General features: G+C 43.0%; 1 protein-coding gene and 2 long non-coding RNA genes across 3 annotated transcripts; 1 reads left to right on the top strand and 2 right to left on the bottom strand.

The window, feature by feature from the left end:
• Window positions 1-37,206: 37,206 nt before the first annotated feature.
• LOC308399930 (A-type voltage-gated potassium channel KCND2-like) lies at window positions 37,207-141,040 on the top strand. The gene is made up of 5 exons (XM_080887359.1): window positions 37,207-38,788; window positions 127,317-127,479; window positions 132,149-132,244; window positions 132,851-133,089; window positions 136,578-141,040. Exons 1-5 carry the CDS (start codon window positions 37,677-37,679, stop codon window positions 136,762-136,764), a joined length of 1,797 nt encoding a protein of 598 aa, XP_080743485.1. The 5' UTR covers window positions 37,207-37,676; the 3' UTR covers window positions 136,765-141,040.
• Window positions 67,707-71,958, bottom strand: LOC308399933. Its single transcript, XR_013972273.1, has 3 exons — window positions 71,789-71,958; window positions 68,533-68,653; window positions 67,707-67,805 (listed from the first exon to the last, which is right to left on the bottom strand). It is a non-coding gene; the product is annotated as an uncharacterized lncRNA (long non-coding RNA).
• LOC308399934 lies at window positions 124,071-124,831 on the bottom strand. The gene is made up of 2 exons (XR_013972274.1): window positions 124,476-124,831; window positions 124,071-124,232 (listed from the first exon to the last, which is right to left on the bottom strand). It is a non-coding gene; the product is annotated as an uncharacterized lncRNA (long non-coding RNA).
• Window positions 141,041-144,179: the final 3,139 nt, after the last annotated feature.

Here is a 144,179-nt window from a genome sequence, read left to right as displayed (position 1 = left end):
GCCATGGGCCCATCCATCTGGCCCATCAAGACTCACTCTCATTTCATCAGTCCATAAAACCTTAGAAAAACCAGTCTTGAGATATTTCTTGGCCCAGTCTTGACGTTTCAGCTTGTGTGTCTTGTTCAGTGGTGGTCGTCTTTCAGCCTTTCTTACCTTGGCCATGTCTCTGAGTATTGCACACCTTGTGCTTTTGGGCACTCCAGTGATGTTGCAGCTCTGAAATATGGCCAAACTGGTGGCAAGTGGCATCTTGGCAGCTGCACGCTTGACTTTTCTCAGTTCATGGGCAGTTATTTTGCGCCTTGGTTTTTCCACACGCTTCTTGCGACCCTGTTGACTATTTTGAATGAAACGCTTGATTGTTCAATGATCACGCTTCAGAAGCTTTGCAATTTTGAGACTGCTGCATCCCTCTGCAAGATATCTCACTATTTTTGACTTTTCTGAGCCTGTCAAGTCCTTCTTTTGACCCATTTTGCCAAAGGAAAGGACGTTGCCTAATAATTATGCACACCTGATATGGGGTGTTGATGTCATTAGACTACACCCCTTCTCATTACAGAGATGCACATCACCTAATATGCTTGATTGGTAGTAGGCTTTCGAGCCTATACAGCTTGGAGTAAGACAACATGCATGAAGAGGATGATGTGGACAAAATACTCATTTGCCTAATAATTCTGCACTCCCTGTAGTTTAATGATCTTCCTCTGAATCTGTTCAGAATGATGCAGACCCACCACTAAACATAAGCCTTCAGGTTTTCTTCTCCTACCGTCGCTCTTCCTCCCTCAGGTGTCCAAAGCTAAACATCCTGGATGAGATTTAATGAATGTGGAGGGTCATCATGTTTTTTCTCCCTACTGCTCAGTTGTAACAGGATTTCCAGCTGCCATGACGAGAGAGATATTAATGATCTCTGATTAATTACGCCTTTTCTCTAAGGGAGCAGATGAAGATGAGGAGGAAGAAGGAGTCACGGCTCAGAGTTGTGTTTAATAGAAAAGATTTGATTAAAAGATTGATGAGCACTGCTGTGGGTTCAGCCTCCACATCTCGTTACCCCAGCCTCCGATTGCAGGCTGCGATCAGAGCGAGAACTTTGTGTGTTTCGGGAGTTTTGTCACATCGTTTGTTTTTTGGCTCCACTCCGACCTCACGCTCTTGACTCCCATTAACTAATGTTTGTGGGTTGTTTGGGGATCAATTGGCTTCTCGTTATGAATTCATGAAGTCATTTTGCTGCTGCATGTTGAACATCACCTGTGACACCCGCGCTCATTACACATTTCGAGCGTTCTCCTCTAATGGCTCTGCAGCAGCAGCCTCTGAATTAATCTGCCTCAGAGTTTCTCCTCGCTTGCAGACCTGAGTGGATTTCATCAGTTTAGCTGAAGTTTGGGCGTGTGTGACAATCACTGCGATACTGGGGCACTGCACAGAGTGTTGACTTTTTCAAAGTCTCTGCTGTAAAGCAGAATATAGTGAGCTCCTCTGAATATGTCCTCTGTTTCCGCATTTCAGGTCCAGCTCAGAGCAGTTTGATGGATTTGATGCCCTGTGTTTTCATACTGGCAGGGAAGGCACAGATGCTGTTTTGTCTTTAGGCAGACTCATTTTAGACAGCTACAGAGTCTTCATGATGGATGTTTGAAGAGTGGATAAAGTAGCACCTGTTTAGTCCTGTTTGGACCTTTATGATTGGCACCAGGTGTCTTTATTTCCACTCATTGTTTCTCATTTTCGTTGCTGGCTGGTTTATGAATGACAATTATCTGTTCTGGTTGCACATTGTCCAGACCCTACCCCACCTCTTGCTCTATGACAGGGTCTCTCTGGGATGGATGAATGAATAAAAGTAGCAGGAATGTTTTATGAGGTAAATAGACATGGCTTTTATCTAAGTCACACAACAACATGTGTCTGTGCATGACATCAGCAAACAGGATAATAAAAAAGATTTAAAATAATAAGCAGAGGAAATGTTCAGGATTAAAAACTCAGACAGATGGATAAGATGACGTCAAAGTTTTGACTAGAAAGAAGCTGAGAGATACAGAAGGACAAATGGGGATTGTCGGAGAAGGTTTTGGAACCTTTTCTGAAGTCCGTTGAGGACGCTGAACTGGTATTACCTGCAAGGTTTTGTATTCAATTGTTTTGCTGTTCTTTGTGGTGTGCTGATATGAGGAGCAGACTGCTGTTGTGGCTTGAAGTAAGGCAAAGTGTTGTTCTATGCAGCAGCTGACTTCGACGAAGTTTGGGGCTTGATCTGAGCCGGTGGGTTGTGAAACAAAAACCAGGTAGTGTGAGTTTTAAATGTTTAATGAGCTGAATCAAACACAAACCTCAGTGTTTATGGATTAATCTGTTTCTAATGAATGTGCTGTGATGTGTGTGTTTGTGTGCGAGCTGAATGGGGAATACAATGGAGCATGATAAGGAGCTCCTGAGTGGATCTAATGGATGCTTCTTTGAATATTCGCAGCTCATTTAAACGTCCCTGGGACCACATATTAATAAGTTTCTAACTCTGCAAATTAAAGCTCTAACTCACTGATGACGAACAACAATGAGGATGTTAATTTATTCAGCAGCACATCGAGCGTCTCGATACAAGCAAGCTCCGCTCATCGAGCTGCTGAGGGCTGGCTAACTGCTGGAGCATTAATTAATCACAGTGGCGATAAAATCTGCATGTGGGGAGGCTGTACTCACTGGTTTTCTTCCACTTCTCATCATGACTTCCACAGACGAACAAACAAACTACATGAAAGTGCAGATGAAACGTCCCACAGAATCCTGCCTGCGAATTACATCTGGATATGTGAAAACATGGGAACAGACAAATCGGCCTCAGGAATTGCTGAAAATGTCTCTGTAATTATGTTCAGGAATCTCTCTGTTTACAGTAACACAGGGACTCCTGCTGTATTTGATAAAACTGTTAGGCTATGCTGTATGGTGACTGTGTAGACAGTATTTGTATTTTACACAATTCACAGAGAGAAAATCATAAAGTAATCAGATGATGAAAGAAGTCCATTCTCAGACCTTTTAGTTCATTATTAAACTTTGGATGGGAATGTAACCATTTAGTCCAGCTTTTGGTTTCTCAGTTTTGCACAAATCATGTCCTCTAAGCTATTCAGGTGACGTATCCACGACAATGTCACCCATCAGGTTGTGGACCTCACTTTCTGGAGCTTCAACATTATTATCGTGCATCTGTAGAGTGTTTACACTGCCCTTTGCTTCAGGACTATGATTCCTTTGTCTGAATCCTGGACCAGTCCCCAAACACAGCCACAAGCAGGACAGTCTGTTTTTAAATTGAAATCATTGGTTGGTAGTGTAAGTCTCAGAGGTGGGACCAAGTCATTGTTTTGCAAGTCTCAAGTAAGTCTCAAGTCTTTATCCTCAAGTCTCAAGTCAAGTCTCAAGTAATGTCAGGCAAGTCAGAGTCGAGTCTCAAGTCACTGGTGTAAAAGTCCGAGTCAAGTCACAAGTCTGAAACTTTGAATTTCAAGTCCTTTCGAGTCTTTAAAAAAAAAACGAAAAAATAATGTTGCAGTTATATGCTAAATGTAAATATTAGACCATGTAATTTTAAAATCTGTGTTTTTCTCAACACATGACAAAATAGTGAACTTAGAAAATATACACAAATTGTGAAATTGCACCTCTTTAAAATGCAGCTCAATTAAACTTAGCTCCAAGAATAATTTTCACCGACAGTTCTGAGATAAGCTGCATGTTATTCTTGGGTGCGGTTGTAGGACCGGCTTTGAAATCGCATGACAAAAATATCATACATAAATAAATGATATATTTTTTTAAAATATCATTTAAAAAAAAAAACTGCATCACCAACGTAGCCTTGAAAACATTTGCTAGTTAGATGAAGTCAGCTATCTCATCGTAGCATATTTATATGCATATTTATAATCATACGGTTCTTGGAGTGAGTGCATACACTCATGAAGTTTAGTAACTTCAGGTCACTGCAACAAGGCCAGGTACAGTTTACCGACGGATGGGTACAGGACCTTGAAATGCACCGTGTAGAACGAAAGACCATCGACCATCGTACGTATCATAAGTTTACCAGTCTCACAAATTGTCGTCATAAATACACATTCCTTAACCGTTTATTAATAGGACCTTTGAGCTCAACGGTAATTAATTAGTAGTGGAAATAATTTCTGGTAGCATCACAGAAATGTAGCAGTGACAATAATACTGTATGCTGTAATCGTACTGGGCAATTAGTGATACAAAAAAACCTGTTTTATCCTGTGAATAAAAGTATATGTTTTTGTCAATGTACCATAATAACAGAAGCGAAACGCAATATTGTGTCAGGACAATTCACTATTTATGCACAATAAACAAAGGAGCATAGCGCGACCATTTCTGTTCAGCGCCAGACTTGCTTGTAACCTATATCACCAATTATGTTATGAAAATGACGTATTAACTACAACAGCAGACTGACCTTTGTGTAAATGCTTGGAGCAGACTAACCTGTGAGCTGGAGTGTTCTGGGACGTTATATTTGATCTTTGAATGGCTGCAATCCAGGCCACCCGTCGCGTCTTTGTCACTTCGGAAACATGGCTCGAACAATTTCTCTTCAACGACGTAATCCGATAACAACCGATCTCTTTACCCGTCGGCTTCCCGTGGCTGTCATGCGACCGGCTATTGCAGTTAATAATACAACAGCTTCTTGACATTTTTGTGTTTCTTTTTATCGCTGTGTGACTGATTTTAATTGAAAGCCTGCGTGCGCTAGTACCTCTTGCCACGAGTTCCCAGAATCCTTTGCGGTTCTACCCGTGAATGACGTCACATTTTCAATCTCTATATAATATGCATGTTAAATTTTATATTTGGGGTAAAATATCAAGTCTTTTCAAGTAAACCGGTTCAAGTCCAATTCAAGTCCCAAGTCATTGGTGTAAAAGTCCAAGTCAAGTCACAAGTCTTAGAACATTTTTTCAAGTCAAGTCTAAAGTCATAAAATTAATGACTCGAGTCTGACTCGAGTCCAAGTCATGTGACTCGAGTCCACACCTCTGGTAAGTCTTGGGTGTGTCATGTCATGAGGAGGACTAAATTCAATAAACAAACAAAAACAAACAAAAACAGGCTTTAGGACCCAGAACCTCACTAAACTGAAAGTTTATGCTTTTCAAAGTATCCTACATAGGCCATGACTTGGACACGTCTTCATCTCATGGGAGTTTTCGACACACTGTTTGACTTCGGGTTGTCATAGCCTCTTCCAGGTCTTTTAGCTACAACGATTTGTTAGTCTGATCATTTGGACTGGTTGGACTTGGTTTCTATTCTCAGTGACACAAGGTGTGAAGAAAAGTTATGGGTCATTACCATCAATGGGGGTCAAGCAGAAAACCACTGCAGGACACTGCCACACTATCATTTGGTGACTTGATGCAAGTGTGAGTTGGGGAAGGGATCTAAAGACTGCACTGTAGGTGACTGATAGTTGGTGTCATATGCCATGCCTGGACATAGATGGCTCCATCTTTCAAACCATCTGACTTCTTGGCCCAAAAGTAAACATTGCCATCCTCAGAAACTGACTTTTGACCTTTAGATACTGGCGTGCAGTCGAGATGGCTCTACGGTGTTGTTCCATGTGTTTATGGAATGGTTGTTAGGTCTGAGTGCCCCTCGCTGCACAGTAGAAACGCTATGTTGCTGAGCTTGTGTTTGGGAGTTTTATCCTGATGAACCGCTAGACTCTTTTTGATTCTTTGAATTTAATTAGTTTGAAATTATCTTTGAATGCAGCAGCTTTAAAATCAGACCATCGAGGACTCCACAAACTTAAAGTCTGCATGGACAAGCACGCTGACAGCTCCTTCATGCTTCCTGATCATCATTTTATTGGACTGCAGTTGGAAACAAAGGAAGCTCATCTGAATGCAGATTACAGACTCACGTTTTCTCCTTTATGGAGGACTAGTCCTTCACTGAGGAGCATCCATCCTTCAGAGGACTGAAGGTTAATGATCTCAGCGTGTGCCCCGCCCCACAGGAGCTGCTCTGCAGAGGGTGTACTGTAAAGGTAACGGTGTTCAGGTGTTCCTCACTGAGCCCTAAAACAAAACAAACGTTTCCAGATTTCCAGGCAGGACTTCACCTCAGATAATTCACCTCAGATAATTAGATATAGTAACAAAGCTGATCTTACTGTGTGTGAAACAACAAAAAACAAAGCTGATCGTTTACTGCGGGTATCAAATGCATGAAAAGCAGTTTGCACTTGCAGCTTTTGTTCTTTGTAAAGAACAAACAGAAATCCAGCTGTTCACACAGCTGGGATTGTCTTGAGGTACTGATGAAATGCCATCATTCAGTATTACTGTAATAATCCTGTTTCTTTCATAGAAACAGCCTCTGCTCATCTGGCCTCAGGCCCTTCAGCAGTTTTAGAATAAAGCAGGATCTATAATATACAACAGCTCACTATAAAATACTCTCATCTCTGTTTTCTGTCTCGGCTCTTTGGCTGGGATTGGCCACTCAAATATTTTACTTACTATTACCTCACAACTCCCAGGCACTGGTATTGATTTTTATTATTATCCCCATTTCTGGTCCTGTTGTTTGACTCTAAGCTTTGAGGTGTGGAGAGCCAAGAAAACTTTACAGATAAAGCACTTTAAAAACAGCAAGCACTGACTAAAGTGCTGAACACTGGAATCAAAATACAGATAAATACAGATAAATACAGTACAACATGAAATAAAAGCATGGATAAAAATACAATACACAAATAAATATGAGCAAAAGAAGTCAAAATAAAATCCAAGCAGAAAAGGAGGGTCTGGAGTGGATTTAAAAATGACGAGAGAAGTGGTTTCACACCTGTAGTTCTTTACCTCTGGTCCGACTCAGCTGATGAGTTTGTAAACTTGTAGTTTTGCTTAGTTGTACTTCAATTCAGTCCCCATCAGAGATGGGCAGTAACGTGTTACTGTAATCCGATTACTTTTTTCAAGTAACAAGTAAAGTAAGGGATTACTATTGCAAAAACGGTAATTAGATTACCGTTACTTTCCCGTAGGAACGCTGCGTTACTGCGTTACTAAAACCGTGATTTTTTGCGAGAATGTCTCACGACAGTGACGTAAGCGAGTGCGCCATTAGTGACAACAGCTGTGTGCAGATCAACAGTGGATCATATATCTAGTGTGGGAGAGAGTATGAGCGTCCAGCGTTTAAAGTGTGGAAGTACTGACCTTACTTTGAGTTTGATTCCATAAAAAGTGACAAAAACATTAGTGTCCGTTGTGCGTGGGAAGAAAACTTTTTACAGCGAAAACCCCCCCCCTAAACAAGCACCGAGTGCGCAACGACGTAATGGGAAACTCACAGAGAAACTCGCGGATTCTTCCACTGACCGCTGCGGCACACTCCTACTCCTGCTTTACAGGTGAAAATAGAGCAAAAGGACCGCTAGTCTTTGACTTTATTTATTTTCTGCTGTGTTTTACTTGCATCTATTTGAAAGAGTGAGTGTTAACACACACAAAAAAATATTTTATGTGCTGGAATGTGTAGAAAAAAGGTTTAAATGTTAAACTAATTTCTTCCAGTCAGAGAATGTTGCATATAATTAAATTTTTGCTTGATGCATAAAGTTAAAAGGTTAAAACTGATAAAACAAGTTTTAAAAAGAGACTTTTCCATTTGATTACATTTTGTATGATGGATTATGTAGAAAAAGTAGAATTGGGCTGAAAGATCTATCGCTTTATCACCTATTCAGGTTGTAAATCGTGTTTTTAAAAAGTAACTATATAACTAAGTAACTAAGTAATTAATTACTTTTGAAAATAAGTAATCAGTAAAGTAACGGGATTACTTTTTTTGGGGAAGTAATCAGTAATTAGTTACTGATTACTTTTTTCAAGTAACTTGACCAACACTGCTCCCCATCATTGGTCAGATGTGTCTGGGGCGAGAGCAACAAAAGTAAATACAGGAAGAAGGTGCTGAGTTCTGGACTATCAGAGAACATGGAGACATTCATGCTAGCTGCCAGCCAGCACAGACCTTTGCACATCTACAGCACCTTCCTGCACTGAGAATGCAAATCATACGTTTGTATTGGACAATGTTTATCTTAAACGTGTAACATACACCTAGCAGATGGTTCAGATTGGGGTCGAGACCACCTCCTCTAAAGGGTGCCAGTGCAGTTGTTTTGGTCCAGACTCAAGTGCGATTACTGTGTTCACACCTGCACAAACAAACTGCACCGAGATTGAAAACAAACCAGAGGTCGATTTAAACGATGGGGATGTGGAAACACCCTAATGTGCAACTGCAACCAGTTCCACAATCCAGAGGTGTGGACTCGAGTCACATGACTTGGACTCGAGTCAGACTCGAGTCATTAATTTTATGACTTTAGACTTGACTTGAAAAAATGTTGTAAGACTTGTGACTTGACTTGGACTTTTACACCAATGACTTGGGACTTGAATTGGACTTGAACCGGTTTACTTGAAAAGACTTGATATTTTACCCCAAATATAAAATTTAACATGCATATTATATAGAGATTGAAAATGTGACGTCATTCACGGGTAGAACCGCAAAGGATTCTGGGAACTAGCGCACGCAGGCTTTCAATTAAAATCAGTTATACAGCGATAAAAAGAAACACAAAAATGTCAAGAAGCTGTTGTATTATTAACTGCAATAGCCGGTCGCATGACAGCCACGGGAAGCCGACGAGTAAAGAGATCAGTTGTTATCGGATTACGTCGTTGAAGAGAAATTGTTCGAGCCATGTTTCCGAAGTAACAAAGAGGCGACTGGATTGCAGCCATTCAAAGACAAAATATAACGTCCCAGAACACTCCAGCTCACAGGTTAGTCTGCTCCAAGCATTTCCACGAAGGTCAGTCTGCTGTTGTAGTTAATACGTCATTTTTCTTAACATAATTGGTGATATAGGTTACAAGCAAGTCTGGTGCTGAACAGAAATTGTCGCGCTATGCTCCTTTATTTATTGTGCATAAATAGTAAATTATCCTGACACAATATTGCGTTTCGCTTCTGTTATTATGGTACACTGACAAAAACATATACTTTTATTCACAGGATAAAACAGTTGTTTTGTATCACTAATTGTCCAGTACGATTACAGCATACAGCATTATTGTCACTGCTACATTTCTGTGATGCTACCAGAAATTATTTCCACTCCTATTAATAAACGGTTAACGAATGTGTATTTATGACGACGATTTGTGAGACTGGTAAACTTATGATACGTACGATGGTCTTTCGTTCTACACGGTGCATTTCAAGGTCCTGTACCCATCCGTCGGTAAACTGTACCTGGGCTTGTTGCAGTGACCTGAAGTTACTAAACTTCATGAGTGTATGCACTCACTCCAAGAAGCGTATAATTATAAATATGCATATAAATATGCTACGATGAGATAGCTGACTTCATCTAACTAGCAAATGTTGTCCAGGCTACGTTGGTGATACAGTTTTTTTAATGTGTATGATATTTTTGTCATGCGATTTTAAAGCTGGTCCTACAACCGCATCCAAGAATAACATGCAGCTTATCTCAGAACTGTCGGTGAAAATTATTCTTGGAGCTAGGTTTAATTGAGCTGCATTTTAAAGAGGTGCAATTTCACAATTTGTGTATATTTTCTAAGTTCACTATTTTGTCATGTGTTGAGAAAAACACAGATTTAAAAATTACATGGTCTAATATTTACATTTAGCATATAACTGCAACATGCTTTTTTTCGTTTTTTTTTTTTAAAGACTCGAAAGGACTTGAAATTCAAAATTTCAGACTTGTGACTTTACTTGGACTTTTACACCAGTGACTTAAGACTCGACTCTGACTTGCCTGACATTACTTGAGACTTGACTTGAGACTTGAGGATAAAGACTTGAGACTTACTTGAGACTTGCAAAACAATGACTTGGTCCCACCTCTGCCACAATCTAAAGACACCAAAAGCATCAGGTGCTCTGAGCTTCACTCAGGTGTCGCTGGTCTCACAGGTGACTTTCAGCACTCATGGCTTCACAGGCTGAAGAAGCCAAACTCTGACACGTCTCAGTGAAGTGATGGAGTGGGTGTGAAAAACATGAATCACATGTTAGAAACAGGACGTTCTCACCCTGCAGCGTCTTTTACAGAAGACGACGAGAGTTGAGTCACTCTGTCGTAATGATCACAGACACATGGAGTCAGAACTGAATAAATAAACATTTAAAGCACGTTTGGTAGCGTCCATCTGACGGCTGAACTAATAAGGATAAACCAGGATAAATAAAAGAGTTCTCACAGCAGAGGAAGAAGATTTGTGGGAATAAACAAACAGAAAAGCTTCTTCTGTCAGCACTCCGCTTTCTCTTGGACAGATTCTTTAATCCGCCTCATCTCTGCTGAATAAGTGAAAGACGTATAAAAACACGAGTTGTGTTTAATCTCTTTTAAGCAGTCCTCAATAAAAATCTTTGATTTGCATATGTATGACAAACAGAAACGGTCTGATCTGGATTTATATTCACAGTTTAAACCTCAAAGCATTTCATTCAAGCTCAGAATAAGCTTCAAATCCCAGCACAGGTTCACGTAGAGCAGGTGGACAGGTAAGCATGGAGGTCAGGTGATGCTAAGGGGTAGAGGGACACAAGCAGAGAGATGCTGTCTGATTTTGAGTCAGATGAAATCCATTAGCACTACCAGGTCAAAGCTTCCTCACGCCAAATCATTCTATTCTTAGACACTGAGAACAAAGCTCCAGAGAATCCAGCAGCTATTTCTGATCACATCATCAGCTGAGAGCTCAGGTCATGTGACAGGAGGGAAAACGGAGTGTATTTTTACCGACTCTGAAGCGGGAATAAAAACGTATGTGCACAATCACATGAAAGCTTGTCAGGGAAAATCTCTGTCCACTGCTTCGCACATTTGTTTCATACAGTTGAAGTCCAAAGAGTGTCTCACACATTTCCTTAATTTACTCAGGCAGCATTTCTTCCCAAAAACTCAGATGTACTGTTGAAAGTGCACTCCTCAGGGGTTGAAAGGTATTAATTTAACTTGTTTAGACTGAGACACAGGAGAGTTTCTTTGGTCTGACCCACGTAGGACTGAAGTGTGCTGTTTGTGTCCCACCATGTAAATGAGTCTGACGCCCCTGCTGTAAAGGATGATGAGCCCTCAGGGACTCTGATTCTCACAGTTTGGGCTGAGACCATGAACCATGAACCAAAACTTGTCCCTTTTTTGTCTTGTTACCTCTCCTGTTCACCTGCTGCCTCTTTGAAATGGTTTCTGCTTCCTGTCAGGATGGACTGATATCTGTACAGTTTATCTGACTGTGTTATGATTGAGTGCAGTACAAACAGTGCTGACTGCAGCTCACCTGACGGCCTCAGGTGTCACTGAAAGCAGCGTGATGAAGTAAACAGAGTGGAAAGGCTCACCTCAGAAACCACGAGCCGCCCTGTAACCTCGGGACGTTTCTGCACATTTTAATGAGCAGAGATACGAGTTTGTACAACAAGCGCACACTGACGCTAATTCTAAGTAATGTGAGAGCTACACTTTAGTTAATTAAAAAGTAAAAATATCAATGAGCTGAGTCAGTGTGCAATCAGAGCTGATCACATCATTAGGAGCCAGCTTTGTGTTGTCTTATTAAAAAATGGATCTGAGCTGTTTGTGAGGTGACATAAATATGAAATAATAGTAAGAATGCACACAGGGCTGAAGATGATTTAGTGCGCTCTGAATTCCTTCACTGCCCCCGGCCACAGACTGTTCAGCAGCCACCAAAACAAACCACGTAAACGGTGTTCCCCCCTTTATTTCTCACGCCGATGACTCACTTTCTGCTGATATTATTATCAACACGATGCTCTCCAGCTCCTCACACACAAACCTATCTCTGAGCAGGTTTATCAAATTAAACTGCACTAAAAAGATAACAGAGGACAACAGTGAGAGATAAAATTAAACATTTTAATAGAAACTATAACGACATGCTCCAGTTCTTTTTCTAACCCTCTTATTTGATTTGATATTACCATTCTGAGCCTACAGACTAGCTAGCAGGCTAACCTCTGCATGTGATGCGAGGCCACATCAGCTTATGGATAGTGGCCTTACGTGGAGTCTGCTGTTTGTGTGCTCTTCAGTTTCTGTTCAGTATTTTTGGAGTTTGTACGTTTGGTTTCCTCAGTGTTTCCTCTTCTTGTCCCATCTCGGTTTTGGTATCTTCTCAGTCTTTGTCATCATAATTTCTATATGTCAGTGCTTTCTTATACTGGTCGATCTATTGTTTTATTTCCTGTGTTTACTTCAATATTCACTTTGATTGGTTTTCCCTGTTTTTCTTTCGTTCCATTCTGTCTGTGTGTGTTTGTGCTCCTCGGTTTTGATCTCATCTTCACTTGGTTACTTGTGTTGTGCTCATTTTTCCTACAAATCGTGCTGAGAGCCTCGCATTGCTTCTTCACAACTGCTGCAGTGCTGCATCGTGGTGTCATTCCCCGCCTCCTCTGATGTTCAGGACACGAATTCATCCTCTACACCTCCCTCCATCCAGCTGTGGCCTCAGGTGTTTGTTTCTGTAGGACACCTGAGAACATCCACAGCTATTTTTATTCTCTGCGTTGTCATCATCTCCGCTTCCATCCGGATTCCTCTGACAGACTCAGGTTTCAGTCTGAATTTCAGCTCAGAGGTCAGGAAGATTCAGGATGAGTATGTGATGGTACCCTGCTGGAGGTATTTGATCAGCAGCAGTTTTTTAGGACTACACACAAGTTTCACTTTGCTTTAATTCACTTCAGAGGATCAATATTGTCATGGTCCTGGGTCGTGCGACCCAGTGTTTTGTGTTTAGTCTATTTTGATGTTTATTGATTGTTTAGGTTCTTTAAGGTAGTCCAGTCCTTTTGTAGTTATGTTACCCTTGTATCAAGCCTCCCTTGCCCTTCGTGTGTTTATGTCTGTGTGTCTTGTATTGTCAAGTTCATGCTGTCGCGTCTGTCACCTCCCCCTGTACTACGTCTCCCCGGTTCATGTCCCATGTTTCCTGTTTTACTTTGAAGGCCTGCATTCACTGTCAGTGTATTCAGTTTCACTCCTCCTGTCCTGTCGTTAAGTTCATGTATATCAGCTGCGTTCCCATGTGTGGCCACTTCCCCTGATCATCCCTCATGTGTATTTAGTCTCTGTGTTTCTTACAGTCTGTGTTGCGTCGTCTGTGTTCCCACCCTCCATGTTTCCATGCCCGGTCTGTTGTATTCATAGCCTTACCTTAGTTCATTCCCAGTTTAGGTTTCTGTTTAGTTATTGCTTTTGAGCTGCCCTTATTCTTGTTTGTTTCTCTTGCGTTACCAGCCACAATAAAAGGCTCGCTTTTGTTTAAAGTTTACTCCCGTGTCACTCGTGTCTGCACCTGAGTCCTCCACGCACTCTCCACACGGTCTGTCACAGCGGACCGTGACAAATATTTCTGTTTCTGTTGTTTGATGTCCACACAGCTTCACACTGAAACGGGAGCCCGTCCTTCAACGCGAACTTTGTGTGCTTTTTATCCTTAAAGGAAGAGCGAAGGAGGAGCAGAAAATGAAACTGAAACTATGATGATACATAGAATATGTCCTGTTTGCTGTTACTCTGCACTTGTTTGGTTTTTTTGTCAGTCCACTTTCATCTCCACTGAAATAACACAAATGTTTTGTCTACCTGAAAAATGACATGTTAACACAGCTTGTGTATTCAGACATGAGACAAACCACATCCTCCTCATCCTCCAGCAGTTACAAATGAGGAAGCACCAAAGCTAAAAAGTCCAGCTGTGGGGTCAGCAGCTGCACCGATTGATTGGCTTCGCTTTGTGAGAACCAAAGCTGAAAATATCAGTGACAATGTCTTCATGCTCTCCCCGGCAGACAAATTGTACTCCTCTCATTCTTTCTCTCCTGCCCCCTCAGATATGCAGCAGCAAAGCACAGAGTGAGTTATAGTGGCTTATAAGCAAAAATCCATAAACTGCAGCCAAACTGACAAATGATCCTCGACTGATTTCCTCAGGGGGAGGCCGCGTCTGAGCGAGCGCGTCTGAACTGACTCTGTTTAAATTTTTATCACATAACCAGCTCTTCTTCACCCCGAGTGAGGAAGAAGATAAAAGCACCAAGTGGCTGATATGACGTGAATCCCTGAGGCAGAAAGCTGACAGAGAACTGACCAATCACAGCGAGCAGAGAGAGAATTTACATCAACCCTGTCATGACGGGAAACTGGCAAACATCACTCAGCTTCCTCCATCGGTCTGTGCACACATGAAGCTGACAGCTGGACGTTGTGAATTCTCTGAAGCTGGAGTTTAAATGTGCTCCATCAGTACGTTCCTGACCTCCAGGCGACACCATCAGGCTGTCACCTGACTTCAATCAGGAGGTCAGATCAGGTTATTGACCAGCAGGTTCATTCCGACTGCTTCACTGCCATTTTGATTGTAAAAGATTCATACCGAAGAGCTGTGAATGAGCGGAAAACCAGGTTTAAAGCCTTTTATTGAGTTTTTATACAAACAGCAAAATAACCGTAAGCAAAAATTTCAGGGCTCATCATCATGTGGGACAGGTGTTCATTCTGAGTCCGCGGGGTCAGCGCTCACAGGTCCCGTCTTTACCCCGCCCCTCTCCCCGGTTCTCATGGGCGGTGGATCTGTATTATTCGTGTAGGCTCTGTTGACCGTGTCCAGCCACCAAACGTTCACCAGTCAGCTTGACTCTCTGGATCGAGGAGGGCAAGGGCCTGCAGCTCCCACTCATCTCAGTCCCACCCCACTTTGTTTTATTTTTCTTGTCTAACTTATCATTTACTCAGTGGCTCGTGCTCAATAAGCTGTGTTACGCATTTATTACCTAATAATTAAAGACAGCTGTTAAAGTATTATTTTTGGCTGAAGAGGAAAGGCCATATAACGAGTGAAACAGAAACCAAGAAATGTGGTGTGTTTGCATAAAACAGTGGCAAACAGTCCGATCCATCTCACTCAGCGCTGGCGTCATGCAGCGTGACCGTGAGCCTTCGAGTAAATAGAACAAATTATCCAAGTGGAAATAACTCGTGTTTGTTTCACTGACCACTTCATGAATGACAAATGAGTCTGAAAAAACATTAGAACTGGTATTAATCATCATTATTATTGTTGCTTCCCTTTAAGTGAATCAGCAGTGCTCTCATAGCGCAGAATGAAGTTGTTTGATGCTAACATAATGAGCTCTGCTGTCTCAGCTTCATATTTCTGTGTGTGAACGTGAGCTGCGTGAGGAAGGAACCTTCTGTTAATGAGCTGCCGATGAGTTTATTGTGGTGTGCATGCGGAGCCCCCGAGGACCATGCAGCTCAACCCAACATGCTCTGAAAGGCGAGGCTGGTGCGTTTATCGTGGAAGCTCGATACAGAGATGATTTCAGGCTTACTCCGCCGAGTCGCCGCCTCAGCTGCTTCAGCAGCTCCAGCAGCTCCTCTCTGCCTGATAAACGAGTGCCAGTGATGGATGGCAGGGATAAGGAGGCTTTAATGCATCTGAAGCTGCAACAAGATTCACTAATCAGATAAAACTCTACACACACGTGTTATCCTCTGATTTTCCAAAGATTTGTAGGAAAGTGAAAGAACAAAAATGAAAGGGTTAATTAGCCACAAGCTCAGATGATATCTGCAGGAAGTGTTTTGGCTTTGATTAGAACAATAACTGGATGATATGTGTGACTGAGACAGGATGTGCTGGTGTGTAGATGTGCTGTACAGCAAAGTAAGTTTTAATAAATACATTAGAGACATGGAGCGCCATTATCTACTTATAGTTTTAAAATCTAATAAAAATATCAAATACAAAGCAGTTGCAATGCGACCTTTCAGCGTTCAAAACAACACTAATTTTATATAGAGAGTTTTGTGCTGCCTGAGTGTGCCGACACTACAAACAGGGAGAAATGACGCTAATTAAACACGGAAACACACAAACTGATAAAAACAAGGGGCTCTGCGTCCACAAAAATCCCAGCCTGCAGACTTCTGCATTCAGAGAGACTCGTTGAGAAATAATTCAACTTTTGGAGCACTTTTAGTGCTGCCAGGGGGATGGGAGAGGGCTGAAAATCTAGGTTTTGTGTATTTGTCACACTGACATGTTTCAGATAAAAGAAAGGACAAAACAACTATGTGAAAGAGACTGGGAGCAGGAGCTACTCCTTTTAAGCAGTTACTAATGAGGTTGATGGAAGTCGGGTAGCCTCGCTGAAGACTGGGAAACTCAGAATGCCTGCTCAGCCAACCCTTGATTGAGAGTGTAACACCAAACACACCAGTCTGAACCATGAGAGAAGAACTGTGATTTCAGCCACGCTACAGGGTTTTCCAGCGTGAACAACATGCCACTACAATGATGCCAAAGCCCTGCAGTTTGATTAAAGTCTAAACTTTGACTTGCACACTTTTGAGATATTCAGAGGTGGACCTGCTGATGTGTTTCTGATCCTTGTTCTGCTGCGTAGTCCGAGTGCTTTTGACCTTCAGACAATGAACTGATAATCAGACCGTCTCCTCCAGGATTTTATGGTAGATAGTAGAATTCGGCCCAGACTATCACAGTACCACCACCTGCTACTGTGATGTTGTCTTCATGAAATGCTGTTATTCTGATGGCCAATGTAACCGGACCCAGATGTCTCAGTGATCATCCAGATGATTGTTTTTGGTCAGCAGCGGTTTTCCCCTTCAACTCTCCCTGGAGGCCATTTTTACCCAGTTATTGTTGAATCATGACCTCTGACATCTTTAGATCTTGTTGGTCTTGGTCTTGGTCTTCTATGCAGTGTTGGTCAAGTTACTTGAAAAAAGTAATCAGTAACTAATTACTGATTACTTCCCCAAAAAAGTAATCCCGTTACTTTACTGATTACTTATTTTCAAAAGTAATTAATTACTTAGTTACTTAGTTACTTTTTAAAAACACAATTTACAACCTGAATAGGTGATAAAGCGATAGATCTTTCAGCCCAATTCTACTTTTTCTACATAATCCATCATACAAAATGTAATCAAATGGAAAATTCTCTTTTTTTAACTTGTTTTATCAGTTTAAATCTTTTAACTTTATGCATCAAACAAAAATTTAATTATATGCAACATTCTCTGACTTGAATAAATTAGTTTAACATTTAAACCTATTTTCTACACATTCCAGCACATAAAATAAAATATTTTTTGTGTGTTTACACTCACTCTTTCAAATAGATGCAAGTAAAACAGCAGAAAATAAATAAAGTCAAAGACTAGCGGTCCTGTTGCTCTATTTTCACCTGTAAAGCAGGACTGCGGTAGGCGGAGGTTTACCCTGGTGAAGGTGTGCCGCGGTCAGTTGAAGAATCCGCGACTTTCTCTGTGAATTTCCCATTACGTCGTTGCGCACTCGGTGCTTGCTTGGAAGTTTAGGGGTTTTTTTTCGCTGTGAAAAGAAGTTTTCTTCCCACGCACAATGGACGCTAATGTTTTTGCCACTTTTTATGGAATCAAACTCAAAGTAAGGTCAGTACTTCCATGCTTTAAACGCTGCACGCTCATACTCTCTCCCACAATCGATATGTGATCCATTGTTGATCTGCACACAGCTGTTGTCACCAGAGATGGGCAGTAACGCGTTACTTGTAGAAAAAATACCAACTAAAAGTGGTGTCAAGCTGCCCCAGAGAAAGTCATTTGTAGGATACCTTGAGAGAGAATATGACAAAATGAACTCTAACTTGAAGGCTACACTCGAAGAGGCAGAGTTGTTTCCACCACTGCTGACATCTGGACGGTAAATAATAAAAGTTTTATGGGTGTAACAGTTCACTGGATTAATTCCACATTACAACGCAACAAGGCCGCTCTAGCATGCAAGAGAATTAGAGGCAGCCATACCTATGATGTAATTGGAGCAGAGATTGAAGAAATCCATTCATCATATGGACTACAAGGCAAAGTTATTGCCACTGCAACGGATAATGCATCCAATTTTGCCAAAGCATTCAGAGTATGTCAGCCCTGTCATTTGGAGTCTGAATCTGAAAATGAAGAAGGTGATGACGAGGAACCGACCTTTACTGATGTCATAGAAGCTCTTTCCACTGCATCTGGTGATGCACAGTTTAGCCTCCCTCCACACTACAGATGTGCATCGCACACAATTAACTTGATTTCAACAAGCAATGTTGACAAACATCTAAATTCCTGTGCAGACACCAAGGCTGTATATAGGAGTAGCATTGCAAAATGTTCTGCTCTTTGGACTAAAGCAAGTCGATCAACATTAGCCTCTGAACAGGTGGAGGAAGTCAGTCGGAGGAAACTAATGGTACCGACATCCACAAGGTGGAATTCCCTGTATGAGGCCATTTCTAGAATCATCACAATTCCCTTGAATGAACTTAATCCCCTGTGTGTAAAACTGGGAATCAAGTGCCTTAATGAAAGGGAGTACCAGTTCTTGAAAGAGTACTGTACTGTGATGAAGCCCCTGACAGTGGCTCTGGACATCTTACAAGGGGATGAGTGCACCTACGGGGCTTTACTGCCAACACTCACAAGCCTGATGTCAAAGATGAAAGATGACCTCTCTAGAATGACAGCCAGCCTTCCAGATGTCATTGTAAAGGTAAGATTATTATTAATTGCTTTGGGTGGATTTGTTAAATTTATTATACCATTCACAGTGGGTGGATGTTATACTTTGTTTTAAGCAGCGGGTACAATTATTAAAATGATAGAATAAAAGACCAAATATTCACCCCTTGTTAAATATCAGGGACATTGATCATCATTAATCATGAATATTAATCATAATATCAACAAAAGCCTCAGCCAAAATTAAATCTCATACAGTATTGATAATAGAAAATATAGATGGTTTAGAGCTGTAAAGCCCACAAAATAATGACAATAGGTAATTATATAGTAAAATAATTTTATTCTTAGATGCATCATATTGTATGTTACAGGCCATCAAGACTCGTTTTGATGCTGTTCTGGACAGCCAAGAAGGACTTCTCGCAGCGGCCACTTGTCCCAAGTTTAAACTTCGTTGGCTGAGAGATGAGCGTAGGAGAGAGTATGTGAAGGAGCTCCTGATAACAGAGTGTCGTAAAGCTGCTCCTGCAACTGAGAACACTAATGTGTCCCAAATCCCAGCCAGCCCAGCCGAAATGGACTTTTTTGAATTTCAGAATCAGCCCACAGAAAGCTTCTCAGCAGAAAAAGAAGTAACTGACTTTTTAAGGTCAGGCTATGAGCTTGAGATTCTGAATCAGTTCCCAAATCTCAAAAAGATGTACATGAAATACAACAGTCCAACTCCATCCAGTGCACCATTGGAACGGCTGTTCAGTTTAGGTGGATTGGTGCTTTCCCCAAAAAGGAACAGAATGTCTGATAGAAGGTTTGAGAAGCTTCTGCTGATGCGATATAACAGAGCGTTCTCACTCCCGAGGCGTAACATGTCGACGTTTTGTCACATCCCGCGGCGTTCCTGAGGAACGCGAAAGGAGACCTTCGGCGTTCTTATGGTACGCGGCGGGTTATGGCTGGAATCCAGTGCAATGACGCTCCCGCGGGAGTAGACGTTCCAGCCCTGTATTCCAGCCCTAAACCTAACCTTATCCCTAGCCCTGACCATAACCTTATTCCTGACCTGAACCAGGACTTTAATGATGTTAAATAGCGTGTTTCTAAGCGATTTGAAGAATAAGAGCGAACATGTGTAGGTTCATTCCAGACGGTTCTCATATTTCCTCTTTTTCCGAGGTCGTCATTTAGGAACGTGGTGGGTAGCCGAAAACGTAATATGGTGACGATTTGTCACCTAGCGTAAAATGTTACGCTTTGGGAGTGAGAACGGGTTGGATATAACCACTGTTTCAGTCCAAAAGAAAACAATAAAACATAGGTCTTTTTCAGGGTTGCCACAAACTGAGACTGGATTAACAGCCTAAATGTAGCATGCAATAGCATTTTCTGTTTTTGTAATCTCAATATTATGCCTCTCTGCACTTTACCAACTGTTAAAAGATGTTATTGTTAATTTTATTTATTTATTTTTTGCTGTATTTATATGAAAGGATGTGTGTGTGTATACACAAAAATAATTTATGTTATATGCTGGAGTATGCAGAAATACAGTTTAAGCCTTTATTTTCTTAAAATATGGTGTAATGTGCAGAAATATGTTCAAATGTTAAACAAATTTATTAAAGTCAAAGACTGTTGAATTTAATTTAATTTTTGTTTGATGCACTGTTTATAAAGTTAAGATTAAAAGTAATAAACAATTTTTTAAAAAGACACTTTTCCATTTGATTCACTTTTATATGATGGATTATGCAGAAAAAATAGAATTGGCCCAAAAGGTCTATTGCTTTATCACGCATTCAGGTAGTGTATCATGTTTTTTAAAAGTAACTAAGTAACTAAGTAATTAATTACTTTTGAAAATAAGTAATCAGAAAAGTAACGGGATTACTTTTTTGAGAAGTAATCAGTAATCAGTAACTAATTACTTTTTTCAAGTAACTTGACCAACACTGGTTGTCACGAGCGTCGCACTTGCTTACGTCACTGTCGTGAGACATTCTCGCAAAAAAAATCACGGTTTTAGTAACGCAGTAACGCAGCATTCCTACGGGAAAGTAACGGTAATCTAATTACTGTTTTTGCAATAGTAATCCCTTACTTTACTCGTTACTTGAAACAAGTAATCAGATAACAGTAACGCGTAACGCGTTACTGCCCATCTCTGCTTCTATGACCTCCTGGATGAGTCGTTGATGCGCTCTTGGAGTGATTTTGGTTGGCCGGTCGCTCCTGGGAACGTTCTGGATAGGTGTTCTCCATGTGTGGATGGAGCCACAGAAATGTCTCTTTAACCTTTCAGACTGGTGATGTTACTGACTGATTCTGTTTTTTTTTAAGATTGAGATCTTCTACTTGACTTTATCAGACAGGTGCTGTTTAACCCTTTAAAACCGGTCAGAGCGGGCACGCTCCATTTTGCGCAACTACTTTTAAATCCTTGTAGAACTGCAACCACATAAGCTACCGTAATAATTTTTTTTGCATATGAAACCGGAGGAGTTGTACTTACATCTTATGCCATCAGCTTGTCCTCGGTCACAGTTTCCTTCCACATATAGCTTTGCAAAAACTGCATAAAAAGCTCTTGCAGGAACAAAAACATAATATTCCAGAAACACGCTTTGCCGATCCGACCAGCTGTTCATAATACTTCCTACGTTAGAATAGACGTCAGCGTGAACTATCGCATGTCCGCAATTACCTGCCCGAAACCGGAAGGAACGTAATTTTCGCGGAAATGTAGTTTTTTACCATCAGGGCCTCATGAGCCTATACTGGTGTTTTTAAAAGTTATGTTTGACTTTCTGACTTTCTGTGTCGTTTCTGGGATGCTTAGGTCTCATATTGCACTGCTGGAAATAGTTTATTTTGATGCATATGCTGCTTTTTTGCAAATTTGCAGTATAATATTTATTTTCGTTTTTCCTGCAGTATATAAAAATTGGTGTATTTCAAAAATAAAACTATGAAGACACTTAAAATAAATTTCCTGTGGTGGGAAACTATTTTGTGCAACTTTTTTGTATTTACAGTTTTGAGGGATAAGCCTCTTAAATTTCTCTAACTAGAAATATATGTTAAAAAAACAAAAACGATTTTGAATTTTTTGTAGTTTATTGCACTTTCTTGCAATTTATGTAATTTCTATGCACTTAATGCATACACATTATTAAAATTTGGGCTATAATGGTTGTATTGATGTATAGCAACTTGAAATGCTCCCAAAAATGGCACTACAGCATGTAAAAATATAATATAAGCTCTGGCGGACTTGGTTCTATGGTAGGCCTTAAAGGGTTAAGTGATTCAGCAGTAATCACTGTGGGGTGAACTTATCTCTGTGCCTACGGATGGTCCAGCAGTGAAAGAGCTAAAAGATTGAATTTTGTCAGCATTATTTTCTTGGTTTTAGGTAAAGACTGTGTGATAGAGATTGCCCCCAAAAATCACGTTCAGATAGAGTTATGAGGAGTCTGATGGTGAGATGCTTCTGTTTAAAGGTGATAAATAAGCCTTGGCAATGAAGATCAATGCAGTCTAGTAACAGGACATTTAAAACCATAGCAGGGGGTCCAAGGGTAAATATTAGGGCTGGGTATCGTCACTGATTTCTAGAATCGATTCAATTCCGATTCACAAGGTCCCGAATCGATTCGATCCTCGATTCGATTTAATTCGATTCGATTCGATTTGAATCTGGGAAATTTTGACAGTCAGAAATATTATAATTCAGATCAGTACATTTACATATTCTTGTATCTATTAAAAGGAAGCTGACACACGCAAGACTTTATCAAAGGTGTGAGCGTCACAGCAGATGCCTTTGTGTCAAAGTAGCTGAAGATAAAACACAGAAAAACATGAAGGTGATTTTCCTGGCCTGGGATTTTATAAAAATAATCTGCAGTACATCAAAAACGAAAGAAAACCATTAATCAACACATGAACATTACCTCTGAAGTTACAGCGGTTTTATTAGAGACACGGCTAAGCGTTTTGCATTTTGCTTAATTTTAAAAAGTTTAAATTTGTTCAATATTGAACGGCAGAAATTAGGTTTACTTTTCGGAAGTAAGTAAAAGGGGGGAAAAAAACGTCGGCCAACAGCGCTGTAAACAACGGTAGACTTGTGCGTAACAAGCAAGCGCATAATGCAGAAAAGAGAGAGAGAGAGAGAGAGAGATAGAGCTGTGCATGAAGCAGGGGCGGAGCGTGGGGGTGGCTTACGGGGCTTAAGCCCGGGTTGTTTTGTCAGAAGCCCGGGGTATTTTGGAGTGTAATTTTTTCATAGTTAGATGCCTGGCTGACAACTGTATAAAACAAAAAGTACACACAATATTCGAAGCACATAGTGCACACTGTGGGAATTTACGACTGTGCGTGAATCCCCCCCTGATATTGGTATGATCCAAGCTCAGGCACTAAGCTGAGCGAGGGGGCGGGGGGAGCTGCTGCCCGTGAGTGCGCTGTTGGAGAGACGGAGCCAGCCATACTAAGGAGAGCTTAAGTTTGAGCAGGTACCAAAGCAAATCATTCGTACCGTACAAATAATGTAAATATGACGGTGCATCACGAAAGATTGATATGAAACTGATCACTTGACCAATATTATTTTACTTGCTCTTCAAGTGAATCAACAAATGGCGAAATGAAAAGCCGAACAAATGCTATTTTTTAGAGATTCTTAGCTTACGTGTGTTTATTTCATATTTTCAGTTCTTACCCTCCCCGACTAATTCGGTTTCAGTTATGTACTGAAATATAAGAATGGACATTAGAGGCTTCTTTCAAAGAAAAAACTCAGGTAAATGTTATTTTATATATTGTGCTTTGTATGTTGTTCAGTATATTTCTATGCAAAACAAGAGGGATTTCAGTACACAGCAGGATATTCACATTTGTAACCAGATATTTACATACACTTTAGGGAGAAAACATAAAACATTTTTACTGTACAACATCAATTTAGAGTAAACTTTTGTTTTAGATAAATATTGAAATATCTTTTGAATTAGTTAAATGTCAGAATAAAGAGAGACAGAGCTGTCTATTTTTTATCACTTTCATTAAATTTAGGAGTACATATACACTAAGTTTATTGTTAATTAATAAGAAAACTCCAGACGATTCCATTCTGAGCTGAAGAAGCTTCTGATAGGTTAGTAGAGTCCATGTGAGTAAATTGGTGGCACAGCTGTGGATGCATATAAGGCAAAACACAGAGCCTGTTTCTGTGACATGGGAAAATCAAGAGATGTCAACCAAAACACCAGGAAAAGAACTGTGGAGCTCCATAAGTGTGGCTCAGTTTGAATACAATTTGGTGCCATTTGCAATTAAAAAACACAGACAGTTTCTCTCTTTACTCTTAAAGTTAACAAATATGTTTTTATATTTATCAATCTAAAAAAATAAACATTTAGTCTGATTTGATGTTACAATTAAAAAAGTGTTTGTGTTTTGATCTGAAGAGTTTGTAAATATCTGGTTTCAACTGTATATTTGATGATTGTCAGCACAAAGAGAGAGAGAGAGGAACAGAGAGAGAGGAGCAGAGATTGAGATGGAGAATGAGGACAGAACAGAGATGAACAAGAGCAGGTGAGACACACATGTTAGTCAAATGGTTGCTTACTAAAAGTATCACTGTATCATAGGTACTCATGTATCTCGTACCTAGTGTTTCTTTTTAGGTTTGCTATTTTTCAAATTCTATATTTATTAAGTTCTGCAGGCTTGTTTGCACAACAAGGCTAAATAATTATATAAACTTTTCTCAATCTAAATATTGTACTTTGGTAGAATTAAATAAATAAGTGTAGTGCAGGTCTATGATGATTTTTAGTGCTACTATCATCTAGTTCTGATTGTGGTTATGTCTTGGTTAAGTCCTCAGTAGTCCTGCTTTTGAACTGTTGTAGTCCTGTTTTAATTCTGGATCAGTTCTGCGTCTGGTTGAATTGGGGTTTAGTCCCTGTGTCTTGATACAGCCCCGACTTCGTTCTGTCTTGCTGCTTAATTAAAAAACTAGTTTAAGGTGTCCTGCATGTGTGATATATATATTTCCCTATATGAAGTCATTCTTTTTTGAACAAAACTCAAAACAGAGCCTATTAATCTTTCAGTCATTTCTACACCCCCCCCCCCCCCCCCCCCCCCCCCTCAAAAAAAAAATAAAAAAATCCCACATGCATACTACCCTAAGCCCTGGGTGTTTCAAATGTCTGGCTCCTCCTCTGGCATGAAGTGTGATTTTTATCCTGAAAAGTCAGCAAAAGTCAGAGGGAATTCATGACGATGTTTATGTGAAGCGTAGTTTGGATCTTCTTTTGCTGCTGATTCGGTCAATATTGTTTGGAGAGAGATAAAACTAACAGCCATATGATCAGCGCAAAAAGGGCGTAAACACACAGCGCGGACCCGCGGATCAGAATCAGCGAGCTGTCGGCTTTCAGCCCCGACCGTCAGCTGAGAAAGGCGACATCTCACTGATTCTGATCCGCGGGTCCGCGCTGTGTGTTTACGTCTTTGTGCAGAAGCCGTGTTCCTGCTCTCATTTACTGTCTTAGCTGTTTGGTGGTTGTTAAAATTTTGTGATCTTTCACCTGAGATTCTGGCATTTCGGGCAAAATAAATTAATATTAAAAAATCGATTCAGGATTTTAATGAATCGATTTTACATTATCCAAGCCAGAATCGATTTTAATAGATAAATCAATTATAAAAACCCACCCCTAGTAAATATCCTCAGAAGTCCAGAGGAAGAGGCTTTTCTTAATGAAACATTTAAAGGAAGCTCTAAAAATCAGGTCATGGATGCTTAAAACACTGAGACTCTGATGACATGACTGAAGAAATGTAGAGGAGGGTTGAATTAACCCAGTTAAACTTAAACCTCCTCATAATGATGGTTGCCTCATCAAAACAGTGGATGGATGCTGTTTTTAGTCTTAAATGTGTGACCTGTTTCAGTTTTTTTCCTCCTGTTAAAACTGTTTTAATCAGCGTGAGTTTAAAACTTTTGCCAGCCTCCTCCTCCTCCTCCTCAGCCCTCAGAGGGAAATAAAGTCCTGTGGAGGTAATTACCTGCTGTAAGACTTCATCCTCTGATTGCGGCATTACTCTCTAATCTCTAATCGGCTGAATTACCCACAATCCCCTCTGGTTATTTCTCTTTTTTTGACCCGATCACCACACTGCTGCACTGCTTTATTAACACTGCATTAAACCCCACAGGAGGCTAACGGCCACAATTTACCTGATCAGAGTTTGCCGACTCAGAAGGTTTATAATGACTGCAGGGAATCATGGGAAATTGAGGCTTTAAGGAGGGAGAGGAAATGATGGAAGCAGGAAGTGAAAAAACTCATCTCACAGTAGAGCTGTTTTAAAGGGGGAAATGATCTATAGCGACCGAAACAGTTTGTGTATCAGGATGTTTATTTCTGCTGTGAAGTTTCAACATGGGAGTCTATGAGGACTGAGTCAGTGCTTCCCCTGTTGGATGCCAGAGGAACTGCAACTGCTGTTGTAGTGCTGGCTTTGTTTTTCACCTGACATCAATAAAACGTGACTGTTTTGCTTCTACCATACCCCCATACCCCCCCCCCCCCCCCCCCCCCCACACACACACACACACACACACACCACCACCACCTTTCTTGAGTGACTTTGCCAGGTGTTCACCAAGTTGTTGTTCCAAGTCACCTATTGGCAAAGGTTCACCACAAAACTAAGCCAGATGGAGAAATCTGGTGTAGACCCTTACCCTAAAGCATAAAGAGTATGATACAGCTGGATCCTCCATCCATCCATCCATCCATCCATCCATCCATCCATCCATCCATCCATCCATCATTTCCTATTCATCCATGTATCCATCCATGCATCCATCTGTTCATCCATCCATCCAATAATGCATATTATTAAGAAGCACAATACTTACTGAGTGAGGAGAATGATCCAAAAGACATGTCCCCACATCCCTCCAGCAGTGAGTTGGTCCCCATAGGCTCCCAACTTTCCAGCAGAAATAAACGTAATTACATCCTGATACACAACATTTTTGGTTTATATAGATAATTTAACCCTTCCTAACACATGTACGGTTTTTATAACTTACCTGTTTAAATTGTATTGAGGGTCAAAGTTTGCATTATTAGGGATGTGGCCTTGTTGACTTTGTGGCAAAACAGGGTGTAGCTGCTAATTGTAGTCCCTGAACTGAACTTGGTCTTTTCATGTATTCCTGTCCTCCGCACTCCCCTTCCTCCATCACTGTCATGTGACTTTATCTCCAAGTCCTTCAGACCAAGGACACATCAGAGTGGGACTAAAGTGAGCTCCAGGGGACAAACACAAAGTGGTCTCTAATGTGCTCCAGAGGTTTCCTCCTGCTGTCAGCTGATTCAGGATTTACTGACCACAGCAGACTCTCTGAGCTGAGCATTTTTGCTCCAGATACACAAAGCAGTGAGTTCTGCCTCCTGTGGAAGCTTTAATTGGACCTGCGGCTATAAATGATCAGTGAGTTTTCTCCTTTGAGAGCGGGAGTAAAAATAGAAGAAGCTTTTTCTGTCTGGACACAAAGCAGAGGATTATTTATTCTCAGTGTGTCTGTTTCCAGGCTCCACTTTGTATTTGTTAATGTCTCTGAACTGCTCATTTTATTCTTTGAATCTATTTTTATTGAATGTTGTGTAATTTGATGGATTTGTGTGGATGTTGGTGGATTTAGCTTTCCTTGTAACGCAGCGCTTTAAAGGCGCTGAAGTCCAGTCACTGTAAGCAGAAATCTGGTTTTATTCTGGAGTTCATTTATTCTGTGGAGCTCTGAGAGACCTGCTCACATGTTGTTGGAGGCGTGTGTGCGGCACTCATGTGTTTTAGCTGCTGTGTTGTTCTTGCGCAGATTTGCCGGTGAAGGAAACAGCAATGACATCTGTTGGCATGGGAAGTTTAATGTGGTGGAGAAGCAGCGAGCTGAGCCTCGGGCTGTCAAGCAGATGTCTGCAGTGTTGTCGTGGTGTCATTACAGGCTCAGGAAGAACTTGTTGTGTTTGAGCCCTCGGCTCATCAATCTTTAACTGATAGACCTGCAGACTGTGTGTTCAGGGTCGCTGCGGTTTACAGGACAGGAACCATGGCTGGGCGTCTCACTGGGTCCTGAAACAAACAAACCAATAACCCAATCACTGGGTGCTGTCACAGTTCATATGGTAATAAACATGCCAACATCACACACACACACACACACACACACACACACACACACACACACACACACACACACACACACACACACACACACAAACAAACAAAGCTGATAAAAAACTTGAACATTTAATCCCACCACAGAGTGGAGGAGCCTTTTAAAAATGCATCCAGAGGGGAGGTGAAAGTTTGTTTGGACCTGAATCATTCAGTCTTTCAGTAAAACCTGCTGCTCACCAAAAACTGTTAATGATTCATAAATCTGCTTCCTGCTCAGGGACACGACAGACAGTTTGATTCGAAACATGCGATGTAACCTGTAGAGTTTGGATCTTTTGTTGCTAAATCTTGACTTTTGTCAGCCTGGCTAGTAAATCTACCCTCTCTCTGTCTGTAACGACTTTCCAAGCATGAAAATGACTCCAACTTCCACCAAACTAATGCAATCAAACACAGCTGAAGAAATGAAGTCATCATTACAGGAACAAAATGCATGTCTTGGTGTCGGAGATGTCTGATCTGCAGTCTAGTCCCACTACAGCTGATTGATGTGATTACATGTGGTCATTTTTCCAGATGAATGGATTGATGTGCGCGTCTGACACACCATAACAGCCTATCAAAACTCAACGCTATTCAGCGACTTCAATTGATGAATTGTGAAATAACCGCTGGCAGTTAACTAGGCAACTGAGGCCTGGACTGTCCACAAGTGGGTGCTGGCAGAGTAATGGCAAAGGTTTTTTATCCCATCTCAGACAACTTTGATCAATTCGATGGTGGCTTGTCATCTTTAATGGTGATAGTTGGTCACTAGTGGACATTCAAACCTCAGGTTGATATATTTATTTAAGCTACACCACAACTTTAAAGTGCTACCCCCTTGTGGTCATAGATTTATGTACTTTTCCTTACAACCTGACCCTTTGAAGAAGAAACCACAGACTGAAGTGAATGGAGCTGTATCCAAACTTCATTTCCAGATGGTAGTTCTGCAGGTGGCTGCGAGTGGAAATGAGACACAAACAATGGAGAAGCTCTGTGGAGTCATAAATATTAAATGTGATTGAATGCTGGAGTGAAAAATGTTCCAGAGTCTGCACATGGTGAGCTTCTCTGTCTGAATCTCTCCAGCAGCACTGCAGCATCCTGTCTCTTCACACGAGCTGCTGCAGACCCCAGGGGCTGAAGGGAAGGAGGCGGAAGCTTCACATCACACCTTCTGTTTTCAGAGATCGACCTGGAACCTCAATTGAAGCAGGTTCGATTGGTGTAGCAGCAGCAGTGAGGACGGCGCTGTCGAGGGGATTCGGAGGAAGCTGCTCATGCCGTCTGTTTGAAGACGTGTCCCGCAGCCTTCTGGGAAGCAAACGTTACCCTGAGTGCGAGCTGAGACAGTGACGACATAAAACTCACCGTCCCACAGCGAATCCAAAAGCAGCAGCAGAGCAGAAATAAGGTTCACAAATGATGAGCAGACTTTAACAAAAAGAAGCAAGAAACTTTATTTATGTCAGGGAACCACACAAAACAGACGGAACACAACAACATCCAACAGAAGAAATGTAGGAGGCAACATTATAATCTACACGTTCTGCTGGATTTCACATTAACATGTGTGACTAGTCAATATTAGCAGCCCTGCAACAACACATACATTAATGAGAGCCACTGCAAAGGGAGAGGAAGCAAAATGATCTTTTAATGCTCAAAGCTGCTAAAATGACAGAAACTTTCCTCTTTTTCTTATTTCATCCAGTTTTTCATTCCTTGTTTGTGGCTTAGTAACAGGAAGGTGTGCAGTGTCTTTACATTCATACGGAAGATGAAGACTGTGCAGGGAGAGGTGGGGAACTTGTGCCTGATGATGATTAAATTGCCTTAATTATATTATTTTCTCCCGTTTCACAGCTACAGACAGAAAAAAGCAGCCATCGCTGTGGTGAGAGTCAGACGCACAGTTTAGATCAGCAAGTAATGGGCTCCCAGGAGAGCAAACGACTTCATTTAAAGCACTTAAAGATACAGATTTACTCCAAATACTTTAAAACAAAGATCCACATGGAGAGAAAGCTGCAGCTTTTCCACATTTATTCAGAATTGGAGGTTTTCTGTTCAGAAAGAACAGCACAGCATCACTGACAACACAAATGACTTTGATTCTCTCACAAACAGCAGGAGCCGACGTGGAGGAGGTGGGTTACAAAGGAGCTTGCAGATGCAGCTGCAGCTCTGTGCAGGCTGATACAGATTAAAAAGCTCCCCTGCTTTCTTCTCTCAGAGCTTTGAGCAAAGAAAAGAGAAACTGTTCAACCATCTAAACTTAAAACCTGGAAAAATCTCCTGCATGTGCTTGTGGGCCTATCATTAAGACAGCAGGCTGATAAAACCTGGACATGCAAACCACAAAAGAGCAAAATGAGAGTCTGACGTCTGTATTTGGGGAACTGCTGTGAGACAGCATGGACAAACAGATTCATGTCCTTGATCCACATCAACGACCTCTCCAACCTCTCCGAAAGGTTCCCTTGGAGTCACAGTTTCGATCTTGAGCAGGTTGGATGGTTTCCAGGTGCTTCTGTAGGAAACGGTGTTCGTCCTTTGGCTCTAACACTCACACTGAATGAATTTCCTGGTCAGAAAACATTAGACAACACTGAGAGTCCTCCTGAGAGTAAAACTGAGAGTGCTCTGAATAATGGAGTAAAAACAAAATGGCCTCTGCGAGCGAGGTGCTCTGTGGGAAAACAAAGAGCTGGAGAGGTCAGTCGATAGTTTGTGGAAGTGTCATGGAGGTTTGAACACTTGAGGTCTGAGTCTCTTGAGAGAGACGATGTGCCACACAAAGAAGTTCGAGAGAATCCATATTGATGAGGAGAAATGAGGCTTTACGAGCAAAGAAAAGCCATCAGACATCAGATTTATGCACACAGCTCATCTCAATCAGACAGGCAGACCTGTATTTCCCTGTGTTCATCCAGCAGTTGAAACCGGGACTGACCAGCTCCTCTTGTACTGGCAGGGAACCTGAAAAAGACCCTGAAAGCAGATTTCTAAGAGTGTGCTCCAGTCTGAACGGTAAATAGGGTAAATAATGGTCATTGTTGGTTGTGACGCACACGTCTCCCTCTGAATCTTTTCCAGTGCTTTTCATCATTTTTGAGGCATTTTTTCCTGCAGAAACATTTTTCTTCTTTAAATTGGACAAATTCATTTTATTTCCTGCTTTCCTGAGTTCCTGAGTTTATTCTCAGACTCAAAGAGCATCACGTGAAAAACACTAATAGATGACTAAGCTCGTGTTATGGATGGACTCATCTCAGACATTTCCTGTGCACCAGTCTGGTCCATTTTCTATCTTCCTCTTCTCACATGACGGTGCTTTGAATTGTGGTCAGAAGTTTCCATCCACTCTTCCTGTTCATGGATGTCAGGGTCATTTGGGGCTTTTAAAAAATCATTTCTTTGAAATCTTTTTTCGAGGTGAAACAATTGTACAGCATTCATCTTTGATGACTTTAAAAAACAAGTTTGAATTAATGCTGAAGTTTCTCTGATCCACACAGTTTAAAAGTATACATATAGGGTCACACGCAGAAGCCAGGTTTGTGCCAAGAAAACCAAGAAGAATTATGAGGAATTATGCAAGATGCTTGTTTCTAAATGACATTTGCCAGACACTACTGGGGGTCTATGTATGTGTAAGTGTGTTTGCAAACTTCTGATTCTGAGGGGGTAAGATAAAACTCAGTTCTTCCAAAACTTCACTAACCTCCAAACATCGCTGCTGTTCAGCTCTCTGACTTCCTTTCCTTCTGTCAGTCGTGGTACACATGGAGCTGGGAATGTGTAGCAAGATGTGTGTCTGTTAAAGTTGCATCATCACGAGATAAAATACGATCAGCTGAACATCATCTGAGCCACAAACATGACATCAAAGTTATCTCCAGGCCAGCCTGAGGCGTCACTGAGAGCTTCCACACACATGAAATATGGACAGCTGTGTTTCTTTATTCACTAACACAATATCTGCAGTGAACGCAGCATTTTAGATTCACTTTGGACTGTAATAACCACTCAAACAGCTTCACAAAGAACCAGCATGATCAAATAAAAACACTCAGCCAATCGAAGCTCCGAAAACACTGGCAGGCTGACACATTTCAAATATTTATAACAAAGCTCGGGAATCTTTATGGCATCCAGCAGCAGCTCAATGACCTTCAAACTGCACCTGATGAAACAACTCCTTCATCCTGCTCTCCTCTCTGCCTTTCAAAGACACCTCCTCCCCGTCAGCCCGCTAGTTTCCTGTTTCATAGCAAACAGGACTGAGGGAGACCAGCATCTTCACACTGGAATCCAAAGGAATACAATGAGAGCTCTCAGCATTAACGTTGTCAAGAGTTTCATTGATTTGGCTGGGATCGCTGGGTTAGGAAAGTCACATTTTTATATCAGTCTACCAGTATGTCAGTTTGTGCCTGTGAGCAGAGAGACACCATTTTATATGGAGACGTAAAACACGAGAACAAAGAGGCTTCCTGCACAGGATGCCCTTATATTTACCGTAATAGCTGCTTTATCTGTGTTTATGTAGTAGTTTTCACAAGTACAAAACATCCTTCTATAAAAACATTCTGCGCCTGTACAGCTGTTATGAGGGGCGAAATTATCTGCAGAGACCAGAAGAGTTTGTGTATCAGGCTGTAAGAGATCACTGAGCACCGAACAACCTTAGTTTTTTTGGCCAATCCTTTACACACATACAAGGCAAATTCCAAAATGGCGACCTATCCATCCCTCTCTCACATGCTGCAGTCCAGCTTTGTATACTCTCAGACCACACCTTCTCAATTCAAACTGGCCTATGACATAATCCTTCCAGAGAAGGAAAAGAAAAACAAAGAAGACCAACCAAACTCCTACTCTTTCCAACTCACATCCTACTAAAGAGCTGCATTTGAGGTTTCACCTGTTATTTACTTTCTGATATACTGCCCCAAACAAATAAGAGCCTGTTCACTTCAAACGCTTCATCGAGGTCAAACACTGTAAATATACGTCACAGTTACTCAGACTGAGGACATTACAGTGAAACTCCTTTTTTAAGGTCAGGAGGAGAAGTGATGATCAGACCTCATACAGATCTCTCTGGAGCACTGATCTATTTTATAAGAGGGAGTGTCGGGTGCCATTATCCTCAGTTTGGACTGTTTAGTTTCCCACGTATGTTTCCTGTTTTATTGTGTTAGTCATCTGTCTGTGTGCATTATGTTTCATTTTACTTCTTCTGTTTCATTAGTTAGATTTATCCCAGCTGTGTTCTCACCTGTTTCCACTCATCATCATTATCCAGTCTATTTAAGCCCTCACGTTCTCTCAGTTCCCTTTCAACTCCTCGTGTGTTTCCCATTTAATTCCAATCATTCATGTTCAATTCAGTCTGTATTAAAAAAATGTGGATATTGTAAACCAGCCTGTGAGTCCTGCTTTCTCTACACACCAGATTGTGACAGTGAGTTGTGAGACATGGAGTAAAATTACTTCTACATGTGAGATTCAGTGACTGACTGGGAGAAAGTTGGCAGAGGGTTCTGCAGACGGGGTTGTCAAGAGCTTGGCTGGTATATTCAAAGATATGAATATATTAGTCTTAACTGAACCTCAGAAGGGATGAAACTGCTGGGAAAATCATCAATAATCTATAATCAATACATTCAGTATGAGCGTCTCTGCTGGCATTAAAAACTCATTTCCTACAGCAGTGTTTAAATGTCAGTTATTAATGAAATCGGGTTCAGTGTACAACTGCCACAGTCCCTCTGATACCGGTGTGTGTGTGTGTTGGGTCTAATTGATATCTGAAACAGTAATGAGCTGTAATTGTAGCTGTAGGGAAACCTGCTGCAGTCAGAGGAGCTGCTGTTTAATGCAGAGCACATCTGCGGCAGGGTGTTTGGCACGAAGCTGTAATTAAACCGTTTTTTCTCACAGCTGAGACGTGAAGCCGCTGCACCGCGGCGGAAAATCAGAAGTTTAAAGTTACTTTGTGATTCAGGCAGCAGCTTCACACCACGCTCTCTGTCAGCTTACATTTTCCAGTTTTCCCGCATGTTTCCAAGAACAGACACATGGAACAATAACGCCCTCCCTCTGAAGTTTCTTGAAGTCTTAGAGATAAATGCTGTGCACTCAGGCTGCAGAAACATCAGCACGTGTGATGTTCATCTGTGGATGAAGTTAGGTTTGTGTTCCTTCTCTGAGTCTCTGATGCAGCAGAAGTTTGATGGTTCTAGTTTGAAAAGAAACATTCTCTCTGCGTCATCCCTCGCTGGGTTAGTCTGAGTGCTGACGATCAGCGCGCTGTTACTGATGCCCTCTCATGGCGTCCTGTCGAGCCTGCAGTCGAGTTGCGGTGCCTTTGAGTTTCAGTCCTTTGGGGTTATGACCTATGATCACTTCTGTGTCTTCATGTCTTTAAAGCTTTCCCATCCGTCCATCTTTCTCTCGCTTAGTTCCTTCATCGTCCCTGATTATCATTTCCTGTTTTATTTTTATAAGTGCATTTTTCTTTCTCACTGAGCTGCATCTCCTGATGATCAGTAAGCTCGTCTTCTTCGTCCACTTCATCATGGTCACTCATGAAATCATTTCATGAAGGGCATCCACTTTAATGCAGATTCATGAAAACACTGAAGGACGCTGCCTGACTGCATTTCACATGGATTTGTGGCAGTTAGGGTCTTCATCCTCTTCTCAGCCAATGAAATCCTCATTTCCAGTTTTAAAAAAACAACAACAACAATACATAGGATGGGGGTGGGGTGGAGGGGATATCACATGACCCAGAGAGCCACAACATGAACACTAAAGTGAAACAACAGCATCATGCAATCATGTTTGAAATGAAGGAGTCTGTCCTGTCTTAGATGTGCATGAGTGTCTGTGTGTGTGCGTGTGGGTAAACAGGAAACAGTCATACAGCTGTTGAGTGCTCCTCTTCAGGCGTTTGGTTGGGTTGTTGTGGTAAATAAATTTCTGTGCAGGAGGGAAAAAAAAAAGGTGACTGACCTTTGACCTGCAAATCCCTGGCAGCCAATTAGCTCGAAGTGTTGAGGGCAGCATGTTGATCAGAGCGATGGATTATTTGTGTGTCTCTGTTTAATGATAATCACTGAAATAAAGCAAGTCAGGTCTGTGTGAGCAGTTCTGACCTCTGAGAGGCTCGAGGAGAGTCAAAGCAGACAGATTCTAAGGCAGTGCCTGGTCTGTGTGTTTCCCTGCTTTCTCCAAGGGTTTGTGGAGCTACATTCTGATGGACCGCAGACACAAACTGGGCCCGGTGCAGCCAATCACAAATCATTAAACTCACCGTGTCTGCAGATGTCCTGAGAAGAAACGCACACCTCAGAGCGCTGGGCCTGTAACGGCCCTGACCATGATGTTTACCCCGCAGTCGATAATGATGGAGAGTGGCGAGATTTTCACAAACTCATAACGAGAAAAACAAAGACGGGAACACACACACAGACTCCCTGTTAGTTCTGCAGGGAGCCATCAATCAAAGATTCTGAATGACAGCACACACACACTGGCAGCATTGATTTGAGCTGCTCTGGCTTCGTTGTGTTCTGTGATTTAGGAGCAGTGTGAGACCTCCTGCCTCCTGCCTGCACCTCCTCTGACTGCTGATGCTGGAGCTCAGCACAGCTCTAACTCACTCAATGGATCAACCTGCTCTGTGTGTAGGTTTCATGGACATCCATCTCTTCGGAGCGTCTCTAAGAGCCCGTCATGTGACTTCTTGTGTGATGAAGACTGCGCTCTTTGGGCTGCTCATGTCTGTGCTCTTTTTGGTACTCTTCCTGATGTCTGCCACGTCTATTCAGCTCTGCGCAGTTTTAAATGAGCTCCACATGCTGGTTAACTCTTCCTCATCTCACATGCTCTCTGGCCTGAAGTTAGTCTGTGTGCTTCTTCCTGTTAGCAATGGCTGACAGGAAGAAGCGATCCGGTGCTTATAATGTTGTTTAGAGGGTCTGCGAACTGCCGAGCACCTACTCTTCTCTGACTTCACTTGATTTCAGTGGGGCTCACTCAGACTGACAAACGAACATCTGGCTACTGATGTTTCGGAGCTGTTCAGCTGCCATCTTCTGTGAGAGGAAATCCCAAAGTTAAGCAGGCTGGCTGAGAGTAACAGGTGTCAGACAGAAAGCAACTTCTTTAAAAAAGTCTGGAGATACACATGACTCTGCTATGATGTCACAGCACTCCATAAACAGAAAACTGGTTAGCAGCCAGAGTTTATGAAAAATGAGGAGACTCCAGATGTGTCGACTCCTCTGACCTCCTGCAGTGAGAGTGTGGAGCTGCAGTAAAACAGGCCCAGGCACTTTGGCAAACACTGGATCAGGTCCATTAGACTAATGAGTCTAATGGACCTGACGATGCCAGGCAATCCGGCTGGAGACCAGGTCCAGGATCTCTGCTTCCTTCTCTCTAAGGCTGGATCCACTTGAGCTCCTCTCCAAATGAAGCATTTGTTAAGTTGTGTCTGTAGGATGACCAGCTGGCCTTCAGACTATTAGAGCGCTGCTGCCTGAACATTTTGGTCGAATCAGTGCGTTTCAGGATGACATACTTTATTTCACAGCTCAGTGATTTTCGGACAGTTTCTCAAAACTAAGTGAGAATTTCCTTTAACTTCAACCATCTACAGCGCTTTACACGGATCCCTGAAAGCATTAGAGACCACAGTTAAGATGTTATACTGACCGTGTGCTGGGACAGTGTGTCCACTCAGCTTTTGCATTAAGCTGTTTCAGATTCAGATCCACACAAGAACAAACACACAAGGATACAGCAGAGCTCTTTCTCATAAATTTTGGAAATGTTTGATATTTCACACACACACACACACACACACACACACACACACACACACACACACACACACACACACACACACACACACACACACACACACAGCTTTCATCTCTCTCTCGCTCTCTCTCTCACACACACACACAGTATTTTTTTCTCTCGCGTTAATGATGGGACCGCTGAGATTCACCTGCTGAGCCACAGCTCTCCCTCATACAGGCAACTTTTGTAATAAGTACATGAAGCTCCTCCTCCTCGGACTTCTGCTGCCTGAGGAAAAAACAAAGAGACGTCCTGCGCGCTCCCTGTGGAGCCTAAAACAATTTGCTCCACCTGACGGGGGGGCGCGTGCCCGCCAGGGCTTACACACGGTCCGCGTGTCTCCATCTGATCCGAGAACTGCTCCATGACACGCCCCCTCAGAGAGAGAGAGAGAGGAGTGTGTGCGCCTCCCTTTCTCTCTCTCTGTGTGTGAGAGCGAGCCTCCTCAGCGCAGCTTCGAGTCTGTCCTCGCTGCTCCTCGCGCTGCTCCTCGCGCTCAGCTCTCGACATCAGGGGGACCGTTGGCGGGCAGAGCCTGGACAGAGCATGCGTGGCGGCCGCGTGTGTGCGCGTGGAGCGGGTCCGAGCGGCGAATCAAAGAGGAGAGCGACGCTCTGAGAGTTTTTCCCACTTTTACGCGTTTCTGTACACGCGCGGCACACGTGGACGTCCGTGACCCCGCCGCGTGGCACTGGTGCGTACGGCCCGTTCTTCGGGCTCCCCGGCTACCCCCTTCCCCCGCATGTCCTCCCGCGGCTCGGCCTGACCCCTCTCTGAGCGCGCGCACGGCTCTGGGAGCAGCATGGCGGCGGGAGTGGCCGCGTGGCTGCCGTTCGCACGCGCGGCGGCCATTGGCTGGATGCCGGTGGCCAGCACGCCCATGCCACTGCCGCCCCAGGAGAAGCGGCGCACGAAGGACGGGCTGCTGGTGCTAAACGTGAGCGGCACGAGGTTCCAGACATGGCGGGACACGCTGGAGCGCTACCCGGACACGCTGCTGGGCAGCACAGAGCGAGACTTCTTCTTCCACGAGGAGACCAACGAGTTCTTCTTTGACCGTGACCCGGACATCTTCCGTCACATCCTCAACTTTTACCGAACTGGGAAGCTGCATTACCCCCGTCAGGAGTGCATTGCGGCGTACGACGAGGAGCTGGCGTTCTTTGGCATCGTTCCAGAGATCATCGGGGACTGCTGCTATGAGGACTACAAGGACCGGCGGCGTGAGAACCAGGAGCGCATCCAGGACGATGAGGACATTGAACAGTCCAACGAGCCAGTGCCCGTTGACATGAGCTTCCGGGAGAGCATGTGGCGCGCCTTTGAGAATCCGCACACATCCACCATGGCTCTGGTTTTCTACTATGTCACCGGGTTCTTCATCGCAGTGTCGGTGCTCGCCAATGTGGTGGAGACGGTCCCGTGCGGTACCGCGCCCAACCGTGTCAAGGTGATGTCATGTGGTGAGCGGTACGAGCTGGCCTTCTTCTGCCTGGACACTGCGTGCGTCATGATCTTCACCGTGGAGTACCTGCTCCGCCTGCTGGTCGCTCCCAGTCGCTACAAGTTTGTGAAGAGCGTGATGAGCATCATCGACGTGGTGGCTATCATGCCGTACTACATCGGCCTGGTCATGACCGACAACGAGGACGTGAGTGGTGCCTTCGTCACACTACGCGTCTTCCGGGTGTTTCGGATTTTCAAGTTCTCGCGGCACTCTGCGGGACTTCGCATCCTGGGCTACACGCTGAAGAGCTGCGCCTCGGAACTCGGCTTCCTGCTCTTCTCGCTCACCATGGCCATCATCATCTTCGCCACTGTCATGTTCTACGCCGAGAAGGGCATGTCCGGGAGCAAGTTCACCAGCATCCCCGCAGCCTTCTGGTACACCATCGTCACCATGACGACCCTGGGGTAGGTGATGCTGACCATGTGTGTATGAAGTGGGTGGAGCTTCTTGTCCAAAAATGGGCGGAGCTAAGAGCGTGTTGGTGTTTGGTTTGAAGTTTTCAGTGTTTAAGGGCAGCTGTCCGTGGTGCTGAAAAAGAGCTGCCGCTGTCTCAGTAAAAAGGACACTTGAGTCTCTATGATCACATGCCTCTGCTGCCTCCGTTTCAGAAAAAGAAAGAGTGAAGCTCAGCAGTAGGGTGTGAATCTGCAGGGGTGAGAATGCAGCTCGTTGTTAGCTTGAGTATGTAAACAGAAAGGCTTTGCAGGTTTACGTTAGTTTGGGTTAGTTACAGCTTGGTGATGCACACCTCTGTCAGTAATGGGACTGAGTTGTGGTGAGCACTCTGGAGTAGAAATCTTTCTCCTGTTTGTACCTCACAACCCACGTTTTACTGCTCCATCATGTTTTTCATGTTTTTTTCATAGGGGCCAAAAACTGTGTAGATGTGTTAGCGCCACCTGCAGATGATGTTAAAGCAAAGCATGTTTTAGATCAGCATACAGCTGCAGGAATGGTTCGATCTTCCTGAGAAGTAGTGAACACTGAATATTCAAAATATTAAAATCATGACTCGCCTCGCTGTGTGTCAGAAAACATTTGGAGCTTCAAGTTCTCTCTCTCTCTCTCACACACACACACACACACACACACACACACACACACACACACACACACAGATCTGTGGTTTTGGAGGCATGTTCAGGTGTAACTGTGTTTTTTCAGGGTTATGAAGGTGGTTCATGTCTTACCAGTTACATCACCATAGTAACAGCAGATCATGAGGCTGAATGTTGATTGTTTGAATCAGCTGGAGAACTGAAAGTAGGACCAGATGCTCACTGTAATCTCACACACACACACACACACACACACACACACACACACACACACACACACACACACACACACACACACACACACACACGAGCACTTGCTGCATTAGGATACTGTTTGACGTGTGAACCTCAGGTGAGGTCAGACCTTCTGATTGAGTTGTGTTCTCTGCTGTGAGAAAACTTCACAAGTTTGTGTCTGCGGAACATTTTTTTAGGTAGCTGCTGGTGCTGCAGGTGTGTTTTCCTGCCTTGTTGAACTCCCTGCAGATGCTCTTAAATCCTGCTCCAGGAACCAAACTGTCCAAGGACCTGCAGCACCATACATGATTTGGGTGTGAGTTTGTGATTTTTCTGTCGGCACAGACACAACACGGCACAAACACACATGTATTATTTAGTCACATGACCTGCTGCTGCTCGTGAACATAAGAGTGGGCTCGGTTCTCGCTGCTTCCCATGCCTCAGTGGAAAACGTAAAAGGCTCATTTTCAGTCTCTGAATTAATAAAAAAATTAAAGGGAATTGTGTAAATGTTGGAAACGTTTCTTCATAAAAGCATAAATGTGGAAAAATGTTCCCTCACTCAGTTGTGTAATTTCTTTAAACCGGTGTAATCTGCGTGATTCACGCGGAATTGCTGACGTCCAGCTTTTTTCACAGTGTCTCAGACGGCATCAAACTTATTAATATTTTCAGGAAATTACAGACAGAGTCTGCTGGGATCAAAACCTCGGCACGCCTCATATTTGAACTGGATTCAGTCAGAGGCTACCTCCTCGTCACATATCATCTCTGGCTGTTCAGGATCGTGTCGTTTAGTGATGAGGACACAGCGCAGCTGGAAGAGGATAGCGGCAGAAAGGCCAGGTTACTCAGTGATGTAACAGACTGTTGTGTGATTGCCTTATAGAATAAACTCTGGAATTAAAGTGTTGTCTGTAGAAACAGCAGAGATTAGAGGAGAGGAGTCACCTGGCTGTCACATAATCACTCTGTGTCCTTTCATATTTACTTTCAGACCCTTAGATTCAGTCTTCACATCCTGAAGACTTCATTTCACCTCCAGCTTCTTAAAGTCACGCTGCCACTGAGCTGATGCTCAGCTCCATTCGGAGAGAAATACTTCCTCCTGCATGATGTTTCACGTGTTTTTCTTGCTTTTGTTCCAGATCTACTTTCAGCCACAAATCATCTGTCAGGACTCATCAAGCTGCTATCAACAGAAACAGGAGAGCCTTCTGCAGCTGTTTATGAACCTGAAGAAGTCATTTTGGATAGATATTAAATAATAATTTATGAAGATTAAAACAGAGCTAGTGAAACAAGAGTGATTGTCATGATGCTAGAATTTCAAACACGTTGACCCCATCCTGCAGACGGTGTCTGTCTGTCTGCTCTCCAGGCCTGAGACCGTCTGATTAGCTGCTCTGCTCCAGGTTTCACTCGTTATTTGCTCCAATTGATTCTCCACCCTCTGGACTCTCTGCTCAGTTCAGCTACGTCCCTGTGCTGCTCTGCACAGCAGCACCCCACGCACATCTCCACATGTTCGTAAACAACTCTGTCCCTGATCAAAGTGCCAGCTGTGATCTGATCAGCTGCTATAATTATTTATCTTTATCTAACTAAAGCTGCTAATTGCTACAGTAATGATAACAGGTGGCAAAATGTAACTGCTAGTAGTTAAACAGCTAATGCTAATGTGCTCTGGCCAGGTTACTATTTATAATGAGTGTAAAGTATTCCACTGTTGTTGAAACAGGAGGTTTACTGACCTCTGACCTTCCTCTTAAAGTGTTCAGTGTTATTAATGTTATCTACTTTAGCTGTTGTTGAGGCAGGATCTGTGTGTGTGTGTCAGAAGGAGGCAAAAACAACTATTGTATCTTCATTCAGCAGTAATTTTAGTATTGATTAATGTCTGAGTATATGCTGTATATATCTATATATATCTATATCTATATATATTTATATTTATATATATATATTTTTTTTTTTAATTTTTGACACTACCGTTTTGGTGTGAGGTGAACCCTCGTTTCCTGGATGAAAGTCTTGAGACTTTCTGAGGTCATTGTTAGAGAGAAACCTTCAAAGGAGGTTGAAAGCAGTTTAGCTGTTTGCTGCAGAAAATCAGGATTCAAGATTCAAGGTCTATATTGTCAATACAACAATATGCACAGTATACAGCGTACTGAAATGCTGTTTCAGCCCAAGTCCCCCATGGTGCATTTATAAGAATATAAAAAATATATTTTTGAGAGATATAAAAGTAGGAAATACAAATAAATAATAACTCGCTAAATTTGGGTAAAATTAGGAGATAAAAAGCTACTACTAACTATCTATGTATTACTAACTATGTACAATAAACAAAGACAGGACAGAGACAATACAAAGTGGATTGTGCAGTAGCTTAAAATCCAAACTTGCAGTAGAAGGAATTTTACCAGCTCTTCTGCAGAACAACCTCCCCTGTTTGAACTGTTTTTTGCAGTCAGCTGTGGATCAGGGATTCGATTCTGACTCCTCACAGTGCAATAAGTTGATCCCAGAGAGGAGACCTGGATGCAGGTGTGACTGATTGCTGACTGTCCGACTGTCGCTTAGACTCTGACCTCCTTCACGGCTGTTTTTACTGCCACACTTCCATCCCGGCTGTCTCTTCTTCTCCGCTCTCTGTGGGATGATAAGGCGTTAATGCTGCTAATTAAATTAATGCATTAGGCGCTCAGAACACACACACTGTGATTATTCTTAATGGGCTCTGTAATGAAGCCACCTAGAGGAGCAGCCAAGCAGAAAAGATGGTTTGTGTAGTCAGAAGAGAGTTCAGTTCATCCCAAAATGCTGCTCCTGTGTAATCTGGAAATGACCGCTTTAATGACACTCTGAGGCTGGGGGGTGATTATTTTGGATGACAGACAATTAGAGCCGAAAAGAAGAGGAAGCTGATGAAGAGGCTTATTAGGTGAAGTGGTGGGATTTGCATTTTAGTGGTGATGAGGCTTTTCCCAAAAACTGCAGGAGCTGCAGTGAAGAGGAAAAAGCTCCTTTGTTATGACTCTCATGAATTCACTTCCTGTTCTGTTGATCATTAGAGTCATTTAAACGACCTTGTTCCCTCTGGAGGGGGTGGGGCCACGGCTTTTTGAGGCACGTTGTTGGAGTTCATGTGTTTGGGTTTTTTTAGTTAGACTGAAGCAAAAAATAAAAACATCTGTGTGCTGTGGGGTTTTTTCGTTACATATGTTTAAACATTTATTCAGCTTCAGGTGCACATCCAGTCATTCTGAAATATGACAGCAACCCCTCAGATCACAAAAGAGCTTTGGCGGTTACTCCCATTCAGCTTTCACTGTTTACTGCTGCTGCCAGATGACAGCTGGACTTTGGGCTTCACTTGGCTTCCTGGTACCCTGTGAGATCCTGGACATGTGTCAGCTGGACACTTTCCAAATACAACTTCAGACTGCAACAAGAAAGATCAGCAGAGTTACTTCATTAACCATCAAATTCACAGCTTTCTTAAAAACATATTCTCGATTTGCATCAAACTCTGTAGATCTGATGTTTTCTGCAGCAGGTAAAGCACTGCGAGCCGCTGTCCGCTAGATCGTAAACAGGAGGTGTTTTTACCAGCAACAGATCTTTTGATCTTCTGGTTTCACAAATTTGTAGTTTTGAGCTCCTGATGATCTGAATGTGTGTGATGCAGCTCGTTGTTTTAAATGGGAACAAACTGTCCACACATGCAGTCTGACACCATCTGTTCTGCTTTCTGTGCTGGTTGTAACGAACGTGTTTCTCACACAAACTGAGTCACATACTGCGATGAGCAGCGATGATGATGAGATCTGATTCACAGCTGTCTTCACGTAACGTTTCACACGGGAATATTTGCATTTTTGGGGGGGTAACGTGACCCAGGTGGTTACAGCGTGGAGGTTACAGTAGAAATATCCAATGAGAGTAAAATCAGCACCAACAGCTGCATGATGGACATGAAGTCACCTATATAAAATCCTTGACTATAAAGCACTGACTCTCAATCTTAAAGTAAATAAAAAGATATACATTAACACACTTTTCCAAAAATCCTGGTTTTGCCTTGGATGCTTGCGTTATTTTAATTTGCACACAAAAAATTAATTATTCCACCAAAACAAACCTACAGGGTAAATCTACAGGGTCCCTCATGTTAACAGCTGCTTGTCAGTTCATTTTGCTGGATAACAGACTGCAGTTGTATCACCTCCTAAACGGTCCCAGCCCGTTCTTCTTTGGAGAACCTCTCAGGTTCCTCCAGATCTGATGATCTGGTTGTCAGGGCTTTGTGCAGCCTGGTCAGTAATGCTCACTTTGGTTTTCTAGAGGTCATTCTTCAACCCAGTTCTGCTGCTGACTGAGGTTTTCTTCAAATGTCCTTCTCGCTGCGTGATTCTTTTCACCTCAATGAGATTCTCTGTTCCAGACACAAACATGAGCAGCGTCTCTGTGTCCACAGAGCTCTTTTTCCATGTCATCTGATCAAAGGACGCTTCAGTCTGTAGGATCTGTCTCCAGGTCATCCTCAGCATACTTCGGTCTGATGTGAAGGTGTCTCTTCTGCAGAAGTGGAGTTGTTCTCTGCAGCTTCTCTGTCCGTTCCTGTGCTGGGTTCTAGTGACCATCTTCTTAGAGACTATGAGTCCCTCACTCATGCCTCTGCAGTTGCTCTGGGCTCTTCAGACTCTCACTGGTTTCCTTTCAGAGTCTTTGAAATCTTTGCTTACTGCCTCTGCCAGGCCTGTTCGCTACTCTTCTCTTTGAATTGCTGGATAATCCTTCTCACTCTTTTCTTCACACTTATCACAGCATCGTGATAACTTTGTATATCCACCTCCTTTTTCTTTTTCCTCAGATCTAAAGTGATTTCTTTGGTTTAAGGCATGATGCTTTCTCAGCAACAGCTCAAACGTTTACTGGAGTTTAATACTGAGTGTAATCTTTAAGCTAACCCTCTGTTTAACTCGTTTTTACGGCTCTGAGCATTACAGAGTGAAACGTTGGTCTGGTTGTGAAAATATTGTTTAGTTATTGTGTGCTGATATGAATCACTTATACTTTCTAAAGAAAACTGGGATGATTAAAAATGCTGTGTGGATCTGGGAAAATTAGGACAAAAAACATTAAAAGTATTAAAAGTATAAATTTTCTTCCTCATCTGAAATCAAGTAACATTTGTGCCTAAACCAGCAAACACCACGTTACTAACCAGAAGCTCTAGACGTGTGCTGCTCTCTGAGATCTGTAAACTCTGTGAAATAAAGTCAGTGTCCTTCTGTTACACTTAAATCTGCTTTTTCAGAGCAGACGGATAACCTCCGTATTCTACACGTGTTCGTGTTCACGATGGGTAGCAGTGATCTGACTGAACACAAGCTCGGCTCTCCCACCAAATTTTTCCTTCCAAAGGTTCGGCTGCAGGATCAGAGGCTATTTCCTCTTCCTCCTCCATCCTTCACTCCCTCAGGAGGGCCGCTCCCTGCTAGCCTCCTCCTCGCCTCACTCTTTGTGACGAGTCAGCCAAAACCAAATGGAAAACAATTTAGCGGAGTCGTGGCTTTGCCTTTTAGACACCAGAAATGAAATAATAGGCCGAGTGTCGGGGCTCATTGATCTGGAGCTGGCTGTGAATATCAATGACGAAGAGATAAATACACTGCTGCCCAGCTGCACACACACACACGCACGCACGCACACACACACACACACACACACACACGGTCCTTCAGCTGCAGGAGAAAGCTCCTTTTATTTAAAGAAACAGCAGCTTCAGTCAGAGCAGATGAAAGATAAACACACCCCTGAGATCTCTGCTCAGCACACACACTTCTCCCTCCTCTTCCTTATTTTTCTCTCGAAATTGTGGGATTACAGAGCAGCAAACGTCAGCAGAAAGGTGACATGGACTCTACGAATGAATCATGGCGCGGCAGATAGAAATAAGTGGCCGTTTGATGCCCTGTTTGTTGCGTAAAGATGCCGACAAATCATCAGCGACTGCAGCTTCAGATTTATCAGCCCATCTTAAACTAAAACAAGCAAACCGACATCACTGCTGTCTTTTTACTGGAAATTTAACTGAATCCAACCAGCCAATAATATCCATGCAGATTGATCAGTGATCAGCTGCTGATAATCACTAATTAATTGGAGATCTGTTGGAGCCCTGATCTGGTGGCCCCAAGGTACTAAAAACATCGAGAGAAAACAGAATACTCTTTGGATTCAGGAGACAGATGCTCTTCTGCCGCAGTCATGTGACAGGCTCTGTCACCTCACAGGTCACGTGTCCAGCAGGCACACACAGGTGAGCTGTGATCCTCTGGAGGACAGGAGATGAGATCAGAGAGCAAAGGTGTTGAGAGGAAACTTGACTCTGATCCAGCAGGAGGAGGAAAGTTTTCTTAAAGCTCAAACGTAGCTTCAGAATCAGTGTGTGCTGACACCGAGGCTAAACCCCGTGATTTAAGGGCGTCTGAGATGTATGTCACCTCGTTCATGTCTGAAAGAAAAAACAGTGCAGAACTTCAGCAGCCTCACTCAGAGACCTTTCTGAACATCACACGATTCTATCATGTCCTGAAATGTGACACCTGAGCAGGGACAGAAGCAGAGTCTGACTGTGGTTGTACAGGGTGGGCCATTTATATGGATACACCGTAATAAAATGGGAATGGTTGGTGATATTAAAGTCCTGTTTGTGGCACATTAGTATATGTGAGGGGGCAAACTCCTCAAGATGGGTGGTGACCATGGTGGCCATTTAGAAGTCGGCCATCTTGGATACAACTTTTGTTTTTTCAATAGGAAGAGGGTCATGTGACACATCAAACTTATTGGTAATGTCACAAGAAAAACAATGGTGTGCTTGGTTTCAACGTAACTTTATTCTTTCATGAGTTATTTCCAAGTTTCTCTTTGTTCACAGCCATTGACATGTCGAAGAGGTTAACACATGAGGAGCGGATCGAAATTGTGTTGATATCTAGTGAACGCAGTAACCGGGTCATTGCAGCAGATACACCCTACGAGACCACCCATTGCCCATGCTACAGTTAGCAAACTGCTTGCTAACTTTCGCCAGACTGGTTCAGTGTTGGATTTGCCAAAATGTGGACGCAAGAAAACTGTCACTAATGAAGAAACATCAGTGGCTGTTCTAGCTTCATTCAGCAAGAGCCCACACCGTAGCACTCGCCGCATGTCACTGAGACTGGCATTAGTCGAACATCCCTTTGGCGGATATTAGCTACTCACAAATGGCACCCTTACAAACTCCAGCTACTGCAGCATCTCAACGAGGATAACCCAGATCGGTGCACAGAATTTGCAGAATGGGCAAAACAAAAATTGGAGCAGGACCCTCAGTTCACGCAGAAGATTTTGTTCAGTGATGAGGCAAACTTTTATGTGAATGGTGAAGTTAACAAACAAAACCACTGCTATTGGACTGACACTAACCCACATTGGATGGATCCCTCCAAGACTGTTGGAACAACAAAAGTGATGGGTTGGTGTGGTATATGGGGTACAACGATAGTGGGTCCATTCTTCATCAATGGAAACCTCAAGGCCACTGAATATTTGAAATTGCTACATGATGATGTGTTTCCCTCTTTATGCACTGAAGCTGGCACGTTCCCTGAGTTTTTCCAGCAAGATGGTGCACCACCACATTATGGGTGCCAGTTTCCTGGAAAGTGGATTGGTCGTCGTGGGCCAGTTGAATGGCCCCCAAGGTCTCCCGATCTGACCCCCTTAGACTTTTATCTTTGGGGTCATCTGAAGGCAATTGTCTATGGTGTGAAGATACGAGATGTGCAGCACCTGAAACTACAGATACCGGATGCCTGTGCTGGCATTTCTCCTGCGGTGTTGCTATCAGTGTGTGAAGAGTGGGAGAAGAGGGTTGCATTGACAATCCAACACAATGGGCAGCACATTGAACACATTCTATAAGTGGTTAGAAACTTGTAAATAACTCATGAAAGAATAAAATTACGTTGAAACCAAGCACACCATTGTTTTTCTTGACATTACCAATAAGTTTGATGTGTCACATGACCCTCTTCCTATTGAAAAAACAAAAGTTGTATCCAAGATGGCCGACTTCTAAATGGCCACCATGGTCACCACCCATCTTGAGGAGTTTGCCTCCTCACATATACTAATGTGCCACAAACAGGACTTTAATATCACCAACCATTCCCATGTTATTACGGTGTATCCATATAAATGGCCCACCCTGTAGTTTAATGTGTCACACTGAGCCTGTGTGAGGGATTTCTAGTCTTATCTATTAATTATGCGTGAGCCATGATGATTTTTCTCTCTTGATTTTGGCTTTAAGATGTTTTTGATTCAACACAGAGTGAGAAGCGCAGTCAGCGCTGAACAGCAGATCAGTTTATCCTTGAACCACTGCCGCTTGCGTGGTCCACTCCGTGTGCGGAAACCACATGTAACTCTGCTTTTCAGAGACATTTTTAAAGTTTGTCGTCCCCGGCAGGAAGCCAGCGCGAGCCATGGTGCTGTGAAGTGAGACTATTGTGAGTCTGGCTGACACTCTGGGTTTGTTCGTGGGATTTGTGGAAGAAACGCCGACTGAGCCGTTAAGAATCCGTCAGCAGCAGAACAAACATAGAGACTTTCTGCTCTGAAGGCTTTACATTAAACTTTCACAGTGCTCCCCTCCACTCTCTCTGTCCGGCTCAGAGCTCACTCTCCTCTGTGTCAACACACCTCTGCCTGGACGCGCTCAGTCTGTTCTCTCACTGTCTCAGGGCCATTAGTCAGAGGTCCTGCAGTTTGTGGTCATCACACAAATGTGCATAACAGAGGTGGGACCAAGTCATTGTTTTGCAAGTCTCAAGTAAGTCTCAAGTCTTTATCCTCAAGTCTCAAGTCAAGTCTCAAGTAATGTCAGGCAAGTCAGAGTCGAGTCTCAAGTCACTGGTGTAAAAGTCCAAGTAAAGTCACAAGTCTGAAACTTTGAATTTCAAGTCCTTTCGAGTCTTTAAAAAAAAAAAAACGAAAAAAATAATGTTGCAGTTATATGCTAAATGTAAATATTAGACCATGTAATTTTAAAATCTGTGTTTTTCTCAACACATGACAAAATAGTGAACTTAGAAAATATACACAAATTGTGAAATTGCACCTCTTTAAAATGCAGCTCAATTAAACCTAGCTCCAAGAATAATTTTCACCGACAGTTCTGAGATAAGCTGCATGTTATTCTTGGATGCGGTTGTAGGACCAGCTTTAAAATCGCATGACAAAAATATCATACACATTAAAAAAAACTGCATCACCAACGTAGCCTGGAAAACATTTGCTAGTTAGATGAAGTCAGCTATCTCATCGTAGCATATTTATATGCATATTTATAATCATACGGTTCTTGGAGTGAGTGCATACACTCATGAAGTTTAGTAACTTCAGGTCACTGCAACAAGCCCAGGTACAGTTTACCGACGGATGGGTACAGGACCTTGAAATGCACCGTGTAGAACGAAAGACCATCGTACGTATCATAAGTTTACCAGTCTCACAAATTGTCGTCATAAATACACATTCGTTAACCGTTTATTAATATAACCTTTGAGCTCAACGGTAATTAATTAGTAGTGGAAATAATTTCTGGTAGCATCACAGAAATGTAGCAGTGACAATAATATTGTATGCTGTAATCGTACTGTGCAATTAGTGATACAAAAAAACTGTTTTATCCTGTGAATAAAAGTATATGTTTTTGTCAATGTACCATAATAACAGAAGCGAAACGCAATATTGTGTCAGGACAATTCACTATTTATGCACAATAAATAAAGGAGCATAGCGCGACAATTTCTGTTCAGCACCAGACTTGCTTGTAACCTATATCATTAATTATGTTATGAAAATGACGTATTAACTACTAAAAAACACTGACCTTCGTGGAAATGCTTGGAGCAGACTAACCTGTGAGCTGGAGTGTTCTGGGACGTTATATTTGATCTTTGAATGGCTGCAATCCAGGCCACCCGTCGCCGTTTGTTACTTCGGAAACATGGCTCGAACAATTTCTCTTCAACAACGTAATCCGATAACAACCGATCTCTTTACCCGTCGACTTCCCGTGGCTGTCATGCGACCGGCTATTGCAGTTAATAATACAACGGCTTCTTGACATTTTTGTGTTTCTTTTTATCGCTGTATAACTGATTTTAATTGAAAGCCTGCGTGCGCTAGTACCGCTTGCCACGAGTTCCCAGAATCCTTTGCGGTTCTACCCGTGAATGACGTCACATTTTCAATCTCTATATAATATGCATGTTAAATTTTATATTTGGGGTAAAATATCAAGTCTTTTCAAGTGAACCGGTTCAAGTCCAATTCAAGTCCCAAGTCATTGGTGTAAAAGTCCAAGTCAAGTCACAAGTCTTAGAACATTTTTTCAAGTCAAGTCTAAAGTCATAAAATTAATGACTCGAGTCTGACTCGAGTCCAAGTCATGTGACTCGAGTCCACACCTCTGGTGCATAATGCGTTTCACTTCCTCTTTCAATGATGGAGTCCACAGTTCACTGCTGTGCAGTCAAATGGCTTCTACTGTCCCTTTATGGGTTAAATCACAGCCTCATAGGTCCTGCCAAGGAGCCTAGAGTCCGTGGCAGAGAGTCAGTTTGAAACCACCAGGAACTGCAACACAGAAATGAGAAAAGAACCGGAAAAGATGTAAAATGAGCACAAAGAGGTGCAGCACAACCAATAACAAAAAGAGAAGTGGAACAAAGTGGTGCTTTTATGTTTCTTACACCATGACAGCTTTATTGGTCAGACAAATCAGAGTGTTATAGATGTCTGAAATCATTCACCCGTAGAATCAATGCGACTGGTTTTCTTGTTTTGTTTCCCTCATGTACACCCTGTGATCAAATGTTTATCTGTGAAAGGATCTGATGAGACAAACAGGGTCATCAGGAGATGATTTGAGCTGCGAGTGGAACCACAGCTCAGGCGTGGGTTAATTTTTTGTTTTTGTCCTGTGACGAGCGGCGCTGTGGGAAAGGCAGAGAAAAGGATTTAAAAAGGTGAAATTAAATGAAAAAGCCACAGCAGGAGAATACAAATCACAGCACGGAGCAGGATATGAATAAATGCTCTCAAATTTAATTTCACAAGCACAGCAGCTAACAGAGAAGTTCAGATTTAAAGAGGCTGGAGCAGAGCTGCAGGTCTGTGAGTCTGACTCACCCACAGGAAGTCCATCATGTCACTGCTTTCTTGGACAGACTGAATCTCGAGGAAGCGTTAAAGTTTCTCCCTGTGGGCCAAAACTACGATAATGCCAGTGGAAACAAGAAAAACAACCCAACCATCGATGTCCAGCAGGGGCAGCAGTGAGTCAGTCCCCATAGACACTCATGTTAAAGCAGAAATAAACATGTTTACATAGGGGTGGGTTTAAAAAATTGTTTTTCAGATTTAAATCAATTTTAGCTTGAAAAAAGTGATATTGTTTCATTAAATCCTGAATTGATTTTTAAATATGAATGTATTTTGCTTGAAACACCAGAATCTCAGGTTAAAGCTCACAAAACTATTTCAACAACCACTATACAACTAAACCAGCAAATGAGTGCAGGTAAATGGATTCCGTACAAAGATTTAAACACAAAGCATGGATCGTTCAGCCGATGGCACATACACAGACACGCCGTCGGGGCTGAAACCCGACATCTCACAGATTCTGAAGCTGCAGGTTTTGTCACTCTCTTACCAAAATTCACTGAACCAGCAGCAAAAGAAGATCAAAATTACGCTTCACGTTTGATAAACATCATTATTGATTACCTCTTACTTTTGCTGTTTTGCTTCCACCATGATAAAATCACACTTCTTGCACAGCTTTTTCTCTCAGTGTCCTTCAAGAACAGTTTCCCATCTCAAATCTAAGTTTTCTGCATAATACATTTGCTTATTACGCACTGGTCTACTGTTGTGTACAGTGTTGTCGGGAGCTGGTTTGTCGACCTCCGACAAAGCCTAATTTCTGCTGTTCAATACTGAGGAAATTTTAACTTTTTTAAATTATGCAAAATTGCAAAACGCTTAGCTCTGTCTCTAATAAAACTGCTGTAACTTTGCTCAGCTTCGGGTAATGTTCTTCAGCCCTATGTTGATTCATGGTTTTCTTCAGATTTTGATAGATATATAAATATGGACGTGTACTGATGCATGATAAGAATTGTAATATTTCTGACTGAGTCAAAATTTGATTGAATCGAATCGAATAGTTTATAGAAATCAGTGACGACACACAGCCCTACCCAAACAGCCTCTGTCACCATGATATCAACATTACAGTAGACCGCTCTCCATCCAGTACGGTGCTGTGTTGCTGACGTGAGTGGGGGTAGGCATTACACAGCAGAGACACAGCACTGCTTTGCCCACATTGCAAAAACATGTCCCCCTTCAGAACAACCTTTCATGACTCGCCTGTTTAAATCAGATAAAGTTAAAAGTTCCAGTCGATGCAAACCTAAACTGAGCCCTCCCACATCACACAAGCTCCTCTCCCTACCTCTGTAAGAGTGCTGCCTGTTACCAGACCAGAAACCTGTGTGGTTGTGACATTGCAGCAGACAATCCCCAGAACACTCTACATGATGTTTCCGGACCAGTGTGTGTCCATTCTTTATTTACAGTCCGACTTATTCCCCCCCCCCCAAAGACCCAAAGACTAGACAACCTCTCAAGAAGACTTGAATCTCTTAAGGACGACAGGATGGACTCTGAAGCTGTTTCTGTGCTTCACTGCTCTCAGTGACTCATGACTCATGGGCTCTCAGTTCAGGGGTTTTACACTTTTATTGGTTCCTATCTATCTATTAGACTTGTAGTGAAGACCGCCTAAACCGAGACCAAGACCAGAGGGTATCGAGACCAAGACAAGACCAAGACCAAGTCGAGACGAGACCAAGACCGAGACAAAAAAGTATTTAAACTGCAGCCAGATGCTGCTTCGTTTACGGGTGTCTCACTTCAGACTCTGACTAAAAATTATCCTTCTTTATGTGTGCTCATGCTTGTGTGTGTGTATGTTCGCATGTGTTTGTGTCAAAGTTGCTATAAGGTGATTTTTAGCTGTGGTCCTCACACAGGTAAGAATAAAGGTGGAAATCTAAATCAGGCTCATAAAAGCAGAAGAACAATCTGCCTCACATCAGAAATGTTTGATTACCTTTGATTCATGGATTTGCTGTAAAAAATAAGAACTTTAGTGTCTGATCACGCAAATCGCTTGGCCCGTGGTTGATTAGAAGCAAAAAAAGTGAGAAAAGTGCTGAACACTGTAAGAAAAAGCAGCAGAAGACAAAGCAGAGGAGGAGGAGGAGCAGTGCACTGATAACGTGAAGAAGAAGAAACTTTGTGTCCGTGATGAGCAGAAGAACAGAAATTGGCTGCTCTGATGCCTGCAGAAACACAAACAGTCGTTGAAGACGTCTGTTATCAGACTTAACAAGCTCAGGGCCGCCGGCCGGCCATCTCCACAGCAACTATTTTACCTGTGGCCTCAGCCTCGCTCTCTCTGTTCAGAGCAGCTCTAAGACTGAAGCTTTTTCATTCATTTGGTTATCTCCTCGTCGTTTTACTCAGAGATTTAGCTGTGTGACCCAAGGTCAACACAGGGAACCAAACCTGAACGAAAGCCCCCAAAAGTCAGTGTTACAGAAGTGAACCACACACCCACATGCAGTTTCAATGGTCTGGACCAGGAGTTAAAATCAAGTGCTCTTGTCTGAACACTGCGAGGCTCATTCGAAAGAGTAACACACACACATACAGAATCATAGATACACACTTGGTTTCTAAAGTGTGTCCCGACCTCCCACAAACACACTGAACCCGTTGGTAAGAAGAAAGCGAGCAGCAGGAGCCGTGATGTGCTCGACAACAGGACAGACATAATGGAGGCGCAGAGTAAAACACATATTTATGAGCTGATTTACAGCGTTAATGTGTTTCCTGCGTCTGTGACGAGGGTGGTAATGGATTTACAGTTGTGTTTGTGTGTCAGGGGAGTTTGACTTCTAATGAGAAAAACATCATAAAGAAGCGAGAACAGGCTGTTTCTCTTCTCCGCTATCAATCAAACACAGAGTTTGTCCTCAAACGGCCCATTTATGGAGCTTTATTGAGTTTTATTGAGATGTTCAGACCTCTGGGAGGAACTGAAGCTATTTTTAATCTCAGAAAGGCAAACAAAGAAATGCTCGGTGGATTTAACTTTGTAGCAGTAGGGCTGTTCTGTGCTGATGGATCACAGAGTTGGTGCCTGAAGTTAAAAACAACCAGACACGTTTCAAATGTCACTTTGATCGAGAAAATCACAGTCTGTATATAACAGATGGATGTAGCCATTGTCATGTCACCCAGTGGCTTATGGAGCACTGGGTGGAGCACTGGGTGGAGCACCAACGCTGCTGCTTGTAATCAGTAACATCCAATCATAATTAGGGATGGGTATCGTTTAGGTTTTATCTGATACCAGTGCCAAACTGGTATTTTTGAAACGGTGCCGTTGCTTAAATGGTGCTTGCCTACTATACTTGGAAAGGTAAAATGATTGGCTAGAATCCAAAGTGTATGACATCTCAGGGGAAATAAAGCACCGAAATGTGCGCTGCTTTTTGGTCTGGTTACTACCGTTTATGTCAGAACCATACCGGTACCCATCCCTAATCATAATCCTCAAATTTCACTCACCAAAACTGGAGCTGAGATTATTTGGACGGTCTGTTGGTACAGTAACCTCATAGCAGCCATATTATTGGTCACATGATGCTATTATGCTCCAAAAGGCTCCAACAGCACAAAAACAGTTCAGAGGTCCAGTTCAGGGACTTCAGTTAGCTGAGGTAAAGCTGGGCAGACAGCTAGCAGCTAAAGCCGCCTGTGTCACCGTCCACCTGTCAGTTAAAGAGGCCATGCCCTTAATAAGGCAAATTCAAAGCCTTAATACAATTTAAACAGGTGAGTTATAAAACATTCTCTCCTTGTACAGTTGCTATATTTGTCTCTGACTCCTGATATGAACCTCAGATAAACTGTTACAGTCTCCTTTTTTTCCTGTATATAAAACTGTGTCATCTGCATATAGAGATATTGTTCTTCTTCTCATTCTTCTCTTTTACTTCCTGTTATCGTTCTGCTGTAACAGAAGTTTAATACAGTTAGGAATATTATCCATAGAGCCCAGAACAGTTTGTGTGTCAGGCTGTAAACATGTTTTTTTCTGCTGTAAAGTTTAAACATGGGAGTCTGTGGGGACCGACTCACTCCTGGAGCCTCTCGTGGATGCTATATGAACTGCAGCTTTTAACAAGTTGATCTGCAAACTATTTTAGGAAACATTTAGTCAGAAATCCATTGGGAAAACAGAAATAATTCTTTGTTGCAGATAAAAGTTGATGGAAACATTCAGGGCAGAGAATGGCTGTGCTGATATAATGCTCAGTCTGCTCCTCAGGCCGATTACTTATTAATGCTCAGTCGTGGCACTGCTGCTGATGGAATTACAAACACATGAATGTGAGGAAGAACAGCAGGACACTAAACATTCCCATCAGTAAATTATTAAGGAGCCCAAAGCGTTTGAAAACCCCGAGCCGAATGGTCGCTTCGTTTGGAGCCAAACAGAAAATTAAAGGAGGAGCTGACAGCGGCTTTGTCGACATGTTTACCTCCCACCATTTCTGTCACAATAGAACCCAAAATAGAAGTGCCACTGTTAGTTCTACTTCTGCCACATACACAGTGTCCAAAGAAAACAATTCAAACAATGTGCAATGATTCACAGCAGGAGTGCACGACTTCATGCCTGAGAAGAAAACAGGAACACGAGCAAGAGAACTTGCTCAGGTGCCTCCAACATGGCAGTTGTGCTGATCATGGTTAACTGACAAAATCCAGCATGACTTCATGTTTGTGGTCAGGTGACCCGGTTTTGTTATGTAATGGCCCTGTAACCCTGGAAACGGCAGCCTTCAGTGGACATGGCTTCTGTTTGGAAAGAATAAAATGTATCTCTGTTAGAGTGAAACACATAGCATTGGGAAGAGTTTCAGTGAAAGGAAACTGACTTAGAGAAAACCCAGCTGCCAAACATCTGGCCCGTCACAGCGCGGCCGTCTGCTGTGGCTCTACTTCTATTTTTAGGTTTTTAATTTTTCCTTCTTCTGCAGCCGGGCTGGAATCTCAATAAAAACAAGATTACACTCGCTCATTTCCACTGAGAGCAGCAACAGATGATGCAGGCACTGAGGTCGCGGTGAGAGGACTGTGCTTACCGCCAATCAGTGTGTACGTGTGTGCACATGTGTGTGTGTGCGCATGTGTGTGTGTGTGTGTGTGTGTTGCAGTCAGTAAGAAGAAAAGAAGAAGCTTCAGCAGCAGCTGCTTTTGTATTTTTAGCCTCATTCAGACTCTGGCACCTCTTCAGATAAACATCACACACACACTCAGACACACGTGTGCGCGCACACACACACTGCTGCAGGCTCTGTTTTTAGTAGAATGGAGGTTTGATTTAACCTGTTTTCAGGTACCTGTGGGGTCAGAGGTCACACAGCTCTGATCTCAGAGATCTCATCATCATGGTGGCATTTCTTCTGCTGTCTCTGAAGTGCCTGTGAGCAGGTCTTTAGAAGCTGCTGTAGAGATCGATGGGACATAAAATCTCCATCAAATCTGATGAAAATCTTATAAAGGTTTAAAAATCCACTGCACGCGCTCACAACTTCATGATGTTACTGCTTCATTACTGAAGCCTGAGCTTGGACGTGATCAGGCTCGGGCTCCAGAGAAAACAGCGACCAGTACATTTCCCTACATCTTTACTGTGATAACGAGCACATACCGGCATGAGAAAAAACAGAGTATCCAAAATAAAGTGAAGCATTTGAAGACAGGTTTGGATGCTGAGCGGCAGATTTCTGATCTTGATTGTCATTGTGCTCTGGGAACATGATGTCCGATCCATCTTTACTTTATTCATTCTCATCACAGAACATACATACCAAGGGTCAGCCTCGGCGCACATCACCCAAAAAAAATTAAGGAAAAGAAATGAAAACATGTAGTAACGAGTCATTCGTGTCCCGATGAATTGGGGTGGCTGTGGCTCAGGTGGTAGAGCAGATCAGCTACTGATCGGAAGGTTGGTGGTTCAGTCCTTGGCTTCCCCAGTCTGCATGTAGAGTATCCTTGAGCAAGATACTAACTCCAAATTGCCCTCCGATGCGTTCATCGGAGTGTGAATGCAGGTTAGTTTGCACTTGTGTATAGAAGTGAATGGGCGAATGAGGCATGTTGTATACAGCGCTTTGAGTATTCCGGGAGAGTAGAAAAGCGCTATATAAGAATCAGTCGATTTACCAATGGAAATACAATTTCTATATAAAGGTTTACACTGTGCAGTAATGCTTCTCCATCTTATATTCATTTGCTCTCAACCTAAAATATGCAGACAGATGTTTCTGTCTTTGAACTTCAAATAACTCAAATGATCAACATCTGACATCACAAAGGCCCACAGCTAAACCACCTACACCAGATACAATCATCTGAACTACACCAGCATTCTTCCCTGCTTAAATATTCTATAAGTCATACACAGGTTTCTGTTAAACATGTCACAGTTAAAGGATTTCAGCTGACTTGCCGAGCCTCACACCAAACCACCTTCAGTTCAAACAGAAGTGATTGCTTAGCTAAGCATGAACTGAAATAATTCAGGTGTTAAAACCACAAACTGATTTTATTCAGGACCAAAAGTAAACCTGGAGCTTTTTGTCTGGTTGGTGTTTGACAGATCCATGTTTTCATGTGGAGCTCAACATGCTGAAGAACTTTCACTGTGATCCATCTGTTAGAGCTGGACTCGGTTATTTCCTCTGCAGATGTGGAAACTGAAACTGAGGATGAAGAGGAGGCTGCGTGAAAACAGCTGAAGGTGTGGAAATTTCAGGCTGTAAATTTATGTATCTCTGCATATGCAGCGAATGATAAGATCTGTGGAGTGGGCAGGGGGAAACTCAGGAGCTTCACAGCAGTCCACATGAGGCTGGAAGCTCTGCTCCTGCGTTTGCTCCTGCTGTGGTTCACTGTTGATTTTTCCTCCTGATTAATTCAGACCTTCAACCTCATCATCCATCAGTGTTAACAGGTCATTATATCACTCCAACAGCTGTGTGTGTGTGTGTGTGTGTGTGTGTGTGTGTGTGTGTGTGTGTGTGTGTGTGTGTGTGTGTGTGTGTGTGTGTGTGTGTGTGTGTTCGTGTTATATAATCCATTTGGCCCGGAGGGTAATTACAGCAGCAGGTGTGGATCTGAGAGGAGAGGCTCACCTTGTTTCTACATAATACCAGGATACAGTAACACACACACACACACTGATTGGTGTTCAGTATGTTTTTTGGTTTTTTTTGTGTTCAGTATGTTGCCCGAGGATATTTGAGTAAGAGACTTTTTTCCTTTAGACCTTTGAGGCTGTTTTAGGGTTATTGAAGAGAATGTAGGTGGTTTCTAGACACTTTCAGGTGGTTTGTAGTATTGACTGATGAAGATCTTGGTGTTCTTTTACAGGACGTTCTTGTGGTCCTGGAGGAGATTCTTGTGATTTTGATAATAGGCCTGTTCGTCTTCAGACTTAAGGGTCACCTACTGATCGGAAGGTTGGTTGTTCGGTCCTTGGTTCCTCCAGTCTGCATACCAAGTATCCTTGGGCAAGATACTAACCCTATTGGAATGTGAATGTCATTAGAAAGCACTCATTTTAGAGAAAGTGATAGGGTGAATGTGGCATGTTGTATAGAGCACTTTGAGTACTCTGGGAAAGTAGAACAGCGCTATATAAGTAATCAGTCCATTTACCATTCTGAGAGGGACTCCGTGGTGTTATACTCATTCAGTTAGCTTTACATCTATTTGTCACTGAAGAGGAAATGTAAACACACAGCAAGCTGCTTTAAAATGGAGGAGAGCAGTTAGTCCAAAGGTAAGGAGAGAGGAGGAAGCAGGAGGTGTGCGGTGATGATGAAAAAAGCATGGCACCTCCTCATGTTCCCTCCTTCAGTTGAGTAGTAAGCGGCAGAGACAGCACCCATCACTGGATTTAGGTTAGGTAATGATGTGATCAGCTGAGAGGAGCTGATTGGAGTGGTGGTGTTGATCAAACAGCTCAGCAGAAGCATCTCTGCACAGTTTCATGTTTACTCATGCAGCTGCTGTTTGTTCTGAGCGGGTGGGTGATGGACGGTGTGCTAACTGCCGCCGCCTGTTTTCCATTGTTTCTCTGGGCTTTGTATCGACCACTCTCGTGTAACCCACTAATCTGTTTCATGTGCCGCAGCAGCTACTGTTTGTTTCTACAGCAACAAGAAAGGAGCGCAGGTTCGAATCCCACAGTGATACTCAGTCTGCAGCCACACATTTCACCTCCTGTGGATTCTTCGAGTCGTCCTGCTGTTTTTACTTAATTTAATACTCAAATAACAGATGACAGCTCGGAGCTCGCCGCTAATCCGTTTAGAGTTAAAGTCTGCATAACAGCCACTGTTCTAAATGTCAGGAAGGTGATCTCAGTTCTCCTTATGAACCTCCTCACAGTCAGTCAGGGCCTCAGACATGTCACACTCGCACAGTAACGTTTCCCTTTGACAAAATTATTTAAGTTTAATTTCACAGAGATTCTTTGTGACTAAATCTGAGCCACATTATTTGGTCTGTGGTTGTTCTTGGATTTCATGAGTCAGAAAAAATCTGTCTTTCGAGCGACGGCTGGCAGAGACAGCAGCTTAAATGTGCCTGTGACACACAGAAACAGAAACACAAATAAAACTCTCAAATGAGCTGAAACACGATTCAAGTGGGGAAAAAAAGTAGGTCGGGTGAAAAAAAAATCGTGACCCTGGTCTTTCAAAACATCTGGATGACATGAGAAAAATACACAAAAAGCAAAAAACACAAAGAACTATGTGCTCTCCTTCTTCTGAGAATGGAGAATAGGTGTTTTAAAGAATGGGATCCTTTTGGAGATTCTAGAGGTCCTGATGAGGTTAACAAGGTTGTAGGGGTTTTGAGAAGGTCCTGTCGATGTAATGGGCCGTTCTGCTGGTCTTTAGAAGTTCTAGTGTGTATTTATGTGATTCCAGGAGATTCTAGCGGTCCAGAAGAGTTTTTTTGCTCCTTTAAGTATGACTTAACCATCTTTCAGAGGTAATTTATTAGGCTTTAAAATTCTTCAGGAGATTCAGATGATCCTGAAGTGGATTTTGTCACCAGGTTGTTGAGGATTTTTTATCCGGCTATGTTGGTCGGCACCACAGAGAAGGACTGTGGTGGTGGTGACGGGTTTATATAGATTTATGTGGTAGGACCTGAAGGTGTTCAGTTTACTTCCTGTTTAAGTGGCGCTGCTGGTGTGCAGTCGGACTTGCTATGACTGTTCACCGCTACACTTCTGTCAGCAAGACACCAGATGAGTTGACGCTATCAGGAAGAGAGGTGTTATTTCTCAAATATTTCAAATATTTCCATTGTCAGTGTGTTGCATGTTCCCAGCTTCATATTTACTGGTTGCTGTCTCGTTGCTGGTTGCTGTGTGAGTATTGCCAGTCTGTTTGCTGTGATTGTTGAGTTTCTTCACGCACTGTGTAATTGTTGGATATGTGTTTTGTTGCCGTGGATGATGGCAGGTGGCTTTGTCCTGCAGCCTCACAGCTGACTCGGAGTGTTGGATCATAATCTCTCTCCCTGGCCTTGTAAAACCAGGTGTCACATGTTTGGTGTTGTTGCACCTGTTAGTGAGTGTGCACAGAGCAGCCGAGCGTGAACTGTAAATGTGTCAGCGTGGAGGCCAGATGGTGCTGCTCGGAGATCGCCACCAAGGTGACCTGTGAGCTGCCGGGGCGCTCACCTGACAGCATCCATATTCATCAAACATACAGGAGCTGTCAGACTTGTGAGGAGGCCTGCTGACCGTCACTGGGACCTGTGAAACCCTTGACCCCTCAACCTTTGACCCTCTCAGGACTCGAACTGTCCCTACTGTCCAGAAATGTGTTTGAAAACAGCTTCTTGCTAGGAGAGATTTTGGGTGAGTGTGTTTGTCTGTTTGACGATTAAAAATAGATGGTAACCTCACAGCAGAAGCTAAAGTCATAAAAGATTAAATCATAAAAACACCAATACTCTCTTACAACTTGACTTCTGCTGGATGGTTGCAAACATACGTACAGATATCTTCACTATATCAGTGAACACCTGAGTCATCAGGTAACAGGTTTTTGGGTATCCAACTCCCAGCAGCATGAATAGTAAAAAACATATTTAATACAAACTTGAAGTTAACAAAAACCACAGAAACCAAACAGAAAAACTGTCACGGATTGCCGGGGCAAGCCGTGTGGAATGTAGGAAGGACCCAAAAGGCAGCAGCTCTGGTGCAGGTGAGTGTTTATTAACAGGGGTGGGTAAGTACAAACAGCGGTGGCGACAAAACATGAAACTGGAAACCTAAACTGGGTAAACTAATAAGACAAACCAGAACGAGGATGCAGGGAGGTCCGGAGAAATACATATGGGAAGACGCAGGGAGACCAAGGGGAAACAACACAGACGAACCAACAATTACTAAGACAGAAAATACAACTTAAATACACTCAGAGAACACAGGGAGATTACACACAGGTGGGAAACACAGCTGGGAGTGATTAACATAACGAGACTAGGGAGGCAAACTGAAAACACTCACATAAGACGCAGACCTTCACAATAAAACAGGAACACACGGGCAGAACAGAGTAAACACTAAACAAAGGAAGAACAGAACCAAAATCGAAGAGAAAACACAAAATGCTGGGTCAAAAGGACCCAGGATCATGACATAAACCAACGACAGGAAGTCAACAAGAGAAACATGCAGGAATGAGACGGGGCAAAAGTGGTGAGGATAGGAAGGGACATAAAAAGACATTTTCCATCCAGGTCAAAGAAACGTGGTTAAAGACTGAGGAGAGAGTTAATGACATCTCAACAGCAGCCAGAAGAGAATCGAACCTTCAAAATAGAACAGGAAGTAAGACAGATTGTTACACCGTGCCCGTTTCTCAATACTCAACTACACAAGTGTGCACTTGCTTTCTTGCTAGTCTGTATTTTGTTCACGCGGAAGTCCGGACTTCCCGAGAACGCGAGAGAGCAGCTCGATCATTCTACAGTTGGAACAGCAGTGTACTTGATGACATCTCTGCTTCAGAGTTTTTAGGGCCATCTCCCTTAATTTAACTGATTATTTTTCCACCTAAGTCACCACAGATGATGCATGCTTGGTAGAACACCCCCGGGAATTTTTTTTTTTTTTTTTTTTTTTTTTTTTTTGGCCTGTCCCGTTTGGCTCTTTTGCCATCAGAATTATTGTCTAAAGGCAAAGAAAGATGCCCAACGGATTTACTTTACCAAACTGACCATCCCAGCCTTGCCGTAATGGTCCATTTGATTCACCTTTTATTGTTTATTTTATTTTCACTTACTGAATACGGGACAGACTTGACTGGGGGAAAGAAGGGGAGAAAGAAAGAGGGAAAGAGAAACAGCTGAGAAGAGGGACGGGGGAGAAGGGCAAAAGACAAAAACCAACAGAACGGGCAGAGAAAAAAAAAATGCATATATCAATCACCTGGATCACCTGCTGAGAAAGAAAAAAGAAAGCAAGCAGAAGAGAACAAGAGTAATAGAATAAACAACATCACAATGATATATGGGAATATGACAGTAAATACTAAATGTTAAACATTATTGTGCAGCACATAAGATCAACAGAACACAGTGTGCTTTGAGGTAGGAGCCAAAAAGGGTGTAGTTTGTGGGTGTGATCACCCGTGTGTACACCTGTGAGCATGGACGCGCTTGTTTTTTGTTTTTTAAAAGGTTCCTTCATGTAATAATCTGCTAGAGGGTGTGGGGGGGGGCACAGCCCCGTCCTCCAGGGCATGAAGCAGGTGTGGAGGAGATCAAAACTCCAGACATCCAGAGGCCCCCAGAACACAAGAGACCAAGGAAGACCAACAGAGGGGCAGCTGCGCCACTGTCCCGGAAAGAGCTGAGGAGAGTCCCAGATGAGGGCTCACTCAGCAGCCGCGGAGCAGAAGCCAGGGGGAGTTGCAGTGACGCGCCCGTGAGCTCCGCCGGCAGCCAGCTGCGCCTGAGTGACCGAGCCCCAGGCCGAGAGGCCGGGGGCACCCCACCTCCGAAGTGGCCCGAGCGAGCCCCAGGCTCCAGGCCCCGATAAGCGGCCGCCAAGGAGTGAGCCGGTGTGTACCTGGACGCCCATCCCCGGACACAAAGAACCACCAACGCACCGATGTCTGAGGGGGTCCGCCACTGGCAGGGGAAGTGGTGGTAGGGGGAGATAGGCCTCCAAACCTTGGAGGGCCTGAGATGTCCCCAGAGAGGTGGCGCCTGACACCCAACCTGACATATAGACACAGACATACAGGCACACACAGATACAAACATCCATTCCCACCCTCATGCTCTCATATGCACTTACTCCACACTCAACCAACGTGGAGACAGACATAAAGAGACGTTGTACACACGATCACACTCCCCAAGCGTACTCTACAAACCGGGTCTAGGTGCCCCCGCCCCTGGAGGGGGGAACTGCACCCAGACCCAGGTGGTGTTTCCCTTTTCCCTGCGGTGGGGGGAGGCAGACCGCCCCGACTCCGCAGCAGCAGGAAGGCTCCACACTCCAGACCGCAGTCGGACGGCCAACTCCTCCTAGTCCTAGCCCCCCTGCTCCAGCAGGTCGCAGAGAATGGGGGTGAGAGAAGACTCCAAACCTCCCTCCACCCGCTCATTGTAGTGTTGATGCATGTGTGTTTTAAGGTGCATTTAAAACCCAGGAGGGCTGGAACCCCGGGAATTTTAGCGTACTTGGCTTGATGCGTACTTTGAATTGGAACAGTACTTGGTTTACAACTGATGACGTATCACAAGTCCACGAGAACGCAAGTACACACAAGTACGTGTAGTGAGAAACAGCCAGTGAGAGGAAAGAGAAACAGGACAACCCTGAGCGCTGCTCAGTTAGCGTCTAAATTTTGGCAGCATATGAAGTGCATCTTTTCCTCTTCGTCTTTAATGTTTGAAGAATCTTGGCTGAGCTGCACAGAGACTCACTAAAACACTAAAAAACCATCATCAGTGTTCAATAAAATAAACCATGGACCCAAAACAGCGCCCTGAGGAACTCCAACCCCCATGTTTGTGTCGTTTTTTCTGAGAAATCTCTTTAAGGACAGATCTTCACTTTACAAGTGTCGTCTGTCCGAATATGCAGTGAGTCTTCACAAAGACAGTGCTGCCAGCACTTTCTCTCACACACAGTAACACTGAATATTACGCACACGACCTCCTGCACAGAGTCATTAACACTTGCATGGACACCTGACAGATGGCAGATCTGAGTCTGTCTAATCTTTAGAACAAACAGTGATGTGTGTGTTTGTTTCCAGCTGCCTTTGTGTTCACATTGTGCAGGTTTGTGTATTGAACCGAACTCTTTTCATTGGAATTTGTTCCATATTTAGATCATTTTAACATCTGGGCGATGTGCAGCTGTGCAGCGCTGACCCAACAGACAGATACTCTGACAGGTTTCAAAGCTGTCACAAGGTCATGTGCCACTGAGGGCTGCCAACACCGAGGACAATTCACCTTAAACCTTCACCCTGATAATCTGATTTCATGAACATGTAGTGACCCACCACTCACAAACATCCAGGTTTACTGGATAGGTTTGTACTGAATGGGTCAATTATCTGATTGAAAATATTTACCCGTAAATCACAGCTTCTATACTAACTCTGGACTGCTCATCACTTACCAAAACTGAAATTGTTGCATGCAATTTTGGATAATTAATGATAGCAAGAAATGAAACATAATGTTAACTATGATTTTGATATGCAAATGCATATTTACTGTAGTTAAGATATGAAGCCAAGTGGCATAAACTGCAGTTTTTAAATGTTCTTGTTGAGAAAGAAAACAGGGAAACAAAGAAAAAGAGAGTTTGTTGCTCCACAAAGAGCCAAGATAAAACTAATCTGAGCCGCAGAGTTTGTTTCCTGTGGTCCTGTAATAACTGATTCCTGTTTTTATGTTCCTGCTTTATTTCCCCTGCTCCCGCAGTAAAAATCAGGTCGACGGCATGAAAACATTCATTTATCTGCAGATTCACACATGAACACAGAGAGAGTAGAAGAAACGAAGCTTCTGCTTTCACCCTGCTCTCAAATTATTATATGAGTCTCTGATGTCAGCGGAGTTTTGATGAGCACCCCGACTTCATCGCCTCCAATATTTTTACATCCCACAAACTAGGAGAAGGAGGAGCTCCTTTATTCTCAGCTCGTAGGATTTAAAAAACAAAAGGATGGAGGAAATTAAACGGGACGTGAAATGACAGAAATTACTTTACTGTGTGACACAGACTTAATAAAAACAAGAAGACTGTGCATGAAATATTAACAATGGTTAAAACAAATGACAGCAGTCAGAAGTGATAGCCCTATCCTGAAAGCTGTATCGTCATCACGTCACATCATGTCATAACATGCTGAACATGTAGCATTTTCAGAGGAAAATCAATCCAAACAAAGCTGCTGGTCACAGTCCTAAAACACAAAGTGAGGTTCGGGGATAATGACTTCAAGAAAACTGTTAAACTGTTACTCATACAGGACATTGTGGGCTAAAGTGCTTGAGCTGAAGGCAACTGAACTTTGTAAGTTCATGAAGGTGTGTCACTGTTCATCAGAGAGGCTTCTTCAGGTCATGTGAGCCTAATCACCCACATGATTGCAGGAACTGCCTCGCTTATGGGTCGATACCTGGGAATCTTCACCAGCTTCTAGAACTGAAGAAGTTTTCTGGATGAACCTGCAGTACAGTTACCTTCAAGTCAAGCACTTCTGATAAGTGTGCTGTTTGTCTTTTCATCACTGACCTCACGCTGAGGCTCAGTTTGGTCATGTTCTTCATTTACCTCTACCTTCAACTGCATGTGGTTCGCGTTGTCATCAGTTTCACACCCAGTGTTGTTGACCTTACATCCATACTGCATGCATCACACTCACGATATTTAGTCATACCTGAGCAGAACCTGTAACACCCATGAAACAGGATTCACTTTCCCACTTTACCCATCCATCCATACTAATCCCTTCTCAGTCCTCCTATAGAGCAAAATCATGTGACTCCAGTGTTGAGTACTGACAGGCAAACATGCAGCACTGACAGGTAAACCTTCATTAGAGTGCGTGCTGAAGGTCACAGGTTGAAGCATGTTTGATGAAGTGGTGAAGCTGAGATTTGTCAGCTTTCCCTGGAAGTTTTGTGCTTTTCAGAGTAGATATGGATGAATTTGGTTTCATGTCGTTTGCTGTTTTCACTTTTATCTTTCAGTGGAAGCTTTTTCTGAGTTCACCTTAACTGTGACAGCTTGTTTCTTGCCAATCAGGGTCCAGTATGAAGTTTCAAGGAGGAGACAGGAAACACAGTGAGAGTTATTATTGTCGGGATATTTTTATTGCTTAAACCCGTCTGAAGTGTTTTATTATCTAAACTTAGCAGTAGGTTAGAGCTTCTTTTAGAAATCTTTCAAAGCGTTTAATGTTGTCTCAGTGTTTCTGGTGCTCAGGGACCAGAACTCTTTGGTCTGTGATGAGTCTGATGACGTGGCCTGAAGCAGGGCTGGGCAGATTATCTGTGTTTTTGTTTACGTGACAGGGACAGCTTTTATTCTGAAAATCACTGAATGTATCTGACAACTGATGACAAAATCAAAACTATAAGTCTGTATGTTGGAGATTAGCTCATACCTGCCTCTGCGGCACCTCCAACTCTGACCTTTGACCCTCATCAATGTGAGAACAAATTGTCCCTGAGGCGGATTTAATGTTCGATAACCTTAGCGGGCTTTCCGGCAGCAGTCAACAGAGTCTGGGTGGAGCAGGACTTAAAGGATTGAGAGGAGGAGATGGAGGAGGAGGAAGGATCAAAGGTTTCACAGTTGAGCTGAAGCACAGACAGAGGCAGGAAAAAAGAGGATTAAAAAACGCTCCTCAACTCCTTGATCAGCTTTTAGTTTCTGCTTCCACATCTTCATCTGACTGACTCAGACTGAAAAAATGCTTTCACAGTGTAAACCTGCCGGCCGCCTGACCTCATGTCACGCCCTCAGCAGGACGTCGCCGTGGTGCACAGATGGTCCCGATTTAAAGAAGGTCTGTATAACACCATGACAAGGCTCGTTCTTACTCATTAGCCTGAAATTAAATAGATGTTTTCTCCATTTAGTCTCAGAAGAAACACGAGTCCGCTGAGCTGTGAATGCTGAGACTTCATCAGATCATTACATCCAGTTTAAAGGAAGCAGAGCTGCAGCCGTGACATAAACCTGCTGTGAGGGTTTAATATGCACCGAATGAAGTCCAGAATAATGAAACACGACGAAGGTCACAGCTGGATTCAGTCCTCAATACTTTTCATTTATCACGTTCATTTAAAAACACTCAGACAGAGGAGCTGTGTAAGCGCTGCTCACATCCACTCGAACACAAATATGTAATGAAATCTAATATTTCAGAGTTAGTTTCTTATTGCAGAAGGTCAAAGAAACACAGAGAGTTCAGTCATACAAGTAGAAAACAGATCAGAACTGAAGGCACTCAAACCGTGACCTTCACCACAAAACAGCATAGATTGTGAACACGGTGCAAAAATCAAGCCAAGCACAGGAAAAAAGCCCTCCTCAAAAAATCTGAGAGTAAATCCAAATGAATAACCCATTTCCCAGAATTTAAACTAATGATCAAGGGGTTCAAAAATAATTTTTTACTTATCTTTTATTTTAGAAAACCAGAATACTCAGGATGCCATAAATACACAGCCAGTAATCGTTCTTTAACCAGCACACAGTCTCCTTTTCCCAGAAGACAGACAGAGGCTCTCTGTGGGCTCCGGGTCCTCATCACTGCATGTGTCATTCAGAAAACAAGAGAAAATGCTTTATAATAACCATCTCATCTAAACCATGAGCAATTGAATGTTATGTAACAGTGATCATTAATGATGTCTATAAATTGGTCTAAATGCAGTTTGAGGGGCTGGAAATGTCTTGATTCACTCTTTAGTTTTAAAGCTGGTGAGCTAATGCTGACATCTGATTCGTTATTTCCCCCTGAGAATGAAGATGGACTTGTATGAAAGTCATTACCATAAAACAGAACACAGTCCTAATATTATCAGAATGGAACTGTTAGCAGCTATGATCAAATATTACTACATATAATAAAATATTTTCTAACAAGGGTAGAAATGATTAGAATTTTAGACAAAATATAATTTTAATCATCGTCAGGGGTAAAATTGCTATAAATTAGGTCAATTAACATCTGTTTACAACCTTGTTTTTAATCCTGAGAATGTAAAATAGAAGATCATTTTGAAAAAGTCATAACAGAAACTAAGACATGATTAATCCCACAGAAAACACAAGAAAAACAAAAGCACTCGCAGGTTTTTTAAAGGAGCTACAACAGATGTTCAACACAAGAGCAAACCGTCCACCAAACGGAGGTCTAGGTTCACGGCTGTGTATTCTACAGCCTCTCTGATGACTTCCTTTAAAAATATGTCATAAATAAAACCTGAGTGTGATGAAGACAAGGCTCTGACTGTGAGGCCAATCTATCGATTACCTCTGCGGACTGATCGGTGTGTTTGTGAGATTAATGAAGCCATGGTGGGACCCGGGTGGGCATCACCCACTATCACTTTCCTCCTTCGATCAGAGCTCGATCGGCGCTGATTGGTTTTGTCCTGCAGGTAAAGACGAGAGAATTGCTCATATGATCGTCTAACAGAAAAATATTTCTTCCAGTTTTATTGATGCGTTCACTGAAAGGCTGGAAAACACAACAGCACCTTCACGCTTTCTGTCAGCATGATCAGCTTCCACTGAATTATTGATCCTTTCTCAGGGATGCAGCAATATTCAGGGTTTTTCTGTTTACTCATTGAGCTTCTATCGTGTGGGGCTGCTGGTCCACACAAAGAAACCGGCTTTATAAAAGCAGAATGAGCTGTTCCAGCATTTCACCGCCACACTGAGTCACAGATGTTTGTGGGTCTGTGAGTGTTGTCTGAGAGCTTGGACTGAGTGGGTCTGTGTCTGTGTGCACTTACTGTCACAATAAGCACTCCTTTAATCTGACTTCATGCTGGGAGAATGTGACTGAAGCTAACGCTGCTTCATGTCAGGTAAAAAAGGTTTAGCGCCTGCTGGTCAATGTCTTTAATTAGAAAGGTGAAAATGATATCCGTTGCTCTGCGACATCTCAGTCTGTGCGACTGATCTAAACAGACTGAGGCCCGTGGTCGCCACAGGGAAATGTGTGGTTGGAGAGCGGTTGCTGAAGGTTGCAGGCAATTAGGGGCAACCGTTTGCCCAAAGCTGCACTTAAATTGCTTTGGTTGCCTGTATGTTGCATGAAGATGCTGACACTGCAAGTGTTCGCCTTCAGTGTAAAACCTCTGCCGTATCACTGCAGCCAGGGCACAGCTTCTGACTTTGGAAGCAGCGGTCTCTGGTTCATGTTGTACTTGATCACGCTTCACTACCACTCAGTGACGGCAGCCACCTGCTAATGACTGCAATCACAGGGAGGTTTGTGGTGCAGTGGCTGGGAACGGGCGCTCCTGACGGGCCTCCTGGCTTTGCTCAGAAACACTGATGAAGCCTAAACGAGTTCAGCTAAACGTGGATTACATTTTTCAACAGGCAGCTGCTGAAGATCAGCTCAGTGTAGAAGAATATACCCCGACCCCTCATGTGCTAAGCTCCCCACCCTCTCTCTCTCTTGCCTCAGTCGGACCTCCTGGTTTCAGTTCTGTGAGAAACTTCTGGAGTTTTTCGCTGAGGGGATCCAAACTTTAACTGACTGAGCACAAAGAGTTTGAGCGCATGAATAAATCATTGTGTGGAGCAAGTTTGCAGGTGCTTTTACAGAAACTTTCAAAAACACACAAAAACTTCTTGTTGTGTTCAGAGTGGAGAAGAATTCCAGCCAGCGGCTCATTTTTAAAATCAATTATGTCTGCTGTGATGCTGCAACATGTGTTTCATGTTCTTCACGTCACGCAGCAGTCGATACAAACGTCTGCTGAGATAATGAGAGATAAACTTTTACTGTAGTGCTCTTTGAGAGGAGCTCGGCTCGCCTCACAGCTGCATGAAAAACACAACAAAAGACGCAGAAATGCAGAAATAGTAGACACAGATCAAATCCACGCCTCAGAGCGCTCAGAGGTTTTCCTCCCAGCTGAAATAGATTACACATCATCGGTCGACAGTGACTCTGGGTCAGTGTTCCAGTTTCTCTTATGGACATGCAAAGAAAAGCTCACACTCTGATGTCATGAGCGTGAGTGCAGACAGATGTTCACGTTCTAACGTCACAAGACCTCAAAGTCGGTTTTAACCAAATGCGCTTTTTGTGACTGGATGGATACCCACAGCCAGGCTATCAGTGTGTATCCAGAGTGCGTGTGGGGACGTCACACAGACTCAGCTGGTAATTAGTGCTGAGCAGGTGAAAGAAGGGCGTCTGTGAAGGGCCCACAGGAGGATCTTTGAGAGGTTCTTGTCTTCTCGGGAGCTTTTGTAATAAAAAAGGTCACTCTCTATGTGAAGTCACATTTTTCTGTCAGTAAGAGTTTCTGTCTGGGAGCAAAGTTACTTCAGTGTTTACAGCATTTTATATGTAGAAATAAAACATGAAAACACAGAGGCCCAACAGAGGACTCAGGCTATATAATAAACTGCTGTGTGTGTGTGTCTGTTGTTCTTCAGTCTCGTCTCTGATGAGTTGTTATGAAGAGGAAATATTACAGAGACCAGAGCAGTGTTGGTTTTGGCCCACTCTTACTCTGTGTGTGAATTTTGGATGATCAGAGGCGTCCTGATGTTACGGAGTACAAATCTTTACAGGTAAATTTAAGGCACACTCACTCGAACATGAGATATGTCCAGCTGTTACAGAGAGACCAAAGCAATACATAGAGGATGGAAAACAAAACAACATTACAAATTAGATATGAAAAATATTAGTAATATAATATAGTAGTAATAATAGTAATTCAGGTGTACTTCATATATTTTGTATAACAGGTCTGCTGCGACAGGCAGCAGAGTGCAGGACACACTGATGAAAGGAGAACCTTTAATGTACTGATGGAGTCCAAGGGCAGGAATAACACAACCCATTAATGGAGAACAGGACACACACACACACACACAATCAGGAGGCACATAAGGTGGAAGTAAAATGAACCTGTGAAGGGAAACAAAGAACCAGAAGATGATGATTAAACTGAAAAACATGAAGAAACAACAAACGCAACACAAACCAAACACCTGTCCAAACTTAAACCGTGACACCTGAGCGGATCCAGAACTCAGGATTACCACAGATTACAAGATAAACTCAGGATCAGTGTTGGTCAAGTTACTTGAAAAAAGTAATCAGTAACTAATTACTGATTACTTCCCCAAAAAGTAATCCCGTTACTTTACTGATTACTTATTTTCAAAAGTAATTAATTACTTAGTTACTTTTTAAAAACACAATTTACAACCTGAAGAGGTGATAAAGCGATAGATCTTTCAGCCCAATTCTACTTTTTCTACATAATCCATCATACAAAATGTAATCAAATGGAAAAGTATCTTTTTTTTAACTTGTTTTATCAGTTTAAATCTTTTAACTTTATGCATCAAGCAAAAATTTAATTATATGCAACATTCTCTGACATTTAAACCTATTTTCTACACATTCCAGCACATAAAATAAAATATTTTTTGTGTTTACACTCACTCTTTCAAACAGATGCAAGTAAAACACAGCAGAAAAAAAATTAAGTCAAAGACTAGCGGTCCTTTTGCTCTATTTTCACCTGTAAAGCAGGAGTGGTGCAGGCGGAGGTTTACCCTGGTGCAGGTGTGCCGCGGTCAGTTAAAGAATCCGCGACTTTCTCTGTGAGTTTCCCATTACGTGGTTGCGCACTCGGTGCTTGCTTGGAAATTTAGGGGTGTTTTTCGCTGTAAAAAGAAGTTTTCTTCCCACGCACGATGGACGCTAATGTTTTTGTCACTTTTTATGGAATCAAACTTAAAGTAAGGTCAGTACTTCCATGCTTTAAACGCTGCACGCTCATACTCTCTCCCACAATCGATATGTGATCCATTGTTGATCTGCACACAGCTGTTGTCACTAACGGCGCACTCGCTTACGTCACTGTCATGAGACATTCTCGCAAAGAATCACGGTTTTAGTAACGCAGTAACGCAGCGTTCCTACGGGAAAGTAACGGTAATCTAATTACCGTTTTTGCAATAGTAATCTCTTACTTTACTCGTTACTTGAAAAAAGTAATCAGATACTGCCCATCTCTGCTCAGGATTACTCAAATTTTAACCAGGAGAATCATTTGTCTATCTAAAATAACGTTTCATTTATTTTGAGCTACAAAAAAAACAAAACTGAAAGAACAGCCTGAACAGAAGGATCTGATATTACCAGAAACACATGAAATCAATTATAAATAATACAAATGTTCATAAGTAACATGGATCAAAACTCAAACAGGAACCTGGAACTCGAGCAGAACCAGAATCAGGGACGGAAACCCTAAATAGCCCCAGGCCCGGGGACCATGTACAGAGTTTTCTGTGAAGTGTTTGTTAGAAAGTGTTTTTAACCCCACTCAGACTGAGGGAAATATTACTGGAGTGATGAGAGACTGAGCGTCGGATGTTTTTTATGTGTTCGAGCTCCTCAGAGCGTAGACTGGCGCGCTAAATGAGTGTCAGCCTACGGGTGTGTGTCTCTGCCGTCTGACAGCAGCTAAACAAACAGTGTTCAGCTCCACACACACCAACAACCTGTTTCATCTGCTGTCACAGCTCAAATGTTTGCTCACCGCCGCAGCTCCGGAGCGCAGGGAGCGTGCTCGGTGGCTCCCCTTTGTTTTCCTTCTTTGCTGCTTTCGGAGGAGACACAAAGAGGAGTGTTTCAGTGCGAGTGCAGGAGCAACAAGAGCTTCTGAGCTTTGGTTAATATGAATCCTGTGCCTGTACAGGTGGACTGGACCCTCATCCCATCAGTAGTAGTGTTAGATTAAGTTCATCGGCTTTTCTCTTTATAAACATTTCAGTCATTAACTGAAGACTGAAACTGTGTGGGATAGGATAAGTAAGGCTAAGGTAGACTATGTTTAGATTAAGTCTGACTACATTCAGGTTCACTTAATTTAGATAATGATAGGTAGGTATTAAGGTAGGTATCTCTGGGAAGATTCAGGGCTGAGTTGTGTTAGGTTAATATTATATTAAGCTAGGATAAGTTTATGTTAAGCAGGGGTCCGTTCTTCGTACCTCGCTAAGTAAGTTAGCTGGATTTGATTGTTGACGATTTTGCGTGATCTTGGATCGTTCGGTTCTCCGAAGCTCATCCGGGACTTGCTGTCATAGCAACAGATCCGTAAGCGTAAACCTGCTCGGGAGCAGGCTTACTTTATGTAAACAAGATTAGATCGCGGCTACTCAGGTATGTCCGCTTCATTTATACGAAAGCAACAGCGATATTTTACCACTGTTATTCCATAAATAAATATTATCAATGTAACTAAAGATAATGCAGTACTTGATCCTTTCATTGATTTCATACAGATACATACAGGTCATTTCCTAAAAAAAAGGGAAATGTACTATTAATCATTCTATTTCATGTATTTGATTATTTCAGATGTAATTCATATTTCAGAGTAGCAATTGTAAATTACTTCGTGTAATCAAGATGAGAGACCACGGCTATAAAAGCGAAGGTGGATTTGGGAAGTCTGTCGCAGCCATGTCCTGTCCGTATACGCGAGCCACCCATTGCGGAAGGTGCAAGATTGATAAGGAGAGTTTTCAGAATTCAGCGTATATTGCGGGATAGTCAGGATCCTTTTGCTCAGCGCGACAGTGTGCTCATAGAGAGAGATCGATTTTCCCGTGAGGGTATTATTTACTTAACCAACTTGTTGACGAGGGGGTGCAGGACCACCACCTGTCTTCTTTTGCTCTGCCCTTTTCCTGGTTGCTGTTATAAACAAACAAACAGATTATTTCAGGGTCTCTTTTCAAGAGACTAAAAGCAATATAAGTGATAAATATTACCATTCTGTAGAATATTCTTATATTTCACTTTTACTTGTTCCCATGTTCTAGTGGGTCCTGTTGTGGCTCTAATGTGAAAGAGGATATAATATAACAATATAATATAATGTAATATAATATTGGATAATATAGTGTAATATAATAAATCTACCCTACCGCCTACTGGTGTTGGCCAGAGGGGCCGATGGCGCGATATGGCAGCCTGGCTTCTGTCAGTCTGCCGCAGGGCAGCTGTGGCTACAACCGTAGCTTGCCTCCACCAGTGTGTGAATGCGAGAGTGAATGAATAGTGGCATTGTAAAGCGCTTTGGGTGCCTTGAAAAGCGCTATATAAATCCAATCCATTATTATTATTATTATTAAATTACTTACGAGTTTAATTTGTCAGCAACTTTCTGCCAGCCCTCTCTCCTTGCTTTTGCAGCCTTTGCAGTGTTCCCTTGCGTTTTAATTAAACTCTGAAACTCTTGGAATCCCTCACTCAAGAGTTCTTGCTCTGCTGCCGAAAAATACTGAGCGCGCTCCTTCGACATTTTCGCCGACCAATCAAAGGGTTGCCGATCAATGTTTCTACTTTCGATGCGTAGCCCCTTTTAAGCCAGCCAGTGATCTCACATTACTTCATCCAGCTATACTAATCGTCAACAACAGGTGTGTTCAGAGAACCGGAATAGCGAGCTCAAAGTTAGCGCAATGATTTGATCTTGGATGTGTCATTTGATCTTGGATGTAGTAAGCGAGGTTCGAAAAACGGACCCCTGATCTATGTTTAGGAATATGTTTAACATTATATCGAGTAGGACATAGTTTCTTGATTGATTTATATAGTAGGTTTTAAGATAACCTAAATTTGACTTAAGCAGAGCTCAGGTTAAAGCCGTATTACAGTTTAGTAACTTTACAGGACACAAATGAAGTTAGTCTGACTTAAATTAAGTGTTTATGTGTTTGACTTAAGATGTACTTAACCTAAATTAACCAAGGCTTAAATTAAGTAGGATTGTTCTAAATTAACACTGTAACTAGGGGTGGGCGATATAAACGATATACGATAGAAACGATATACGATAGAAACGATATAAATTTGGCCAACGATAGAGATTTTGACTATACCGCTCTATCGCGATAGCGCATGTTGATGATGTCATCAAGCTGCGCCTGTTTTGGTCGAAAGCATGGCAGCGGCTACAACCATTATCATCTGCAAATTATGCCAGGCGACAGTCATAGCAAAGAGATGAAGCACTTTTGAAATATGGGGAAAGCCAAAAACTGCGCTTCCTCCACTTCCGTAACATTGATTCATTAATGTTGAATTCTCTCGCAGCTGTTCTGTTCCCATGTTGTTGCAGTATTGATTGATTGATTGATTGATTGATTGGTAATTTATTTCAACATGTGAACAATATACAAGTACATTTAGAAAAGAAAATAAGAGAGAAAAAAAATACTATACAAATTACATATAAAAAAAAGTTCTGATTAATTTACATGTTGAAAGGGAGTGGGAAGAAGTATATATTAAAACTAACCTCGTATTGTGGATGAATGATCTCAGTTGTTCTCCTGACTGAAGTTTGCCCCGTGTATAGCATCCTGCTATGTGATTGCATTTGTCCCTGACCACCAGAATCCCTCACGTTAACTTTTATCGAGTGGAAAAAAGTTGGCGTTCATCCTCCAGCTTCACTGTGCCAATGTTATGCTAACATAGCAGTGTCGCTAGCAATCACGTAGCACAACATTATATATCAGCTAACCCAACTTCAGTAACCCTACAAATGCCACTGCAGTTTAGTTTTCTGTCTTCATTTATGTTGGAAGTGGTAGCAGAGCTGTACGTTTTAATTAGTTTCAAAAATCTCTCCATCAGAACATGGTATGAAATGTTTAGGTGTAAACTAGCGAGCTAACTTCCTGTTAACTTCTAACTTCTAACTTCCATTAAATTTAATAAATTCTGTTTTCATGGATGCCTGGATGTTAAACTTAATTGTTACACCTGCTAAAGCAGCAACGCTGATGATTTTATTAAAGATGAAAGAATTTAGACCGTTTTTAACTCTCAGTGTTCGTTTGATTTGGGACCTGAAGCGGACAGAGTTTTGGACTCAGATTACTCCATGAAGCTCCTCACTACGGCAGCCCTAATGCTCTGACAATCCATCAAGGTCAGTAAGCACAACCAGAATTCATACATAAGGCACACTCTCGATTTTTGAGAAAATTAAAGGATTTTAAGTGTGCTTTATAGTGTGGAAAATACATTATACAGAAGAAAAGAATATATCGTGATATATATCGTTACCTCACGTGCTTCAAATTATATCGTGATATGGATTTTTGGCCATATCGCCTAGCCCTAAGTGTAACCCAAGAGTATCATATTTGATGCATGAGGTTTTGAGATCTCAACATCATCAGTGTGATTTTATCCCCTGAAGAACTAACATTAAAAAAATGTAACAAAAATAAATGGTCTGCATTTGTATAGCGCTTTTCTAGTCCCTAAGGACCCCAAAGCGCCTCACACTACATTCAGACATTCACCCATTCACACACACATTCACACACTGGCGATGGCAAGCTACATTGTAGCCACAGCTGCCCTGGGGCGCACTGACAGAGGCGCCCCAGGGCATATAGTACATATAGTAAATAGTACTCGAGCATTCAAATGTATAAATTTATAAACACTCCAGTTTTTAAAATTAGAATTATTTCATGGATCAGGCTTCAGAGGATTAGTATACACCTACACGTTGAAGACTGAGTTTGGAGGAAAGTTCAGTTAGGTTATGTCGAGGTTATGTTTAAGTTGTTTAAGTTTAAGTCCTGCTCAGTATAAATAATGTAAAGATGACAAGCGCCAGACTTCCTCACTTTCTGCTGTTTGTGTTTTCAGATTCAGAGGGGAGTGTGTCTGTGTGTGTGTGTGTGTGCCTGTGTGTGTGTGTCTGCGTGTGTGTGTGTGTGTGTGTCTGCGTGTGTGTATTTATCTGTGTATGTGTGTGTGTGCCTGTGTGTGTGTGTATTTATGTGTGTGTGTGCCTGTGTGTGTGTGTATTTATGTGTGTGTGTGTATGGGTGTAGAAGCTGAATCTGCCTCCACAGAGAGCACAGTGAGATGAAGAGGAGAGATAAATGAAGTGGGTCAGTGAGCTGCAGCAGATTGAGATAAAAACCAAACAAACAGGAAAAATGTCCTCGGATTAGTTTAAAGAACACTTGGCCGGTGGCGCACCGATAACGCTCACACATCCAAGGCTTTAACACTTACAGCAGCGTCTGCAGTGCGCCTCCTTCAGCTGTTAAATACAGCCTTCATTTCTGAGCGGGAACAGAGGAACTCTTCACCTCACAATCAGACTGAGATCTTCAGTCCATGCTCGCAGTTTATCACATCACTTGGTACCCCCAAGGCTCCTCGTGGCCGCTTAGTGAGTAACAGAGCGTTCTCACTCCCGAGGCGTAACATGTCGACGTTTTGTCACGTCCCGCGGCGTTCCTGAGGAACGCGAAAGGAGACCTTCGGCGTTCTTATGGTACGCGGCGGGTTATGGCTGGAATCCAGTGCAATGACGCTCCCGCGGTAGTAGACGTTCCAGCCCTGTATTCCAGCCCTAAACCTAACCTTATCCCTAGCCCTGACCATAACCTTATTCCTGACCTTAACCAGGACTTTAATGATGTTAAATAGCGTGTTTCTAAGCGATTTGAAGAAAAAGAGCGAACATGTGTAGGTTCAGTCCAGACGGTTCTCATATTTCCTCTTTTTCCGAGGTCGTCATTTAGGAACGTGGTGGGTAGCCGAAAACGTAATATGGTGACGATTTGTCACCTAGCATAAAATGTTACGCTTTGGGAGTGAGAACGGGTTGTGAGTAAATCTACATCAGCGGGAAATTTACCGGCAATCACTTGACAAGAACAGCCAAAAACCCAACAGGAAGCGCTTCAGGTACATGTCCACTCAGAGACAGCTGCTCTAATAGTAGCTCGTCATCCTCAGATCGTCTACAGCCAAATCAGTTCTGATTTTAAAGCCTTTCCTCTGCCATGCTGAGGACCTTAGTTTAATTCTGAGAATACTGGACTTGTAAAAGTCTCACTTAGGCTGAAGTTCGCCATTGGCTCGTTGTATATCACTTCGTAGCTGATGATTGGTCGTTCCAGGGAAGCTTTTGATGTATTTACTGCCCACTTATCAACCACTAGCGTCCTTTCCTGCTCTTATAGTGGCTTTAGTCACTTTAACTCGGTACCCCTCACGTTGTGATGCTGTCATTGCTGCATCGTGACTTTCCTCTGTTCACTCCTCGGATGCTGGCTCTTCCTGTGTGAAGGCCTCTGTTTTAGCCCAACCCCTGATTTTTCAGTATTATAAAGCTAACAGCTAACACCTGCTAACAGCACAGCAGCATGCTGACCAGAAGGATCTTCTCAGGCAAGATGCTGCTGCTGCCTGTGTGAGAGGGTTAACGCTGGAGTTGAGCCTTGAAGTTTTCCAGCATTTTGCCTTTTTTAATGGAGCAGATTTGATTCTGAAACCTAACCAAACATCAAAAGATAAAAGGTGTTTGAAGGCACACAGACTGTGAAACCCACTAAAGCTCATTTGAGAGGCTGAAATGAGATAAAAAAAAGATTTTGCTAAAGGGTTAGACGGCAGCCTGTGACAGCGAGGCTGCTCTCACTCGTACAAATGGGGTGCTTCTGTGATGCTTCTGCAGATTTTATTGCACTCTGACTGCAGGGAGTCACACGCTGATGAGCAAACCGAACTAAATGAAGTCAAACGGGTAGAAAACCTCCTCGCAGGAGGGGGAAGATGAGGGGGTTTCCACGGCGACAGCAGCATCCCTCAGGCTCACTGTGATTACCCTGCAATGCAATCAGCCTCCACTTCCTCGGCCCAAATTAGGAAGCAAATGCAATAAAGTATGTAGAACATGAAGAAGAAGACGGAGAGTGTGATTAGAAAGCTGCAGATCTGTTTCCTGCCTGGATCTCTCATTTCTGTGGCTGGAGGAGCCTCGAGACATGGCAATCTGTCGGCACAGCAGAAAAAGCTTTATAGCAGGTTTCTGCTGTCAGAGGCGGATCTGAGGACAGTTTATCAGACACACAGCTCTGTGCTTTTATCTGTTTTTATCTGTTCAGGCATGGAGACAAACAACTGCCTGACATGCACTTTCACAAAACAAAGTATTTTAGTGTACCTGTAGGAATTTAACTGCAGTACCTCTGAGGCACAGAGGATTTATTTGGACTTTTGTGGGTTGGAGCTTACAGATGCCACTCTCTGACTGCTGCTGACAGTATTACACCATGCTGCTTCTACAGTCAAGGGTTTTTATGCATAAGAGTGCTTTATACAACACATCTCATTCATACAAACATTCCTATGTACCATTCACAGCCCTGTGGACACATTGGGACAAACTCAGGGTCTTGCTCAAGGATACTGAGGTACACAGACTAAAGCATCCAAGGATCAAACTACCAACCTTCTGATCAGTAGATGGCCTGCTTGACCTCTTGTGCCACAGCCACCCCACAGTTACAGTGGGGCAAAAAAGTATTTAGTCAGCCACCGATTGTGCAAGTTCCCCCACCTAAAATGATGACAGAGGTCAGTAATTTGCACCAGAGGTACACTTCAACTGTGAGAGACAGAATGTGAACATGTTTTTTACTGAGTAATACTTACTATTACTTTTCTATTAGATATTAATGAACCCAAATCACAGTTTTTACAGTGTACATCACCTTCCCTGACAGTCGTAGCTTGGCTCATCTGAGGGTGAAATTATAAGAATGTGTTATTTTGCAAAGTGCTCTCTAAGGTTCCTAAATAAAATATGGCATTGAGGTCATTTCTTTTGAATTAATCCCATCACCAGTGTGTGAATGTGTGTGTGAATGGGTGCATGACTGGATGTGTAAAGCGCTTTGGGGTCCTTAGGGACTAGTAAAGCGCTATACAAATACAGGCCATTTACCATTTTTGAAATATAAGAACCTCTCCTGTTTTTAATGGCACTCTGGGTTTCCTTACTTTCTGTTCCACTCCCAACCCCAAATACAGTGGGGCAAAAAAGTATTTAGTCAGCCACCGATTGTGCAAGTTCCCCCACTTAAAATGATGACAGAGGTCAGTAATTTGCACCAGAGGTACACTTCAACTGTGAGAGACAGAATGTGAAAAAAAAAATCCATGAATTCACATGGTAGGATTTGTAAAGAATTTATTCGTAAATTAGGGTGGAAAATAAGTATTTGGTCACCTCAAACAAGGAAAATCTCTGGCTCTCACAGACCTGTAACGTCCTCTGTAAGAAGCTTTTCTGTCCCCCACTCGTTACCTGTATGAATGGCACCTGTTTGAACTCATCATCTGTATAAAAGACACCTGTCCACAGCCTCAAACAGTCAGACTCCAAACTCTGCCATGGCCAAGACCAAAGAGCTTTCGAAGGACACCAGGAAAAGTATTGTAGACCTGCACCAGACTGGGAAGAGTGAATCTACAATAGGCAAGCAGCTTGGTGTGAAAAAATCAACTGTGGGAGCAATCATCAGAAAATGGAAGGCATACAAGACCACTGATAATCTCCCTCGATCTGGGGCTCCACGCAAGATCTCATCCCGTGGGGTCAAAATGATCATGAGAACGGTGAGCAAAGATCCCAGAACCACACGGGGGGACCTGGTGAATGACCTGCAGAGAGCTGGGACCAAAGTAACAAAGGTCACCATCAGTAACACACTACAACGGCAGGGAATCAAATCCCGCAGTGCCAGACGTGTTCCGCTGCTGAAGCCAGTGCATGTCCAGGCCCGTCTGAAGTTTGCCAGAGAGCACATGGATGATACAGCAGAGGATTGGGAGAATGTCATGTGGTCAGATGAAACCAAAGTAGAACTTTTTGGTATAAACTCAACTCGTCGTGTTTGGAGGAAGAAGAGTACTGAGTTGCATCCCAAGAACACCATACCTACTGTGAAGCATGGGGGTGGAAACATCATGCTATGGGGCTGTTTTTCTGCCAAGGGGACAGGACGACTGATCCGTGTTAAGGACAGAATGAATGGGGCCATGTATCGTGAGATTTTGAGCCAAAACCTCCTTCCATCAGTGAGAACTCTGAAGATGAAACGAGGCTGGGTCTTCCAACATGACAATGATCCAAAACACACCGCCCGGGCAACAAAGGAGTGGCTCCGTAAGAAGCATTTGAAAGTCCTGGAGTGGCCTAGCCAGTCTCCAGACCTCAACCCCATAGAAAATCTGTGGCGGGAGTTGAAAGTCCGTGTTGCTCGGCGACAGCCCCAAAACATCACTGCTCTCGAGAAGATCTGCATGGAGGAATGGGCCAAAATACCAGCTACTGTGTGTGCAAACCTGGTAAAGACCTATAGTAAACGTTTGACCTCTGTTATTGCCAACAAAGGTTATGTTACAAAGTATTGAGTTGTATTTTTGTTATTGACCAAATACTTATTTTCCACCCTGATTTACGAATAAATTCTTTACAAATCCTACCATGTGGATTCATGGATTTTATTTATTTATTTTTTTTTCACATTCTGTCTCTCACAGTTGAAGTGTACCTCTGGTGCAAATTACTGACCTCTGTCATCATTTTAAGTGGGGGAACTTGCACAATCGGTGGCTGACTAAATACTTTTTTGCCCCACTGTAAGTGTGTCCAGATTAAAGGTTGTTGCACACAGCTCCATGTTTTTATGAATTATTAGAGGTTTATCTTGAATGATGTTTTAATAAATGGATTGCTGTCAGTTTGACGTGGAGATTTTGACAGAGCGCTTTGTTTCTGCTGTTCCCAGCGTCCTGTCCCTCCTTCTGTAACCCTGTTAATGACTTTTTGATTTTACATGCTGCTTTGTTGTCACTTCATTAATTTTCAACAGTTTTCATGTTCCATTTTTTTTCTCTCAACTCTTTTCCTTTTCAAATTAATCAAATCTGAGCATAACTAGTTGAACCCTGCAGAATGGTAATTTCAGCATGACCTGGGCATCCAGCTCTTATTTATTTCCCTCCAAAAATTCATATGCAGGTAAAAACTGATCAATATAACATGCACGTATTACATAATTAGTCAATATAACATGTCAGATCCTGTAGGATCAGCTGAAGGCTGGGTCAGGGGTCATTGCTGTGGAGATCTGCTCTAATCGCAGAGAGACGACTGCTGGTTTGAGAGGAAGCTGTGAATGATGGAGATGTTGGACCGTGTGAAGACCGTACATGTTCAGTTTATTTGAAAGAGATTGACAGAGAGAGCACACATGAAGCAGCATAATATCAGCCATATAAAGACAATAATGAAACTGCAGATGTAAAAAGAGGCATGTTGAGAGTTTTTCCTCGTCAATCAGCAACCTCTCAGATTTTGGTATTTTCTGTTGGTATTTGCAGAAGTAATCCTGAAAAATCCTGTTCAGTTCAGCTTTATTTATACAGCACCAATTCATACCATGAGTCATTGGGAGGCGCTTTAATGAAGTGAAAGCAGAATTCGAGCCAAACTCTACAGACACATGTTAATGGAGCTCCCTTCAGGAGTCTCTTTGTTTCCATCTGCTCTCCATAAAAACCCCACAGTGAAGCTGAAACATTCGAATCTGTTCGCCTTCCTGCTGAGCCTCCTCCACAGCTCGCAGCTTATTGCTCATGTCAGACTGTCACATTCATGGTTTTCAGACCCTGAATCAGCTCTGGCTCTCAACCACCCAGAGATGAGCAGAACCATGTTTCACTCACCTGTTCACCTGAGCTCATACCTCTTCTGCTCTCACAGTGCTGCTCCTGGCCTCAGCCCTCTCTCAGACATGAATCCTGTTTCACAGTCTGGACTCCCGTCAGAAACCACAGTCTAATAGACACGGATGTGTTGGAAATTTGCACCACTTATGTGGAAATTCAGCTGACCCCATATCCTCCATAGTAACAGTGGTCCGAATCCCGGACGAGCCCCTGGTGGTTACCCCCGGTTCATTTAGGCCCGGGCCGTAACAAAGCAGTAAGATCCAGGACTCACAGAGCGATGGATCATTTTCACTCATTAGCATAACTTCCTGTAGGTTATGGGGTTTGCTGTTCTCTCTCACTAAAGGTTTGTTTGTTTTATTCCACCTTATGCTGATGTACCCACCCTCACTCTCTTCTGGATGGAGTGTACGTGTGTCCCTGCTGTGGGTGTTTCTTTACCTGTGCTCTGGTAAATGTGGTTTTCTATTTTTTCAGAGCAATACTTTCTGTTTTTACAAAGGGCTAAAATTAAAGATCTCTCAGATTTCTTTTTGTCTGCTGACCTCAGCGCTCATGAACTTTCCCTCGAACGTGACAGCTAATTAGCCTCTCTGTCTCGGATTGTTGCAGTTTGGTTGCCAGCAGTACACCAGTCAGTTCCACTCTTTTCATCTCTGCAGCAGATTCGTCTCCTGGTTTCAGGCTGTCGAATCTTCACAAGATCCAGTATATTTATTGGAAAAAGCTTACTCACCAAGAACTACCCCCTGTTAACTGATACCCTGATGATGACAGTTGAAGATGATTGGCTCTGTGTATTTACTGGAAAGACCTAAAACAACATGTGCACTTTTGTATATGAAACATTTAATTTCACACTAAATCCACATCCTAACACAGTAGCACGGTCCAGTTTATTTTGTGGAAACACTGAAAGAAAACCATTCCCTGGGCTCTGGGTATTTGTTGGAAACACCTGCGTGTCAGCAACTCTTAAGCCTCCAGACTGTCCACAGTTTAGTGGAAATGATCACGTTTCCTGTGGCTCAAACAATACAGTGTGCTTCTGTTTATTTCCTGGGAACAGTGCATCATCGTGGGGAGAGGGGCAGGCCTTCAAAGACTGCGACTGAAGCATGTTTCCATCTGCACGTATCAGGCTAAAGCAGTTTTTATGTGTGCTGTGTCGTTTGCAGTGCAGTATGGAGCGTGCTCTGAGGGAACAGGGGGAAAAGGTTTATTTGCTAAGAGCAGAAAGCGACAGACATCTCACTGTGATTTTCTCCTCCAGCAGTTTGTATATGTCGCTGTTCTGACAGTTTAATGAGTGCAGAGCAGCTGATGCTGCACTCTCAGCAGCTCTCACTTCGTCTTTGTTCTGTTACGGAACAAAAAGAGCTCCAAGTTTCCCGATCGCTTCTATCAGACACTTAGATGTTATCACAACACAAAGACATAAAGACTTTATTTTAGTTTCTCCTTGTGTTTTTATGACTCTGACTTTGTGTGTGTAGTGATTGAGTCCCACTGTAGCACTCTTTCACACCAACTCTGAGCTGCTTCCTCATCATCACCGATCCTTAACTCATGTTAATGTATTTAATGTCAGCTGATGAGGTGATGTGGGGTTGCCACACGTGCACAAAACTTGTCTTTGTGAGGCGAGCTGCTACAGCAAGCCCCTGCAAACAATGAGGGAGATGAAGATTTAAAAGTAATATCACAGAAATGTTGTTAGCATGAGAATCACTTGCTGCTCTATGTTCCGCTGCTGGTTTTACCTGTCTGGGTGCTCACCTGTAGTTATACCTGTCAGTGAGACTTTCGTTAGATCAGGAAATCATCTGACAGTTTGAGATTTCTTACATAAGGACATAAATAAAACTTCAGTCATGCTGGTTTGTTCATCCCTGCAGACTCGAGGTGGACGTGAGTGAACATTTAAACGTTTTAAAGGTGTAAACGATGTAAATATTGAACTGCAAACATCACCTACTTCAGGCGAGTCTGTGGTCACCTTCACCTGAAGTTATTTCATCTTTTCATGTTAGTAAAACTGAAGCTAACTCACACACTCTGGTTGAATTATGTAATTTTCTTGTTCCTGGGTTTTCTCACTGACATTTCGGGGAAAAATGGGCCATTTTCACTGCTTATGTCATTGCTTCCACATGTGAGGTAGCGGTTGGATGACTGTATTTCCCAGTGGAACAGTCGGCCCATCAGGGGAAGCAGAGGGCTCAACACTGAATCCCCAGGTGGCCGAGAGTATAACACTATGCGTGTGAGGTGTGTTTCCAAATGCTCACTGTTATTGTGGATCTGATGAGATTCAGTGAGTGAGTACAGAGCTGTGCAGGGGTGTGTGAACGTGTTGATGCTGCTGTTGTGAATAGCCGAGCTTATACAGGTGCTGATAGTGTGCTGCCCTGGGGGCCTCTGCATCCTTGGCCCCCTGAAGCTCTAGGCTGTTGTCTGAAAAATAATCTGCAGTTGTAGTCGGCAACGTCGGCAAGCCGAGGTTCAAAGAACCAATGGGGCTGTGCATGTGAGACATTTGGGAGGAATTTGAAATTTAATAAGTCTCCCTTTGCTCGATTGAGATAACGGCCATGAAACAACAAGTCGCTGACAGGGAGGATATTGAAGCTGCGCTTCAAACGTGTTTAATGCAGCAGAAGTGAAGGCTGGGTCAGGTCCAGGCATTCAAACGAATAACCTGCACTTCTGTGAGGTTTTTATATTTCAGCCTTAAAAATAAAACGGTGCTGATGCGTTTCTATTTTATTAACAGGTGAATAAAGTCTGCTGCTGTCGGTTAGGTTCAGTCCAGGTGGGTCGAGTGAGGTGCTGGACTCTCACACTCTTACAGCTGCAGACGCAGGTCTGTGGGTCCTGCTGCACTGTTCTGACTTCTTCTTTGGTTTCCTCTCTGAGTCTCCGATCTCTTACAGAAATGACCGGAACCACAGAGTTAACTCAGCAGGTATAATAAACCAGACTAACTGACACCAGATCTTCTGTCAGTCGATACTTAGTGTCTGTCTGGTATTCTCACGAGACACTAGCTCTTACACTTTACACATGTACATTTCAAATAAAGACATTTCAACACAAACTATATATATATATTTAGTCATGAAATTATGCAACTTATTATAAATCAGTCATCTACATCATGAAATCTACACAGAACATTTTTAACATTTCTGCTTTAATACAGGACGAGCCTGTCGTCTGTTTCCACTGAAGCTAAAGTGCGTCTGCAGACGGGAGGCTGGATGTGAGCCAGGACTGTGCAGCTCCTTTCATCTGTCCCAGCTCAGATGTTCAACATCTTATGTTTCCAGAGTCAGAGCACTACCTGGGTTCAGACTGAATTTGCTTGAGCTGCCCTTTGAAAAACTGTAGATGTGCTTATAAAAAATAGGACAGTGTTTTTCATATAACAGCTGAAACACTGTGATCCCCATGGCATAGTCTTGTTTATCCCTTAAACCTTAAAAGGAGCAAACACCTTGAACCTGATTGTAACCCGCTCATCTGATGGTGATGGTCATTTTAAAGGAAAAGCAGAATGAAGCTCCAACGATAGCTGAAGGTTTGATTTTGAATCAGTTCCCTTTTGACCTCAGACTGACCGTTCAGCTGTTTGTCCACAGAAGCACCCGGAAAGATTCAAAAGAAACCAGTGTTTAAAAACTGAGAATAATGTAACAATTCTTTATATAATGTGTAGAAATGTTAGGAGTCTATGTTTGCTGTGATATCTAACTTAGCCTAGACCACCTGATCGGCTCATTCCTTGGGTTTCCTTCTCTGGGACTTGGTCGGTCCCTGGGCAGTAAATACCGGGACGGTGTGTGCATTGCATCAAACTCCTGTCAGACGTCTCTGTGAGAGGCCTGCGATGCTGCAGCAGGCGTCCTGATGTGTGTGATGTATGGCGCTGCAGCAGCTTCAGAGTCTCTGGCCTGAGCGCTGGTCTCTAAAACTTTCACACGGCCACGGATGCACTTGACATCATGGTCTCCATGAAAACCAGTCTGCTCCACGATGACCGACCCTGCTCATCTGCTTTCTCGCTGCGGCTTTTTCAGCTTTAACATGCAGGTATCATGTGACCCGCCCGCCTCTGTCGGTTCATTTAACGACGCTACACCTGAACTATTTATCACGCTAACTGAGCCGAGGCTCTGCTCTCATTACTCGTTCACTTTACTAGAGACAGATGAGTCCCATCGGGTCGTTTTTTTACTGCCGCTTGTTCAGCCCCTTTAATGAAACTCTCCTCTTATTGCTCCTCGGCTTCCCTTCCTTCCTGCCTCCCGTTTCGTCTCTGGCTTCTGAAACCAGCACCGGACCTCCCGGCTCTAACAGCTGATCTCTGCAGCACATCCCGGTGTCTGAGGGCTGTTTGAGGCTTTTACAGCTTCTGCTCTAAACGCAGCTGCCTGCTGCTGCGAGAATGCTGAAAGCTTTAACAGACTTGGGAACAATGGGCCTCTTTGCACACACCTGTAAAGGTCCCTCTCTGCTCGCCTGCATACACAAAACAAAACAAAAAACCCAGTGACTAAACAGCATGGCCTGTTTGTGCCTCTGAGGTCAGGTTTTGTCTCCTCTGAGTACTTTCTCGGTCTAGCTTTTTACTGCACTGCAGTTTAAATACACAATCAATATGATAACCATGATTAATTTGTGGTAAACTGCTAGTTGACTACACTTTTGGACATTATTATTTACTACAGTTAAAATAGTGTAATTATGATCAATCATGTGCACTCCTGGGCTGGTGGTTGGAAGTTATATTGGTGGTTCTGTCACAGCTGGGCTTTGGAAAAAGTGACAAAAACTGTGCCGTGCATCTAATTTATAACCGTGATGTTGATCTGAAATCCAGTCTGATGAAATTCATTTTCATAAGTGAATAAACAGGCAGCGCGATATAAATACCTGTCCGCTCATGAAGACGTCCCGTGGGCATCCCTGACTCTCCCGCAGCTTCATCTAATCGATCAGTGAGAAAAGGCTCACTGATCAGGAAAAACGGCAACATCTGGCAATAAATCCATAGTAACGCTGATAAAATTACAGAATTAAACTAAATGTAATGCTGGTTCCTTATCATCTGTGATACAGCATGTAATATAATATATGATTTGATTAACTTTTAATTTGGAATTTGTAAGCAATTATTCTCTGGCAGTCACACTGAGCTGCTTCATCCTGTGGAGTCTGCACTGCAGAGAGGAAACCCAACCATCAGAGCATGCCTGCGAGCAGCAGCTGGTGACAGCAGCAAGTTAGAACTCCTTCTGAACAGGAAGAACCCTCTAAGATCCAAGATGAGGGAGGGGCAACTGTGACCGACTGGGGGCTGAAGGGAAGGATTCTGTCATACACAACCTTTATGTGTTTCATTAATGATTTATTAGTCTGATTCATTCTAGTTTTGATCGCCCCTTCCTCACCTGAGCAGGTGGGTCGATGAGTTACCCGCACCTCCACCTCAGCAGGCTGTCGTATTCCAGAATGGTTATAAAGATGCTTTTAAATTAATCTTTCAGATATGAGACAGATGTTTAAGTTACAGAGAGACGGTGCTATGAACTGCGTGGAAACGGGCGCCGCTCTCATGACAATTGAGTGGCTGCACTGATATCAGTCAGAACGAAAGGTGAGAAGTTTCATCAGCGTCGCGCACGAGTGAGGTCACGTTCAGATTTCGCAGGAGATTTCTGGATTCGGTTCCCGCCCTTCATGTTTGCCTGAAGGTTGAGACGTTCTCTTGTTAAGGTTTGCCTGCTGGTCTCGTTATTTTTGAAGGTGTTGTGTGAAACAGGCAGCTCTGATTGGCTGTCAGGTTATGGATGGTCAGCATCTCCTTTGAGCCTCTGCAGAAACATGCAGAATGTTAGATGCTCTGATAGTGAGCTGTCACATTAACAGAGACCTCTCAGCACATCACAGCTAATCTCCTTGCTCTCTAATAGCTCTGTGATGAGGCGGCGCGCTGTCATTGGCTGACTTAAGTCCTGATAAATAGCAGAGTAGCTGCGGAGCGCAGAGGCGTTAATCTGGTGCAGCTGAAAGCTTCATCGTCCCCGCATCTCTGCCTCCGTACTCCTCTACTCCTCCTGATTGCAGGCTAATTTGTGGCAGGGGTCAGAGCCGGGTTCAGAAAATAAGAATAACGAGCGCAGAGATTGCACGTCGTCGCGATGAAATCTGCTCACAGATCACCATTTGTGATTCACAGAGCTAATGAGAACCCAGCAACAGCTTCACGGTTCAAACCTGACACAGACTCACAGTAATAACGCGGAAATTATGCAAATCCACTTCACTTTCCTCAGAGTTTCAGCACACAGCCGAAGTAGGAAGATAAGCTTTTCCCTGTGTTAGGAAAAAAAAAGATTTATTGTATCCGTCCAGTTTTCCCTGCTAGCCCTGCCGGCTTCCACTTTGATAAACAGTGTTGTGACAGATCTGGGATGAATCAGGCTGAGCGTGGCTGGTCATCAAACTAGTCCTGACTCTGCGCGTTAACGGAAGAAATCTGTTTTTTTTTATGTGCTGATGTTTTTACTCAGGAGTTTCCACAGGTGCAGATCATCTGTGATTTAAAGCTGCAACAGGTTAAAGGAGGAGCGCGAGCGCCCGCTCGTAGCTGTCAGCCCGCTCACAAACACCCTAAACCTCCTGAAACCGACCCGGCCTTTCTGAAGGTGGCTCTCACTGTAGCATTGTTGGTAAACTGGGAACTCCTTCAGCCAGTGAGTTGCTGCCAGCTGGACACACCTCAGAGCACCAAAGACTGTTTGAAGCAGAGCCTGTCTGCAATGGGTGGAATCAGGACTTTTAATTAAAAGGAGAACATAAAGAGGCAGAATTTTCTCGAAGATTTCTCAATTTACCAAATTAAACAAAAAACATTTTAACTGTTTAACGGACTGAAGTAATCAAACAGTCAGCTGTGTAAATGAATCTATGACAGTCTACGTCAGGACTTTCTCCCAGGAGGCTGTCCAGCATCTCCTCCACACAATGAACGGGGTTTAACCCACACCGAGGTCGTTCTGTGACACTAACACAATAGTTTTAGTGCATGAACCCCACCATTGTCTGTCCGACTCACCCTGAGAACACACCTGCAGTGTGTCGGAACTGACAGCACCCTTTATAGGCAAGTACTGGGATTCAACCAGCTGTGTTGCAGACATCTCTCTCTGCTCCATGTGTCTAAAAAATACTTTAATACAAAAAAAACTTAAAACATAAAACACAAACAAAAGGCTGAGGCGTGATTTGATGATTTGAAGTAGAGGACCAAACTGCACAGACAACTCCAACTCCATCTTTCTGCAAACACTCGTCAGCAGTTATGAGGATGCGGTGCTTTTACTTGAATTATCATCACCTTCTGCTTTCTGACATGCTTCAGACTGTCGATGGGCCTGTTTTGGGTTTTTTCAGTTTTGTTCGTCGTCACTCGTGCAGTCAGATCAGACCCGTTTTTTTAAGGAGTCAAGTGAACTCTGAGAAGTTACGGAGAAGTCATGCACACCATGCTGAGAGCAGTGACTGGCATCAAAAAGAATGTGTGCATTTTTATTAGGAGCTGTGGCTCCTGTCCTCCTGCTCCCCTTTACTCCTCCGTCTTTTATTCTCTCTGAAATGCACACAAGGTCCCAGCCTAGTGTAAAACAAACACTGCACTCAGGTTGAGTGAAATCTGCAGCAGTGCGAAGCACCGAGAGACGAACACAGATAAACACTCCGAATTAAAGCGGCTCCTGTCCTGACAGCGTCAGACTGCGGAGTTCATTACAGCCGCAGTATGAATGAGTCAGAGCAGACTACCATCACATAGAGGAGGATCAGGATCTGGAGTGTTTGTCCAGCAGCTGCTCGTCCTCCACAGAGATCACACATCCTGCTGACACATCCTCAGGTGTGCACAGGTGTGCAGGTGTACCTTTTCGCTCGGTTAGAGATGTGAACTTACAAACGATCAGCAATGCAGCCAGAACCAGGAAACCAGTCTCTGTGTTTCTACTTGAGCGATTCTTTTCAGTTCCAGATTTTTAAAGCTATTTTTATTGAATTAGGAGAAATAAAACATCTGAAGTGGACACGCGATGAATGCAGACCACCATCATGAATAGTATTTCAAACATCTGTGCCTGAATATTTCTCCAGAAGGCTCTAAACCTGCAGATCTGTTGTGAAAGGCTTTACCCACGCCCAGTCTCTCCTCCAAGGCCGATGACATGTGACCTGCTGGTCTTTGCGTCATCTTGCTGATTTCATAGTGCTGAAAACATTTCTCTGCTTCCACTCTCGCTTTGTTAGAGGAATAAATAATAAAACAGCTGCTTGTATGGAAGCTTATGGGACAGCTTTGGGATGAACATACAGATGCTTGGTCAGGATTTGGAGCCTCCAGCTTCACTTTAGTGTGCACTATTAAAGTGAAACAGGCAGTTTCAGTGATTGAAAATTACACTTGCTTTATTAAATAATAGAAACCAAAGTCCAACTTGCTGTGACTCTGAGTAATCTGTCCCGCCTACCTCCTAACTCTCTGCTGCTTTCTCAAACAGAAAACACCTGTTATCACATTCGCCATAGCCACTCCCACCTAAAAATATCGCATGCATATCACAGTGACATGAGCATTTTTCAGGGAAGGAGCACTCTGAGGATGACAAAGGGTTAAATGACTGCAGGTTATGTAGATGAATACACAATGAATAACAGCACGTTTGCGGCATTCCCCACCCTGCTTCTCTGAAGGAGCTCCACAGATCTTCAGGTGTTTTAGCCACGTATAAAGATGATACTGCTTTGGTTACAGAGTGGTCCCTGTTCACAGGAGATTCTGGCACCAGTTGAGGATGTGTTATTACTGCAGCCATCAGTTCATAACAAGTGCATTCTGTTTGCAGGAGTTCAGAAAGTATGAAAGTGTCCTGTTTCTGCTCTTACAGCAGTGTTCATGCTGTTTTTCTAACATAATGAGGTTAAATCTGTGCTTAAGAGCACTGCAAGTCGCTTAGAGACAGAAGCAACATAACATGGAAGCCTCCCAGGATGATTTGCGGTAAGCACAGCAGCAGATTTCAAACTGGAGTCTCCCGGCAGCTAATTAAGAAGCTGAATATTCACCTGCAAAGAACCTCCAACAGCTTCTCCTGAGAGGGAGCAGGATGGGCTGTAAGTGAAATCTTTCAGGCCCCTCATGATGAAAATAAAGACTTCTGGAGGGTAAAGAAGTCCAGCGTCAGCAGCATCAGATGATAACGCTGCGCTTCCACTGAGCTACAGCGCTGATGCTGGATCAGTTTAATAAGAGCCCCCCGACGCTCATCTGAGAGTCACATCGTCACTACAAACCGCCGCACAATGAAACCACATCTCCCAGAAGGCCATGCCATTATCTGATTAAAGACAGCCGTGGCCGTGCCAGCTGATTCTTTATTCACAGCTCTGTGGTAATGTAGCCCGCAGCGCTGATTGAATTATTCAGCTTGTCAGAGCCACAGGCTGACATCACATTGCTCACACAGGTTAAAGGCCTCATGAAAGACTGCAGCTCCACCATCATACGTGTTTTATACTACTACAAACACCGACAGTGTGAAAAATGTCCGAGTCTCAGGCACTCAGAAGTGGATGTTTGGATGCCTTAACATCTGATTCTGGTTCAGATCCAGGAACGATGCTGGCTTCAGCTCAGCTCCAGTCTGCAAACACAAAGACCTCCATCCTCCCCGCATGGATCCAAACCCCATCGCATGCATTCTTTTAACATGTTCTCATTAGACAGGCAAATAAATAGACATCATGCTGGCAGCTTTACACGCCTTTCAGAAGACATGTGCCATGCATTAGCAGTACACAGCATCATCACAGGGACTCGAAGGGCCGGTGAAAAATAGATCAAAGTGTGGCTCGGTCGGCGAGTGAGTCTGAAGGATGTTAGAAGCCTTTGATAAAGAGAAAGTTATAGCCTTATAATGATAGAGACATTTGTTTATACAGTTTCTGTATTAGCTGTTGTTCATCTGTCATTACGCACAACTCTGTTTTTTTAATGTTTCTCAGGAGAAGAATGCAGTAGAAGGAAAAGTGAGATATTGTGCTTGGATAGGGTCAGGGTGAGGGCTTGGGTATCACTTCCAATTAAAGACAAAATGTTGTGCACAGATCTATTCATAGTTAATAACACAAAATTAAGCAGCAGCCAGTGAAATCCAGAAACAACAGCAGAAGCACTGAAACAGATCAGACTAAAAGGTCTCCATCAGATACCCCACAGTCATTAAAAAACTGAGAATCTGAGTGGAATAAAAGAAGATTGAGATTCTTTTTTTTTAAATCACACCATCGACATGTTTTGGCCAGGTCATTACAGACAGATGCAGACTGTGTGATCATAGTTGATGCTGTAAAGATGCTCTCTTTTATAAGCCATGTTTGGACGTACAGTTTTGGATCACTGAACGGGTCGTTTTGTAACACCAGGCGATGTGTTTCTTTTCTACGCCTACTGAACTTCTAGTATTCACATCCGTAGGACCTCTGCGTACGTCTCATGTTTCCAGAGGGTGGCGCCTCCAAGATGGGATGGGCTCCTGAGCTAAAACAAAAGTGAGCAGCTGTTTGGTGGATTTAGAGCAGAAATGTTCCCAGTTTCTCGCAAACAGTTTCAAAATGTGAGCATTGACAAAGGACGGCGAGCAGATAGTCCGGTTCATAGACTGACACAAACGTCTCTCAGTCTGGCTCACAAACACAACCACTTCCTCTTTCACAGCTCTTCACAATAAAACAGTGATACTTTTAAAATTAACCCTGTATAATGCAGTCGTTAAACACATTGTGCTCCTTTTAAAAGGAATTCCAGATTTTTTCTAAATACTTTGACCATTATTATTTTACATTTTAACATTTTTGATATTTCAAAATATTTGTTTTAACCTAGTTACAAGAAATAAGATAAAAAACAGGAAACTGTAAATATTAAAAGACAAAAAAGCCTAATTTCTGCTGTTCTATACAGAAGAAATTTAAACTTAAAAATGATGCAAAATTGCAAAACGCTTAGCTGTGTCTCTAATAAAACCTCTGTAACTTTGCTCTGCTTCAGTTCAGTAGGATCAGGTAATGTTCATATGTTGATTCATGGTTTTCTTCCATTTTTGATCTACTCTGATGAAGTCTCACAAATGTCAGTTGTTTTTATACATGGATATAAAAATATGGATATGTACTGATAAGCGATCAGAATTATAGAATTAATTATAGAATTGTTATAGAATTTGAAATTGATGCCCAGGCCTAATTCATATGTATCGTGTTGACAACAATGTTGATATTTGTAAATAAAAAAATATTAAATGCATTAATCATGCAGATTTCCTGCTCCTGTCATAGATGTCCACATGACCCAGCCCAAAGATCAAACGTTGAATGTTATACTGATGTCCAGGCTGGCTCATGGTTGGACTTCTAAATTGTGGAAGCAGTTTGGACGTCGTGTAGATGTCCAGAATTGGTCGTGGATCATGATAGACATGATCTGCACGTCCATCCGACATCTAGTGTTAAGTGCAACTTTGCAAGGCTACAACTTTGCTTTGATATATGAACACAACCAGCTGAATCCGGCCCCACATTGTAGACGAGCTGCGCTCTTTGGCGCAGTGAGACTCAGACTGATTGTTGGCAATGTTGGAAATTTGTCTGTTCATAAATTTGACAGAGGTTAGTTAGTTAGTCAGTCACACTGTGACTGGTTGGAGACACGTTGCCTACCACTAGGCGACCTGTGCGAATACCTTGTCCAGCTGATCACCACGACTATCTGCCATCTCTTTTCTCGATGCAAATAAAATCAGTGCGATCACCAGGAAACTGCAGATTTTTCCAGGAAGGTCACTGTCCTGTTTTTACTGTATTGTGACTGAACCGTCACCAAGCACAAGTCAAGAAGCTTTTCTTCATCTGGATATTTCATTTTAAGTGAAATCATTTCTTTTTGTTGGGTTTTTGATTGGAAGTCTCAAACCTGGTCCAGCCCTCCTCTCTCCATCTTCGTCTGATTGTTCTGAACAAAACACTGACTTCACACGGCGTAAAAAACCTCCTCGTGTGACGCTCAGTGAACATCTCAGCTGAGAATCTCTGCTACTTACTGCAAACACAATTACAGCAGGAGTTTCTCTGAAATTGCCTTAAATTACTTCATTTTTCAGTTGATTGGTGGAGCTGCTGGTGATTTGGAAAAGAGTTTCAGCCTAAACTCCTCGGGAGAAAGATAAATGAATCGATTTAAAGTGCGGAGAGGATGATTAACACAGTGCAGATAAAAATGCTGCATGTGTGTGCGAGCTTGTGTTCGTGATGTTTGCTTGTTTGTTGTCAAGATTTCTTCTTTCTGTAAGGAGCACGAGCCTTTTCTTCTTTTCTTCAACACAATACATGTGAACACGCATGCAAATAGAGCCAGATATAGATTGGATGTGGGACGGAGGGAATGCAGTCAGTGTGTGTGTGTGTGTGTGTGTGTGTGTGTGTGTGTGTGTGTGTGTGTGTGTGTGTGTGTGTGTGCGCGCAGCAGAGGGATGAGTAGAAATCCTTGGGGGCGACAAAGTTAATTAAACAGAACACACAAACACAGAATTATCATCAGCTTCCCTTTTCTTATAAATAATATAAATTTTTTGCTTTATTATAAATAAAGCTCGCTGCCTCCAAACTGCTATTGTATAACATAGACATAGTACATATGTACACAGTACACACTAGTACAAACATGTGTGTGTACTCCTGTCCAGACTCCTCTCACTTCAGACTAGATTTGATTTCTGAGCGTCTGTGTTTAGTTTCATTGTAGCTTTTAGGGACGAATAAGAGGACCGTCAGAAAGTGCAGCTCTGCTGATCATCATGAGATGGAGGAGAAGGAGGAGGAGAGAATGGGTGACAAAGAGAAACAAGAAAATGTCTTTGTTGGTTTTTCATGAGCCAACACAATGCAGAGAACAACAGGATGAGATACAGCAGAGACAAGAATGATTATTTTTTAAAAATTTATAATAAAATACAAGAAAATACATGACACTTTATTAGGTACACCTGCTAGTACACCACATTCTTCCTTCAGAGCTGCTTTTTTCTTGATCAGATTCAATAAGGTACCTCTGAGGTTTTGGTATGTTGACATGACTGCATCACACAGTTTCTGTAGATGTGCCAGCTGCATCAGTGTTGAGAATCTCCCATTTCCCCACATCCCAAAGGTGCTCTGTTGAAGGCCGTCTGAGTACAGTGAACGCATCGTCATGTTCAGGCAACCAGGCTGTGATGATCTGAAGGCAAAAGGCGTGGAGTTTCACTGAGGGGCCCAAAGTGTGCCAAGAAAATCTCCTCCACACCAGCCAGAACATTAATACAAGGCAGGATCCATGATTTCATGAAGTTTACTCTAAACTCTGACCGACTCTGATTTATCAGAGCAGAGCATTTCTCCATCTCCTGGTGTTCAGTTTTGTGAGTTTGTGGAGTGGCATCAGTGTGCTCTTCTGCTGCTGGAGCCCTGCGTGTGCTTCTGCTGCTCTAGCCTATTGCCTTTAAGGTACAGAGATACTCCTCTGCAGACTGGTTGTAATGAGTGGTTATCTGAGGTCTCTTCTCCTCTGTGAGGTATTTTGTCGCAGAGAGCTGCTGCTCGCTGGATATTTTCTCTGTTTCAGACCATTCTCTGAACTGGAAAGTAGACCACCCATCATCTGCTGTTGTTTCAGCAATGAATGCTTGAAGTCATCAAATATAATTCACTTCCTGTGTTCTCTGGTCACCACGCCACTGTAACTCACTCCCTGTGTGGATGTAGCTTCACTGTAAAACATAGCAGTGGTGTGCTAATGGAATATAAATGTTTGGGTATAATACTGTCACCTTTCTGCTGCTGTGGAAACATTCCTGCTCCATAAACAGTTTGTTACCGTCTTTAGCCTTTTACCCTAACTTCACATTTTTATTACTTAAATTATACAGCTCCCATCCCCTCACACACTTACCTGATGGTCACCTGACGGTAGCGCTCAGGGTCAGAGGTGAACGGTAACCTATGTCCTGCACCATGATCATGTTCTTTCATCACACTTCAGACTTAACCCGGTCGCAGGTTTGTAAAGTGTCTCTTCCGCAGTTCGCTGCAGTGGACAGTAAAGTAGTCTGAAACAAGTTATAAATAATTTCAAATGAAGACTTGTGACATTTAGAGAAATAATTATGAAGCAAAGGAAAAATGAAATGTCATACGCTATAATCGGCTCCTTCAGATTTGATTACACAGCTGCCATCAGAGTTCATCTTCATCCCCCATCACACCGCAGGCTTTTCTAAAAATTCAAACTTTATTCTCATCGCTGTTTGGACTTTATTACTTTATTACTTTATTACTGACTCTTTGAGCTTTTTCATCAGCTGAGTGAGGGCTGTAAATGATTTGCACATCAGTTGTTTTTGCTATTATCATCCTCCACTTTAACCTGTGTGCTAATAATAAATGCAGTTCTTGGTGAAAAACAGCAGCCTTGTTGTAACTTTAAAGCGCTGTTAGTTTTGCAGGATTGGCTGCGTCCTTTCTTTGATCACCTAGGATAAAAAGGAGTTCACTTTTTTCTCTCTGCCACTGTGACAACCTATCGTTGGCGTTCTGTCTGTAAAAGGCTGATTTACCGTCTCCTCGGCAGATCGTAACCTGAGTGTTTTACAGCTCCACCAGCTGATGATAAGCTCTCTGCTTTATGGACGTCCCTCCTCTTCTTCTGATGTGCTTTACTCTCTTATTCAGACTAACATCTCGGCCGTTTCAAGGCTACACTTTTACTCTGGCTCAACATAAATCTGCTGTGCAGCTGATTGAAGAGAAAAGAGAGCAGTAAAAGGAAAAAAAGGCACACAGGGGAATAAACTGACCTGCTTTCTTTTCCCTTTTGCATTCAGAGAGAGCAGTTATGCGCTATCTGGGTTTTATACGTCTTGTATCCTTTTCTCTCACTGATTGTTGCTGGCGGTTGGCTGATTTTCTCGACCTTGGGCTCCTCGGTTTTTACCACGCCGAGGCTTTCTTTTTATCTTCCTTTAAAGCTTTAGAAGAAGAGGAAGCAGAGGACGGGGTCAGCGTATAAAACCATCTTTATCTCGATATTCAAGTACATCTCCTCTCGCTGCCTTGTGTCTCTCCTTCTCCTACACCGCTGAGCTCTGATGCTAATGAGCTGTCACGCTCAACCCGAGGATGTTCGCTGTAGGGAGGCCATCAGGTCTCAGGGGACCAAAAGATCCTGCTCCTCTCATATATAACCCTGCTCATTTATACGCAGCAGCGTGTTTTTAGGGAGGCGTTCCCTGACTTTGTCCACATACAGCTCAGAATCAGCCGGCACCCTCTGACCCGGCACCTCGTCAGTGTCCCACAGTTCAGTTCAGACATGTTCTTCATCTCCTTCATGGCCACTGCATCAGGTCCCATTAGCAGATGGTCATGGTGTCATCGATGAAGGTGCTGGTGCTCAGTGAACAGCTGAGCACACTCTTTATTCTTTAGTTCTGTCCTATGCTGTGGATGGCTGTGTAAATAAAAGCTCTCCTGTTCTGTGCGAGGTGACCTCAGTTTGTGTTAGATTCCTCCAGAGTCCATCAGCTTGTCATAGTCGAGGTTTAAAACAGCGTGACACTTGGTGGTTTCATTCCAGGTCCTCACTCTGCACTGAGAGCAGAACAGCCACAAATGTCCGGCCGTGTCATCAGTTTACTCCCAGTAGAGCCATTACATCACAGCAGGGTCTTTAGCTTTGTCACCGTTACAGAGATGCTGCTGATTACGGTCTTACCACCGACCCTCCAAAAATACAAAATTGCTCATCTAATGTATGTTTGTATGTTCAATTGTTGCTGCGAATCCAGTGGAACTGACAAATTCTCCTGAAGTTCATCACATCAGATGTCTCTCTATCACCTGAGTGGAATATTTGAGCACCATGTCTCTGGTGAGATATTCATAGTAAAACAGCAAATGTTTTTATGCTGTAAACAAACCCAGGTGGGTATCTTAAAGTCGTCACAAAACGGCCGGAGTACCAAAAATCAAACCCACGTGGTGACCTGTACAGCGTTCAGCTGTTTCACTGCTGCGCCACCTTTCCTATGATAACATAATGTACATGTGAGAACACACTGTATATCGATATTGATTCAGTATTTGGTTAAATAGCTGGAAACATGCTGGAGTGTGTGGTGGTCCATTTTCCTTGTCCTGGTGACCTCTAACCTTTGAGCTGTGGTTCGTTGCTGTGGTTGAGTTGGTAGATTTTGAGTTTTGCACTGTGTTTGGTTGTCACTGCAGCGTCTCATAGCTGATCTGACTGTATCAAACCCATTTACAGTCATTAGCAGCCCTGGAAGAGCCGAGCTCATTAGGAGGATTTTCACGCTTTGAAACCCAGCGGCCGCCTGCAGGGGTCAAAGGTCAGCGCTGTGGCACAGCTCCCCTCAGGACTCCATCTAATCTCCTCCTCCTCCTCTGACAGGAGGATGAATAAGATGACAGATCAATGAAGAAGGAAAACAGCTCTGATATTTTCAGATGCTGTGTCTCCATCAGTATCTTTATGAAATCCTCTCAGATCCACAATCACGTTGCCTGCCCTCAGAAACTGGAACCATTACAAAGCAGTGCACTTCATTTCCTTTAGCGAGGAGTGAGATGTCTCAGCCACTGATGGTCACATTTCCTTTTTTTTTTCTTTTTTTTTTTGTCTGTCCCATTTGGTTCTTTAGCCATCAGAATTGTTGTCTGAAGACCAACAAGGATACCCAATGGATTTACTTTGCCAAATGGATCATCGTGGCATTGCCGTATTGGTCCATTTGATCGACCTTTGTTTTTATTATTTATTATATTTTATTTTCAGATGTTACAGACGGGACAGACATGAGTGAGAGATAGGAAAGGGAGAAAGAAAGAAAGAAAGAGGAAGGAAAGGAAAAACAGAAGGGGAGAGGGACAGTGAGAAAGGGGGGGAGAAAAAAAAAATCTCCTGGATCACCTGTTGAGAGAAGAAGAATAGAAAACAAGCAAAAAAAACAAAACAAAGCAACATACTAAACACAACACCATCGCATTAATCTAGCTAAGTGTAAACAGCAGTAAATACTAAATATTCAATGTTGTTGTGCAGCACGCAGGACAGACAGCGCACAATGTGCTTTGAAGTAGCAGCCAAGAAAGGTGTAATTTAAGTCTACGAGCAGTGAACACCCGTGTGCACACCTGTGTGGATCAGCGCGCTTGTATTCAAATGGTTTCCACATGTAATGGTCTGCAAGAGGATGTAGCGAGCCATAGCCCTGTCCCCCAGGGCATGAAGCAGGCATGGAGGAGATCCAGGCCCCAGACATCCAGAGGCCTCAGAGTGCGAGAGCCCAAGGAGGACCACCGGAGGGGCATCCGTGCCACCCTCATGGGAAGGGCTGAGGATCCCCAGACGAGGCGTCACCCAGTAGCCACCGAGCAGAAGCTAGAGGGGGCTGCACCGGCGTGCCCGCCGGCTCTGCCGGCAGGCAGCTGTGCCAGAGTGAACCGAGCCGCAGGCCCAGAGGCCGGAGGCCCGAGGGCTCCCCGCACCCCGGAGGAGGCCTGACCGAGCAACAGGCGCCAGGCCCCGCCAGGTAGCCACCGGGAGTGAGCCGGTACATACCTGAGTGCCCAGCCCCGGACACCAAGAACCACCAATGCACCGACCCCTGAGGGCATCAGTCACCGGCAGGGAGTGTGGTGAGGGGAGATAGACCTTGGAGGGCCTGGGAGTTCCCAGAGAGGTGGAGTCTAAGACCCGACCTGACATATAGACACAGACAAACAGGCACACACAGACACAAACATGCATTCCCACCCTCATGCACACATATACAAACACTCAGTACTCACCCAACGTAAGGATTGACATAAATGGACATGTACACACAATCACACTCCCCAAACATACTCTATACCCCGGGTCCAGGTACCCTCGCCCCCAGAGGGGGAAACAGAACCCAGACCCAAGTGATGTTACCCTTCCCCCCGGGGTGGAGGCAAGCAGACCGTCCCAGGCTCCGCAGCAGCAGGGAGGCCAATCGGACAGCTAACATCTCCTCCCAGCCCCCTTGCCCCAATGGCTAGCAGAGAACGGGGGTGTGTGAAGACCCCATACCTCCCTCCTCCCGCTCATGTGTAGTGTTGCTGCGTGTTGTTCTAAAGTGTATTTAAAACAAGGGAGAGCATGGTGCTGCTGCCAGAGAGCAGCAGGTGTTAGCACGGCCCCTCCCGAGAACCCTCAATGTCTACATGGATTTAAAATTGAGAGGTGGGCACCGGCGCCAGAGGTAGGTTTGAATACACAGACCGTCCACTGGACGCCGTTAACGTGCCCACCCTCAAGGCCCTATATATATGTGTGTGTTATGAGAGTGTAAGTAATGTGGATGTCTAAGTTGTGAGATAAAATTGAGGCACAGGTGGCCAGAAGGGGACAGAGGGGGGGGGGGGGGATGTCTCCCCTGCACCCTTGTGACACACCCGCACCCCAAGGCCCTACCTGTGTGGGTGAGTGTGGTGGAGCGGGAAGAGGGAGGTAGCCGGGGATGGGGAAGAAAAGGAGGCCAGCTAGGGCCAGCTCCCCCGCTGACCCCATGATGGTCACATTTCCATCCTGTTACTGTGGATCTTCATGGCCCCTGTGGTCCCTCGTCTTTTTATAGCAACATTATTACACAAGTGCTGACAGACTGACACTGACACAGGATGTGTGTATTAATTTAAAAAAAAATGTTGGATCCATAAGCATCTGGATTTGAAGATGTTTTTGTCAGACCTCAAGCATGAAGCATGTTTTAGATCCATGCTGGTTGTGCTCAAAGGCAGCATGATACTGTAATCACTTTGACTGACAGGTGGTGGTACCTGTCTGCTAGCTTCACCTGAACTGGACCTCTGGACATGTATGTGCTGTATTTTTAATGACATCATCTGACCAATAACATGTCCGCTGTGAGGTTCCTGTAGTAACAGAGCATCCAATAGGGCGGAGCTTCAGTTTCAGGATTTCATTTGGAATCATGAAGTAATAAAGAGCAGGTATCTGTGTCTGAGTGATGCTCTGATACAGTTGGTGATGCAGGCTGACAACCAGGCTAGCTAAAACCAGCAGATGACTAAGAGCTCCAGCCTCTCATCCAAATATGGGTCCTTCTGTTCAGTGCTTAATGCAACACTTCAGAAGTCCAAACCAGAGACGGCAAATCTGGAAATCCGTTCATTCAGTTTCATGACTCGCACACATTATTTTAAAATGCTGATCACAGCGTTCCATAGGAAAACAGAGGCATGAAGAAGTTTCCTGTGGATCATCATGTTTTCATGTTTTTTCATCGTTTCACTCGCTCGAACTGCACCTGAGTTTCACAGCTACAGGAATCTGTTATTTGCTCCGTTTCGGTCTTCAAGACATATTTTTCTCTTCCCTCAAAATCATAACTGAACGTGGGACGTGATAATCTGATCAGTGTCTCACATCTCTCATATTTAACTGAACATCATTGTGAGATGAGTGCAGACAGCAGCCTGAATATTGACGCTGCAGCACAGCCCGTGTCCAGATGTTCCCCCAGAGAACAGATACTCAGGCCTGCACCGAGGCTGCGGCGTGCAGGGTCTCCATATCACCCACCATCAGCCCCACATCGCCACTCCAATGCGAGAATATCCAAATGTAAGCGACAAATTTGTGGTGAATTTGCAGCGCGCTCTCACACTGACTGAGACGCCTGTGACAGGATGTAATTTACTGCAAATTAAACCCTGAAAATCATTCTGGCTGCTCCTAGCACCACTCGAACGCACCGCAGATGGCTGCTGGCTGAGGCTCCGTCTTCTTCTGCTTCTTCTCCTGCTCAGCTCTCAGATAAACAGACTGCACACACACACACACACACACACACACACACACACACACACACACACACACACACACACACACACACACACACTTTTACCAACTCTTTACTGCTAACCACAGACGATCTGAGGCGAGCATTCAGACATGACCACAGGAGGAGGCTCTGAGGTATTTGCAGCTCGTTCGTGTCCGTTTACGGTAAAACAGTTGCAATGAGGGAGCCGCGCTCAGCTGCCATCACTCACAAATCCACGGTGTGAATGAAACGCAAACCATAACACTCCCAGTGATGTAAGGAAATCAATGTGTTGTCCATGGCTGTATTTTATGATTGTGTGTCGACAGGGTGACCAATTTCCATCAAGCACTCGTAAAACCCAAAATATTACCAAACGTCAGAGTGGGGCTTAAAACCTCACCATCCCTGCCCTCAGCGGCAGGCTGGGAGGCAGGATGGCCTCACACACTGCTGAATGCCTGTGCTCTGTCTAACCTCTGACACCATTAGTGTGTGGTCATCAGCATCCGTTTACCTGTATGTGTAAAGTTCCTGTTTATCTGATGGGCGTGTGGTTCTGGTTCAGCTCGTGCCTTTCAGCTCGCTGCTGGTTTGGACTTTTCTGCCTCCTCTTCCAGCTGTGAAAATGTACAGGTTTTATTTTTCTGCAATAATGACTGAATATTATGAGAAAACAAGAAATCTGAGGATGTCAGCTGAGTGTTTATATCTGATCTCACAGTTATTGGTGTCGGCAGCTGAAATGCAAACACAGATCCTTCTTTGACAGTGAATGCATCGTTATGAACATTATAAATCCAGCAGTACAGCTGCAGCTATCCAGCTGAAAGCTCCCATAAATCCAGGTTCCCGTCACCTTCCTGTCAGCTGCTATCAGTACGAAGACATAACACTGTCAGGTGTAATTACCGCCGCTTTCACTCGCTAGGTTTGCAGGCTCTGATTGGCTGCTGAAGCTGAAGGCGAGTCGATCTAAAGTGAGTCACAGCAGATCGCTGGAGTCATGCCTCAACCGGCTGATTGACGCCTGACACTGACCTGATGACAGCTGACACACACGCACACACACTGTGTGTTCTTATTATGGATGTTCAGTTCTGAAGGTTAGAAAAACTACAACACTGAAACCTCCTAACTTTTCCGTGCACGACAACATGTAAAGGTATTTCCAGCTTTCCATCGGAGAAGTCTTGGGTTCTTCGGTTCGACCTTCAACCTCACAGCTTGGCTGCTCGCTGATGTTTTCAGGATTTTAACCGACACTTTTCATTAACATAGTTATGATCTCAGGGTTTGTCCTTTGCAGTGAGTCTGAGGCAAACAGAGCAGGACTCCTGAAAAGAAGAGGAATAAAGTAAGTGTGTTTTAAAGAATATATTCTTCTGGTCTGATCAGACAGTGAACTCACCACAGGCAGTGGGCTCACCCTGCTGGGTCAGATCTGGATGTTTTGGTTGCAGATGTCAGTGGGATTCTGAGAGAGGACCAGAAAATTTAAATCTTCCTTCAGGTCTCTGCTGGCTGATTGATTTTCATCATATCCAATCAGCAGAGCCTCCTGGGAGCCGTAGTTAATTATTAATATCAATGTAGCTTAAAGTATTGATAAAAAGAAGATCCAGTATGAAACCACTGAAGCAGAGAAAAGGAAGAGGCTCGTCTAATTATCTCCATGTCAGCTTTTATAGTGAATTCTAACCCTCGAATGTGAGGCAGCACTCTCTGCTCCAGATGAGATGTGAATAAACACCATCCTGATGGCTCCTGCAGTCTGACACTCACTGCAACATGAACTGCTTCAGCGAACGCTGCGGAGCAGCGGGTTTCCTCATTCCTCCCAGCGGGCTGACCTCTCTAAAGCTGCACAGACCACATGCAAAAAACAGCCAAAGTTATTATTTTCAATCTGTAATGGAATCTCTGAACCATTTTTCAGCCTGTTCATGCAAAATCCAACATCATTATCTTCTCCCACAAATGGATTTCCACTCCCATTTATCATCATAATTTCCTCTTCGGCACAAAACTTTCCTGCTTCAAGCAAGCATGGAAACTTTTCTGCAATTGGGGGAAAGATTCTTTTCTTCCAATTATTAAATCCAGTTTATTTTTAATTTCATTCATCATTCATGTTGATGAGCTGCTGTGTATAAGCGCTCATGTCTTCTCCTGACCAGCTTCACCAGAACTGCACAGAGCTGCTCTATATTTAGACTCTGCAGGTGTGTGCATGTGTACCTGTGTGTGCGTGTGTGTGTGTGTCAATGACTGGTAACAGCAGACGTCAGCTCAGAGGATTTTTCTGATTCTGTCGGTGTTTAAGTGAATCTTTGCTCTCTGTGTGCTGAAACCATTAATTAGCTTTAATACAATTAATGTAAACCTCATTTACTGCCTACCAACATACTAATTACACACACACACACACACACACACACACACACACACACACACACACACACACACACACACACACACACACACACACACACACACACACATTCATATGTAATGAAGTCATGTGACTGATACGATCTCAGAGAAGGTTCTGGAGCTCATCGGTGAGTCTCAGTGAGGAAACAGTGCTGCTGGTCCCAGAGGAGTCGGTTTCTGGAATTCAGGGAGGAATGTTCTGCTGTTCCTGATGTAATGGCACAAACAGTGGAGACTATTCCCCGGCCACAGCTCGTTCAGTCCTGGATGGCCTTGAACACACTGTACAGCAGCTGTACAGATGTTTTTCCACTTCATTTGACTTTTTAGCATATGCCCCTCGTACACGTGTGTGTTTGCTGAGTGCTGATGTATCACCACATAGCCATTAGCCATAGCCATTTTATCCTATAAACACCGGTATTTGCATCCTTCTGTTCCCCCTGCTGACCCTGTTTTGCTGCAGAGCTCTGCTTCTCTGTCTCTATGATTTTTCCCCTTCCAGCATTTGTGGATCACACGGTTAGAAACCCATAGACAAGCTAATCAGACTACCTAAATAGCTTACTCTAAACTTTGTTTAGTTTGGTCTAACTACGTGCATGTGTCGGATGGTCAACTTGAACACCAGGAAGAAGAGACACACCGATAACTGTGTATGAACAGTGATCAGTGCCTCATAGAGAAATGTGAGCGTGATGTTGAGCAGACAGATGTTGTTCTGCCACACTGATGTCTACAGATATGAATCACTCTGCAACACGAGTGAGGCTATGGTCTGAAGACGTTTACAGCTGAACCTTCACAGTGGAATTAGTGATGAGCACTGATAAGGTGAGCTTTTAGTGAGGGCTGGCAACCAAAATAGTTTGTTTCAGGCAGATGATGAACTGATGGGCTGTGTGAAGCGAACGTATTGGATAGATGGAGAGGTCGTGTTCAGGCCTTAAACATAGCAGACAGGTTCACCTTTCACAGTCAGGCCTGTTTCTCTAAATAAGGTGACAGGATCCATCTTTTAAACCTGTGTCCTAAACATCCCCTAAATAAGGTGTTTAATGGCGGTTCATGGCGAGGTGAAGGTAAATATAATAAAGTACTAGGTCTCCATCAAGTACACAAGAATGCTTCTTTTATATACAGAAAGGACAGAATCAGATATATCAGCATTTCTTATTTAATCAGTTTGTCAAATGTTTGAATGAACACTTAGTTCTTGTTTTCTGAGCATCTCAGCCTGCACTGTCTCCTCGTCATAGCAGACCCCCGCACTCGTCATGGTCTGTAAACTATCTGTGGGGATGGGAAGCATTAACAGTAAAAGTGACCGTGATGGTGTCAGTGCTGTGGCGGGAGCGTAAACACGAAGCCCACAGACTAATGGGCGTGGGTTTCTTCTTCTACACCCGTGTGCGTGTTTTAGACGCTACAAAGCCGCCTGCTGTCAGCGTTGTAAATGAAGCAGTGAGCGTGGCAGACTCATGGCTGAGAGTCTGGAGAGCAGTCTGAGGTTGTCACTAGCACCATTCAGATTGGTCACAACAGAGGTGTTAATCCTGACCAAACACTCTCTATTTACAGCTGTTTGTTTGATTTTGGCCTGACTAATTCATTAATTTCAGACTTTAGGAGTGACACGCTCACTTAACACAAACAGAGCTGATGGAGACTGCAGAGGAGCCTCAGAGCTGCTCGCGTGTCATTATATTTACCTCGAAGATAGCAGGTGTTAACCTGAGAGAATCCCTGGCCCTCCCTCCCCATCCTACTGTGCCACTGCCGGCTGCTGAACTCGTTTTCAGAGGGAAAAATATCTGCAGAAATATCAGCAGCAAATTTGAAACGCTCCTATCACTTTCATACTCGGAGCTGTTATCAGCAGAATCACGGAATCGGTCAGTCTTCTGCTGCGCTGAATCCCGGCAGCTTCCTCTGTGCTGCTTCTTTTCTGCTCCAACTTGGACACGTATTAACAGACCGACACATCCAGGTTTCTATCTGCCGACTGCAGCCATTTGGTTGCGGTTCAGAAATTATGTTGGGTTATATTTCTAACTGTGGACTGAAGCTGAACCTAAGTGTGAACAAACAAACAGCAGGTGAATCTCAGAGATGGAGAAGGTAAAGACCATGCCACAGGTCAGCGGAAGCAGTTTCAGTATGAATTTAAGCTAATCTTTATTATCAGTTACCCGAGGCTGGAACGCTGCAATGTGTATATTACATAATGTTGCTAGTCCTCAGAGCTGCACTGGTCAGCTGATCTTAATGAGAAAACAGTGACTCCGTCTGGGAGTCATTTCCTGTTCAACCACTGGGTCTCAGCGTCGCCAGTAGTGATGGGTCGTTCGCGAACGAAATGGCTCTTAGAGCCGACTCTTTGACGTGAACGACGCGAGCCGGCTCCTTATCGCGAGCCGTCACGTGTTTTTTTTCTTTTTTTCTTTCTCTCACCCTCTCGCTCTCGCACTTTTTTCCGCTTCACTCCGCACGCGAGCCTTGTGCTTTACGCTGGGCGGAGGGGGGAGGGGCAGTAGTTACACTGAGTAGCACAGGAACAGAGCCAGAGGGAGAGAGAGAGAAAGAGAGCCAGGGACAACAACATCACATTAGAAAGGTATAGTAATCATCCACAACTATTTTCGGTTGCAGATGATAAAGGATTCAGAAAGTTTATTCATGCAGGCCCATATGACAGAGAATATGCATCTTCTTTTTGTTTTCATATTTTAATTTATATTTAATTGTGTTGTGGTTTGCAGTGTTTTGTGTTGTTTCACTTTAAATTTGTAAAAGGAAAAAGCTGAAAATTTAAATAGTTAAAAGTTGAAATGTGAATAGTTGATTTTTGTATTATATGATTTATTTATTACATTTTATGTGGAGTGAATAAATAAAAGTATATTTACAGTGGCCCCTAGAGACAAAGCACATACAAACCTCAAATCTCGTACAAACTCTGAAGCACGTACAAACTCCAAAACACGTACAAACACGTACAAACTCCAAAACACGTAAAAACACGTACAAAGTCCGAAGCACGTAAAAACTCAGAAGCACATTAAAAACTCAGAAGCATATAAAAACTCAAAATACGTACAAAAGACAACAGAAGTGCTCCAGGATGCTAGGCGCAGTGTTGAGCTTTTGTTACCTAGTGGCTACACAAGCCAGCAAGTACCAACGACCGGATTTGGTGTGTGGTAGTAACAGGTAAATGAACTTTTTTTAAAATTATTTGAATATATATGAATGCTTGTGTATAAATACACAAACAACACAAATATGCTTTCAATTGTGTAATTTAAGTGATCTAGTAGCTCTGCTTTGGAAGTTCAGTTCATGCTAGAAATGTGTTTTGGAATTTGTACGTGTTTTGTCTCTAGAATCAGAATCAGAATCAGAATGGGGTTTATTGCCAAATGTTGAGCAGGTTTACAACATTAGGAAATTGCTGCGGTGCTTCAGTGCAAACATGCTGTCATAAATAGCACTTAAATAGACATGGAAAAAAATAAAAGTAGGGATAAGAATTAAAAGTGCTACGTGGAAAGATATGTGCATGAGATATACATGAGATATATACATGAGAATAAGAATTAAGAGTGCTACGTTGAAAGATATATACATGAGTGCAGGTGGTGATCAGTGCCAAACATAGAATGATGCAGTGACACAGCGTAGGGTCATGTGTTAGTGGCGGGTACAGTCATATGGTTATTGTTCATGTGTCCAACAGCAGAGGGGAAGAAACTGTTCTTATGGCGAGAGGTTCTGGTGCGAATGGACCGGAGCCTCCTGCCTGAGGGGAGCAGGTCAAACAGACTGTGTCCAGGGTGAGAAGGGTCAGCTGAGATCCGAGCTGCACGCCGCAATGTCCTGGAGGTGTACAGGTCCTGCAAAGATGGGAGTCTGCAGCCAATCACCTTCTCAGCAGAGCGCACAACACGCTGCAGTCTCTGTTTGTCCCTGATAGTGGCTCCAGCGTACTACACGGTGATGGAGGAGGTGAGGATGGACTCGATGATTGCGGTGTAGAATTGCATCATTGTCCGTGTTGGCAGGTTGAATTTCTTCAGCTGCCTCAGGAAGTACATCCTCTGCTGGGCTTTCTTGATGACGGAGGTGATGGTGGGCTCCCACTTCAGGTCCTGGGTGATGGTGGTACCCAGGAAGCGGAATGAGTCCACAGAGGTGATGGGGGTGTCAGTCAGGATGATGGGGGGGAGTGGGGCTGTGTGCTTCCTGAAGTCCACAATAATCTCCACTGTCTTCTGGGCATTCAGCACCAGGTTGTTGTGGCTGCACCAGGACACCAGACGTTCAACCTCCCTCCTGTAGGCAGACTCGTCCCCGTCCGAGATGAGTCCAATAACGGTGGTGTCATCTGCAAACTTGATTAGCTTGACAGACTGGTGGGTGGAGGTGCAGCAGTTGGTGTACAGGGAGAAGAGCAGAGGAGAAAGAACACAGCCCTGAGGGGAGCCGGTGCTGATGGTCCGGGAGTCCGAGACATTCTTTCCCAGCCTCACATGCTGCTTCCTGTCCGTCAGGAAGTCAGTGATCCACCGGCAGATGGGATCAGGCACATTCATCTGGGAAAGCTTGTCTCGGAGATGGTCTGGAAGGATGGTGTTGAAGGCAGAGCTGAAGTCCACAAACAGGATCCTGGCGTAGGTTCCTGGGGAGTCAAGATGCTGCAGGATGAAGTGTAGGGCCATGTTGATGGCGTCGTCTACAGACCTGTTGGCTCTATATGCAAACTGCAGGGGGTCCAGGAGGGGGGCCGTGAGGGTCCTGAGATGGGAGAGAACTAGGCGCTCAAAAGACTTCATGACCACAGATGTCAGAGCCACGGGTCTGTAGTCATTTAGTCCAGTGATCCTAGGTTTCTTGGGGACAGGGATTATGGTGGAGGACTTGAAGCAGGCAGGCACATGACATGCCTGCAGTGAGGAGTTGAAAATGCCAGAAAACACTGGGGCCAGCTTGTTTGCACAGTGTCTGAGGGTGGCAGGAGACACACCGTCTGGGCCGGGAGCTTTCCGAGCATTCAGGTTCTTAAACTGCTTCCTCACATCTGCTTCATGAATATGAAGAGTTGTGGTGGGAGGAGGTGGTGTGAAATCCTCTTTTGTGTGGGGTGAGGAGGGGGGTGTTGTAGGTGAACGGTTTGAAGGTGGTGATGGCTCTATGTAGGGGGGAGAGGTGGGGGAATTAGTGTCCAAAGTGTCTCTATTGTTGGGGCCGTTGGAGGTGTGAAGGCTGCCTGATGGCTCGTCAAAACGGCAGTAGAAGTCGTTAAGGGTGTTGGCTAAGAGCAAGTCATCAGTGGAGTGGGGGGTTTTAGGCTTGTAGTTTGTGATATTCCTAAAACCTTTCCACACAGAGGCCGAGTCATTCTCTGAGATCTGCTGCTGCATCTTCTCAGAGTGCTGATGTTTAGCAATGTCCACTTCTTTAGTGAACCTGTACTTGGCCTCTCTGTAGCAGTCCCTGTCTCCGCTTCTGAACGCCTTTCTCTTTTCCAGCCACAGCTTTTTGAGTTTAGGAGTAAACCAGGGTTTGTCATTGTTCCTTTTGTGCATAATTTTATATTATTGTTAATAATAAATTAATTAAAGCAACAAAACAACCTGAAGAGCCGGTTCGGAGCCGAAAGAGCCGGATCTCTAAAAAGAGCCGGAAATCCCATCACTAGTCGCCAGTTCTTCAGATATTCCACTTGTAGAACTTCTTTCAAAAGAAGGCTAGCAACCTGTCAATCACATGCTGTTAGCCAATGAGTGAGCAGTTTCACAGTCAACCACACCCCTTGTTGAGGAGATGGCAACCTTAGATAGGCTGATCTCGAGACTTGACAAACGATCGTTTAAACCGTATGTGGAGGTGTCACACTGTAGCGCCCCCTGGTTGCAGCAGTCAGATAAAACTACCTCTGAAATCGACAGCTGAACTGAACTGAGCTGCATGAACCGAATAACCTCCGACAGAGTCATGCAGGCGGAGGAGAAAGTAAAACCTCACATAAACATCACATGATGACGAGAGGAGCAGAACAAGTTCCAGTGAAAAATCCACACTGAAATATGAAACTCCACAATACTGGACACAGTTCATCTGTGTCTGCCTCTGTGTGTGTGTGTGTGTGTGTGTTAAACTGGATTACCATGTATTGTGTTGGCTTGAGGGATTAGACATGATGATTAAACTGCCTTTTGGCTCTTTAATCTATTGAACAGAGAACAGGCTGAACAAGCAGCCAAAACACACACACACACACACACACACACACACACACACACACACACACACACACACACACATGTATTATATAGCATTTAATGTGTGTTTGTGTCTGATCTTCATGTTTTCAGAGGTTTGGGGCGACGAGCATTCAGATTAGAGGAAAGTTAATCGTGTCTGTTTCAAAGTTCCTGTGGCCGATTGTGGAGCAGTGACATCACAGCACGCTGTGTGAGTACCTGTGCGAGGCTCGGGGTGTCCTGACTGTCGGGACACTGCACAGCTGTGACCTCGGCCTGACTCGAGTTGTAGTAACCCAGAGGGAGATACTTCCCTGCAGAACATGTTTCTGACAGCTTTGTTTCTACACATACGGATATCACAAAGAGATACGATGAGCTGATTACAAGAGGAAACTTTCTCGAGCACCTCGAGCAGCTCCAGCAGTCACACTCTGCCTCCCCATTAATCCATCCTAATTTAACAGCAGCACTCGCAGGCATCGTGTTCCTGAGTGTCTTCTCGAACACTTACTGGGCTGATCTTTTGTAAGCTGCCTGATTTTGTTTGCATCTGCTGGTGGTTGTGCTCTGGTGTGTTCTTATCTGTGTGACATACTCTTTTGTGTATGTCACACACTAAAGTTTGTGGCACCTTCGTTCAGCTAGTTTCATATTAAAGCCGCTTTACCTTTCACCTGCACAGTCTGGACCTGCTGCAGGACCTGGCCTCCTGTCCTGGTGTGTAAAGAGACCGCCTTAAGCAGTGGCGGTGCAGGGGGAGGTTAGGCTAAAAACAAGCCCGTGCCTTCTCACTCTGACACTAATGATGCTCTGTCTGTCATCCCTGACAGAGTCATGAACCAGGGCATCCGCAGGTGTAAACAATTTACAGCTTTTAAAATGGTTTCAGATTCACTTTAAGACACAAAGCACTCCAGACACAGAGTGACTGAAAATCATCAGCATTTTTCAGACTGAACTTCCATTTTTAAATTTCTGGAAACTGAGAGCGGACTGCTAATGTGCAGTCTGCATCATGCTCAGAGCTCCTGCTGTTGCATTACAAGTACTGACCCTTTGCTGAGCCTAAGCTTAAACCTAAGCTACTACTGTTAAGATGTTTAAAGTATTGTACTGCCCTCTGATTACCATGTGGGATAGACGTGAAGCCAGTGCAGGCGTCTGTAGGTTGGTTTCATCACAGTGACCCTCCTTAGTTACAGTATGAGGAAAGACCAGGAAGACCTTCCAGGTGTCGAAGGTCAGCAGCCAGCTCTCAGCCCCTGCTATGAATAACAAGAGAGAAAATGCAATACAAGGGCGCGTGCACACACACACACGCACACACACACACAGAGGTAGCTTAGGAGCTCAGGTGTGTAGGCGAGGAAGCGAGCTGCGACGGGGTAATTAGCAACAGTCGAGTCCCATAGAGAGACTTCACAGAGAGGGAGGGAGGGGGTTGTTACGGTGACAGGTGAGATAAATCAGGATGGATGGAGGCGGAGTCTCCTCTTATTACCTGTCAGCAGCAAATTAATTGCCACTAAAAACATCCCGGCCCTCTGTGTGTGCTGCAGCTGTTTGTGAAAAGTCACACTGAATTATTCAGTGGGTTTCAGGGAGGTGACGGCGAGCCGGGTGCATCCTAGCATGCCTTGCAGAGCCGAGCACAGCTGCGGGGTTATAGGCTGATGTGTCGTTGATTTTATTCAGGTGTCAGTGCCAACTGAACGTGTTTACTCGCTTTCAGTCCTCATCGACTGCAGTTGCAGGTGTAACCTGAGGTGTGCTCCAGGTGGGTTTTGTGTCCATCACAGGAACTTTACCCAGGAAGGACTTGAGCTTCAGAACCTTTCCAGTGACACTGAGTGCAGTTCTTTTAGGGTGGAACTCAGTAAAGCATCTCACTGTACATTCAGTGGTGATGAAGGAGTGCCTCTGGGCCCTTTCATGAGTACTGATTTGTATCTCACTCAGACCATCTGGTGACAGTTTTGACCTATTAGATCACCTGATCTTCCATGCAAGGATATTCAGTCACACATTTGTACATTTCGGCCCTTGAAAGGAGATCCAAGAATTCACTGTGGTACACAGCAATGGACTTTTACTGTAACCCAGTTTCTGAGAGTACAGGTACTTGTTCCCCTCACTGGTGACGTGAACAGAGCGGTGATCATGTCTGTCAGCCTTTATCGAAACCAATAGACTCTGCATTCCATGATCTGCCGTGAGCAGCAGGAAGCTGAGCCCCTCTGCTGGGCTGTGGTGATGATGTCTGTGTACAGACTGCTACTCATACATCGCATCAAAACTTCATTTATTGTTTATTACTGCTGTCATCACAGAGTTTAACCACCTGACACTTTGGAGTAGAAACTATTTTCTCAGCTGAGAACAGTGTTGGAAGAAGCCACACGTTGACTGATGGTATTGATTCATTTCTTCTCAGTTTGACACCCGTCATTGTCGAAAACCTGCACTTACAGTTTTTAGCTTTGGCAGCGCAGCAGCAGGAAACCAGCAGACGAATTCGCACACAGCTGCACAAGACTTCTCAGGAATTTAAGCTGTGCTCAGCAGCGAGGGGTCCATCTGAGGGTTAAACATTTCCCGATAGATTACATTTGTCTTTAAGAGATTTTAGATCATGGTGGAAATAACAAAGCTTTTGTTCCTCTTACCCTGCTAGCACCAGAACCTGGTCGCTCAGTCACCAGTGTTTACCCACTGAGCATTAGAGTGCCAACAGACTTTTAGTAGTCTTTGTTTTTACATGAAGAGAGTCATTACCAAACAGCTAAATGTTCCACAGGCTGGTGTAACTGCACAGCTGATGAACGTTTCCTACAGTTTTACATGTATTCATGTCTGATTATGAGCATCACAAGTTTATCCTCAGAGCAGAGGAAACGGTTCTCTGCATCTGAACCAGTCTGCAGACGGCTGAGGAGGAGAAGACTACCTTTCACCTTTCAGAGCTTAATGTTGTTTAGACAGCTGCCCCATTCATCATTTTCAATAGGAATTTGGGTGGATGTGTTATAGAGGGTTAGAACCAAACTAAACACTGGTGCTGTATATTTACTGGGACAGATCATCTCATGTTGTTTCATCTGCTGGAGTAAAAAGTGAAAGTGTGATTGAATTAAACGGACTCGTGTAAGAGGAAAGTTTCTGGTTTTGACTAGTTGAAGTTTAATGAGACGTTTTGTTGACAAAGTGAAAAATGTTTCATCGTTTAATAAAAATATCAGCAACAATGCGGCCGTCGTTCTTCATCCAAACTCTGTGCTGATTGTGCCGTTAAATAAACACTCCATCATTTTGTCCCTAGTCCCAGGCGGTGGTGGTGTTAGAGTGAACTTCGATCAACAGAATGAGAGATGAAGGGTTCGGTGCTGCGCCCTCCTCCGTGTCAGCTGCTGCAGGACTCACAGTGCACTTAGTTCAGGTCAATAGATCAATGGATCAATAGAGCTCCACCTGTGATGTCATCGATTGTTCAGTGATCCCGCAGAGACGATCAGCAGGACCAATCAGAGGTTAAAGCTGAAGGCAGAGGCTCAGTGGGAGCTCATGGATTAGTTGTCTGTTATTATAAATGGCTGCACATCGGCACGTTGATGCATCTTTCTTCAGATTCACAGCTCCTCTGCGGTGATTGATAGTTTTTATTTTCACATCAATATCTGTTCTCGCACGCTGATGGCTTATCATTTTTAAGTTTTCCCTGAAAATACAGCACATTTTATTTAAGGAGGAGATCAATCTGAGCTGAACTGAACCTGTCTGCCAGTTTCTGCTCTCTCCTCTGTCAGGACTTTAAGCCTACAGCTAAAAACCAGAAGTGTTCTCAGAGCTGATCTTCCACCAGGGTGCTGGATTTTGCCACTTTAAAGAAACTAATCCACATCCAGCATCTTCATTTTCTCATCTCCCCACCAATAAGACAAACTGCACTGATCTTCAACTCCACTCGCCTCAGCAGAGGAATACTTACATCTGATTGGCTGGAAAAATATCAAAAGCAAAACATGAGCAGAGATAACTCACGGATGAAGACAAAAAAACACATGTGATGAAGACTCACACAGGGAGCACTAATGTTGTTTTTTTCACATAGTGCCTCCTGCAGGGTTAACTCTGAAAGTACAGTTTGTTCTTTATCATGTTGCTCCATGTTCTCTGCGGATCTGTTTAGACCAGGGGTCTCGAACTCCAGGCCTCGAGGGCCGGTGTCCTGCAGGTTTTAGATCTCACCCTGGGTCAACACACCTGAATCAAATGATCAGTTCATTACCAGGCCTCTGGAGAACTTCAAGACATGTTGAGGAGATAATTTAGCTATTTTAATCAGCTTTGTTGGAACAAGGACACATCTAAAACCTGCAGGACACCAGCTCTCGAGGCCTGGAGTTCGAGACCTCTGGTTTAGACCTTCCAGTCAGAGGAAGCTGGAGTCAGCATGGTTTGTGTGTTTGTGGTCTTTGTTTCATCTTCTTCTTTTTATAGAGAGCAATGGAAACACCCCAAAACATTCAGACCTTCTAATCATTTCGCTGGGAAAAAGGTTTCAGAGGCTCATTAAATTTTTTCCTGCAGACCTGAGCACCAATGAAAGGTTCACATTTTACAGAAATTTAAATGAACTAACAGCTTCTACCTTAAAACTACAGTTCGAGCTTTCGGTTAGTGATTGGTTGGGGGTTTTACGCCCCAGTTGCCTCTGAGTGAGGTCCTGCTGCCTGTGGCCTCTGCCCACAGAGGAAACAAATTCAGTCTGCTGTTGTGTCTCCGTGATAAATAATGCTGTCTTCTTCTTTATAAATGTTCCAAATCTTGCTGCTGCTTGTTCCAATGTAGATGTTCAAGATGCATAATCACTCAACCTGACGGAGGTCGAGAGCCTTACTGTGTCTGAGTGAGGCGAGAGTCTGTAATGAAGCAGAGCTTATCTCTCTGTAGGATGAGGGATTCATAATGTAGCAATGGACGAGGAGGAATCTCTTTAATGAGGTTCTGGAAGGCTGAAACAACTGTTGGACCAATGTTTTTATTGGCATGATTATGTCGATGTCTCTTCAGCAGTCACTTTCTCTATCTTGTTGTATGCTTTCCTGGACTGTCAGGAAGCGGGAAACTTAAAACCTGCAGGAACACGAAGATAAAATACAAAACTAAAATGAAGGATTAAAAAAATGACAAAAAATGTAAAATATTAATACAGAAAAAAATACTTTTGTTTGTTGGAGAAAAACTCCCGTACACAATTTTAGGCAACTGAATAAAGATAATTGTAATGAGACTGTAATCACGTGAGGATCCTGGAGGAGATAATGATTTCATTTTAAAAGGAGGTGCAGATTATTTCCTGTTGTTGATCAGTTCACTTATTAAGGTCTGAAAGCTTAAAAAAAGTAATGTTCTCGCCCAGCGTGTTCCATATCTAATCAGCGGATCATTACTGACAATTATGGCTCTTCAGGTAAACATCAGGATTTAATTCATTGTCGTCCATGTTTTTTTCTTTAATTATCTGATCATTCATGTAATTTCTACTCTCCTCTGTGCTTTGTGTCTGAAGGCTACAGTTAATTGAAGTTTCTCCTTCGTGTGGTTAAATGAGCGTGCTGCTTAAAGTCAGAGAGCTGCTAATGGCTGCTCTTTGAGTCGTCATTAGATCGAGGTCCGCAGCTGCTTTACACACACCAATTATTCCACATTATTAGAGAAGACCACAGAGAGAGGACTAACAGAAACAATCCTGGAGACAGACCGGATGACAAAACGGTGAATACCAAACATCAGACCCAAACAAACATGATAGGTGGACAGGACGTTTGATTCAAACAGTAATAAGATCGTTCAGCTGGTCCCCTGCATCCTTTTGAAGGATCTCGTGGTCTTTTTAACATCCAGTCTGGGCAGTTTGCTTCACAGAGCAACAAAAGCCAACAGCAAACCATCAACCAATCTCACAGCCGTCCCAATGGTAGCATCTGGAGCCATAGTGAAGTTATAGTGCAGAAAGAAACACGTTTTAAATGTCTGATTTTTGTGCTCCTCTAGAGATGCTTTAAGGTTTTAAGCTCTGAGCTAACCTTCTGACCTAAAATACAACCAAGAACCAGGTACAGCAGTAGTAGTTCCAGAAGCACTGGAACTACAGTGGAACCCCGACTTACAAAATTAATTTGTTCTCGAGGGTCTTTCGTAAGTCGAAAATTTTCGTAAGTCGAAGCACCCATCGCGCCTTCTGAGTGAACGATAGGCTATAGGCTAATTGCTAACTGCAACAACAATATGTCGTTCAAGTGGAACAGCGAAGCGCAAGTACGAAAGCCAAGGGGTTGTCACATGATTCGGAAGGCGTTGTGGGAATTGTGGTCATTGTGGGCTCAGCCAATCAGAGCCAGCGGATTTCGTTACACAGGCATTTTGCCGTAACACGGGCAGAAATATTGCCGTTAAGTGCCTTCGTAACTTGAATTTTTCGTTAAATGGGGTATTCGTAAGTCGGGGTTCCACTGTACTACACCTTGGGAAGTGATTTTCTGCGTAACACCAGCACCACGCACACCGGATCTCTAAAGAGACCAGTGCAGGTGATCTCTCTTATATATATATCATAAAGTCTAAGTTCAAATACTGGGATGGTCAAAAGCATGAATAATCAGCAGATGAATGGATGAATAACTTCAAATATTTAACTGTGGGTATTATCTCTCCGCTGTAACTGAACTGTAACTTAATACGATAAAGGGCCGACTCTAATCTTCTCTTGCATCTTTTTTTCACAAGATTCAGGTTTGAACACGTGTGACTAAACTTGGCATTGAGTAAAAAAAGTAGTAAAGGGGCGGCAATTAATTTAAATATGAACATGCATAATAGAGAAAATAAAGGTGTGGAGTACATCAGCAAAACTTCATCTTAAACATTTAAACATTTCATTTTAATTAACAGTTTAACTGTGATGGACTCCCTGTACCTTCATCCAACAGAGTGTCCCTGTCCTGGATGGTGTGGCGGAGCAGGTCCTTATTGACGCTGTTCTGATTCAGGTCAGCAGTCTGAGCTGTTTACAGGAGAATCTGTGTCAGTATTCAGATGTAAAGGGAACTCAGGCTGAGTCACTGCAGGCGAGCGTGAGCCTCAAGAGGAGCTGCTGCTGGTCAAAAGCAGCGTTTCAACAATGTGACAGAGACTGATGGACTCTGCCTGTGGATCTATTTTCAGGGCTTATTAATGCAAAACAGTGACAGCTGGGGAATACATTTGCATCCTCTCTGCCTTCTTCCGCTCTGCATTTGCTCATCCTCCTCGCTTCTTCCTCTGCTCTTCAGACTCCACAGCTGCCACCTAATTGGTGTTTGTGTGTGGATGAAATGTGAGCGGCTGAAATAAAAATCCATCTGAAACCACCGGATCGTTCTGATAATAAAGTAAATGAAGGAGACGGAAAGCCGAGGTCAGGTAAACGTGAAGGACAAACTGCTGTGTGCAAATTAAAACAGCAGCAGAAGAAGAAGAATGATGACGCTGAGGCTGGATGGGTTTCCAGTTGCAGATATGAGTGATGGAGGTGTGTGCCATCATCAGAGCTGAATGATGAGCATTTATTTACTGTAAGGTCCTCACTTCGAACTAACCACACACGTGTGTGTAGGTGTGTGTGTGTGTTGAAGAAGATGGATGTTGACCCTGACAGCTTCGATCTGTCACAGTGACGAGTTTAAAAATAGAGAGATGAATAAAAGTGTCTGCTGCGACCTTTAGCTTCTCTCTTCTTCGCTCTCTCTTTGTTTGGAGCCTGTTTTTCCTCCGCCTTCATCATCTTTCACTCCTCACTCCACAGAAAGCAGCTGCACAACCAACTGAGGAGGTTTTCAGTTGTTTTTGTGCTAGCATTAGTCAAAATGCATAAAAGAGCCTCAGAGGAGGAAAATATTTTCAGACTGAGGTCACATTAGCATGTTTCATCACAAGGTGATGTGAGCTGCTGGTGCAGATGGAGGGGAGAACAATTAAACAGATGAAAGTGATAAGGGGGAAAAATACTGTTAGAGTTAATTGTTAAATGTTGTCATTTTTGTACTTAAATTTGTAAACCTTGTCTTAACCTGAATGTTTAGAGATTTTTCTGTGCCTTCCCTACATCTAGCTGGGGGAGGCAATTAGCTATAGATAATGTTTAACTGCAGGCACATTCTATGTGAAGGTTCTGTTTTCTTATTTAGATGTTTTACTTCCTGCCCTTTATGGCCTCACCTGTGCTTGTGTATGGTGAGACTGTTAAAAAGTGGTTGAGCCATATACAGGGTTAGGGGAGATGACCCTTTGTGATCAGCAGGAAGTCACACAAAAACATCCACACACACTCACACATGCTCGCACATGCATACACAAACACTGAGTGTCTTAGTTCAAAGGGGTTTCACAATGGGTGTTTGTGAAACTGCGTGTCACAGAATAAAAGGCTGCAGGGGAGGCTGGTTTTTTGGAGTCATCTGAGACCGAGGGCAGAGGTACTGCCAAACGCTGTCCCCTTGCTAGCACGTTAAAACCGGTTGAGCTGTTTGTCTTGCTTTCTTCATGAGTGGTAAGTCTTTGAACCAGCAGGGCCTGCAAGGTGCAGACCCAACACATACAGTTATGTAAGTAACCAACGTGAAGGCGTCTCCTGATTGTAGACTTCACAATGATCCTACTGCTTAGAGAGAGACTTCCTGGTTAGATGCTGTGAGGTTGTTCTTTCCATTGTGTTGTGATACTCATGCTTGCAGAGAGCATCTCAGCTGATGTTCTTCTGACAGACCTGCTGTAAATCAAATCACATTAGAGTCAGACTCTGTGCGCTAAACATGAAGCTGCTGGTAATCCTGCTGAATCGGAGTGCTAATGCTGCAGGTGGACAGCCGAACAGTGAGCTGAACATCACTGCAGAGCTGCTTAAGGCTGAGCTGACAGTATGAGAATTCTCTGGAGGTTCATAACTGTTAGCCTGTCAGCTCAGACTCAGGGATCATGGGAACATGTGTGACTGTATTGAAGCCCAGAGGTCCAGGTTCGGGCTGGTCACAGTCCAGCGGTCCTGCCTTGGGTCGATCGGGTCCTGGTCTGTGTGGTTAGCATTACGGTGAAGAAGAATGTGCTGCTGTTAATAAAACCTGTTCAAAGCCTCCATCATGTCACCGCATTAATAACGCACACAGGCGCACAGAGAACGCTCATCCATAATGAAGCAGGCCTCTCATTAAGCCAGAAACATTTTACTCTGACATGAGCAGGAGTGTGTGTGTGGCCTGTTTGTCCTGTTAGTGGGAGAGCAGCAGCGAGGCGCCGTTTGTCCAGATAGCAGCATAAATAATTTAGACGTAGCGAGGCGAGAGCAACGTGAATTCACTTTATGAAACGTTAAACATGCTGCCAGCAGCCAGCGTGTTAAAGCTCTCTGCAGGACGCACACACATTTACTTCCTGCACACTAAACTACGTTTTCCAACATCACCTTCTCCCAGTGCAACCGCTCAGTGCCACATTTTAACTTTAGGGTCTACATGCAGGTCGAAAGACTGCCTTACTGCTGTAGAGTCTCATGGAGTCAGGAGGAACTCTAAGCTCTCCTGTGAAGGTGCAGGGGTCCATTTAAGATACGTACGAGCCCAACAAGTGTGAAGAAGTCAAAGCGAACCACAGATTAGAAAAGATCTCTCTGTTAAAGCAGAATCTGTAGCTCACAGTGTACAACACCTCTCAGTGTGATAACACACTAGCAGGAACACGTTTCCTCTCATGTGTGCAGCAGCTCAGGTCCAGACTGGGCCGCACCGGCGCCGTGACCTGAATCTGCAGCTCCTCTCGGGCCTCAGTGTGGTGATGGATCGTTGTTGTTCTGAAACTTTCAGTGTTTCATCTTCTGTTAAAAACTGGACTTCATTACTTAGAAACTGCTCCAGCTGTAGATTCAGGCTCTGCTAATGGCTCTGGGCTCCAGCTGTGAGAACTCCTCCTTGCCACCATTGAAGTGCAGCCATATTTTTCTGTCCGCTGTTTCTGCAGCAGAATCTGGGTCAGCCGGTCTGCGGGCAGATTCCTCCTAAGGGAGTTGTGTCTGGTTTCCTGGCTCGCCGTGCTGTGTGATCAACACTTTCTGCTATTGGTTTCATTATTTTACAACCTGCTGCAGATTCCCCCTCCAGGATGTTGATTAACTGATTGATTGGTTGTGGAAGCGTGGCTGATAGCGCTTCCACTGGATGGAGGGATTAATGGTAAACTCTGAGGAGCTCAAATCTGAAGATTTCAGTGGGTCTGACAAAGTGCTGACCGCAGCATCAATATCTGCTTTTTGTTATCACACACACACACACACACACACACACACACACACACACACACACACACACACACACACTCACAGACACGTGAAGGATGATGATGTGATGCAGTGTGATGGTATGTGATGAAGTTCACCTTCTCTCAGCAGCACACATGCTCTGAATGACATTTCACACTAAACTCCCATGAGCCTCGAGTGTTGCAGTGGGCAAGCTGCCAATCAGAGAAGTGAACCTGAATGCTTCATGTCTGCAGAAACTAATATCAACTCGAAGTCTTTCGTTTACATTGAAATAAAATTGGGATATGAGTCTGAGGGAACCTGCTCTGATCTACTCAAATTTATCATGTCGGGTGCTCTGTGCGACTTTAGTCAGAAGATTTTTATTGTTACTGAATGAACCGATTCTAACTTAACCTAAACAAACAGGCCTCCTTGACTCCTTCAGGAGCTGTCAGTGGCTCATGGACTGATTTCTGCTTTCTCTGTGAAGGACTTGGACATCCTAACCCTCCCTGCACCTCCTGCTCTCTCCCCTCACAGCTCGAGACTGTCACAAAATGATAAAGTCAAGAATAAGATGAGAAAAAAAATATAATCGTCCTGTAGATCATCAAATGATATTCCATCATTTTATCATGACCTTCATCGTGATGAGCCTGATGATCGTAATCATTCAGAGACAGGCGGGAAACAGTTTGTGTTGAATCATTAAAGTGTAAGTGCATCAAACTGACTCTCCTCACTGAGCATGCTCCATCATTAAAGCCATCATCTTTATTCATCACTAAAGCCGTTTCATCAGGATCATTATCAAACCCTCAGCGCTCGGCTCTCACACTGTCTGAAGAGATTATGGTGCTTTTACTCCGAAGGAGCAGACGAGATCCTCTCAGAGCTCTGGGTTACTGAGAGATCAGCAAAGTAAAACCGCCGAAGAAGAGAGTGAGTTTGGGAAAGCTCTCAAAGACTTTGCTGTTGATGCAGAAGGAGGTTGATGGAGCAGATATTTTATTGCCTGATTTTCTTGAATTTACCTCTCTACTAAAGTTGAGCTGAGGGTGTTTCCTCCAAATTAAAATATTAATGACGAATGACAGGATGAATGTTGGTGTTCAGCCTACAAATCCTGCTCAACTCTCACTTTCCTTTCAGCTTAGCCGTAAGGATCTCCAACCACCCAGACTCTGAGCATTTGCACTGTTCATATTTGTGACCTCAGTGTGCATCTGAAAGCATATCGATCACGTGGGGAGTCCGGCCATCAGAGGAAACATGGTCATCCACACAGTACCTCAAAGCTGAGGCAGTGACATCACATTAAAGACGCTCAACAGTCAAAACCTTCAGACATCCTGCAGGTTCATGTGCGCATCAGCAACAAAGTTTGATATAAAGTATTTCAGTAGGTTTATGTGGTTTTCTACCATAATAATAATTGTTAATATAACACTCAGAGACCGTCAGTGCTTAAACGTTTTGTCCTTGTTCTCATTGTTTTTAAAAATTTGGTTCAAAAACAGTGCAATATTCCTATTTGTGGAAAAAATATTTGTGCTGCAATGAACCAGTGAACTAAAGGTGGGTGCTGTATCTTATTATCCTCAGCTGATGTCAGTTACTCCACTGAGGTCAAAGTCATTACTGGCGGAACACCTACTAACACCCATATTTGATCAAACACACAAGTTTGTGTGTGTGTGTTTGCTATAAAGAGGTGAATACACAGCAGAGTCAACACACACACCCTCCTTGATGAAGGACGTAGTCACATGACTGACACAACCATACACAGCCACACACACACACCTGTACTCTGAGTGTGTTTCTAATTGGGTGAAACACACTGAGACAAGGTCGCGGCCTCTGATTGGCTGCCTGTGAGACGCGGTGGCTCGAGCTTTGAAGGTTTGCAGGAGGAGACGAGGCGATCCGTCACTGACTCAAACTTCACCTTGAGCGAAACATGAAACTCGACAGGAAGACAAAGAGGACAGAAGTTTACAGAAGTGACTTCCTCTTGGAACCCGAAGAATGGAACCTGAACCGCTTGATGTGGATCATGTTTATGAGGGTGATATTAATCAGTGCTGCATTTTTTTTTTTTTTTAAATGACATCAGAAACAGCAGTATGCGACATTACGTGATGGCAGAGCTTCAGTTCATCCTTTGTCATTTTTTTTTTTTTTTTTTTTTTTTTTTTTAAATAAATAGGACAGGGGGAATGAATGAGAGAAAGAGGGGGAGAGAAAGAAAGAAAACCAAAGGGGAGAAGAGACGGTGAGAAGGGGGGGGAAGAGAGAGAAAAAAAAAAAGAACTCCTGGGTCACCTGTATGGAGAAAAAAAAAAACAAGCAAAAAAAACAAACAGAGGAGACAGCAAACAACAAAGAGCAACATAATAATAGAGAAAACAAAGCACCATCACAATAAACTAGCTAGTCATAGATATCAATATTTACTAAATAATAAACGATATTGTGCAGCACGCAAGATAGACAGCGCACAGTGTGCTTTGAGGTAGCAGCCAAGAAAGCTTTAGTCCGCGTCTGTGAATACCCGTGTGTGCATACCTGTGTGGATCAGCATGCTTGCATTCCAAAGGTTTCTCCATGTAATGATCTGCTAGGGAGTGTGGGGGGGCCACAGCCCCGTCCTCCAGGGTGTGAAGCGGGTATGGAGGAGATCAAAACTCCAGACATCCAGAGGCCCCCAGAACACAAGAGACCATGGAAGACCAACAGAGGGGCAGCCGCGCCACTGTTCCAGTAAGAGCTGAGGAGAGTCCCAGATGAGGGCTCGCCCAGCAGCCGCGGAGCAGAAGTCAGGGGGAGTTGCAGTGACGCGCCCGTGAGCTCCGCCGGCCCCCAGCTGTGCCTGAGTGACCGAGCCCCAGGCCGACAGGCCGGGGGCACCCCACCTCCAAAGGGGCCCGAGCGAGCCCCAGGCCCCAGGCCCCGACAAGCGGCCGCCAAGGAGTGAGCCGGTGTGTACCCGGACGCCCACCCCCAGACACAAAGAACCACCAACACACCGACACCTGGCTCGAGCTTTGAAGGTTTGCAGGAGGAGACGAGGCGATCCGTCACTGACTCAAACTTCACCTTGAGCGAAACATGAAACTCGACAGGAAGACAAAGAGGACAGAAGTTTACAGAAGTGACTTCCTCTTGGAACCCGAAGAATGGAACCTGAACCGCTTGATGTGGATCATGTTTATGAGGGTGATATTAATCAGTGCTGCATTTAGCAGCTGACATTTAGTCAGCAGCTGACACACCAGTTGTCGATATCTGAACTGCTTGGTTTATATCTTCATGCTGATATTTTGAAGTCTGAGTATTTGTTAGTCTGATTAATGTTTTCTCCACTCCAGACTTCAAATGAGTTTTTTCTGAAGGTCTTTACAGACCAGGTATTAGTTTGAAATATTTTAGGATTCCACATCCAGCCACTCACACTTTGGGGTATGTTTTTTTTTTTTCTTCTGAACCAAGCTGGACTTTTCAGATTTTTCACATGCAAATAAACAGATCTGACCAATCAGAACACTGCATTTGGCAACTAGTGCGCTGTAGCTCAAAATGCAGCACTGAATATACAACAATATGGAAATGATAAAGTAATCCTGTTTAACGTCAGACCAAAGGAGACCCAGATTTCTCTGCCTCCTCTGATGTGGTCCCAGTATTTTTTAGTTTTTATTATGTTGTTTTTATCGCTACTGTAGATGATTATACAAAAGCCGTGCCATCTTCCTTTGATTGTTGTCTACAGATCAGTTTGAGCTAGAAAAAATATCATTTCCACATGTGAAAATATTTGTTTTATATCTTACATTTTGAGATTTCTGTTGGTGTAAACTTAATCAGAGCGACCGATTTATTACTGAAAGCAATGATAATAGAAACTAAACATCTCCTTTGAAAAATCAGTAATTAGAAACCGAACAGTTACTGACATGTTCTGAGTGTTTTTGAGCCTCAGGGTGAATAAAGCTCATGACTTTAGCCTGATGGATACACTCTCCTCTGTCCTAGCGTCTGAGCACTGAGCATGCTGGGAATGCCGCTGCTGTCTTACTGTTTGAAAGTGGGGCAGAATTATTTGGGTGTTTTAAAGTTTTGATGAATGTGTTGACGTGTGGTGGTGGTGGTAATGCAGAGCTTTAGCGCCTCCACGTGGATGCTGACTGAACTGCAGTTTCATTCATGAAACTGAAGGTAAAACGCTGCATCAGCTCCATTTTCTGCAGAGTCTTTGAAAAAGCTGCATTTAGTTTAGTCATTGAGTATCTGTCACACCAAACCGACTGATCATAAATGAAGAGGAAACTGTTGAGTGTGGTGTTCAGCTTACAGGAAAACAGATGTTTAACAACAGCTCGATGATCACACAGGATTACTGATTCCGTCTGACTGTTTGAGAGCTTCACCTTAAACCTAGCTCTTACCATTGTAGTCAAACAGCTCAATCTCTGTCTTTCTGATCATCAGACTTGTGTTTGGTTTGTTCAGGTGGGCAGCTTCAAATTTCAGTCAAGCTTGAAGGTGTCAGTTTTGGATCAGGGTCTTCTTTCTTTATCACCACCTCTCAGTCCTCTCAGCTGTATTCAACCCTGGACCTTCTTACTGTAAGGGGACAGAGCTAGCAGTTCACTGCTACACCACCTGGAGTCAGAACCAAAGGAGTCAAGCTAGTTTATAAAGTGGGTCCACATCAGAAATGCTCCAACTTCAGTCACAGACTGTTCTGTCTGCTCTTTATGATCTGTGTTGTAACAGCACATATCAGGCAACATTTTATTCTCACTTGAATCACAGTAATGCAAACATTTTGTGAAATAATCGTTGCACTGCATGAAGACCAAAGATCTTAACACCATCTACCATCATGTTCGCTTCTTTACAAAGAAAAGAGACCCAGCATGCTTTTCCTTTTGTATGACATCACAGAGATGTTTGGGAAAATGACCTATCAGAGGCTGAAATACATCAACAGAGGTGCACTCATTTCACTGTAGCTTATGCTCAGCATAGGTCATGATTGTCTCCTCCAGTATAAATGACTCAAAACACAGTGTATATACTGTGTCCCAGTCTTTCATTTACAATCAGGTTAACTTTGGTATCTTCATCATAAACACACTGAAGTTCTTCTTCTTTACACCTTTACAGGAATAAGCTTCATAGTGTGTCTGTGGGATCTTTGGTGTATTCAAATTTATTTGTCTTCAGGTTTTTCTAAGTGGGCGAAATCTGAAGAATCCATGATGCTCCACGTTGCTGTGCGAAAGAACAAAAACCCAGATATACCTGCTGTTGTTCAGACCCTCTGAAAATGGCAAATCTCAGTTTACACAAACTGCTGCTGACCTCACAGCCGGGCTGACCTCTGACTCTCTGCTCTCTTAGATATGGTGACATGGTGCCAAAGACCATTATGGGGAAGATCTTTGGTTCCATCTGCTCTTTGAGTGGCGTGTTGGTCATCGCTCTGCCGGTCCCCGTCATCGTGTCCAACTTCAGCCGAATCTACCACCAGAGCCAGCGAGCCGAGAAGAGAAGAGCGCAAAAGGTGAGGACTCCATATTATCCATTCATCCATCCACTGACACAAACTGTCTTCAGAGTGTAATGGGAGGACAGCAGTGACCTGGGATTTAGATGCAGGACATCAGTGTTTTTATGAAGAACTTTTTGTTTCTAATGAGTTTAAAACTTTAACAGAAATTAACAGAATGTGAAGAAATAGTTATGACGTTATGTTCATTAATCAGTGCGGGCAGCTCTCAAGTAATCCCACACTGAACCACACGACTGTGCTGTGACTCTGGAAGCCTCCAGCCTGCCCTGAGGCACGCTAACATTATTGTTATATTAGTGTTAGATGAACATCTGTACAGACATGATGTTCCTGGAATACATACCTGATTAATTTTAGCAGTTGAAAGCGCTCAGACTGCAGCTTTAAAAACTAACACAGAAACTTTAGAAGTCTGCAGTCATTTCAGATCTACAGACCAGAATGTAATGCTGGTCATCACACTGAACCTTTCTGGTAAGACGCTGCCACCGTGTGGTGAACGTATTCGTTGCATATTTGCAGAGGTGTTTACAGAGAGCAACTGTGGATGTGGGTGTGTTTACAGCTGTGAGTGTTCAGAGAGAAATCCAGAGTATCTCTGAGAGGAAGCAGGGCACTTCTGAAGTAAGAGGGCCGGCTGCTGCAGAAGGTCACTCACACATCAGTGTGGTGACAGTAGTTTGTTCTAATTTTGAAATCTGAGTTTGTGCACAACCCACAGGAGAAAAGAGAGGAAGACACAGAGAGCAGGAAGCTGTCCAGGCTTTACTTCCTCCCAGCATCAACAAATGAGTTTTCTGGTTGTGCTGGAGACCTTTGTTTACCCCACTGGGAGTCAGAGAGAAACACCATGTTGGAAAGTTACAGAGAAGCAGCTGAATCATGTTTCTGTCTGCAGCCTGAAGCCTGCAGAAGATCTCTGAAGAATAAATATTATCAGATTCATACAACACATCTTCTACTGAGCAAAGCTTTTATGTTCTCTCATGCACATCATCAGTCACTCAGCTTCTGTCTGCAGAAACCATCAGCATCACATACATGAACTTATTATCTGTGCAAATTAGAGTTGATGCTTCAAACTGAACCTGAAGAAACTTTGGGAAAGCTCATTTTACACCTACATATTCACACCACTTGTGCTCACTTACCTTTAACCGGTAAATAAAACACCCTTGGCTCAATTTATGTTGGGATAATCTGTCAGAGATCATGAAAATCCTGCTGACCACATCAGTGTCAGCTGTGAGGATGCAGTTCAAATTTGACATTTACACAAAGTTTGGATAGATTTTGATTGATTGGGAAATGAGTGGCTGCAGACACCCTGACGTTCTTCCACAGATTCTTGAAGGATTTAAAGACACTTGTTGCTGCACAGATGTGTCATCTAAATGGAGGTGATGCTCAAAGTGTTCATCCAAATTTTTAAAGGTTCACACAGCTCACGGAGCTCAGCTGGCTGCTCACCGGGTCATATTGCCCTTTGGTGGTGTTCTTCTCCAATACAGCGTTCCCCACCCCCGAGTGTGAAATTGATGGTTTTCAGGGCTTTATCGGTAACTCAGTTTTCCTGCATCTTTTCCCGCTTTGTAGTTGTGTCTAATTTTTGAAAGAAATATTTAAGAGTTACCATAGCTACCAGAGAGCATTAAGGGGCAGAGAGGAGGATATTACTCTCAATGTTGTTGTCGCATTTCAGGAGGACGCTGCTAATAAAGTTACACAATTACACAGTGAATTCGCGTTTATTATGATATTTACAAAATACCACAGTTTTTGTCTTGGTTTTTTCCATTTTATTTTGTTGTTCTTATCCGCGACACCTTAAAGGTCGGTCCGTGAAAATATTGTCTGACATTAAACCGCTCCGTGGCACAAAAAATGTTGGGGACCGCTGTCAATCTGAAAATCATGTTATCCGGATAAATTAATATGATTATTCTTCCCCAAACCCACAAACCTAATTTAGTGTTGGTGTCTGTCTTGCAGTTTCTGTGTAATAGTTCCTGAGACTGACATTAATCAGGATTACATTACAATGTAAACATGGACAAACCAGGCCAAGAGGCAAGTGATCAGTCAAGTGATCTTGCATTTAGCCAGTAGGGGTGCTATTTTTGTAACTTACGTTGAAGCTTGCCACACGCCTTTTTCACTTTTTGCTGTTTATGTGCACTGCTTCATCAGCTGCTCATCACACAAGCCAACACTTTGTTTGCAAGCAGAAGTTATTAAAAAGGACAGCTTGTGTCCAGATATTGACATCTTTGATATTTTGATATTTTCTTCACTGAAGTGACTTTCTGAATGCAGAAGATATGATTTGCTCACATTAGTTACCTTGTTAGTTTGGTTCTGGGTGTTTTGTTGGATTATCAGACTCAGTTTTCGTGGACGTCAAAGGCTGAGATAAACATGAGCAGATGAAGGACGGCAGCAAATGGGATCTGAATCTTTGCAGCTTCTGTTTTCATGTTCACATCTAATCCTCCTGCAAGTTTGTTTTAGTGACCATGGTGGTGAGCCTGTGTTTGTGTTCCCACTTACAGTTGATCGCTCACAAACCTATGTGTGTTCACAAACAAAAAACCAGGCTTGCTAGAATTCGAGCAGTGAAGAGTGGAGGCGCTAACGCTTATTTGCAGTACAAACGCAGCCGGCTGATTATTGACCCTGAGGAGGTGGTAACCGTGGACATGCAGTGGTGGTGCTGTTGTTTGTTCTCTTGGTTTCTCATCTTTTCTGTCTCATATCCAGCTGTGAGGAGCATGCTGAGGGCTGCTTTCATTGTGCTTTCATCTGTGTGTGTGTGTGTGCGCTTCAGCAGTGACATGTTTTTGGATCAATGTAATGATAAAGCTGTGCTCTCATTTCAAAACTCCAGCCTTTTACATTAGTTTCTCTTTACCTGCCAAACAAGAGCGCTGAAGGTTCAGGTGGTTCCAGCTCCCAGATACCTGACAAACAGCAAACTCTGATGGACCCTTTCTTCTTCGCTGTTAAAGTGATCCATCTCTAAGTTCACAGCTCAGCACAGATATGGTAGAAGACCTGACTGACTATGGCTACATCCTGATATCCCCACAACATGTCCACAAGACTCTGGAGGGTCTAGAATCTAAAGCGGAGTAACATAGGCAGATACACCGTGACTCTTTGCAAAGCAAAAACCTACATTTCTTTGGTTTATTTTTGTGATCAATGAGGCCAAATTACAAGCAAAATTCAGATGACAGAAGCATCATTTTCTTTGTGAGGTTTTATACAGCACCACATATCAGTAGAATTAAAATAAAAAATAAAGATAAGAATCTAAGTCCAAGGACATTAAAACTGTACTTCAGTGAAGTACATAAGTAACTCTGCTGAGTTACATCTCACTGGTTCCATCCCTGCTGTTGGAATATAAGAGGGCTCTAGGCCATTGGCAGTGGTGGGAGGGGAACAAGCTATAACCTTCTAATTCCTCAAAACTCCAAACTTCCTCAACACAAGCAGAAAGTGACAGCCTTGTTACTTACCCTACATTTACCCTGCAAAGTCTGGACTTTCTCTGTAAAACAGTCTCATATCAGCACTAAATAGAGTAAAGGTAATATGATCTTTGGCTTTAGACCGGATGTTTGGAGATCATTTCTGATCCAGTGTCTGGACAGAGTTTGCTCTTCTTTTTTAAATGAAAGTGTTTTATTGTGAATTTAGCCTGTGTTAGCTGGTCCTCATCTGGTCCTTGCTCATGTGTTTAGCTGACTGAAATGTTGATGCTGAAGTGTCCATGATGAATTCATCTTCATCCTGTTTCTATCACTGTCTGTCTGTAGCCTGTCTGTAGTGTTCTGTCTTTTCACATCCTTCTTAGCTTTGCTCACAGTCTGAAAAACAAAATACCCGTCAGTCACTAACTAACTCACATGTGCATGATCTGATCCTTTGCTGTGTGGGGGTGCCTTACCTGACCAACAGGAAGTTCTCTACACCTCCACCTCTCAGTGTCTCTCCTACTCTCTGCTCTGTCTTCTTCCTCTTTTGTTTTGTTCCTTTGACTTGAGCCCTACCATGCAGCTCTGCTGTTATGAGATGATTACCTGCGCGATTCATGACATCATCAGTAATAGTGTTGGACTTCATTGACTTGTGGAGGAATGAAATTGGGCTGAACTGCATGTCAATCGCCCAGCCAATCCGCATGCAACTGGGCAGAGTCAATGTAAAGCAAAACTTTGGAATGAAGTCTTGTTAATATTTCAAAAGCTGTGTTGCTTCTGCCCAGCATAGGGGCTCATGATTTTGACTCTTCCTTTGGCAGCAGCTGAGCTTCTGAGCTCCACGTGATTGGTTACTCTTCTGCCCACCTGGGTCACATTCAGTCTGAACTCCAGAGTTATACAAGCTCTGGAGGCTCTCTTGGGTTAAATGAGGCTGGAGTCAAACCACAGAAGTAAAACAAAAGCTGCTGAATGGCTGCTGTTGGTAGCCTTGGTTTGATCCAGTGAGTGATCCATCATTTTCACACTAACTTGAGAACAGGAAGGAATTGTGGCTAAGATGGAAATGCTGAGGTTTGGCAGATTTTGGTGGAAATATTAGCCTTGCTCAGGTGTTTCTCTGTAAATGATGGGGTCGCTGAGGTCATGTGTTTTGTGTTTATGTCTTGAAGGCATCCAAAGAAGCAGGACAGGCGCTGGTGTGTAAGGCCAACCCTAACTTCGAGGTGCATCATCATCATCTCTTGAACTGCCTGGAAAAGACCACGGTGAGGAGGCAGGCGCACACACACACACACACACACACACACACACACACACACACACACACACACACTTTATTTGACCAACTGATTAACAGTTTACTCCTTTACATGTTTTCCCAGATTTTATAGATTTAACACATTAAAAAAATTCTCAATAACTTCAAAGAGCCTAAATTGAATCTAAATCATTATATTTTTAATTAATGAGAATGACTATCATTTACCTTACCTGGAGATTAATTTTTTTCCAATTTTTCAGCAGTAAACAAAAAATATTCAGTTTGATTGTTTACTGTTTGAATTTGGACATCTATCTAGTTCAGGGGTGCCCAATCCCGGTCCTCGAGAGCTACTATCCTGCAGCTTTTAGATGCATCCCTACTCCAACACAGCTGAATCAAATGGTTTGATCTCTTCAGCATGCCATCATGTTTGGCAAAGGCCTGATAACAAGCCATTCATTTGATTCAGGTGTGTGGGAACAAGGATGCATCTAAAAGCTGCAGGACGGTAGCTCTCGAGGACCGGGATTGGGCACCCCTGATCTAGTTCATAGCAGATTCTCCTTTACCTGCCATCCTGTAAAACTGCAGCTTTGCTTTTTCTCAGAATCACGAGTTTGTAGATGAGAAGACGTATGAGGCGACCTGCAAGGATGTTACACTGCTGAAGCAGGTTTCTTGCTCTTCCTCCATCTCATCCTCTTCAACTCATGGCCTAAGCTCCTGCTGTGGCCGCAGGAAGAGGAAGACCTTCAACGTCCCAAACTCCAACATGTCTGTGGGTCTGCAGGGCAGTCTCCAGGAGCTGAGCACCATCCAGATCAGGGAGCGACCACTAACCAACAGGTATGTTAGACAGCACTGCAACTCTGTTTTTTACAGTCATACGGTTACATCCAGCATTTACATCTCTTTGTTTACTTCTAGTCATATTTGATCTCCATAAAGAAATAAAATCACCCAGAAGACACGACTGTGAAAATTGCAGGGGGTCCTACTGACTTTAAGGATATTCCAGAAGGTTACAAAGGTTCTTCTGAAGGGTCTTAAGTTCCTGATGAGCTTCCAGTATCTACGTGGACTTTGCAAAAGTCATTAAGAAAAAAAGAAAAATTCTTAAGAACATTTACAGCGCATGATCCTTGAAGAAAGCTCTACCAGGAGCTACCAGAGATTTCACAAGCCCTTTAACCTGATCGGCTCCGGGTACCGGGGGCAAAAGGAACGAGTTCACGTATAATTGGTTATAACACGGGGTCAGAAATATAAGTCCTGACGTGTGATATCCACAGAAACCTCTGAATCTCAGCTAAACTCTCATATAAACCATTTCTACAACCACCAAACACAACTAAAACAAGCCATGATTAAAAGAGCAGCTAGGTAAATGCCAAATGTCCGCTAAACAAACAAAACCAGAGATTCTTCAGATTCATGTAACTATAACACCATGTAACACCAAGTTTCACCACACTCTGACCAAAATTCACTGAATGAGCCGCAAAAGAAGACCACAAAAACGCATAGCGGCGCAAATGCGCTAAGACAGAAATTGGCTTACCGTCCCGATTTCCTCCGTTACTTTCACCAGTAGCTGGTAGCCTCATGTTTATCAGCAGTTTCCACGGCTAACTAGCCAGATCAGAGCCATTTTCTGTCAACAACCTCCATTTTAGACCCACCTACAGACACGTGACTAGACAGACGCCACATGCAGTAAATTTGGGACCACGTGGGGTTTGGCCTTGTAACTTCTGAGTGGTTGAAGTAACGTGAGTGTGGCATCATTACTGTGATCCTATTGGCTCAAACAATTAAAAAGAGGTGTCAATTATGCAAATTGGCCAAAAGAAACCAAAGTTACAGCCCCATCAGAGTTTAAAGGGCCAGAGACGCTCCATGCCCACGGCAGAAAAGCGCCATTGCCATGTAAATGTGTGGTTAAAAAAATATTCAAAAACACGCATTTTTAGGCCTGTTAATAAAATTAAATAATTTCTGCTCTTTAATACCTACAAAATTCAACTAACATAGTGTCCAATGTGTGCCAAAATTGGACATTTTTGTACAATGTCTAGATATTTATGTATTGACAGTGCTGTAATTTTTCACTTTTTCACTTTTCTTTTTTTTTTTCTTTTTTTTTTGTGTGTCCCGTTTGGATCTTTAGCCATCAGAATTGTTGTCTTAAGGCCAAGAAAGATGCCAAGCGGATTTATTTTACCAAGTGGATCATCATGGCCTTGCCATATTGGTCCATTTGATTGACCTTTATTTTAATTATGAATTTATTTTATTTTCAGTTGCTACAAACGGGACAGACATGACTGGGGGATAGGACAGGGAGAAAGAATGAAAGAGAGGGAGAGAGAGAAAACCAAAGGGGAGAAGAGACGGTGAGAAGGGGGGGAAGAAAGAAAAAAAACAAACAAACACCTGGGTCATCTGTATGGAGAAAAAAAACAGAAGAGAAAGCAAACAACAAAGAGCAACATAATAAAAAAACAGCACCATCACAATAAACTAGCTAGCAGTAGATAACAGTAGATATTAAATAATAAACGATATTGTGCAGCACGCAAGATAGACAGCGCACAATGTGCTTTAAGGCAGCAGCCAAGAAAGCTTTAGTCCGCGTCTGTGAACACCCGTGTGTACACCTGTGTGGATCAGCATGCTTGTATTCCATTTCACTGTTTCACTTTAGAAACATAAATCTTTGCACATATGATGTTTATATGTTGGTTACTGAATTTCTGGAATGAAATATGAACGGAGTCACATTTTAAAATGGTTATATGCTACAAAATAAATAAAAAAAATTCGGTGAGGATAAAATCTACTTACATTTTCTGTGTTCCAGTCTCAGTAACTTTGACACAGTAATATCTGCTGCAATATTTACACCTCTGATGAAATTTTGATACCAAGATTGTATACACAGAGTTTGTAATTGCAGAGAAATACTCAATTGTTGGCATTTTATTTTTGAACAGGAAACTCAGAAAACCCTTTGGGGTCCATCAGGTTAAAGGAAAAAAAACAGACACTCTTGCAAAGGTTCTAGATGTATGGAAGTGGATTTAATTGGAGATAAAGCATCGGAATTTCAGGAGCAGGACCACGCCTCCAAACACGCTCCTTCGGATTCTTATCTATATATGTTCCCCCAGTTCTACAAGCTGTTCATTCTCTATTTTTATGCTTAAGGACAACAGATGGAAATTAGCCCTTGGCTATAATCTGGTATGTTTACATTCATGTAATTTTTTTTTTACATTTATGTTCATTAACATGCACTGTCCTAAATAAATAAATAAATAAATTTACATGCCCCAGCCTCCTCCCTCCCCTTTTATATTCTTTAACTTCACTTCTATTTAGTACATGGGGACCCGCTAGGCCTGGAAGCCGCCGTCCCCTTCGAGGCCTTCCCCAAACCGCAACTCAATTCACGTCCAAGCCATTCACCTTTATCTACTAAAACACTGTCACACCTAAAATAAGGACGTGGGCTCAGCTAGTGACATTATTTTTAGAGGATTTGATCCTGCTAGAGATACCAAAAGTACTTTTAGAAAAGGTCATTTTAGTTAAATGTTTTTATAGATTTTAAAGTGGTCTTTATGCAAGTTTCAGGATTCCAAGTATTAGAGGTTGAGTTTATTTTGGAAATTTTGGTGCGTTTGAGGAGTTTTCAGGAATGAGGGCATTTTAGAGCTGTCAGTACAGGCATGTGAGCTATCTTTACTGGAAGCATTGGATGATGTAGAGGAGGCTCTATCCTTTCTTTTAGAGCTTCTGGAATTAGGTTTACATGATCTGCACTTTTACACAAAGGTCGTGTTCATCAATCAATCTGAGTAAAACTTCAAGTATTAAAATTCAGTACTGACAAATCCAAACCTTTTTGTATACCTCAGTTGTAAAATTAGTATAAATGACTTAAAATTGGTGCAGAAAAAAAGAACTGAGCAAGAGATGTAATTCTTTAACCTTGATTTAGATAAAAAAAAAAAAAATAATTCAGATGATAAAATATAATTTGAATTTTAATGTAAAATCATTTACATTTACATTCTTATAAACCCAAATTTTCTTCACAACAGAACATAAAAAACATATTAAATGTTTAAACTGAGACTGAGAAGCATGGGATGGGCCAACATAGGAGTGGAGAAGTCAGCAGTACTAAAAGGGAACTGAGATGAATTGATGTGTTTACAACTGAAACACATGACAGGAAGTTGAACTAAAGTCCATTTGAACTGCTCAAAATTCACCTTTGCTTGTGAAGACTAAGTACTAAGTATCTCTCCTTTGCCTCTCTCTAGTCGTTCCAGTCGATCCAGTCTCAATGCCAAATTTGAGGAGACGGTTCCTTTAAACTGTGACCAACCCTACATCACCTCCGCTATCATCAGCATGCCCACGCCACCTGGCACCACCCCTGAAGGTGATGAATCTACCAGCTCCACTGACTACTCCCAGGCCAACATTGTGCGGGTGTCTGCACTTTAGGCCCCAAAAAGACCCTCCCACACTACCACCCACTGCGCTGGAAGACGGCAGGCGTTGGCGGTCTACAGCTTGAACCACACCAGACTCAGAGTAGGCTTTGGTAGCTGCATCATGTGTCCACAATGGAAGTGATGGGTTAGCTTAAATGCTTCAGACCTGCCGTGGAGAAGCAGGTCTACAGGTCACACTAAAACTGACTCTGATTTGGACTGTAGTTGTTTATTGTTCTCTCTTTTTCTTCTGGGAGGATTTTTCCGCTGGCAAAATAGCAGCCGCCTGACTGAAGGTGGATCTCTGCTTCTTGCTGAGAGGACATCACCACCACCAACGTATCTTTGTCCTGAATGGTGGCTTAGCGAGCCAGCACTAAGACACCATTGGATCATTCTGAAATATGTTTAGCACAGAGACTGGCAGCTGGGGTCAACGCTTCACATTCATTATATGTTGAATCCTCTTAGTCAGTTACTAGTCCATTTAGCTGAATTTGACTGTCTGGAGGTGGACTTTAGAGCCAGAAGCTTAATCTGAGCTAACCAGACTTGTGTTTTAATCAAGCTTTAACCTTTTAAATTACCTGCATTACTTTCATATTAGGTCTACCGTACTCCTTTGAAAGATAATGTAGAAAATACATAAAGCATCAGACACAGCGTTTAGTTTAGGCTCAGAGGTCCTCAGCTGATTTGAACTTTATCTCCAATCACTGGAATTCAGTTAGCTGGGCTTGCAGTCTTTGTGCTAAGTTAGACTAAACCTGTCCCAGTAGAAACCAGGATGAGACGGATGGTGACGGAGGGTTTATCATCACACTGTCACACTTCTGAACCTGACAGACCCTCTGTGTTTGTAGAAAATGTTCTGAGGACATGTTGAAGGTTGGGACTCGCCATTTGTTTTGCAGTCTTCTGAGTCTCTTTTATAAGTACATATTTGTCCTGGGTGGAGGCTGTTTGTCGCTAAAGACTTCAGCGTTTGTCCTATCATGGGTGGGACAGCAGATATTTACAGCCTGCACCCAGTGATGAAATATATCATGTAATGCATTATTATTATTATTACTGTTATTATTATTATTATTATTATTATTATTATTTTCACGTTATTTTCTTTCAGTCATCATATTTTTTGTTATTATTATTTATTAGTGTTGGTGAATGGGAAAGTTTATCTTGAGGTGTACGTGCTACAACAGGGAAATTATCTTCTTTTTTTTTAATTTCATTTCATGGATTTTATTTGTTCGATTTTTAATTATCTTTTTATTCTTGTTTTCATTTTTTGAAATAATGATATATTTCCTTTTACCCCACATCAGTAGTTTGTGATCTGCTGGCTACAGCCCTGAACATGTGTTAGCCACAGACAGTGGGCGGGGCTTTTCTTCTGAAAAGATGTGAACGATTTATATTTGCAGCTGTCATGAAGAAGAAGAGGATGAGGAAAACAGTGAGCATGCTCAGTATCTGTGCGTTCCTGTCCACGGACCCGTGTGTTTCCATGTAAGCCAGGACGCTCCTCTGCATGCACATCTGGCTGGTGGTGTGAGCAGTTCGGGTTCTAGTACTTATTCTGTAAATATGAGTTTTCTAGCTGACCTTTCTGACTGCCTTCCTCTCTGCTGTACAGAAACACCAAACCGCCATCGTGCAAATGTTGATGTCAATTTGTGATAAGAGAATCTTTCTGTTGTTGCACTGGGTCTGGCAGTGATGTGTATTGTAAATCTTGCAGACTGATTTGATGCACTTGTTGCCTGATGTTTTTTTTCTCATTGTTCACCTGAGTGTTGGGTTAGGTGACGGGAAACAGATTTACAGCTCTGACTCTGAGCTGACAGCTGGAACCACAGTTTAAACAGAAAATGGGCAAACCACCAGTTACCCACAAAAACAACCACAACAGCAAAAAAAGTGCTTTTTTTTTTTGCTGTTGGTGTTTCCATCAACAACCTCTGTTTTACTTTTTGGTTAAAGATTTTAACAAATATTATTTATCTAAAGTACAAATTAACAGATCCCATTGTTTGATGTAAAAATGACCAAAAAAGGGATTTTGTAGTATGGAAAGAAGAGCAATGAGTATAAAATCCAGTGTTAGCTGCCTGTGTAGCTTTCACATGCTTATCTCACAGAGACACGTGAAATGATCGAGCTTCTTCAACTCAGCCAAGTAAATTTGTTGCCTGAATCACATTAAATGGAGACTGAAGTAAAAAATTCAACCAAACATCCAGAAGTAATCTATGATCAGTCTTTTGGTCTCCCTCTTCTGAGTGCGGGCATGGTCACACTGACAGCCTGAAAGCTGCATTTCCTGAAATGTCCAGCAGGCAGCAGTGAGTCAGTACCCACAGACTCGCATGTTAAAACTTTACAGCAGAAATAAACATGTTTACAGCCTGATACGCAAACTGTTTGTCTCTGTATATATTTCCCCCTTCATTATACCTGTATGTGGGGAAAATGTTTTTATAACTTACCTGATTAAAAACTGTATTAAACAGGTGAGTTATAGACTGTATAATTAGGGGTGTGGTCTCTCTCACTGACATGCAGATGGCCACACACATGTATACTAGGTTTCACCTCAGCTAACTGGAGTCCCTGAACTGGACCTCTGGACAGTGTTTGTGCTGTTGGAGCCTTTTGGAGCATTTTTAATGACATCTTGTGATGAATAACAGGGCTTCTATGAGGTTACTGTACTAACAGACGGTCCAGGAAGGTGGAGCTCCAGTTCTGGTGAAATTCTAGGATTTTATTTGGAATGTTCTGAGAACTACTTAACAGGTATCCGTGTCTGTGTAATGCTCCTCTACTGTCTGTGGATGCAGACTTATCATTAGTTGATAACTTAGAACCAACATAGTAGCCAAATACAATCACTTCTGGAACCAAAAAACAACAACAACATGACAGCAGCTAAAATGCTAACATGATATGTCAGTCCACTGATGGATGATCTCATACTTTCATGGCAGTCTTTGGGTTTTCTTGTATCGTCACATCAGCAACATCAAAGCTCACATGTGCTGTCAACATAGTTGCAACATCTTTAAGCTTTTAGAAAATTATTTTCACATGTTTCTGTGAGGTGAAGTTGGATTAAGTTTATTTCTCAAAAATGCTGAATCAATAAGAAAAAAAAGGGAGAATAAGAAAACATTTCCTGTCTTATGGAATATTTTTAGAGCACTCCAGATTTTTTTATTTGTCTGTCTCTGTCAATAATAATTTATTGTTATTATCTACTCCAAAAACCTTCAATGTGTGGTTTTAAAGGTTTAAAAAGGGTTTAGGGTTCATTTCATTAATGAGTTCTTAGGTTCAGAGTGGTGTTGATGCTGTCTGCTGGGACCCTGATGAATGTTGAATATCTGCTTGTAGATTTTGGTATACAAAAAAAGTTCTTTGAATCTGTGTGACTCATCATGATGTGCCGTACACACCAAGTCTTAAAGCCTCATCATTGCAGAGGTGAAACACCATCAGTTTGTTCCCGTTTTGATACAAAGAAAACAATTTTCTTACGAAACAAACTGAAACCTCTCATTCTTCTTTGGGGAAATATTTCTCTCTCTGGCTGAATTTTAGGGATGTGTTGAAATGTTGGATTTTTCATTTCTACGCCATGTATGGAATAAAAAAATATATGGAAGTAAGAGCACAGAAGACAACATTTTTCTCTTGCCCCAGAAGTAAAGAGCAGCTGGTATTGGGTTCTTACTGTCAAAGCTTGACTTGTTTGACTCATCAGAATGAGGATCCAAATGGCCAACCCTGCTTGCAGCACCTTTACAACTTCAGTCATCCATGTCTGCGCAAGTTTAATGTGACTTATGCAAGTGACTTCTCTATGCTTTCCTTTGTTTTGTAAGGACAACCTCTGCTTTGTATTTAGGGTGCAGGGGACGGGCTGAGGGGGAAAGGATGAACATATTTTTGAGGAATTTATTATTATAAGTGTTAATAGTGCACATGTGTTGTAATTGTTCTGTAATTTCTTATTTTTAAAATTATTTCCATGAGAGTTTGTAGTGTTGTATGTTCAATTAACATCCCATGATATTTTTCTAAAGTCGTTAGAACATGCATGCATTTGGAGCAGAGATGAAGTGATAAAAGAAAGTGTAAAAATTAGAGACATTTATGACAACTATCACTTTTGTTTGTTACAGCTTGTGTTCATCGAAGATAATATCTAAAAGAAAAAGAAGCTCATGGTTTTAGTCCGGTGCCGTGTCTGAGTAAACAGAATAAAAACATTGTCCTATTCAAACACTTCCCAGAGTTTGTACGTCTCTTTTCAGAGGTGGGATTGAGAGATCGAAGTCACCCAAGCTCTCATTATTAAAGAACTTGACATTCAGCCTGTTATGATTAAAGTGATACAGAGTGCTACCTTGATGTGTCTGTGCTAATAGTAAAGCTTTTTTAGGTGACACTTTATAATACAACTCGAAACTAAGGGCAAAAGTACCCTGTAATTACATGTAATTTCAACATATTTTTATCTGAAATTTAGAGGAAACAATGAAAAAATTTACACTAAGTAATTTCACATACTTTGTAATTACCTGGTAATTATCCAGAAGAACATACAATATTTACCCTTTTAACACTGTACCTTGTGCGTTCCAAGGTTGGGCCATTTTATGAAGTCATTTAACATTGCCTTACTTCCTGATATTTTACAGGGAATGAAATGCAGACTTTATTTAAAATAATTTTAAATATTATCTAATTAATTTTAAGTACTGTGCAATTCCATGGTAATTTTCTAGAAAAAAAAAATTCCATGTATTTTTCAGGGTATTTTTCATGATAATGATAGACCCAAGTTTATTTTTTATCTGTTTTTCCTTCACAGACAATGTTCACCAGAAACCATTCAAACTTACTGCCACCTATGCGGACCAAGCTCTTGCAATGCTTGTAGCCCTGATACGGGCTACCACAGCAATCGGCTAGAAACCAAAACAATCACAAGGTTTTCAGTGCAGATTTTCAGTGTCTTCCAGTAGTTGTATAAGGATGGCATACCTGGCTGCTTGGGACAATCTGCCAGGGGAAAACTAATGGCCTATGCTACCTTTGGCTACACTGGCTACAGGGGCCTGGCTAGCTATGTGTTTTTCAAGGGTGCGAAGCCGAGGGTCTAATTCAATGATTTTGGCCTCCAGAGCTGCAAACAAGCTACATTTATTACACGTATAATTACTGCTAAAGGAGGCCAAGGAGTAAGTAAACATCTGACACAATACGATGGAAAGTGCTGGAGGGCCAGGTAAAGAGGCCGTGCTGCTAGCGAGTCGGCTACAAACTAAGCAAGCTGGCAAATCCCTAAAGGCAGTGCATGAAAATAACCAATGATCTTCTTATGGCAGCTGACTCCAATTTACTTTCCATTCTTATTCTCCTCAATCTGAGTGCTGCTTTCGACACTATCTCTTACTCCATTGTCCTTAGTAGGTTAATCTCCATTGGTCTCTCTCATACTCCACTAGCCTGGTTTAAATCATACTTATCTGATCGCAAAGTATTATTATTCGACTTAAATCCTTTACTTTTAAACCCTTTCCTGGGGCCCATTGTTTTCATTATCTACCTTCTTTGTGTGGACACATTTTTCATAAATATAATATTCAGATTCACTGTCATGCTGATGTCACCCAGCTTATCGGTCCACTAAACCTGATTCTGCTCTTCCCCCATCCTCCCTCACCCTCTGTTTAAATGAACTCAACTCATGGTTCTCTTCTTTCTTAACAGTAACAAATCAGAGCTTCTTCTGGTAGGCTCTAAATCAACCTTATCTAGAACTAATAGCTTTTCTATTACTATCAATAACTCACCGGTCTCCGTTTCTCCATGTGTGAAAAAGTTTTAGTGTTATCCTCGACAGTACTTTACCTTTTAATTCGCATATCAATAATGTCACTCGGTCTGCATATTTCTAATTGTGTAACATTAATTGTCTCTGAACTTTTCTCACTCCACATGCTACTGCCATTCTTGTTCATAACCTTGTTACTTCTCAGATTGATTACCACAATTCACTCCTTTTCCATCCATAAGCTTCAACGTGTCCAGAACTCCACTGCCCGTATTATAACCAGGACCCCTTCTATTCACCATATCACCCCTGTCCTGCAGCAGCTTCAATGGGTCCCGGTCAAATATTGCATTAATTTTAAAATACTTTTGTATACATTTAAAGCTATTCATCAGCTCTCCCCTCTGATTTGATTCAGATCACCATCCCTTAGATCCTTTTCTTTGCTTTCTCTCTCTGTTCCCTCTCCCCGTCTTGCCGCTATGGGGAGCAGGGCTTTCAGCTGCTCTGCGCCTCGACTTTGGAATTCCCTACTTCCTGATATAAGAAATATCACTTGCTTTTCTCTCTTTAAGTCTAGACTCAAAACTCACCTGTTCAAAATAACTTATCCCACATAGCCTTCTCCATTCCGCTATTTTAAATCTATTTTATCCTTTGTGATTTTGTAAACCGCCTGCTTTTATGCTTGCTTTTTATTTCTCTGATGTGTACACTGTCCTTGTATGTTCTGAAAGGCACATTCAAATAAAATGTATTATTATTATTAATATTATTTTTATTATTATGAATAAACAGAGAGTATGCTTCAGATACAGCACATGATGATATGAAATAAGGCGTTATCTATTAGTTTTAATTAAATTGGCTTCACACAAACACCTCTGTGTGTTGTAACAGGCACAGGAATTGATACTCTACCGCAGAGAGATCATACACGTCACTACCAAGCACTTACACACACACACCTTCATACACCAAGTGACTTTTTGCACAATACTCAGTCTTTTGCACATTTCTATTGCACTGTTGTGTCTTGTATCTGCACTGTCTTGTGTCTATATTGTTCTCTTCTGTCTGGTGTTGAACTGTCTTTGTTTCGTTTTTTTTTTTTTTTTTTGCCATTTTTGCACATTGCAATTTATGTAGTTCTGTGTTGATTGTCTGTTATATGCCATATGTAGCACAACAGTCTTGGAGGAACGTTGTCTCGTTTCACTGTGTACTGTACCAGCACACATGTTTGGAATGACAATAAAGCTACTTGACTTGACTTGAACATTAGCTGATAAACTTGAGAACGGTCAGTAAAATGCATTCAGCTTTGTTGCTATGATTCTTTGGCTGAATGGGTTTAGGCATCTTGGCAGAAACTCTCCAAAAGAATATCATGGCTTTTAAATATAGCTTTGCAGGTCTCACTATAACATTGGTTGGTTTTCAACATACCAACAAGTATTTATAGAAAGTTTCACAACTGTGATAGAACAAGTTATTTGCGAGTTTAAATAAGTGTTATTCTTTTGATCTATGCTGGTGAAAATAGGCTGTGAGTTATTACAGGTGGAATTTAACCT

The sequence above is a fragment of the Rhamphochromis sp. 'chilingali' genome (assembly GCF_963969265.1).
Source record: "Rhamphochromis sp. 'chilingali' genome assembly, chromosome: 7".
Lineage (NCBI taxonomy): Eukaryota > Metazoa > Chordata > Actinopteri > Cichliformes > Cichlidae > Rhamphochromis > Rhamphochromis sp. 'chilingali'.
Note: the sequence above shows the minus strand (reverse complement) of the source record. Positions and strands in the feature narration are given on the sequence as shown.

Bases quoted from the DNA above. Each gene is read 5' to 3' on its own strand.
- LOC308399930 (XM_080887359.1), top strand. From the start codon at position 37,677: ATGGCGGCGGGAGTGGCCGCGTGGCTGCCGTTCGCACGCGCGGCGGCC. The intron at 38,789-127,316 runs GTAGGTGATGCT...CTGCTCTCTTAG, and splicing joins GTCACCATGACGACCCTGGG to ATATGGTGACATGGTGCCAA. The intron at 133,090-136,577 runs GTATGTTAGACA...GCCTCTCTCTAG, and splicing joins GAGCGACCACTAACCAACAG to TCGTTCCAGTCGATCCAGTC.